A 144,179-nucleotide genomic window follows, 5' to 3' on the forward strand; every position below is an offset into this window, starting at 1 on the left:
AGAATTAAATAATTGCATTCCGAATTGTCTATATCTGCCTCCCACACAGCTCATTCCACTTAGCTGACAGTTTTGTAAGGGTTTCAAAAGTTAAGAATCCTTTTTGCTAGATACTGAAATAAGTGACCCCCCCTAAAAGCAATATGGATGAGGCAATTGCAAAGTGTCACGTTGTACGGCATTATGCTGGCACTGATTTTTACTTTTTTAATACAAAATCCTTCTGCAGATCTGAAACACACTGTAGATAATGATGTTTCTGCCCTCTGAGCCACACTGAACAGTGCAGACTTTAAAGATGCTTTGCTTTAATACACCTTTAACCTTAGCTTCTATAAAATTGAGCGTCCCTACTGGAGGCTTCAGGAAAACTTCTACTGACACACACTGTTTTCTTTAAAAGGAGAGGGCAGTCCCATCATTTCCAATTTTTTAATGCCAGAAGTCCAAAAAGGAAAGAAGACAAAATTCTTTACATGTGGACAGACCCCCACTGTGTCTTCCTTCGCACCCTGTGTCAATAGAAAGGCTGTTCAGCGTTGGCTGCATGGACAGGTGGCTGGTGGCTCTTGTTACTTGCTCAAGAAAGATGAAGGACTTGTTCTCAAGCGAAACGCGTGTGAATGCGTATCGTGTGCTCGGTGGTTTCTGGGTGGGTGGGGTCTGGATGTCTGCAGACAGCATGTGGGGCTTAGTCCAGGGCCAGCAGTGGCTGGGTGTTCTCGCTTTCCCCCAGGTCCTCGTGCTTCAGCGTGCCGGCTTCCACCACCGACTGGGACCTGAAAGGAAGAACAGGGACGTGCCAGCGAGGGCTGCTGCAGAAACACTCCCTGTCCTGCAATCCCTTTGCTTCGCTTCGCTTCATCATTTTTGCTTTTGGCCATTTTCTCCTCCAAAGCTTTGAATTTGTTTACTCCAGACTATGCAAGAAATTGGAGATGCGATCCTTTAAATGTGAATAAAAAGTGACTCCTTAATTATTTCAAGTGCTGTCAAAATATTTAGTGCTTAGCTACTATCCATGATGCTGAATGCACACAACAAAGTGAAGGTCTGCTCCTGAGGTACCATGGGATCTGTTGGTGCTTCTTGTCCTCCTAGACAACGTCATTCTGCTCCTGCTTACTTTGCACCAATAAAATAACGAGTGCTCACAGGAGTGAGTCTCAGCTCATGCTTGTTACAAATCTTGAGACCATCAAGTACATTAATCACGTTTTACTGATGAGATCTAAGGGCAGAACTTCCCTGAGTTGCCTAGTTCAATGAAGAAAGCAGCACTAATGTGATACATGGGAGCTTCTGGTGTGCCCATTCCTGCCATTTATCTCCTCATCTACATCCTTGAAGGAGAATCTTGTTCAGGGACAGTTAATTTAAAATTCATTTCTATCTTCAAGGTGGGAAACATAGTTTATCCATTGCTTCTAATGAGGAGAAATAAAAAAAAAAAAAAAAGAGCAGAACAAATGGGTAAGAAAGTGGAGCGTGGAGATTTCTGGCAGTGACAAAAGCTGAATGGGTTTAACCTAATGGGAAAATTCAAGAAGATTTCATTTTCTGTGGCCTGTGTGCTCCTGAGTTTGCCCACTGAGCTATGGAAGGAGGAACTGATGAGTACGTGGCAGAGATTCATTATCCTTTATTTTCTCTGCTTCAGGCTGAGAATTGCCTCCCAGTTTGTAGTCAGCAATGAGTTTTAGAGCGAAATCACTCTCTGGATCGGGAACTTTTCCAAAGGCAGCAGGAGCGAGCATTTGCATGTGGCATAATATCATTTTAAAGAGCCAGTTTTGTCATGGATAGCTTTTAGAACTAGGGATAACTTATTACTTTTGGGATGTGCCTGTAGTTCCCATTTGATCATTATAGTAACCTTGGTTTAAGCATCAGCTATTTTATGAGATTAGAGATCGCTTCTCTTTTGATAAGCATCATTAATAAATTGTGTCCTGTTGTATAATAGCACTTGATCACCAATGAATACTGTGACTGTGAATATCTTGTATAATTATTTTTCTTATGCCTGAAGCTTCTATGAAAGCAGTCTCCAAGAGAAAAGATGATTTGCAATAGGCAATGTCACATAAAGCATTTCAGTCTGACCAGGAATTACATTTTGCTGTGGAGACCATGACAAATACTTTTTGAAAAAAGGCTCCCTGTATGTATCTAACACACATTTTGTCTGAGAAAGCAGCACCGCTCTGTGTATGGGCAAGTTTACACAGTATTAGTATCTTTCTATGTTGGCTGTATTATTAAAGCTAGTACTCAAACTAGGTTTCTGTTTTAATAGCAATGCTGACCATTTTGACTGCATTGCCATTTTTTTCCTTCACTGATGCATTATCCTGTAATAAAGAAATTCATGGAAATAAATCCTCCATGTCCTTGTGTATTACTGAACCCTGCAAATGAAAGTTCCCTGTGATCCTCACACTTGAAGGCTGGAGAATCCTACTAAGTTGTAACTGCTGCATGTCCTCAACCACACTGGGGCTGCCTGGCTTGAGTCTGGCCTTGCACAACGTTCCCTATTCTGTATCTTTCATGCCAGCGGACACTGCATCTCATACACTTGGAGCTGATGTTAAAACTTACAAGCTGCTATCTAGTTTGAATTAGGTGATGCCTACAGCTAGATCAGGTTGCTCAGAGTCCCGTCCAGCCTCACTTTGGATATCTCCAGGAATGAGACATCTACCACCTCTCTGGGCAACCTGTCCCAGTATTTCGCTACTCCTACTGTAGAAAACTTATGTCTAGTCTAAATCTCCACTCTCTTCTGCTAAATTTTTGTCTGTTGACATCAGGTGCAACAGTTGTCATGATTTCTTATACAATGTTTGCTATGTATCATGGCCACAACTGTCACACACTGTATTACTTTCAGTACTCATGTGCCACAGCTTTGGCCCTATAGATGAAATATGTGAATTCAAAACCTGGCTTTCCTCCTTTCTCCACTAAATCTTCCTAACAACCAGTCTGGAAGATGTTTGGGAGCCAGAGGATTTGGTTGAGTTAAAATTTAATACAAGTAGGCAACTGCTTGTATCACACAGATGAGGTCCCTGGGCTGGCAAACTCTCTGCTCTGCCCATCTTTAACACAATACAAGCAGGAGACCTGGCTCCTGCAAAAATACGAGATCACTGTGGGCTAGAAGCCAAGTCTGAAGGAATGAACAGATGAGTCAGTGCCCATAAACTTTCCCAGCCGAGTTTCCCAGTCTAGTTAGCCTTGCTTGGGAGAGCAAAATGAAAATGGAAAAAAGAATTCTCAGTCTCACTTTTGAGACATAAGTATCATCTGAGTGTGCTCCATTTAATGTGTCAATCAAAGCTCTCATGGTGTTTTTACTGTTCAGCAAGAATATTTGGAATACTGGAAAATCAACACTATCCAGCTGTTTCTCCAGCAGGCCAACCATATATTTCAAATGACAGCACCGCACGTTGGTATGTACATCCATATCTTTGAGAGCAGATGGCTTTGTGTGTGTGTGGTCATTTTAATGCTACTCCCTCAAATTCAGTCAAAATAAAACCTTAATAAAACTCAAATGCAGGCTTTTGAGATGCATTGATTTCAGACGGCTCTTGTCAGAGTACAGATGAAGTGAATCACCTCACAGGGACAGACATCTGCTGGGTATCGCTTTTGTTTCCCATAAGAAATAAAACACTGAACCCCTGCTCTGAGCTAATAATAATTGCCAGCACATTGGCACATGATTGCTTTTAAAGACGGAGAGCCCTCAGTTCTCTGATCCCTCATTTTGTGCCTTCCATCACAGCAAGGTGGATGTGCTGCAGCCCACAGGAGCAAGGACACCCTCTGTGTGTTCTGTGCTTCCTTTGGAGGCTTTTGCTGAGAGGGAAGGAGGGTGGCTATTTTTTCCCCAAGTGCAGGAAGCTTCCAGCTCTCAGCATGACATGCTGCAGCCGATCAATCAGATCCCATTGTGTGACTCTATTCATCTACCTCTCACCTCCCATCTGCTCATTTCCCACTAATTCCCTTTCCATTTCAGCAGCACCTCAGGGCTGCTCATCTCCCAATTATTCATTCTCTTTACGGAGCATGAAAAGCAGAGAAAACACTTTTTTAAAAATCACACCTATATATACTGTCGAGGTCTGAGGGGCACTTCTCTCTGCCTTCCTCCCTCCTTTTGGTGCAGGGCCCAGCACCCCAGGGCATGCTTTACAACACACCCCAAGGGCTTGCCTTCATTAGGGGGAAAAATTATTTTTTCTTGCTTGTTACAGAAACAATGCAGATGTGTTGACATGAATTAAGAGTGATAGAAAGTCCTTTTTTGGCTGGTGGGGCAGAGCTGAGCTGGCTCAAAGCAAACTGCCAACACAATGGGTCAAGGGGCAAATCAGCACGAATCTCCTAGTCTAATCTTGCTCCCATAGAAACATAATCATTAAGGTTGGAAAAGACCTCTAAGATCATCTAGTTCAAAGTCCAACCCATCCCCACCAAGTCCACTAACCCATGTCCCTCAGTGCCACATCTATACCATTCCTGAACACCTCCAAGGACGGAGTCTCCACCACTTTCCTGGGCAGTCTGTTCCAATTCTTGAAGATTTTTTTCCTAATATCTAACGCGGTGCAACTTAAGGCCACTACACTCGTCCTACCTTCCAGCCCCATGTCATACAGCAAAAGCAGCTCCCAGATCCTACATCACAAGTTTTGTGTCCCTTCAAAATGACAGCAGCCTTGCTGAGGCACTTTTAGGCTGGAAATTCAAGCAGTGCTACAAGAGGAAAACTCAGATGGTGGGAGCAGCAGACATTCAGCCACCTGTATGGGGACAATGCAACCTCTTACTGTGGCCCTGCCACAGTAGCACGCACTGTGCTGACACAGAGGGCCCCTTCCTCACTCAGTGCTCAGGGCAGACACTGCCAAGCTGGTAAGTGGTGATTTATGGTGCTTTCTTCTAGAAGTTTGGTGTGACAGGTTTCCTGCCTATTATTCAAGCCCTACTCTGAAGACAGCCTTTGTTAATTCCCTCCTGAGCTTTTCCAGGGAGTTCATCTGCACAGCACTTGTGTGCCTCTTAACTGCTAATTCATTTGCTACTATAACGCTGCTGTGAGGATTTTTTTTTAGTTTCCATTTTGTGCATGAAGGACAGAAGTGAGTTGAGAGTCCAGTTGTGCCCCTTTCCCAGTGCTGGGGCTCTGAATTTGCAGGGTTCCCAGCAATACGCAGCAGTTCCTGTAACCAAACTACACCTCCCATTGAATGCAGCTGCAGGTGAGCGCTGAGTACTTCTGGAAATTAGACCCAGAGTCTATATTTTGGCAGGCTGAGAAGCAGCAGTGTGCAATCTCACCATCTGTGCGAGGTTTGATTCAAGAAATTTGCCAAGACTACATGAAGGGCAAGCAGCACCCGCTTCTCCAGGCTGTGCCGAAGGACTGCTCCTGGTCCCACAGTACTCCCCATAGGCAACCCCGTTCCCTTGCCAGCTAGGAGTGCTTCCTGGCCCAGCTGCCTCCAGCCTTTTCCATCTGACCTATGGCTCTCACCCCAGTCACTCCAGTTCCCAGCTAGGCTCGCTGCTCAGTCTGTCTCCAGTTCTGCCTGCAGCAGAGAGGATGCAGCCTGGGAACACGGGTGCAGTCTGCCTACTCCCAGCTCTGGATCCTGCTGCAGCCTGGCCTAGAGCAGGGCAAGCTGAGATCACAAGTAAAGGGTATAATTACAAGAATCTTTTGCACCCCATGGCCTGGACAGGAGCTGCACGCTGTGGGCCCTGAACCATCAGCTGGAGCTGAACAGGTTTATTTGTGCTGAGAGGCCAAGTTAAAGCATGAGGCAATCCTTGGGGTCGTTAAACGCCAAAATTAAATATGTTTCTACAGAGCACGTGTGAATTGCTTTTTCAAAGGCTTGTAATTCAGCCAGATGTAGATGGATTTCCACCAGGCAGCAAAAGACATAAGCAGTGTAAAACCATTTGTTTTATTAAGTGTCATGTCTCTAATCTAAACTACTAAACTTTAGGCAAATTTATAGCTAGCTGAAGAAATAATTTACAGTGCAATATTTTAGGCAGCTTGAATGGCATCAGTTCTGCAGTTCCCACCTCCAGCCTGTGTCTGTGAGCCCTTGCATTGAACGCTAGCAACCAAGGGCTGCTAACAGATGGAAACCATGCTGTGGATACCCCTGGGGAGCAGCCTACTGCCTGTCCTGTCCCATGGACAGGGGTCACGTCCATGTGCCTGTCTACCTCCCAAGGAAAGTGCTTAATACAACAGTGAGTATAAATTTCATGCCGTAAGTCTTCTGTAATGAGCAAAAGAACAGAAATCTTACACAGAGTATTTCCCTTTTCCTTCAACAAATGTGGAGCAGTCTGTCTCAGCTACAAACAGAGCACCCAGGTGCCATCCATGGGCAGTGAGAAGCTTTCACACATTTTCATATGGATTTTTATTTGCTGGTATTTTACTGCTTCTGCAGTAAATTGGTGCTGACTGTGAACTAGCATAAAACATGACCCATAAAAGCAGAAACATATGGTGAAGGCACATTAAGGTCACACCAAGGATAACAGCTAGAAAGGTCTGCCTTGCACAGCCCAGCTGGGCATATGGAGGAACCCATCTGAATAAATAAAAGCCTTACTTAAGTCACCCCCACCAGTAGCCCTTTTTGGGTCTGAAAATGTTCCACTCGGCATTGGTGTGTACCAATGGTGGGACCCCTCCCTCTGGGAGCAGGATCCTGTTTCTGAGAATAAACAATGTGTATCAGCAAAAAGTTTCTTTGAAAATCAGTCTGTTTGATAACCCCCACACCAGGCAGCAACAATGGCAAACTTTAATCTGTACTTTAAAATCCTTTACTTCTAATCTAGGACATAAAACTCTACATATTCTGATTTCAACAATACATGGTAAAGCAATGCAAGCGATTTTTTAGCTGTGTTTCCAAAGTGCCTGGTATGGGGGTTTTGATGAACCATAGGAAAGGCCATTGCATCTTTAAGTGCTCAAAAGTACTTCACAGCTGGGAAAATTAATGGTGTCTTGATGCATGAATTGTGTATTTCACACTAGTGTGTTTGGCTTGAAACTCAAAAAGTTTTATCTTAATTCTGGATTTCCTGAGTGTTTAACATGCTTTACTTGTGATAACAGTAGGAAACTATTCAAGAATTGAGTTTCTTAGCATCATCCCCAGTCACTAGATTGATCTCTCCAATGGCACGTGTGCTCATGATGGTCAGGTGCCCAAATAGATACTGGCTTGCTATTCCCACTCAGCTGGCCAAAATGAAATGCCCTGTTGGCACAGTGATAGGTTGTGAGCCGTCTCAAGTCCCTAACTGCTGGGCTCAGCCACACTCTATAACTATCCATTAGGCTGCACACTCAGATAAAGCCTCCAGCTGTTCCCAAAAACAACAGTTCATCAACAAAAGCCAGCACGCATACTACAGACAAATGCTTTGCTTTTGTGTGAGCTCCCTGTTGGCTGCACCAGCTCAAGGCTGACCATCAGGGCTCACAGGAGGTTTGGCTGCAGCTGAAAGGGAGGTGATTTCCTTCCCCGTGCTCTGAATTTTCACACCATTTGCGTTGCTCTCAAATCTCATGGCTCACAAGTGGCAGGTGCTCCGCATGGGTGCAGAAGAGATGATCCAAGACAGGGGAAGGGTCTTTTGCTATTGCTGCTCATGCAGTTGTAAAAGGGATATGGCTGAGCTTTCAGATTGAACTGATATTGCTACTACTGTATCAGTGCTAGTTTCTGCATTTATTACATTACCAATTTCAATCTTTACTGAGCTGAATTTTAATTAAACGGATATATTCCGGATGGATTTTGTTATTGTTGGTTGTTTTTTTTTCTCTCCCTGGCCATTAAGACTCATTATCTGGAGTCATCAGCTGTTTTCCTTTGTTTCCCATCTGTTCATGCAGTACTTGGATTCTGGGACTCTTCCCAGGGTGTGAGATAATTTCTGCAGATGGGAGTGCAATTTCCAGTGTTTTGAATTTTCCCCAATGGGGTTTCATGTGGCCACTGGTGGAAAAATGACAATTGTAATGGTTTTGATTAAAGATTTTCCTTATTACAGAAACTTGTCAAATCTCACCATGTTTAAGATCATGCTGCTAGCTAGAGTCAGTGGCATTTTCTGCAAAGAGGATTTTTCAGTGCCTTCTCTACGAAGACTCCATTCTCCAAAGCAAGGAAGGATTCTTTTTTGAAAACAAATCTTGTACAATTTCACATCACAGGGAGAAAATGCACTTGTTTGTGGTTGGTGAGAAATAACAACTGCGTGTCATTGCTGTTAACAGAAGCAGAAACTGGAAACTAATGAGACTTTGAGGGGCAGGTCTGGTCTTGTGTGACCTCTGGTAACCACCTCACATCAGACCTTTAACTTGTGCATCAGCGAGGTTGTCATATCCAAAACTCACAGTAGCTCAGTCCTCTGAAGTCAAGCAAACCTCCTCCTCTAATTTCTAGCCAAAGTATACTTCTGTCAGCCTATTCCCACTTGATCTCATGCCAAAGTCATACTTCTCCATGAATAGCTGTTCTCTCTCCCTGGTTTTTATTTCCTCCGGTGTTTCCATTTCAACTTTTGTTCTGAGAGGACAAAGATGTCACTGTTTTCTATAGTTTCTTATCATAAAAACATCCTCTCTACTCTCCTAACCTTCCTCACACCTCTCAGGCAAAATTTATGTTCATCTGCTTTGGTGACCAGAGGCAAAGCTGTGCTGGCAGTCCTGAAGCCAAAGCACGAGTACATATCTGTTCTAATACTACTTCCCCCTTACTGACACTTAGTGTCACGTGCTTTTTCACGTTACCCTGCCATGACAGGTGGATTGAAACTAGATGATTTTTAAGGTTCCTTCCAATATAAGCCATTCCATGCCTTTATGATTTTCCTCATCTGCAGGTTGACAAACTTACTTTAGTTTTCAGGTGACAAATTCAGGTCACTTACATCTCAAAATGTCCCCTTTTTTCCCCTCTGGATTCATTTTCTAGAATAAATTAAGTGGGTAGTAAGTATCACAATTAGTTAATTCTCTGCTTCCATTTCCTTGTATTCTTCTTCTAGTAATTCCTATCTTGATTTTTCAGCACCTCTGACACTAAAATTGTCAGACACTGTAACTGAGGGATGTTGTTCTCTGGGCTGTGGAGTAGGGTGAGCATTGGTAGTCTCACAGAGAGGGATCTTTTCCCAGTTTTACCAGGTTTCACAGTTAGTAAGCAATTTTCTGATTTGAAACTCCTGTTATTTGAAGTAAAGTTCAAAGAGTCATTTCTTTGTGGTCACAGTGCAAGACTCCAAGCTCTGCTGGTAGTACTGAGGCCCTGATGCTATGAATGCTTTAACACAGCAATGGCTCAGTAACTCCTCTATCTCAGATGTGCTTGTATCACCTTCCAGCAAGAGACTCCAGACCCAGCAGGTGCTACCAGGTGGGACAGATGGTGCCACTTGAGCACCTTACTGCTCAGCAGGACCCAGTTTTCCGCACTGCTAACTACTGGGCTCCTGGACGTGTTCCTCTGCTCCTCAGAGGAAACATCTCTACTGATATCTGGGACATCAGATAGAAGATCCTTAGTTGTTCAGCTAAGATTTTCACTCTGCAATTACAGAAATTCAAGAAGCCTTTTGGATATCCTATATAGATACATATATATATACATCCTTTTCGAGGAACATTTCTTTACCAAAGAACCCAACATTTCAGCACAGAAATACTTGCAGGATTACGACCTCTACTCAAGAGTTTAAAGACTTCTGTGGTGCGTGTGGTGGAAAAATTTTTAATGGAAGTGCAATATTTCTTTCATAAGGGAAAAAGTGAAAGGGCAATTGTGAGGGAATTATGTTTGAGGAGAAGACTAATGCTGGAAAATTGTTTATGCCTTGTGTAAACCTCACAGTATTCCCAGCCATGGCCTGGGACTCTCGCAGAATCACAGAACCATAGAATATCCAGAGTTGGAAGAGACCCACAGGATCATCAAATCCAACTCCTGGCTCTACACGGGACCACCCAAAAACCAGACCATATGACTGAGAGCATGTCTAATGCTCCTTGAACTTCAGCAGGTTTGAGGCCATGACCACTGCCCTGGGGAACCTGTTCCAGTGCACAACCATCCTCTTTGTGAAGAAACTTCTCCTAATATCCAGCTTGAGCATCCTCTCTCATTGCATTAGAGCTGTGCAATCCTAAGTGGCAGGGAGGGATGTTTATAGAAAGGTAACGTTGAAGTCTGCAGACCTGTTACCAGGCCTTTGATATAAATCTGATCTAATAAGTCTAGTCACACAATTTTGCTTCTTAAGTTTTTACCTTCAGTTAGGCTAAAAAGTAATTTCGGGGGAGGAAAAATCAAAGCAAATACTCATAAGAGGAAATCTGGAGAAGCAGTGAACTTTTCACCTCTAACAGTTAGAAATGACCATCGGGTAGAAGATCAGATGGTTCACTTACCCGTTGAGTAACAAAATTAGGCTAAAAGTTAGATCTAGTCTGCCCAGAGGCAACATGACAAATTAGATTCATCCACTTGCCATATTTGTATTAATGCACTTTTGTATTAGTGAGCAGATTATAAGGGAAGACTTTGCCCTGAGGCAGGGTTTTCTGGCACTGAACTCATTTTCAAGCTGAGGATCCCCCCAGGGGCACTACGAGACCCTCACTTCTTTGCAGCCCAGGATGTGATGCTCAGCGAAGATTTGCCTCTATTCTGCAAACAGCTCTTAACACTTCAGAGCTTTTCTTTCTGTAAGGTTATACTTTAAAACCTCACAATATATTTTAATAGTAGCATAATACTTAGCATCTTTCTAAAATCATTTAGTTAGTTCCATTGCTAATGTTAAAAAACAAAACAAAAAAAAAAAACACATATATATGTGCTAATATTTAAAAAAATAAAAATAAAAATAAAAAGTTCTCTGCAATAGGCTCTGTAAACTTACACTGGCTCCAGGTCCTGACTGGGAGTCTACAGTGAGAACTGCTGACCTTGCAGACAGCCACTTCTCCTTGTGCCGTGGCTGCTGTCCTGCAAAGGGTCATACCCCTGTTGTTGAATGCCCCTGTGAGCAGTGGGACCCACAGCACTCCACGTCTGTCGCAAGTGTGAGTGCTTTCCGTACGAGGCTTTGCATTGCAGCATTTCTTTTTCCTCTGACAATGAAAGACTTTTAAAATTAATTGCATGACATTCTGGCTTGTCTGTGATGTCAGCTTTGATTTTGCTGTGACAAAATGATGGCCGCTGCCTGTCACATAGAGTGACGCCTCGTGTGTGAGCGCTGTGCTCATCAAGTGGCAGCAGCGAGTTAAAGCCTGGCTGTGATCTGCACTGAAAGCGGTTCTGGGGAGTGTAGGGAGGGAGAGATGAGCCGCACGTCGCCCTGACGCAAAGAGCCAGATGGTCACTGCTCTGTGGCTTTTTGGGGGCAGCTGGTGGTGACCTGCTGTGACATTGCCAAATCTACAAGCCCCAGTGACCAGTGCTGGGCATCAGCCCTTCTCTCCCCATCCCCAAATTACAGAAGGGCGGTGTTTTCGAAAGCTGCCATTTTAAGCATGCTCAACCACCAGACCTAAAAGCAGGGCTGCCGGAAGAGCGGTGTTCCTGAGATTGCGGGGCTGGAAAGGAAGGCGAGAGCAGGAGCACGAGCAGGAGCAAGAGCATGAGTTGTGGCCAGCTCTCCTTTAGAGGGCAGTGGTGCTCATTGTACGGAGCTGCACTGCGAAGAAGGTAAAATGCCATCAGCTGGGGTCACAGGGCACGAAAGGAACAGTAACACTTAGAAAATAGTACCGCAGTGGTGCTGCTGGGCGTGCTGTGCCATACAGGAGAGCATTTCAGAGACTCCGTGCACTGCTCTGTGCAGGGGCTCATTAATTTCCCCTTGATTTGTTCCCAGTAATCATCATTCAGACAATTAATTATGATTGATTATGATTATGAAAAGGGTCTTCCTTTTCTCCTGATCACAGCCCAGAGTGAAACACCCCTGACCATCAACGTTTGCCAGCTCTGCCACAGCCCCTCTCACAGCCCTCCCTGCTTGGCCTACCCCCAGCAAGACCACCTAGAGGGTTCCCAAAGCAGCACCAACCTTTTCATGGGCTTGGGAGAGTCCTCCTGCTCCAGGCTGGAGGATGCATGCTTCACGTGCATGGCGTTGTATGAGGTGTGAGTGTACTCATTCTCATCACCGTAGTCAGGACCAAGCAACGTTCGAGCCCACGTCCCCATGTCGTACGGGGGAAGAGTCCCCCCAAACTCAGAGGGCAGGCATTCCGGGTGTATTAGCTGGTGAAGGCTGTTCAGGTTGTTTCCATGAAGAAAGATCTTTAAAAAACAGAGAAAGGTCAAAGTTAGCATCGCTTCCTTGCTTCATTAAGTACAGTAATAGCAGCACTAATGAAGCATGTGGTGCCATCCGTTCCCACTGGCAGTTTCTGAGAGTTTCTGAAGCACCTTGGGGTGGGTGGGAAGGCAAGGATCAGCTTTGGTGTGTGGGGCCAGAGTTATGTTGATGGCATAAGCACTTCAGAAAAGCCAAATTCACTTATTTTTGGCACGTGACACTGTTAATTTCTTAAGTAGCATATTGGGAAAAGTGAAGTGCAGATCAGAAATGACTGACTACCGCCACTGGAAGAAGCTACAGCTAGTAGTGTAAAAAATGTGAGGAACAGGCCTTCAGCTTTAGAGAGGATCACCCAACCCTGAATCCAAGGACTGGTGCTGCACAGCATGCATCTCTCTGTGCTGCTATTTTGTGCAGCTGTACCCACATCAGGCTGCTAATGCCATTGTGACAACACCCATATTTCACCTGTCAAGCAAACCCCAGGTAAGATATGGGGCCTTCTGAGAGATCATCCAAGGATGACTTTAGGATCTTCAGTGGACAAATAGCTTAGGTGCCTGCAGGACAATATGTCACATTGGTTTGGGTGGTGTGAGCAAACAGGCTTCAGGCACTGACGTCTTGTGTGGAAATAAGTGAGTTAGCACCATGTGAAAAATGTTTAAGTTTATTCCCACAAAGGAGTTGAACTGAAGTTTCTTTCTGCAGATGGCTTCAGCCAGACCTGATAATCCCTCCACATCGCCACTTCTCTCTATCCCTAAGCAGAGCCCATTAGAAAGGACCTACACTTATACTGGTAACTCGCTGGTCCCTGGTTCAGTTATTGCTTCAACCCAGACCATTGCAAATGGTATGTTTTAATAACAGCAGCAGTTCTCCATGGCCCTATGAGAAATGGAGAGAGAAGGAGGAAGCAAAGAGAGCAGGGGTCCGCTCCGCTACTTCATATCTCCAGCTCCCACCTCCCCCAGCCCCTCATGATTACCCTTTTCCTTGTCTTGTCTTTGAGGAATGGTTTGATTAGTGTGTACAGGGCATGGATGTACCAGGGCTGGTTGACAAAATGGACTCCTCCAAAGCGGGCAGGAAAGCTGTCCTACAGAAAGAAAGAAATTGAAGGCAGTTAATAAATGCATTGCTTTAGCCGGGCAGTCAATGAGATGAAAGCCAGAGAAAGAAGTATCCCTCTTTCCATCTATAATAGCAGCTGAGCACTGAGCTTTCTGGAAAGGGGTGGAAGGAGGTTGGAAGAAGGAGAAGCCCAGAAACGTTTCATCTGTCTCTTAGCACAGCCCCTTCTCCCTCTGCCTCAGTTGCTGATGATGTAAGAAGTGGGCTACACCAGACGGTTTGCCCACTTTCAACTCCATCAAGGCACCTGACTGCTGGACTGGGAAGGAGGCAGGGCTGAGCACATCTCCCTAGCGGAGCAGCTTTCTCGTTTCTCATTGTGCAGCGCACGGCGAGGCCCCGGTTCCCACGCACTCTGCCGCACGCCACTCACCTTTTCACCCTTCTGCCTCCCCGCCTCCCTCCTGCTAAAATCATCATTACAATGGCTGACCTTTCAGGGTGAGCGAGCAGCATATTCTGGGGAGGAGGATGGGTGGGAAAAGCTGATAAGTGAAGGTGTAGTGGGAGCACACCATGACGGCTCCATGGAAACTGGCTGAGCCAAGCGCTGGCAGCGAGGCTCTGCACAAACAGCCTCAGCATTAACATGCAGGTAGCGTCCTCCGGGGAGGTGTGTGCAGCAGCAGCCCACCCGCTCGGGCAGCCTGGCACGCTTAGTAGGAGAGGAGGTTGCTGGTGCATCTTGAAAGGTTACCGTGTATTATGATGGGCATTTTGTACTGCTGCTCTCCTCTAACAAATGTCAAGCAGTCAGGGAAGACCCCGGGGTCTTTGGCTTTCGTTAATTGCGGGATGACTGCTGCTCCTGCATGCAAGAACTCTTCCAAAGTGTCTCTGCTTGGCAAAGGAAGATCCTGATGGAGCCTTCCCCATCTTTCCTGTGCACCCTGTAGCTCAGTGAATACAACCACATCTCTTCCTGCAGAGCTTCGGCTTTCTGACTCAGGCAGGTTCATCCCCCACAGTTAGCATGGGGTATCCTAGGGCTTTTTCTCAGCTTTCTCTGCAGCATCACAGTCTGAGCACAGCCGGTGAGAGTGTGGGGAAGATTTGTGAGATGATATGGAAAATCCCCTTATACACCTGCTCAGTGTAGTTTCTGTATGGCTTCAAGGCCAAATTATTCCACAGATTTAGCACTATGTAGGAACCCAACCTCCTCCTGCCTCCAGTCTTACCCTGTGTAGACATGAGGGACCATTTATACTCTTCAGGCACTGGCTGTGGATTACCCTAGCAGTCATACAAAATGCACCCCGTTAATGTGTGTGAGGGGCTAAAGTCATAAGCGATACTGTTTTCTTTAGCATTACAGCAGTATAAGCCTCTTACATCTCAAATGTGTCAGTTTAGCTGAAATAATTACGAATCTCAATATGAAATCCGTGTGCCAATGGGTAGCCAGATCCACAGGCAGGAGCCCTTCCAAGGAAGACAGATGATCTGTAGAGGTGTTAATCCACTGTGAAGATAACTGCACTTCCACTGTAGCTGGGACATTAGTTAAAACTTTGGAACACAACTCTAATTAATTTAAACTACTGGACTGCTGCAGATTCCCATGACTCCAATTGTGCTGTCTTGAGAAACAGTAATGGAGAATCTGGCCTTTATTCTGAGCCCACCTGGTGTTTAACTGCCAATGTGGCCATGAAATGAAGCCAAAAGTAGCTTCCTATTGCGTGATAAACCTAAAACATGTTTTAGACAAGACTAAAGCCAAAAATTCCCATCTCATGCAAAACTCATATATTCATTTGCTTTCCTTCCACGAGAACGAAAATTTGAAGATGAGAAATTTTTCACAGAATATTTTTAACATTAAAAAAAGGAACAGAGAGATCGGGGTGTTTTTCCTTAATAATATTATTCTATATTTATCAAAGTAGTTGATATCTCATAAGCTGTAGCTCTAAGGGAGAAGTTCTGGATTTGTTTGCTCTTTGGGACTGAACTGCCATAGCAGTACTAACTTGCAATATAACAGCACAGGTGAGTGCAGTAGATGCAGTCTGGATTTGAAGCAAAGCACAATAAAGAAGAATTGAAGGCATAGGAACGACTTTAAGACACAGAGATTTCTATCAACTCAAAAAGAAATTTCTTTTTGTTTCTCCATAGGATATACAGATGATATTAATCACAATCTTCAGTGACAATGCCAGTTAGGCTTCTTTTCCAAGGGGAATTTTTTCTTCTCACAAGTATATATACCAGCCATAATGATACCACTTTACCCAAAAAAGGTCTGAATGCTGAGAATTAAGAGAACCAGCTGGAGGTTTGAATTGGCAGGCTGCCTCTGGAAAAGGTTGTCAAAAGAGGAAGATGTACTTTATATATTAAAAATGACATTTATATAAACCCATCATAGCATTTTGTGTCCATTAACTAGATTCTGTCTAGTAAATCAGTAGATAAAGTGTTATAGGAAAACTTCTCATATAACAGTGTTATTTAAAGGCAACTGTGATCCTTTCCTTCTGAGGATACACCAGAAGATGCACAAATAATTTTGTAAAGGCAGTATGATGATCAAGAAATAATTATTTAAAAAACCCTTTTTTTTGCGTTTAACTTTCTGCTATTTTTGTTTCTTGCACTGCTAAGCACATTAATCTCAGTTTGACTTTCATCCTTCAGTCCACCCGCATTTGTAGGAATGTCAATTAGGACAAGGATGAAAACATGATTTTTTTTTAAACCAAAGAAATTTGATATGGGAATCATCCAGACAATTTGGAATTGCAACATACCAATTTTACAGAAGTCCCTAATTAGAGCAGAGCTGTCTTGGAAAGAAAAACTCTCGTCTGGAGGTCTGCCTTGCTCAGCTCTAGGAAGATGTATGAGACCTTTCCCACACCCCACTTAGTGTCTCTGCTGCTTTCCCTGGGGCTAGGTGAAAGTAGCTGAAATTGATTTTCTGCTGGAGAGCTTGTGCTGTTAGGAATTCTCTTTTGATTTCTCATGTCTCGTGATTCTGTGAGAAGGTGTATTTTATAATGAGGTGTATTTTTTGGAGCCTACTGTGGAAAGGACCCTGGGATCCTTTCCTTAACCTGATTCCTTGTTAAATAGTAAGAATATATTTACATTTTATTCCAATGACATAAATAAAATATGACACATAGGAAATGGTCTACTTATTTGTGTACACTCTTATTGTTTCTTTTGAAAATCAGGCTGGACATAACTTCATGTCACTCAGAGAAGCAATTTCAGCGTGAATAAACACACTCAAGCCAGCATTAAACCAGCTAGCTTACTACTCAGTGATAGCAGGGAAGAACCAGTGAAAGGTTTCCCAGTATCTACCTGAACAGCTAGCTCTCTTCAGGGCCAGACAAAGTCTTCTTTCACGGGGACCTGTTGACTAAAGTAAAGAATACATCTAACCTTGTAGCAGTGATACCTTTTCTAAATACCATAGACAAACCCACAAAAACAAAATTGTCCCAACAGAGAGGTTTTAATAGCTACTGTTGACTGAGTGAATCTGGTGCTGTAGATGGGACATAACATTTGTCTTTTTTGCTTTTATTTGGCTTTATCAGTTTGTTGGTTTGTGTCTTTTGGTTCCCTAAACATCATCCCCAAAGGGAAGAAAGAAAGGAACACTTGCCTTACAGGCCTCACTGTATTTTATGTTTCAGGTTGGAAAAGTGTCTCCCAGATGCAAGTCAGAAGAAAATGTGGAGAACATTGACTGTCTTCTCCTCTCAGACTCCTGTGGTTGGAAATTTCTGAATTGAAACGAGCCTGGGACTGAAATTTTTCTATACAAAATGTTCTGCTAAATAGCTCAGGAGAGATAATCATGAGGTGAATGAGAGACCTTTTTTCTCTGTTTCTGCCTGTTCTTGCCTTCATGACATCTATTTTATTTGGCAGGAGTATATACATCAGAAACCTTTAACTGTTTTGTTGTTCTGAACTGCTTGGCTCTGAAAGCTGCAAATCAAGATGATCTTCCAACATCTCCTCATGGCAGAAATGCAAAACAATCTCCAGAATATCAAAATTAGGAACAAATCCAACCTGATACAAATCTAGTTGATCTTTTCAAACTGCATGAATTGGCTGCATATACCAATGACCTAAGCTCAAAAAAACACGCTGTAGCGTATTTCCAGCTTTGGAACATCTGAATTTTGTGACACAAGCATTTTTTGAACTAGTTCATAGCTTCAACCCTTAGCTATTAGAAAAGTAAACACACATCTTGCTATCCAAATGCCCTTCTTTATTCTAGACCACACTGGCCAGTTTAATGCAAAACGAAATATAATCCCCTTTGAATGAAAATAACATCCCTTAGATTCAGGCAGATTTCAATCATAAACAAAACTGTTTAAACCAAAAGGTCATTCAAACTGAGGATAAAAACAGCATCCTCATGCCTATGTGCTTACATAATCAGTTCCTGCGGCGGATTAAAGCTCCCACAGACCATATTAATAGTTCTGGGAGATTTTATTAATAGTTCAGTGATAGTTTCTCCCCAGAGAATTTCCGTGTGTGGGTGATTTTAATGGACTGGCACAATGAAGGGAGGATGCTTGCAGCTCTCTAACTCTGGATCTAAATCCAGCCTTGGAAACGGGAGCAGTGATGAAAGTTGTTCTCTGATTTTATGAGCGCCAAGTACTCAATGGATAGGCTGCCTCTACTGAAAACACTTGAGAGCATGTTCGAATGAATGTGGTGTAACGCCCTTGGTGCAGCCAGAGCAGGCTGTCTTACAATATGGATTAGGAAGAAAGGCAGAGTGCTACCCTCATCCTTCCAGCCACTATTCCTAATTTTAATGCAGCCCCCAGGATCCTAGTGTTTAGCTGGGGAACCCAGTGGGCAGAAGGAGCTGGGGACTGCAGGGACCTGAGGTGCTCCCATCTCCCTCCAGCATCCCCAGAGTGAGCCTGACTTTGCTTGGGGACCAGGAACAGTTCACACTTCTGTCCAGAGAATTTGATCTGCTTTTTTTTTTTTTTTTTTTTTTTTTTTTTTTAATCTGCAAAGGAGAGGAAAACTATTAAAACAGTCTAACGGTGTTAACAATATGGAAGCCTTGACCTGCTTAAACTACAACTGCAAAAGGACTTTCTGCAATTAGGAAGAACTCATTGATTTTGTGAAGTGGTGACTGTAACTGCTCACAGCAAAATGTTCTCTTTCCTTTGTAGCATACAGTAGCAAAAGATTGGAGCAAAATCACAGAAAAACATGAGTATTTAGTTTATTTTTACACCACATGCCCACATATGTAGATTAGTATGCTCTGAAGCGCTGCAGTCAAGGAAATGGAATTGAAAAACGAACACTGGGATGCATTCTCCCAGACATTTCTCATGTTCATTATCTCTCCCACTACACTCCATAACTTTTAAAATTCATTCATTTGCAGTAGGTTTCTCCCAGTCATCATTGCATGTTAGTGAGGTCCTGCAGAGCATCTGTTCATGGGTGTTGGCAGATGGCACCAATAAATCAGGTTACAGAACACAGATTTGCTCTCATTTGATTTGTCCTGATAGAATCATGCTGTCATATCATCTGGTCTAACAAAATAACCTGTAACCTTGGGGCAAAAGGAAGATTTCCTCACTACTTCTTTACAAGAAACTCTTTGCTGAATAGAACCAGCTTGAAATAATTGAAGTACAGAAAATGTCCAAGGAGCAGTGACAGCTCTGGACTGACAGCTTATCCTGGTGTTGCTTCTTCGCTTGGAATCTGCTGCCATTGATTTTAGCACTTCACACACAAGTCATGGACCGTTGCTTCTTTCAGGAAAAAAAGGTGAATGCACTATGCTGCAAAATAAAGCAGATTCATTCAGGGTCTTGTTTGAAATGGTACTCAGAGAAGAGAGGAATTCAAAAGGTGTTGCAAAAAATATATATGTAAGGAGATAGTGCACTGGAGCACTGTTTTGGAAGTAGTGCATGCATGTGTAGCTCAAGTATCACCAAACTCATGAGAGCGAACTCTGGACTAGGTTGGAAGAACAGGGAGTTCCTGGCTGAGCAGACATAGGCTGGGCAGTGGTGGGGCAAGTTAGGGCACACACAGGAGGGACACAACGTTTCTGGAGGCTGTTTTTCGTAGTTACTTTCAGAACTTGCTCTGACCATTCAAGCCAACTCAGGCAAGTTGGGCTAAATTGTCCCCATTGTTCTGATTTTAAAGTAAATTTCAGCTCACAAACACTTCCCCATCCAGCTTTCATCAGCAACTACAAGCTGCGTTACTTCTATTCCTGTGTCTCACTGAACATGTCAGTCTGAAATCAGTTGTGGGGGAAGGGAAAAACAGTGGGAAGATCATCAAAGCTGAAAGTAGTTTAGGGCTTAATTAGAAACTGCAAAACACACTGGGCACAGCGCGAGCCTGGTCTCCAGGCCTGCAGGGCCAATGCACGTGCTGCTCACTGGGGCATGCAACCACGAGTTTGCTGTGGCTCTCAGCGCTCACTGGGTTTCCAGCCTGTGGCTGCAGGTGACCTAGCAGCTTCAGTGGCTTGAAAGCATCAGGAGAACAAAGTTCCTGTAGAAATGTCAGGTCTTTAAAATTGAGAGTAATTTTAAAAAGTTAATCTCTGAAGAAAATGTATTAATGCCTGAAGATGAGAAGACTCAGGGGAGACCTCATTCCTTTCAGGGGAGAGCTTTCAATACTTAAGTGGATCTTATAAACAGGAGGTAAATCAACTTTTTACATGGATAGATGGTGATAGGTCAAGGAATAACATTTGGAATCTAAAAGAGGGGAGATTTAGATCAGATGTGGGGAAAACTTTTCCCTGGGGGGGTGGTGAGGCACTGGCACTGGCTGCCCAGAGACGTTGTGGGTGCCCCGTCCCTGCAGGCACTTGAGGCCAGGTTGGATGAGGTTCTGGGCACCCTGAACTGGTGCCTGATTGAGTGATTGGCTACACTGCCCACAGAAGGGCGTTGGAACTAGGTGATCTTTGAGGTTCCTTTCAACCCAAGCCATTCTGTGATTCTATGATTCTGTGATTAACCACTGTAGCAGAAATCTGAAGTTTTCCTTAGCTGACTTGACCTTTCTCCCTCTGGCTATTTCTATTTCCATAGACAGGCCTTGCACCCATCCTGAAGAGCAATGGATCTGTGGGACACCACAGTTTATAGCATGGGAGTGAAGGCAGAGGAGAAAACGCTGAGGCAAATCCACAAGGATTTGAAAGACTGTTGAAGGGTGTCAGTCAAGTGCATGCAGAAAGCCAGACCTGAGAAGGACAACGCACAGCAACTTATGTCTTGTTCAGCACTGCTGGGATTTTAAACAAAGCACTGTACAGAGTCTGTCTCTTTAGATATGCATTGTTACAATGAGATGCATCACTGGAGATTCTACACCATGTATGTAAAAGATTTACTTTATACACATTATCTCTTTCTATACATGCTCTCCAACAAGATAGCCCTGTGCCAGAACAAAGAAGCCATGAAGGCCAAATCATCACGATGAGGACAAATGCCCACAACGTTAGTTAAAGTCAGCCAAAGAAAAGCAATTAAAATTAAAAGGTCTTGTGCCTTTCTTCTCAGGAGACCTACTGACTTTGCAGAAAAAGCTCTTTATCTTGCCAATGGAAGTGCCACAAAAAATTATAATCATATTATATTTGTGTTGTGATTGAAACCTGATGATGGAGAAAAGGAGACTTTGTTATTTATAGTGCTGGGCAACCTATTTGGTGTTGAACAGAAGTCTGCTGTATCTTGGCTTAAACAAAATGTGGAATCATCTCAAAGCTTCTGCACGTGCATTCACTCAGAGACATGTAAAGGAGATTATAAACTGTTATTGTGATGGGATTATAAACTAGCACAGGACAGGAAAAAAGACTGATGAAGCAGTTTTTTGTTAGCATTAGTTGTCTGACTCAGGCAATGTTTGAAAGAGATTATTTCTTTTCCAGTAAATTTCTCTGCATCTAGAAAGAAATTAAAATCCTTTGTGTTGGCTTTTCTCTACTAGAAGAGATTCATAAACGTCTAGCACTTGTTTTCTCAAGGTTGTCTGCTAAACAGAAACTGGATTTCCAACTTATCTCACTAAGTATTTGAGATCTTACTGTTTTCTTTGAGGTTGGAACCTCATTTTGAAATGGACAATTTCCCTTCACCAAACTCTAAGCACAAACCCTTTTAAAAATAATTTCTATGGTCTCTGTTGTCCTTGATGAATGAACCCTGCTGAGTGTACTCTGAAGACATTTTGCAATTCTTTTCATCTCTTGCAGCAGGAATACATGTACAAGAGGGTGAGTGAGGAAGACACAGTGACCTACTTTTTTTTTAAATGGAGACATAATGCTGAAGACCTGTGCAATGTGGAAACTCAACTCTGGGGAGATTCAACACAAGGCAACTCATGTTTCATTAGATAAATACCTGGCACCAGCATCTTTGATTCATGTGCAGCCTCTTGTTCTTCCAAACAACAGAAAGCCAGGGGAAAAAATAAAAATCACTTCTAATTATTTGCATAATTCAATCACTGTCCTTGTTCTGACATGTTAGTAAGATTGCTCAGCTTCTGTTTCTGAAGGGAAGCTTGTTTCATGTGTTTTTGTTTCACAAAGTCCCAGATAGTCACAGGGCTGAATTGACAGGAGCAGACCAATGTGTCAGCTCTGCAATCAAATATAATCTCTTTTTCCTGCCCTATTGTGATCTGTTTTATTATTATTTTTAATTATTTTTTTAAATAGTTCAGCTGTGTCTTGGTAATAGGAAACCTAACCATAGTTGAATGTCCTTGAAATAGGTTTTGAGACCAAAGGAGTCACGATTAATACTAAAAATATATGTTTTTCCATTGCGGAAAAGATGTTGTTTAGGAAAGCTGCTTTTACAGTGACAAGCAGCATTTTAAATTCCCTGATATTTTTCCCCCTTGCCTTTAAGAAACAAGCATGAAGGCCATTTTGTGATGAGCTGAGAAAAGAGCTTTGCGCTATGCAGTACAAAGAACATGCTGATATTTTCCCCTGTGGCCCTTAGAGTAGGCATTGCTAGCAGCATCACCAACAGCCAAGACTGTCTGATATGCCATTTGCAACTGTTATAACCTTACCAGTGTTTTATGTTTTGGGCTCAAGTGTTTCAATAGCAAACTCAGACAAATCTTTATGGGAACAGTTAGGGGAGATGGAGCGTGGAGAAGTGATTTCTCAAAGGGCTTGTGGGAAAATGTATTTTTTCTGCACTTCAGTAATATTTCTGTGATTGCCAAAGATGGAAATTGAAAGTACAAAGTCTTTGGGCATGGACTTGACTTCACATTAGGCTTTCCTAGTGCAGGTGGTTCCACTGCCCCAGTGAGAATTTGCAGCTGTGTGTGTGCATATGCCAGAACTCATTCAGAGGCTGAAATGCCTTATAGGTTTGTATTGTTACAGTGATAACCTCTTTTCTTAAAAGCTGAGATCAGTTACAATCCCTAGAGTTCGCTGTCTGCTTCCTCCCAGGAGATCTCTGCCCTGGTTGATGGTGAGAGGCAGAGATCTGCCTGCAGACATTGCTCCCAGAGGTCTGGTAATTCCCAGGTGGAGCCAAGGCCCCACAAAGCTATGTGGGATACTGCAAAAAAAGGGATTTTTTTTTTTTCATTTCAATTCTGGGTGCGTGACTTTGTCATTTTAATGTTCTTTTTGTGTTGTTTGCACATAAAGCAGTGCTAAGTGACAGCCAGTGCTGCTCATCACATCAGCACTCAGAACTGAGGCTCTTATTGGTCTGGCAGTGTTAAATGCTGCATGAACTTTGCATTCTTTGCTAAACAAAATATGTGCTTATACTCTGCAACATCCCTCTTGTTTCCACTGTATAACCTCCCTTCACTTTGCAGCTTTTATCCCTCACTGCCCTGCTTTGATGCAACCTCAACTCTGACTTGAAAGCAACTTTAAAGGGTAGCGCTAGGAAAATGATTTCTACTGTCTGTTCAGGCGCAAGACAAGCAAGGCACTCATCAGTGTGCCTTGCCAGCCTTTTAATTCTCATCTCATAATTTCAGTCCTTTGGCCTTTCTTAGTTATCACCTGCTCCAACAAAGTCCTTGAAAAGAGGAGCCTGGGGGACAGCAGTTTGCTGCCTTAGCATTTGCACTGGGTGCTCCCCAGTTTCTCTCATTTGTGTTTTAGGCAGTACAGTGCCAGTTTTGCAAGACAATTGCAATGGCAATTATGCCATTCCGATATTGTACTCCTTGAAAAAATGCTTTAATTACTTTTTCACTCATCAATAGCAGGGGAAAAAAGTACTTCACTGAATTTCTTATAATTATGGTCAGCAGAAAGGTACAATCCTATTTCACATCTACCTCTGATTTAAAAAAATAAATTTTCCATTCTGTCTTCTCAGATTGGATTGAAGTTATGCATTAAGTATTGCTACATGACACTTTCAATAAATTAGGCTTTTTTCCACCCAATGTCTGAGAATATGCTGCGTCACGTCTCCAAAGTTCATTAAATTTTCTGGGTAGATATAGGGCAGTCAGCCTGCATGTTTTCCTATGAAGAATTCTTGCTGAGAAGTCTTTCCACCTGAAGGCAAGCTGAAGTGTATTTCCTAGTTAAAGTCTAAGTATGTTTTATTACTGTTCCCTGCTTGAATATCATGGAATTTTAAGAACAGTGGATGTCATTTGCCTTTACTTCAGCAAGGATTTAAGCATAACATCTCATATTTTTCCTTTAGAGTGATTTTGTTTGGAGAGTTGGAGAGTATTTCATAGTGCATGTGAAACACTAGCTAGATTGTTGAGATCAAAGAGTTGAGTTCAGAGGTACGAAGTCTGCATTGTGGTCATTCAAAAATGTTTTTTCTCTGGGGTTCATACTGTGGGCAGAAATTTATTTATAAATCAGCTGGGTGATGCTAGGGAGTGGCTAAGTCTCAAGAACTCTGATGATGGTGACAGTCTGTGGGCTGCAACAGATATGAAGGTTAAGGATTACTTATCCACAGGGATCCTGGTAAGCTGAAAAAATGGGTTTCTGGGACCCACATTAACAAACACAAAGTGTTTTCTCTTTGCCAGAATAATTCCATGCAACAGTGCAGAGGAACTAGAAAATAGCTTTGCAAAAGAGGACTTGGATATCCTGGTGGTCAAGTTGAAAGCCAGTGTGTTCATGTGGCAAAGAACTACCTTGGGTTGCAACGGCAAGCGTATAACCAGCAGGTCAGGGTGGTGATCCTTCCCCTCTGCTCTGAACTCTAGTTCTCAAGTGAGAACCTTGAGCCCATTCTGGGCTCCCTACTTAAGCATAGGTTGACATACAAGAGGCAATGGATATGGGTGGCAGTGGTGGAAAGCCAAACTATTAGGAAAATATTTCATACTGAGGCAGCCAAACACTGGAATGTGTTAGCTGGAGAGGCTGGGGGATCCCAGTCTGCAGAGATGTTTCTGTCTCAGCTGGACAATGCCCTAAGCAACATGATCTAAACTCAAAGCTGAATGTAATTTGAAAGTCTGCCCTGCTTTAAGCCATGAATGGGATCGAATGACCTTCAGAGGCATCTTCCAATGTCAGCTCTCCTATGATTCTGTGTTATTTTATATGAGCGGGTATGCTTGCATCCAAAGTTATTAAACTGTTCCTGCTCTGAAATTTACTTAGTCATATTTCTCACGTCACTGACTGATCTGTGATTACTCAGACGTCACTGACTGATCTGTGGTTACTCAGCAATTCATACTGCAATTTCTGTTGAAAGCTGAAACATTTTTCCTCTTTAAAATAAGCCACAATTTACTACAGGCTAGTGGGCAGGAAAGTAAGGCTTATTTAAGACATGCTTAGCCACAAAACCCATACTAGAAGCACAAGTGACAGCAATAAACAAAATTATCTGCTCATGCCAGAGCAAAATCTGTACCACTAACTCCCAGCACTGAACCATTGTTCTAAAAATTATTTCCTTGTTATCAGCAATGTGCTGGGTGAAGACAAGTCATCAGAAAACCTGCATTCCCTCTTAAATGCTATAGTATTTCACACATGCACCAGTGCATATCCATTCCACTTATGTTCTTCGACTTAATTAAAATCTCTTTATTATTGAAACCAATAGCCGTATCAGAAAAGTATCGGAGCTTAGGAAAGAGTGTTAATTTATGCTGTTCACTGCAGAGCTTTCCAGGAGTGTTAGGTTATTTTTTACCTAACCTAACCAATTTCTGCTAGAAATCCTGAAATTTGGAAAGAATTTGGAAATTGAATCCAAAGCCATCTTTTTGAAATCATTAGTGAGAAATTAATAATACTTTGGAAAATGTTGCAGGTACTTGATCTCTGGTTCTTTTGATATTTTTCTTTTATTTTAACAATAACACACTTCTAACATATATGTACAATAGTGTTTTTGCACATTATATTTTTGCACAAAAATTCAAGATAACACATTTACTGGTTGAATTGTGAAGGAGCTCAGTTTATGAAAGCCTACTCAGTATGAAATCTATCAGTGAACACATTAAATTCTTTGCCAAAAGTGATTGTTGAACAAATAATTATCCCAAGAATAAACAGTAAGGAAATATTGGCTGATGTGGTTGACAAGCCACTATGAAAGATATTTGAAAAGCCATAGTGGTCAGGAGAAGTCCCTGGTCACTGGAAACAAGACAGAGCCACACCTGTTTTTGAGAGTATAAAGGGCAAACCAGGGAACCAGAATGGCTCCACCAAGGGCAAATCTTACCTGATCTACCATGTCCCTTTTTATGACAGCGTAACTATGTTAGTAGACAAGGGAAGAGCCACTGATATCATCTGTCTAGACTTCAGTGTTATCCCTCAAGAATCTGTACTGGGACAGATCCTGTATGGAAACAGGTAGGTCACAGCCTGAACCAGTAATTAAGCACCTGGTGAAGGGGTGTGGACAGCCCTGGGAAAACAGGTGCAAGCAATTCACCTGTGTGACTGGAAGGAGTGGACCCAGGGTCTGCCCCTCCCTAACCTCATTTTAAGGGCTGGCAGCCAGAGGGGAAGTGTTTGTACTTGGAGTTTGCTTTCTTTGGGTGTTTTCTAGTGAGACTTGATCTAGAGAAAGCAGGTAAGCTGTTCCTTTTTTGTTACTGAATTGTAACCATCTACCTTTGTTGGGTGACTCAAAACTGGTTAAAGGCAATTATATCTACTGCCTTCTGTCCTTATATGTGGTTTTTTTTTTGTTTGTTTGTTTGTTTTTTGTTTTTTTTTTTTAATTTTTATTTTTGTATATTTACATCAATTATACTGACAATGGGATTGAGTGTACACTCAACAGCTTTGTAGGCAACATCAAGCTGTGTGCTATGATTGACTTAACTGAGGGATGGAGTGTTACTGAGGTAGACCTGGAAAGGCTTGAGCAGTGGGCGTATGTGAACTTCATGAGGATCAAGAAACTCAAGTAAGAAGTCTGACGTTTGTGTTGTGATAAGTCCCACTCTCGTACAAACTGGGGTTGTAAGGATAGAGCGCAGCCTTTCCAGGGTATACTGGTTGAAGATAAGATGGACATGAACCAGCAATCTGTGCTTGTAGACCAGAAAGCCAACCAGGTGTTGACACCAGGTCCTGGGCTGCACCCAAACAAGTACACTCATCAGGTTGCAGGAGGTGATCCTGCCCCTCTCTTCCGTGCTGGTGAGGCCTGACCTGGAGTACTGCATCCAGATATGGAGTCATCAGTACTGAAGACATGTGGCCCTGTTGGAGTACATCCAGAGAGTCACAGAAATGATCCAAGGGATGGAAAACCTCCCCTGCCAGGACAGGCTGAGGCAGATGGAGCTGTTCAACCTGGAGAAGAGAATGTTCCAGGGAGACATGAAAGCAGCCTATCAGTACCTAAATGGGACATATAAGAAAGAAGGGGACAGACCCTTTAGCAAGGTCTCTTGTGATAGGACAAGAGGAAATGGCTTTGAACTAAAAGAAGAGAAATTCCAACTGGATACAAGCAAGAAGCTTTTTCCAATAAGGATGGTGAGGCTCTGAAGCAGGTTGCTCAGGGAGGTGGTGGATGCCCCATCCTAGGAGACACTCAAGGTCAGCCTGGGTGTGTCTCCAAGCAACCTGATGTAGCTTTAGATGTCCCTGTTCATTGCAGTGGAGTTGGACTAGATGGCCTATAAAGGTCTCTTCCAGCTCAAACCATTCTCAGATTTAAAATAGAAAATTGGAAACATTACCAATACTGGGATTCTTTCAAACTATGGGAGATAATTGGAGTCATTTTGCTTTGTGCTTCAACATATATCCATGAGCCACAAGTACCTCTGAATATGTGACAATTTCTGTTAGACAAATTCTGAAACACTTCAGTTGTTTAAAAAATAAATAAATAAATAAAATTATTAACTTAGGCAGAGAAGGTTAATTATAAAAGATTATTATAGCAATTTGAGTGCTATTCTCAAGGTGAAGTGAAACATGTTTGGTGTGTGTTTTTTTTAAACAGACATTACAAAAAAAAATTAAAAATAAAACAGTGATTCTGACTGATAGAAAGTTGAAAAACTGTTTTGAAACTTTGGGAGCCAAATTTGGTTCCTAGTAAGATCACAGTTAGATCCTGTGGAAAATCATTCAACTAAGCATCTACAGAAATGCCTAAAATCTACTTATAGAAAAGAAGTTAGCATTTATAAAGTGAAGAAGGACTTGCCTGAAGCTTGAGGAAGTTGGCTGTTGCTTTGATGCTGTGGGTATTAAAAGAAACCTATAATAATATCTCAGTTGAGATTGAGGAAGAAAAGCATAAAGCAGTCAGTGTGGGGGTATACAGAGCCTAAGCCCCTGGGGAATTTCAGAGTGGACAAATAATTCACACACAATAATATCTATCACTTGAAAGAGATTATGTCGCTACACTAATTCTCACAAGCATCAGCAGGGATATGTAGAGGAAGGAGGAATGCATCTTCGTGGTAGCAAGTATATACAGAACACTGTCCATCTGAAGACCCATGGGATATGGACTGGGTTTTGTTTTTTTTTTTTTTTGTTTGTTTTTTTTCTTGAGGCTTAGGTGCACTGGTAAAAACAGTATCAGCAAAGAAAAGTCACTGATGATAGAAGTCAGTGAAACTCTGCTCATACAGAAGTAGACTTTATTTCATTATAGAATTGTAATGAAAAATTGTCAAAAGAAGAAAAATGTGGGGAAAAAATATAATTTACAACAATACCATGAGGGGTTAAAAATATTACTTATTATGAAGCTAGAAATATGCTAGTTGTTGAATCTCAGAGATAACATCCAATCATTGGATGGGCAAGCATTGACAGCAACTGAAGAGGAAACAGAAGATGTTCTGAGGGAATGCAGGCACTCTCAACAGAGTGTGGAATAGAGATGAAAGTTGATGTGGCCCAATGTTCATCTACAAAGATTCTCTTCCCACAGTTCTGTCTACAGTAAGCAAAGTCTAATGCTCTAGAAAGAAGGAATTTAAAGAATGTGAAGGTAGTGCTCTTACAGATCATGTAAAAAGCAAGCAGAAATCTTAAAACACTTCCTTTGCATGTGAATGAGCTGCATATTTTGTAATGTCTCTAATGGGAAGCTGAAAGGATTAATGCTCTGAGAGGTGACCTTATGAAACTGGAGCATCCATTTGTACATGATCATTATCTCTTTAGGAAATCATTTACTCAGAAAGCCATTGGGTTGCACTTGAAGTCAGAGGTTTTTGACATAGAAATATAACATATGTTTGACAGAATAAACAATGAAAAATTATACATAAATTATGTTACATCCAGAAGGGCAAGCATAGAAAAAATCCTGTCTGGAGCTTTCAACTAATACCAGAATTTGTTATCCTTTCTGAACTTTCTGAATAAGCTAAGCAAAGATGTAAGTCTTACAGAAATATCAACTTAATCATTGTTTACATGGGTTGACACTGATAGGATAAGGGAGAATGGTTTTAAACTGAGATAGGGAAAGTTTAAGTTAGATATTAGGAGGAAGTTTTTCACTCAGGGAGTGGTAACACACTGCAACAGGTTGCCCAACAAGGTTGTGGATGCCCCATCCCTGGAGGCATTCAAGACCAGGTTGGATGTGGCTCTGGACTGCCTGGTCTAGTGGTTGGCAATCCTGACCCCACAGCAGGGTGGTTGAGACTAGATGATCTTTGATCTTTTCAACCCAGGCCATTCCATGATCTAACAAGATTACAGAGAATGTTTCAGAAAATCTTCCCCCAGCAGACCCCTCTGATAGACCAATAAGGAAATTTGCACTTAACCAAGCTGTCTGGATCAGCATCTTGCAAGCCCTCCTGAGGAAAGACATGCAGGAAGGGTAAGTCACAAAAAGGGCTGTATTTACTGTGAAATTGCAGTGGCAACAATGATGCATGGAAGCTTTTGCAGACAAGACGCCTGTGCTTGTCAGCCAGCTGTCATAGTTGCTTTGAACTCAGAGGTGTCTTAAGACAGAGGAAAGCAGCAAGTTGGGTATGGGTTGTGACATGATATTAGGAGTGATAATGGTGGGCAATAGTCATGTCAATGACGATGTGCAGCGGACTCATAACAGGTGTAGTTGAGGCTGCTGCACTACTGGACACAAGCAAAGGAGTAGGTGGCAAAGGCTTTCTCCAGCGATCGGATGGAAGAACCAAAGTGCTGTCTTCTAGGTGGATGAAGATGCTAAGGGTAGCTATGCTGGCTGAGGCAGGACGTGATAGGAGGACACTGCTACGGCAGAACTGGTAGTATGGATATTACAGCTCAGTTCTGAAGTGCACGTGACAACATGAAGCACCTCAGGAGTTAATTGAGCACTGGTCTTTGAGATCCTGAACTGTAATGAAGTCAGTGAGGAGGTGCCTAGGAAGGGAAGTGGTGGGGAAAATAGAAAGCTTGTAGGAGGATGTTAAAATAGCCTCTTGGTTATAAATAATTAATGATGCCTTCCCCTATTCCATTGATCTATCTGTAATCAGTTTATCACTGCCAGTGTTGTTGTACTACTCCAACAGAAATGTGAATTGCTGGTTTCATTCCATCTCTGTTATAAGTAGCAGCAATAGCCACTCTTCCCTTGAATGGACTATAATAAGATCTCCTACACTGTTTGCATAGACCAGTTTAGTAAGAAACAGTTGCAAGGGAGAGAAGAAAGAAGGAAGAAAGTAAATATTCTTCCTGTTTGCACTGTCACAATTTGAGCATTTATCTGACTTCAGATGTTGTATCCAGGAGGTCATAATAGAAAACCATTCAGTCATGGAAAGAGTTCACTTCAAGAATAGCTGGCTTATGTTGTCACATCACAGTTCCATAGAGTTTCTCTTGCTTCAGTAATCAGGGTGTTATTTTTAATCATGTTTCTCCATTCCTCAAAAACAGTTTTGCAGTCTTGTGTAAGTTTAGTCCATCTATTCTTCTTAAAAAAAAAAAAAAAGAAAAAGAAAAAAAAAAAAAAAATTACACCAGAGAAATCAAGCAACCCACACAAAAGTAAAGCTGGTCATACCATCAATTGCAGTAACAAAGCACAGCTGCAATTAAAATGTTCTGGAATTGGATTCTCTACAAAAGAATTTAAAGCAATCATGCAGTTGCTTCTCTTTCATTGTAAGAGTATCAGCCATGCTCAACAGCAGTGACAGCCAAAGACAAGCACCGCCCTGGTGTTTATGGTAGGTGTGCAGGACTCAGCTCCCCACGGCAGGTCCAATTTCCCTCCAGATGGTATCACTGGTCATGTCCCTGTGTCAAGTAACCTCATGAAGCCAGCCCCACCCTCTGTTGCAGGACCTGCCCTAAACTCATGGGTGCACACATGTATGTCATGCTGTCTTACAGCTTTACTTTGACCTTCAATCACTTGGGTGCTTTCCCCCTGTTACTGCCATTCCTTCACTCTTCCTATCATCCATACCCCTGTTTTGTCTCAGCTAACTTTTTTTGAAGCAAAATCCTGGGCAGTAGCTTTCAGTGTTAGTTTTGTCTTCAATTTTGATTGACTTCCTATGTGTTTTTTAGAGCTCTAGGTTAAGAGCTTCATTTCTCCCCACTGGTTTGTAAAGTATTCTTCTAAATAAATAGTGCCTACCACAGAATTATCTGTTCGTCCTAGCAAAACATGAAGGCAGCAGTGCCAGCTGGAAGCTGAAGAAAACAGCACCTTTCTGCATGCAGTAATTCTGTGTGATTCTAAGGACTTACAGACAAAATGCGAAGCCTTGTCTCTGCTGAAAAATAGGAAAAAAAAAAATATTATAAAGTGAAACTCAATGTGTGAGAACAGAGCTGAACTTCTGAAATGGCAAGTGAGGTTACGATCTCATTGCTTCTGCTAACTTCCTTGCAGCTTCTGCTTTCCATCCCTTGTGAACCCACAGAATCATAATGTTGAAAGCGTATCTTGAGGGGAATGGGCTGCATAGCAAGAGGGAATATATCACTCATGCACTTTTGCTGTGCCATGCAAGATTGCATGGCTTGACTGCAGGCATGCTGGTGTTGATAAAGTAAATTGGTTTGCAGTGGTGAGCAAGGGTGCTGGAGTGAAGGCAGGTATTACTTCATATTTGAAAAAGACCGCAATGGTTGTGTCTATAAGAGTTTCAAAGCTTTGCATGTATCCTTAAAGAATCTGCTGGGTTTTTTTTCATACTTTGTGGTATCAAACTCTAGATGCTTCGCTGCTTTGGGAAGATGGAAGGACCTGACATTTTAATGAAAAAAATACGAAATGCTGATTGTGTGTTATACTGAAGGACTTCATTTATCAGTAGATGTCCAAAATAAAATGTTGGCGCTTTGTCTTGACATGAAACTGCTGAGGGGAGAATATACTATGGAAAACATCATGAAAAGGAGTAGAACGAGTCTGACAGATAAATCCCACAGTGGCTTGATGGTTTGGATATTTGCATGATAATCTGCTAATCCCTTGCTTTACTTTTCACTGAATAATACCTCACATCAGAAACTCTACCTTGATGCCTTTGCAATTTCAGTCTCTTCCCACTGCAGCTGGCACTCTTCCCACGAGGCCATGTTTTGGAGGACTTCTCAAGGTATCTTCCTCTTTGAGGTTACCTACTAGCTTTTTCTTCTTATCACACTTCCTCTTTTGATCTTGCTCTGGGAACTGTTTAAGGTGAACTTCCACATCTTATGACACTGGTACCCTTACATTTGGCAGATAAATAGTCCATGGTATATTTAGTATCAAAGGAAGGGAGAAAATGCAAGCTTAGGAAATTCCCACATCCTAATACTAGATCTGATCTCTTCTTCCTTCTCGTCTATCTTTTGTTTGACCTTACTTTTTGGTGTTAATGGCTGGCAGCTGACACCAGTACAATCTCTGATTGCCTTTTCCTCACAGTTATTAACAAGATCACCAAGGCAAATATTCAAGAGCTCAATACTTATTTTCTCAAACTTTTTTTTTTTTTTTTTAAATCTTTCCATAACTGCCTGAGAAGATTCTTCTTGAGCTAAATCCAGCTAGCCCAATATTCTGTTTCTGACAGTGGTCAAATACAGGCAGTCAAGAATGTGTCTTCAAAACGAGGGGAGAAAAAATTGCTGTGTTCCCAGAATACTCTGTCTTCGATTAATGGCTCCCCATATCTGCTCTTTTCCTTAAAGATTTTTCCATCTCCAAATACATCTGTCCTCTAATGATAATTCATTCATGTTTCACGCTAATAATTTATTGATGGGGGGAGGGGAGAATAAACTAAAATGACTGAAATCACAAAGACTATCGATCCTTTGGCAGTCCAGCTTACCTGCTAGGGAATAGATTGCAAGATTCAGCTTTTTTTTTTTTTTTTTTTTTTTCCTGTGTAAGAATTCCATAATAAGACTGGAGAGAGCCTACCAGCTACCACACTGTCCCTAGAAGTCAGTGTTTGTTATGAGAAGGGGAAGAGGATATCATGATGATTTCTGTTGTGTGTTTCTGTGGCGTTTTGCTTTTTCAGCAGACTTCAGTATTACTGCAGTCAACAGCTAATTACTTGTTCAACTGGAAGACTGTTTTTGGGACTCACTGAGTCTTGCAGTATACTTTTGTACTTTAAAAAAAAAAAAAAAATACAGGAATTATAGAAATTTCTGTGTGAGTAGTCAAGCTTTTTCTTATCCTGAGAGCACGAATCAGAATCCCAGATCTTGTTGGACAAGGTCTTTCTATGTGCTGTTCTAATTATAATTCCATGTGTTCTCCAGGAACACTTCAGTGCTTGACAGGCAGATTTTACATGCACTTCTCAGATACTTGAAACTACAGAGGTCTCACTGCATTCACCTGCAATACACTGACAACAGCAGAAAGCATTAAGTTTTGAAAACTTATTTTAAAAAATGTGATTTTAAGACCACGTTAGTTACACTGCTTTGAGTAATAGATGATTCTGCATGATCATTCTTGGAGTTGAGAGCAGCTGAGCACATCTTGCAGTGAGATCTCTAAGCCCACATCGGAGCACATCTCCTTGGACTTCTGAGAACTTGACCAGACTCAGCACTTTGGTGTTGATCATTTACTCAGGGCTTCTCAATATTCTTGCTTGTTTTGGCTTGTTTTCTGTGGTGTGTTTTTTTTTTTTTGTTTTTTTTTTTTTTTGGGTTTTTTTTTTGTTTGTTTTTGGTTTTTTTTTGTTTGTTTTTTTTTTTTTTTTAAACTTCAGTCCTGCAATACATGGGCTTTTTGAGATTAAAGAGGGTTGCATAAAAACTGATGACTGATTGAAGGAAAACAAACTGCAAGGAAAGTGAAAACAACAGCACTTCATTCAGTGCTTGTCTTTTGAGTGCTCAGCACTTCTGTTCTATGACATTCTCCAGCAATACTTCAGGATCTCCTAATTTTTATCTAGTATTTAGTGGGGCTTAGAGTACCATAAAAGTGATTTTAAAAAATAATAATAATATACCAAAACAAGGCACATTGAATCCTTCACAATTTTTCATATCTGTGTCTATCTGTTAAGGGTGAAATGCTGACTGAAGAGGTTATCTGGTCTACAGTGTCTCTTAAGATGTATAGCATGCTCCTTACTATGGTGATCTTTATTTCTGTAGTTGTCTTTTTCCCAGGGCGATAGCGAAGTATCCTTTCTAACAGCTTCAGGTTGTCAGAATGTAATAAATGCTCATTGTCAGACTGTAATAAATGCTCTGTTACACTGTTTGCAGCTACTCAAACTATCTTTTGTGTTTTACTGTAAGGGGTGAATATTGAAACTGGTAGACATTAAAAAATATCACCTCTTGTAAATAGTGTGTGTCAGTAAGGCCCTTTTGGTTTTAGGAAAACAGAACAAAGACAATGACAACATACTAAATTTTATAAAATCTAATTTAGCATCTTAGTAAAAACAGCTCAGTGCAGATCTCCAGGATCCTGGATGGTTGCAATGTATGGGTAATAGCAGTGAAGAGTTGTAGTCTCTTTTGTTTTCATGTATCATTTGGATCTAGGCAGCCTTCTGCAACAGAGTGTGAATATCCTCACCATTGGCCAAACCTGTCCTGCGATTTCTCTTTCTGTCACCTGGCCCCTAGGGAGCATACACGTACTCCTCTCCTCATCTGGGGAGCATGGACAGTTCTATGAAGTAAACAGACTTCAGACTGGGAAACCACAGGAAACATCTTAATAAAAACTACTCTTATATGACCATTTAATTGCCATCAGGCCTGTGGCAGGAGAATGGAACTAGGTGATCTTATCTTTAAGAACATTTGGAGTCGATTTCTAGCCGTCCCTTCCAGTCCCTACAGTTCTGTGACTGATTCAGTGATCCCTTCCAGTCTCAGTCATTCTATGATTCAATTATGATTTAATCCTAGGTGAGTAAGTACAAGATGACCAAATCAAAATCCTTCTTTTTCACCCATTAATCCTCCTTCAGTGAAGTATGTTCACTTTTCTATTCAGTGCTATCCAGTTTTTAACCATGCCAAATGATTTCATTAAGTATCCAATTTGTTTTGAGTAGTAATAGTTGAACCACAACAAGATATGTAGTTCTATTAAAGAATGATTTCTGGCAATTTTCAGCCTTTACTCTCTGAATCAGAAGTTGTTCAGAGAAGGTGCACATTGACATGATGAAAAAGCAGAAGTAGTATATATACTCATATCTCATCAGAGCTTCTTAGTTCTGGTTCTAATAATCAGAGCAGCTACTCATTTTTTTTTTCGAGCTGGAACTGGTAAGTGCATGAGACACAGCATCTGTCTGTCTCAACTATGAAGGCAAAGCCCGTGTAACCAACACTTATTAGGAAAGCTATTTATTCACAGGGACTACTTGTATTTATCTGATGGAAAGAATGAGTAACAAACAATGCCAAAAACAAACAAACAAATTCTAACAAGCAAATGTGCAAACAAGTATTTTCACTTTATATGTTGAACTGTGATTTTTGCTCTGGTGTGTAGCTTCAACGTGACAAAAAGGGAGAGAGAAGCATTCCAAAATGAGACCAAGCTTTTTTGTAAATGAAAAAACAACCTGGATGTTTTTGTTTGACCCACAATTGCTATTCCAAGTTCAATACTGGGACAGCACCTTAGAAAATCAATTTGTTCATCTCAAGTCATTAAGTGGGTAATGAGGCATTCATGGCCACAGTGAACAAATAAGCTATCCTCCCTTATTAACATTTTCAGCCAAGGGACTCATGGACACCCAGTAACACAGCACAGTGTATAGTGCAGGTGAAACATTGTAAGATGTTTCATAAATCAGTGTTTCACAAATGTCAGAATTCAACATGATCAACATTATTTACTGTCTTAAATGTTTCTTAGTGGCAAAATCTTATTAAAATAATCTGGACAAAGTGGTCTGATCTATGTGCCTTTTTGTTGAATTGTGCTCCTCATTACGCTAATAGGGAAAAAAAGAAGTGTACCAGGAGGGTGTCACACTGCAAATTGAGTGATTTTGTTGCATTATGTAGATGTCTCCCATATTAAAAAGTTGTGGGCATCTTATTATCATCCTTAGTTGGAATTTTAATTAGACTCACTATAGAATAATATGTTAATAATTAAACTCGAGCGTATATTTTACATGAAAATGGTGCTACATGCTGTATAAAATTATCATTCAATTTCCAGATCACCTTTATGAGAAAAGCACAGAAGGACTTGCATTGGAGCTGATTGGCGTATTTTGTTTGGTGTTCTGTGATAAGCTCTCTCATTTACTGATTTAGTAATGCTACAAAAAAGGTGCAGTTATTATCCATACATATATAGGTGATATAAATTCACAGGCTCTCCAGAAACTCTTAACACAGTTCAGGCATTTGACTTGAATGTATGTCAAAGTATAAGTACTGTTCCTGCCACTTAACACAGAGGCGCTGTGAATTACTAGTGCTAAGCAGACATACCTCACCAAACACCTCTGAAACAGGAAAGCAATTCCCTTCTTCCTTTTAGGTAAGAGTGAGTGTGAATAGAAATTGAAAACACTCTTCTAGTTTGAAACCCAATCTGAAAACAGGTGAATATGCAGGCTGAGTGTGACAGAGAGCAGAGCCAGGTTCTGCCAGGATCTCTTAGTTGTTGACCCAAATAACTTGGCTGAGGGTTGAAATAATCTTTCCAAATTATTTCCCATCCCAATTCTGAAGTCCTTCTGGCCCATCTATAAACACATCTGGATGGCAGAAAGATATAATTAGCATTTGTTTCTGATTAAGTTTTTGGGTTGTTGTTTTTTTTTGCTGTCATGGAAGATACTTCCTCACCACAGAAGCTTTTCCAAAAGATGTAAGTAATTTTAATTTTGAATCTCTTTAGACAGAAGGATGTTGAAGCTTCTGTTAGTTTCTAAATCAGATTCTGCTGTCACTTATATCCTTCTAGGAAGTTTGTGGAACTTCTGGAATTCCACAGAATTTAGAGCAGCTTCAGAACTATCACAAGTGTAGTTTCTTAGGCAACTATTTGTCTATAGAGACATTAAGAGTTCTAAGGACTCATCCTTTTTCTATGTCTGGAAGTGCAGATATTATATGACAGAATCACAAGATTGGAAACGACCTGCAAGATCATCTAGTCCAACCACCCTCCCATTCCTATTAGTACCACAAGCTACCAAACCATATGACAAAATAGTGCAATTCCTTCTCATTCAGAAACTTCATCTTGCTTATATGACAGAGATATATTCAGTCATGCAAGAGGAGAGCAAGATGTCAGGATGCAGGGAATTAAAACATGAGAGAAGGAATTGTCAGAATATTTTTATCCCTGTTCCCTTCCTTTCTCAGAGGAGTGTGCGTTGTTCTGGGTGGATGGTTTGTTCAACGATAGTCCTGTACCCAAAAGCAACAAAGCTTTTATGTGTTGTATGAGCACAGATTAACACTGAAATGAACAGATATCCTTAAATGGCTCTAAATTTTGAAATTGTTGTTTTAGAGTTGCTTGAGCAATCGCATGATTCCAGTGGCAAATAACCTTGACTGGGAACAAACATAAACTTATTAAGTATCCATCCAAAATCATCTATTAAGACACATGCAGAAATGGGGTAAAATTTTACTTTTGCAGTAAGATTATCTATCGTAAGACTTTGAATGAATTAAGGTGGTTATTATCACTTGAAAATTGAAAAATCTCCTGTTGTGTTAAATTTTTAGTGCAGTAAACACATACTTAAACATCTTTATTTTCCTTCATGTCACGGCTGTTTTACTTTTTGAGAATATTTTGCCTGAAAGTCTTCATATTCACATAATAATTTTCCAGTCCGCATTTTCACTAATGCAAAAAGATAGAAAAACTCTAAGAAAAATCAGAGCTAAGTAGTTAAACTAGTTATTTGACTGTGTATTTTCCAAGTCAGCATTCTCAAAGACAGTAAGAATTTTTTTTTTTAAATAAGAATTTTTTTCATTAAGCTTCACTAGGAAAAAGAAAACTCATGCCACAGGAGAGTAAAATTATTTGTATTTTAAAAAGTAATCTGACTTGTAAAAGGGAAGGAAATGAGTCAAGAAGACAAGTTGAGAGGTACAGAAGTCATGCCTACACCTCATCACAAAGTTTGTCCCTTGACAGTGCGTGACCTAACTTAGTATGCCTACTTGTGTTGTGAATATGTTATACCATACCCAAAGTAATATTTCTACCTCGATTCACAACTGTCTCAACCTCTTTCTTGTCATTAGGTTATCTAAGATGTCTTGTGTCCTTTTGCTCATAATGACTAGTTATATCACATAACTCCTCTGTTTTTTCTCTCTGATTTCAAGTGACATGTTCATTCCTCTCAACATCAGAGGTTGCTTTTGCTGTGTCCTGTGCACGCATGGGAAGACCTCTAGATTAAAGAAATGCTGAGTTCTTTCACTCTACATTGTTACTTTCTGAATTAGTAGGCAGAGTTTGCTCTGTGTCTGTTCAGTCACCTTCATGCTAGAAATAATGGGGATTTTAATTACATGATGTTAAACGTCTCTCTCTGATGTATCCATGTATTGGAAGGCTCATCATCAATTCAGCAGTTGATTGAGGAAACCTTGGATAATGAGAGTTTATTAACCCAGGTTAATGAGCCTCAGGCAGAAGTGAGGGATTTTGTCCAGCTGAAGTGGAGCGTTGAACACAAATCTGGCAATATGAGCAGAAATCAGCTCTCTTGAGATGTGCCCGGGAAATGACAGAGCATTTGGTGGAAATACCAGCAAGTAGAAGCTGAAAGAAAAACATCTGCATTATGAGGAGCTACATTTTTAATCATGTCCTCCAGATCTCTGAGGAGAGGTGAATATCCTATCAAGTGCAATGACAAAGGGGGTAAGTGGTTGTTGCGTTTCTCAGAGAAACAGTGAATATAGGTTTCTCAAGAAGCCCCACTGACCCTTCCCTGAAAGAGTGCTTCTGTTGCCCACTACAGTACTGACAATACCTCTGCTCCTAGCAAAATGCTGCCAATCTTCCCCTGGACCTTACTTCTAGTCCTAAGTGCAGAGAGCTGCGCCAGAGTTATGGTGTTCCACAGAAGCAGGAGATTATCTGCCTTTGTTTTTTGTGAGTCAGTTCCCCAGTAAAACATTTTAAATTGTTTCAGATGTATTTGCTCATTTGCAAGTAACTGTAATTCCTTGCTAGAAAGACCAGAATTATCCAACAGAGAAAAATATATTCCGTACTGTCAATGAAAAGTAAAAGAATGAAACTTCAGTGATGAAAACACTCATATTTAATGTACTGTGTGCACTGCCCATTGAAAATGTAGCTATCTACAGTTCAATAACGTAGGAGCAGAAGTCTTCTAGATTCCTACTTTTGTATCTGATTCTCTGTGATTACAAACTCTGAGAGGAGCAATAGTTTGAGATGATTCATTAGGCTGAAATCCTTGGTCCTAAATTCAGGAAAAGATTTGCCTATATTGCCAGATCTAAGAGCTCATGTAAGTGATGCATTTACTCTTCAGGCATTGCTGTTGGCAAAATTTAAATGGATCCAAAATCTTCAAAAAAGCAGATGATAAGAGACAATGGCCCAAAAGAAAATTGCCTTTGAGTTCCTTAACCAAAAATAGGAAGTGCCGTATTTGTTAATATCTTGTGCATCTATTCCAAAACATAGCTCACGAAATTGATCATCTTACCCCTTCCCTGCTGAGTAACTTATCCATACTGAAATTGAAAGGAGGGGAAATAAATACTTAAAATATAAAGAGTTATGAAGCACACGCAACTTTTGAAACCAAAACATCTGCAAAATGACCGAGTGAATGGTAGATGGCCTGAAGTAAGTTGGGTGTGTATTATGTCTTGTTTCAACATGTGGAAAATTGTAAATATGTGAATCAGTGAAAATAACGGTAAGTATTCCAGAAATACATCTGAGAGAGGTTTGAGGAAGTCTAAAGTCTATTGTAAAATTTCCATGTTGCTTCTTTCTCAGAAGGTAAAATTCTGCAGTTCTCATTAAAGAAAGCTCTACTAAACACAAGGTTAATACATACAGATGACAAACTGTTACTCTGACTCTGCTGGATCCCAGGTGAAATTGTGTCTGCACAGAAAAGTTCTCACTGCATGGTTTTTTTTTCCATATTTTCTATGAAAATATTACTATAAGAAAAACTCATAGATGTATTTGTGAGAATGTGCCAATTTCACATGATAGCAGAAGCCACAGGACCTTGGGCTTCTGGCAAGTGTGAACTGTGGAGGCTCGTCCTTGTCTCCTGCAGGACATGCAGTGATCCCAGTCAGATAGTATGTAAGAATCCTAGTAACTGAGTAATTTAATTAGAGTTTACTGCTTTTGTCTCCTTTTTCTTGTGGATACAGTGAAAAGATCCTTTCGGATTCATGTGATACTTGAGTGAGTGAAAAAGGTAGATGTGCCTTGTCTTACAAAACATTATTTTCCACGTTTTAGTTCATCAACACGGCCTATCATCTACGTCCTGTAAGAGGCCATGTGTAAATAATTATAGCTGACTAAGTGCTTAATGGCACTTGCAAGCTTCCTGTAGGTCACCTGCCAGGCACAGGTACTTGTGCTGCTACAGAAAAATGCAAGTTCCTTTGCAGAAGGATATTGGGGTGGTGTGGTAGACCTGTGTCTACTCCCCATACTAAACCAGGATCCCTCTCAGAGGACCCAAAGTAAGCCCCACAGCCATCCCCACAAAACCTCTTAAGGTTGAATTCTCATTGTAACTTCTTCAGCTGCACCACAGCCCACAGCAATTCTCACTCTAGAAATGCCTTCTGTTGGTATTCCTAACTCCAGATAGAAATCCCTGATAAGAGTTTCCCAGAACTTCCCAGTGTGTGCCAGTCTACATAGTCTCTTTGCCCTAGCAGGTCCTTTCAGAGTCCCTTCAGTACACATTACAACTTCAAATCTGCTCAATTATTTCAATCTCCTGTCCAAAATATCCTTCCAAACCTTGCAATGTCCCTGCACCTCTGCTGCAGAATCTGCTGCTACTCCTCACTGCTCTGTTTACAAGATTCCCAAACTCTAATCTCCTGACAGTGAAGGATGCTCTGTTCTACACCTCTGGGCCCATCATCTTTTCTTGCACCATCTACTGACATTCACACCTGCTACCATGGCTGGCTAAGCCCATCTCTCCTCTGTCACACTATTTCCTCTTTAATCCCCACACAGAGGGAAAGACCCAGCTCCAGCTTCTCATTGGAATTTCTAAAACCAAGACACAGGCCACAGTTCATAGTGAAGTGCTTTAATATGACACAAAGTGCAGAAGAAAAAAAAACAAACAAACAAAATGAAACATCTATTTCAGAAAGCACAAATATATTTACTCTTTATTTCCTTAATCTTATTTTGCAAGTAGGTCTGGAATTTACTTTTTTATAGGATTTGCAAAATAAAGCCTCAGAAAATAGCTTATCTCTCTTTCTACCTTCTTCTCTTTTCACTCTATTTTAAAAGAAATTGGGGGAAGTGAAGAGACTAAGATTCAAAGGACAGAGTTGGAGGTTACTTGATCATCTCTGTAAATAATTACAGTACCATTGACTGAGTGCCCCAAAGCCAAATTTCCTGCTGACAGATTTTTGTGTCAGCAAAATTTCTATTATCTAGTGGAAGGAGACTTTAAAATCATCACAAGTTGAATATAAGGCAGAGTACAAAACAAACTCATTGCCAATTCTTGATGACACAGAGTTACTTTCCCCCAAATTCAGATATTTTTTTCCTTTTCATTCCCATCAGAAGCGTTACCTCCATGACCTTATCAGTTCTTCCTCTAACACACAGCAGAGTGTTGGTTGCTTCATTTTCCCTGTAGTATTTTTTCCCCATTGAGACTTCTCAGTGCAATCCTAATGCAGAAGGTTACTTCATTAATCACTTTATTAGCCCTGTTTTCACCTTTAGAAAAGACTCTTAATTCTCCTTCACTAAATTCCTACAAGATGCTGTGAAAAGACAGCAGTGGGTCAACACTCCTTATTAATCTTTTTTTTTAATAATAAAATAGCTGAACAAGGAGACACAAAGACAACCTGCATAACAAAATTCTGCAAGGTGCCTCAGTTAGACCTTTTCTTATTGAAGAGCTTGTTCCAATACAGGAACATATCTGTTTCCTTTCAACTTGTACTTTCCTAGTGCATTTGTATCCCAGCCTTGCACTGCTGTCAGTGATAAAAAGGTGAACAAAAACCATGGCACAGGGGAACATTCAGCAGAACATTGTGAATTTGAAAAGCTACTGTGTGAAACCAGGCAAGTAGAAGACCTTGTTTTTCAGCCATAAAAATCTTTTTAAATCTTATTTATTTGTTTATTTTTAGGAAAAAAATAAAAGAATTGAATGTGGTAAAAATCTGGTCTGCTAAACTGTTGTTTAACAAAAGCTACTAAATTTTGACTAGGTGGTTGTTGCAAACTGTCCAATAAATCACCAAGTGGTAGCACACATCTAAAAAGCCTTCAAGCCTTTACTAGCTCAGATGGTGACAGATTACTGCACTTCTGGATAAGATGCTGTAGTAGTTGATAGCACACATCACAAAGAAGAGACCTTTTTCCTGGTCTGAAGACTCTTTTAACAACTAGATTCAGGGCTTTCTAATATCAATGTAAGAGTTTTCTGAATTTAAGTTCTTCAAATCAAATTGTGCCCATTTGAAAGAGATGAGGGGTTTTTTTCCTGCAAAAGTCTGGAAGCACCAAGGACACCAGACTCTTTCCTTTTCTCTCAACACCACTTCATGTGTGTTCAGGGAGTGTGCAAGTGGAAGGAAAATCAAACTTGATACCTCCTTGCTGGCTTGATTTTCCAGTGCTAGGAGGAAAAAATAATAACAGAGAACCTCATTCCCAGGGTAAGATTTGTTTCTATGATTCAGATTAAAAGAATAAGATTTCTTATTTATTAGTCCCTCATACTTTTGACCTCATCTGTTCCAACCCCCCCCCCCCCCCCCCCAAACAAAACAAAACAAAAACAGAAAACGCCCATATTCACTGTGCAAAAACATGTAATAAGAATCTCTGTGCCTCTTGTACAATGCAGAGAATTCTTCAGACAGCATCCACAAGAAGAGGGAGGTGATCTTTAGAAATAACTATTGTAGCTGAAAATAAACATCATGGTATATGGACTTATTGATGACTGAAGGATTTTGCTCACAAAACCTTGCCAGGCACAACTGATGCTAAGCACTATTTGGCTGAGAGGTTGTACCTCCCCATCCATCATCTCCCTTCCTTCTACCTCCAATGGAGCCATCTTGTTGCCATCACAGCTCTATCCACTGCAACTTTCTCTTCTGTCAAGCCAGGTCAGAAGTAAGAGTTGCAAGGGTGCAAAACTACATGAAGACCTCCCATTCCATGCAGCAACAGAAGAAGCACTGATTATTACAATTTTTAAAGATATCCTTAAAGCTCAAGCTGCTGTTCCTGTGATATTAGATTGAAATGCTGACTTTCATTAAAACAGGAAAGGAAATCTAGCCATCATGGCGGTGAAAAAAAATTTAAAGACACTGAATACTGGATTCAAAACCTACATTGCAAAAGAAAAGAAAGAGATTTAAATTTTCTTTGTCTATTTCAATGTTTTAGAAAAGAAAAAAAAAGTATTTTGCTACTAGAGAGATAGAAGAGAGCAGGAATGTGTGCTTTGGGGATGTTTTCAGAGGAAGGCTGCAGCAGTACCACGGAGCAGCTGCCCTGACTGACAGCTCTCTCCTACCCAGAACAGGGGACCCGCTGTGTGGTTTCCATGTGCTGCCTAAGAAGAGGCAGGTGGCACACAGCAGCCGCAGCAGCAGCAGCAGCAGTTTTTTGGATGAAACTCCCTCTCTTTGAGTCCTGTGGTTTGTGCAGCTCTCTTGAGAAGACACTGAAAGAGGTGGGAAAGGCAGCATGATTTTCTACCAGAGCATTGCTGGGGATTCCAAGGATCTTTTCCCTCTGTTTCCTGTAGATGCTCCCCTGGACACTGAAACATTAGTGCCACACTCCAGTCTTCAACTCATAATCAGGATTAGATAAGCACAGAAATACAATCAGCTTTTCACTAAACTTCAGAATTTACTAATTTTTTACCTGTTTGCTTGAATATGTTTACTTTTATCCTTCAGGCAAATATTTCTGCCTCCTGTGAACTTTTATGTAAATCAATGGAGGCGTTTGGCAAGTCACATCAAAACTGCAGCTTTACATATCACTGAAGCGGAAAATAAATGGAAATAATTACTGATGTCTCCAAGTACAGATATGTTTCAAAATGAAACATGTAGCTTGAAGGAGGTGGGTTGTATATCCAATGATTTCCTGTTAGCTTACACAGCACTGGCTCAGACATTTTAATTTCATTCAGGTTTGTGCTTTTTACCCCTTTTTAGGGAGGTCAGGGTGTGATGGTGGCTGTTTATTTACTCCTTTTGAGCATATTGGCAGAATCTGTTCTTCACTTATTTAGTAAGCCCAGAAAATGATACTTGTAAATCCCTCTCTCATACTAGGAATTGAAAATTAGCTGGGGTTTGAAGGAAAATAGTATACACTGTAGTGCCAATAACATCACTGTGGTGCCACTGACTGAGCAAATTGCAGTTTTTATATGATAGACTTGATCAATATTCACAGGGGTCAATACTAATCTGTTTTCATGTGTTTCAGTGTAAGCCTGTAATGCATATCCTGATGTTATTAAGTTGTACTGACAAGAGGAAAGCCAAGTCCTACAGTACAAAGGACTGTTCATGAGCCATCACGAGAGTCCACCATTCTGACATTAGCTGCATCCAAAGAGAAAATTTAGGAGCCCTTCTTAGAGTCTTTGGATTCTTGAAAACAAATGTCATATAACTGTTACCATGACAATACTTGAAGTACACTCAGGACAGATGGAAATGTTGTTGCTTCTAATACAGAAAAAGGTCATGCAGTCCTACCAAAGGTCCAACTGGACAATACCCTCTCTCTAGACCAGGTGTCCATGGAAGGAGGAACAGGTGTCTCTTCACTCACAGCTCTCAGCCTTCTGTTATTCTCAACCTTTAGAGTTGGATGTGATTTCTCTCCTTAGTCAATTTCTCCATATTTCTCTCTGATTAACTTGTCCAGTGGATGTCATGTGGTGTACGCATACCCTTCAGGACAAGGATTTTCAGATCTACAGCAGAAAGAGCTGCCTTTTTCCATTTGTTCCAGACCTGGTTTCTTACACCTTCATTTGATACCTTGTAGTCTCGGTGCTAGCGACAAGAGACTGTGAGGACTTCTTATTCCAGGTTTGCATTCAGGTATTTCCTTCACCATCAGATCTTGAACAGGGCTTGGTGTTTTGTCTTTTATGTTCTTCACCAGTTTTGACATTGCAAAGGAAGTTATGTGGGGAAGGCATGTGTGTGTGAACGAAGAGCTGGTTCACATCTCACCTCTGCTCTCTCACTGGTAGAACTTTTGGACACCATCATCCCACAGGGAATATCTGTTTCTCTTGACATCAAAAGTGTGTGGAAAATCTAGAAGCTTGATTTGGTATCTGCTACCTTAAAGCCTGGGAACAAGGGATGTTTCCATAGAGTCATTCATCAGTACTTATCGTGATAGTATCTACCTACCTCCACATGCTAAACAGGCACACCTTACACAGAAATGTAAGCCTGTGCAGATTTGGAGCATATACACAAAACATCATCATGTAAAGCACTTGTAGAGAATCCCTATCATACTACAGGGAGACCATGCAGCAGAGATTTGTACTTCTACTGGGAGGATAGCACTCAGACCAACAGCACCACTAAGATTGTTGCCAAACTATCCTGAGACAGATAAGGATTTGCTTTGTAAATCTGTTTGAAGACATCTCTGGAAGGCAAAATATCAGTCCAGTTTCCAGATTTCAGTTATTCAAACCCTGCTGTTAACATCAAGACAACAGGGAGGAGGTTGAAAGTTTGCTTTTGTAAGACCTAGATTTTGAATACACCATCAACACTTGCACTTGTATGGGATTCACACTCCATTTGGAGATGCTACAGTTTCAGCAAATTGGGAAGACTCACTTTGAATAATGTTTATAAATATCTTAAGGGAACTGAGACACAAATGCATGAGGCCAAGTGTGTGCCTCAGTGGTGTGTAGTAGTAGGACAAGGAGCAGTGACTTAAAACTTGAACATAGGCAGTTCTGTACTAGCATGCAGAACTTCTTTATGGTAAGGGTGATGGAGCATTAGAACACGTTGCCCAGAGAGGTTGTGGACTCTTTCTGTGGAGATATTCATGAGAAGTGGCCAAACACCGAGAACATGGTACATGTAGCAAATAAAATATAAAGCATAAAGCCTCCCTCTCCTCCCAAAAAAGAGAAAAGAGGTAGTGAAATTGCATATTTGCTTTAGTAAAGCAAAGTACTGGAAATGTTCTTCCAGAACTATCTACTGACAGGAAACTGATGAATGTTTGAAAAAATATATGGCACTGTTCTACTTCATAAAGCCTTATGTCATGGCAGTATACCAATACTTTTGGCTTGTAAAGCTCTGCTGTGCATTCACAATTGAAGAAATGCAGGGGAATCTGTGAGCTCATGGCTGAGGGGACAGAAAGAGAGATGAAAAGAAAAAAGATGAATCATTTTAAAGTTGCTAGTTTGCAGCATTTAACATACACAAACAATATTTTGAAGTGTTTGAAGGGTACAAGATCTGATTCACGTGCAACAACAATTGAGTGGCAAAGAAATCAGAAGAGTTCAAAGTCTTCACCTGTAGTGCATCTTCCAAGGCTGTCTCTCTTGAGGTTGACAGGATTCTCAAAAGGATGCAGTGTACACAAAAATCAAAAGATGTTTCATATTCAATGAAATGTTCCTGCCAAGTTATTCCGTATTTTCTTTTAGAGTGCCAACCAGCACAGATTCAAAGAGCTTGGACTTGAAAACACAGCCTTCAGAGTCTGTGGAGAGGTGGTGTGAGGCTGTTGTCTGTGGTTGGTCAAACACCCCAAGTATACAAAATGAGGGAGGCAATGATTTTTCTGTTACTATGATCATGTTAGCAGTGCTAGTGAGGTATCTGCGGATTCACTGAGCTGAAATTCTTGATCAGTTGTCCCTTTTCATGCCAGTGCTGCATGTTTGTTATTGTATTTTCTGACTCATTCAAGGCAACCTGTGGAGAGCCTGTATCTGAGATACTGATGCTGAAGGAAAATCACAGCTAAACAAGTGACTACATGCAAGTACATTTATATCAAGTATTTATTTTGATCAATGCTTGTGCTCAACCAAGAATTCAGCTATAAATCAGTTTTCTGAGAATCATGTTCTGAAGTGACTACAGAATTTGTGCTATGTAAAATTTCCAATTACAAAATCATCAGAAAACTAATTTGTAAAATCTCCTATGAGAACACAAGATTATTTTCTTCCTTTTCTTCTAGTCTCAACCTGAAATATTCCAGATCTGCTCCTGCATTTGCCTTAAGGAAAGGAATACACTACCCCAATACAAATGGTCTTTTTCATTATTTTCCCCTATATCCATGCAAGACTGAGCTATCCTTTGAATCAGATGTCTAAGCTAATGACAACATTCATTAATTCATTAGTTTAACAAATGGACTTGAATACTCCTTAGAATATCTTTGAAACCAATAACCTCAAAATGGTGTAAGCAAAGTAAAATGCTTCAAACATTTGAATAAATTTTATCTCAGATGGCAGGAATTTGTTACTAAGGTTATTTGTTCCCTCTCCAGTAATACTCAAACATGAGTTTCACCTAAATAAAGATAAATCTAAGTTATTTCCATGGCCTATTAAAGCAGTTCAAATAGAATTTATTTGCCTTCCTTACTTCACAAACAGGAGCCTAGCCCTTTAAGTACTGTTGTTCCAGTTTTAGAGGAGAGAGACCATAAAATGGGGGTGCTTCATTAAAATACCATAGCTTGCACCTCTCAAAGGCACAGGAAAAGAATATTCACTGAGTAAGTAACACATTATAAATTATAATTGAGATTCAATTCTCCCAGGGAGAAGGGAAGGTAACTTGTCATTTGAAGTGTTGTGAGTTTCTCAAAATGGACCAGGAGTTTAGAGGGTATAATGATATCATTAAGAAATGCCCTTGCAAAGCAAGCAAAATTATACTGTGCTGTTTCTTGAAAACCGCAGGAACTCTTTATTGTTCTGTCAGCAGCAGTTCAAAGAGCTCTGTGACCCCATTAACATTCACTCAGGCATGTATAGCAAATTGGAGGGGTGAAGTTTCTCGAATAGTTAATTATATTTTGTGTGTTTGAATACCTATCGCTGCTAGCCATGTGGGCTAAGTGTCATAAATGCACACCTGGTTTTCCTCATGGCTGAATTTATCTTTCAGTACTTGGAGAAAGCAATATCAAAGGTGGAGAAGGGACAGGGAGGAAGGAAGTGGAGAAAAGCTAGATTAGGGATATCTGGTTTGATGGCCAACGCTGATCTTGCAGTACCTCTGCTTTCAGCAGAAATATCTGTTTGATGGTCAAAAGACCCTTCAAACCCACATACCCAGGTCTGGGTAGGAATATTTGGAATATAACACTATAAGCTTAAGCTAAAATTACTCAGAGAAACTGATTTTCTTCCATTTTCAACAAGAGGCAGCACATCTAGCCAAGCTATTTATTTAATTCTGTATGAAAAGTTGTGGGCTTCTCCTAAAAAATGTTGACATTTCATGGAAAAACTTAATTGAAGAAATTCAGAATCTCAATAGAACCACAGTTCGACTGTTCTGCTTGCATTTGTCGTTTGTCAGTCCTGTTGTTCACACAGCTTTTTCACACATGATGGCAAATGGCCACAGACAGTCTCCTTGCTGCTGTGACTACTGACTCATCTTAAGCAAGAGAGTAGCCAGCAGAAGGAAACAAGATTTTTAGGCATTTCTTGATTGGTTGGAGAAAAAAGCTTTCTCTTTTCAATTGAAATTTATCAGAATTTGCCTTCAAATGGTGAAGGTTTAATTTTTTGCATATTGAAATGATTGCATTTTTTCAGAGAGAGAGAGAACGATAGGAGATATTCTCTCCAAAGTTAAGAGGGAGCACACACATTGATTAACTAAGTCAATGGTATTATCTGTACCAGTTCATTAATTTCAGCAACAGTACATATTCAGGAATCCTTATCTCTTTAGGACTTCAACCTCACAGATTTCCTCACACTTAGCACTAAATTTGCTAAATACCAAATGATGGAAAAGAGCATCACAAGGAGATAAGTTCTGTCTGTACTATACTGAGATGTTACTTCCTGAGAAATTCTTCAATTCAGGTTCTCTCTGTTAATGAAGTCAAATAAAGTTAGGATTGTCAGTGGCATTCTTCATAAAACTTCTCCCAGATGTTAAGAGTCAGACTCTGTCACTGGTGAAGAAGTGTCTATGCGTGTCAGCATTCCAACTGACTCAAAAGAAACAATCTCTCCAGAGCATTGAGCATATGCACTACTGAGCAGACTGCTATGTAAAGCTGCCTTTAAATTCTTTTGGAAAATTGAAAAATATTGTATGTATTACCCTATAAGCTTTTGGCAAGTTTCCACTTTTTTTTTTTTAAAAAAAAAAAGTTTATTAAAAGTTTTCTTTTATCCTCCATAACTCTTAAACGGCGATATTTTGTTCATCAAATATATATTCATGCTTCTGCCTCATTTCTGAAAAAACTGCCAATTTGATGACTTTCTAAGTGTTTCTGCTATTTGAACAATATTTGCATTGTAATTATAATTTTGCTAGCTATGCTTTTTCTCAGCCATATTTTCATTGCATGTATATTAGAGTTGATCAGAAAGCCTCCTTTGAAATGGAAATGATTTTCATTACACTTCAGCCGTGCTTTAAACTGATTCTACCACAAACAGTTCAAAATAGTGGGAGAATAGAGAAAAGCAGAATGCACATTCATATAATCTAGGACGTGTGTAGCAGAAAGATGCAAGAAAAATATCCTGAGAGTTTTGGAAGGTTTGAATTACAGCACAGTACAGCTGCTGGAGGGATTTGCCCTGAAATGCTTTTTTCCCCTCAGAAAATAGCGATTTGTCAACATCAAAGCTTGGTAGAGGGCAAAGGGTAGAGAGGAGGGGAGAAGCAAGTTGGGAGTCCCAATGAATTTTTCACTCTGTTTTCATCTTTTCCATGGAAGACTATAGTGTTTGAGGTGTCTCAGTTTGACGTGTTTGAATCAAGGAACCCCTGCTATTCAGAACTGCTTGTTTCAAGTGTGAAGCTCTACACAGTTAAGAAGAGAAATAAAAATACTTGACAACAAACTAGATTCGGGATTTCTAGACAAAAAGTTCCATTTGATGTACAAAATTTCAAAAAAAATATTCAGATGTTGAGGAACACACCCCCCAAAAGTGCAAAATTTATCAAATGGGAAATTACTTCCTGCAACAGGGCTGGAATTACAGTCTCCACCAAGGCAATGGCAAAATCTGTTGCCATTTCAACTCAAGATTTCTGAAAATGCTGTGGTCTCTTCTAGCCGTACTGCATAACCAATACTGAGGATTTTATTAGTTCTTTTGTATAGGTGGAGATATAAATAATAGGCTTGGCTTTAAGTGAAATTTCTCTGCATGTGTTGTAGAAAAGTCTTTTCTCTGCATGTAACTGGAAAAAGCAAGCACACAAATATTGCTCCGAATCACTTCCTTTCTAAACTTACTAAACAGTTATAGAAGTTTAACACGTGCCTGCCTACAGCTCTCTGCTGCCAAACTTGCACCAGAAATTATTACATTCCCTAGGGTTGCAGAATGGAAACACAAAGTTCTGTACGTCATTGAGCTGCACTGCAGCAGCCAGAGACCCATGGCCATTCCCACTGTTGCAGCATCTCTGAAAGGATGTGTTAAAAAAGGTATCAAGAGCCAGGGATGTAAGAGCACAAATGATCTTACTCTGCTGCAGCTGCATTCCCAGGGAGCTTGGGTTTTAGTCCAGTAGTTGCTAGTGAGAATCAGCACAAATCCTCTCCAAGAGAGCAAAGTCGTGATCTACCTGAGCTCAGGGCATAATTTATGCTGCATATCACAGTTTCAGTCATACTGTCACTTCACCTCTTGTTCTGGCTTCTGTTTCCAAATACACATGTGCCCCCATCACCACTCCACATCTCAGATAAAACAGTACCCATTCCACCTCTGTTTACATTTAGCTTTCAGTGAAATGTTACTAATGTGTCTTAGGAATTGGATTCAATGATCCTTATGTGCCCATTTGTATAATCAAGATGTTATAACCACAATATAATTGTATATAATCAATAGATATCAAGATGTTATAATCACAATATAATCAAGAGAATTAGGCAAAGTAGACAACGATCACAAAAGAGAAAAAGTGGATGAGCTTACCCTTCGGTTGAGTTCACCAGAAAACACCAAGAGAGGCAATCTCCAGAAGAGATCCTTCCCCTCTGGTAGCCAGCTCTTAAATAGGTCTAGGAGGGGTGGAGCCTGGCTTCACCTGTGCTCCTCTGGCTGACTCATGGCTCACCTCAGGTGATTAATCAGAGGTTCAGGCCGTGACTCAGCAGCTCCCATACACCATTCCAACCTAAATGTTCTATTTTATGATTATTTCTGATCTAGTTTTGTGTATGCAACATTTTTTTATATTTAAAATGACAACAACAACACCTAGCATAATTTCTCATAAGAAGGTATCTGTAGTTCTCTTCAAGATGCCTTCACTAAGAAACAGCTTTTGGCATTGTAAAAGAAGTAAAAGAAACTTGTTACATCAGCATCACTCTTGAATTTCCATGAAAACAATGAGGAGAGGTGTAATATAAACTAATATATGTGAATTAGCCTGTTTCAATGTTTTATATGAGGAAAAAAGATACCAGAAATACATATGACCGGGACACAAGATCAAATATAAACTACTTTTGCACAAATTCATGCGAAGTTTTGAGATATGTCCAGATCAACTCTGGTTGTGTGCTTCCTGGCTACCAGTAAGAAACATTTTTGTCTATTGCAAACTTTTCTGTCTCCTTTCCAGGACTTACAGAGTATTTGCCTCCTGTCTCACTCTTAATACAAACTCCATGAGAGCTTTACTAACATGTAATAACTTATATAAAAAAAAGTCTTTCCGATTAACTCACTGGCCTCTGGAGCTGTCCCAATTGCAGCTTATCCTCACCCAAGGCCAAAAGCCCAAAAGCCTTCAGCTGGCAAATATAACTGTGCTGATCAATTTTACTAAGTAGTTAATTCCAATTTTCATGTGACAAATAGGCATCTACTGCCCACTGTACTCTACTTCTTCCTTGTTCCTGTCAACTCCCTAGAGACGATAGGCACACAAAGAGCACAGGCCTTCTCTTGCAGAGAGTGAAGTCTGTTTATCTACCTTTATTTTATGTATAATGAGTCAATCCCTTTTCTCATCTGCTAAAATTTCAAAGGCACTCTCACTGACAGCTCAGAGAGTACTCACTCTGCATATCACAACAGCTGTTGGAGACAGATAACACAAGCATTTCTGGAATGACTCAAGCTGACCTTGTTTCAGTAGATACTAAGTGCTCTTCATTAGCTGCGACTTCATGCTCAGCAGTTCAGCAAAGGTCTTTAATATGAAGGTCTTCAATATTTAAGGAAAAAAATACATTTTTTGAAACTTTTGAGAAAGCATTTAATGGAAAATGAATTATATGCTTGTAATGTGTTGTATTGCAAATGGTTTAATCCAACTACTTGTGTAAATATGCGCACGTCTCATACAAGTAGTGGATTTCACTCTCCTAGGAAAGATAATGACAAGGCCTTTGTGTAAAATCAAAAACGTAAAAATTTCTTTATTTTTTACAAGTGTCTAAATTCTCAATTTAAAAAATAAAACCAGTCTACCTTGATGTAGTTATTATACTGACAGGAAGGCAACAGAGGCTGATTCTCAGCTCCATAAATCAGCATTACTCTGCAGACATGCAACAAGTCCCATCTAGTAATCCCACACAAGAAACTGTCCTCAGCTATCTGCCAATTTTTGTCTTTCAGATTTTCAGCCTGAAAGACTGAGAGGATGAACTAATGAACGAGTGATGTCTGAGTCTGCAGTCTCCCAGAAATACTACTTTACAGTCTACCTTGATTTTTACCCCAGATGTTAAGTTTATTTACTTGTACTTTTCTGGGCAAGTGTACATACCTCTATATGTGATTTTACTTGCCCAGCAACAATTACTGAGGATTTGAACTGCTCTGTTTTCAGCAGGCATTGACAGAGAGCTCTGCATCTTTCCCTTAACATAAGCTGTTAGAAATACTTGACAAGACATAACAGCATTGCAGATTTATAGCATAGATGGATTTCTCCACTACAGGTTTCTATAGAAAGACAAAACTAGAATAAATATTTTTAGGGTGATCTTCAGTTTGTTATAATACAGATTCTCACTCTAAACTATCATGTAACAGCAGTCCTATGATTAGAAACTCTACAGAACAGTGGCTGTCTTACACTTTCTGTGTAAGGATGCTCAGAGCTTGCTTCCTTCATTCAATTCATAAAGAATTCAACTGGAAGTACTAAGGCCATCTCTGAGATCATACCTCCTTCAGCTCTCCATACGTAAATGTGTTGCTCCAGGGCTGGTGAAGGAAAGACCAAGCCTGCAGAGCAAAGGGCTGGCAAAGTATCTAAGTATGTGGTCATTGTCTGGGCTCTGTTTAGATCCCTAGGTTAGACCACATCAAAGACTTGGTCATGGTTGTTAACCATGACATGCTGACCTGAAATGCTATCCCATAATCTCAGCATGGTTTCAACTTTGAATAAACAAGAACTGGTAACAAATTAGAAAGAATTCAAGCACTTCTTGCCACTCATAATGAAACTTAAGGAATATTAAGGATTTTGATTTTTCAGTTGGAAATTAAAAAAAAATAAAGCATATTTACAGTTTATTTTGCATAAAATTTTTGGAAAAAAATCATATATTTAAATCAGCATCATCTTATTTTCTTTCATTTCCCTCCATTTCCATAAACAAGAATATTCAGTTTTCACTATGTGATGATAAGCTGAAGATAATCTAAAAGTGATAATAATAATAAAAGATCTTTAATTTATCTCCTGGTGGGTGTTGTTGGTCATAGCTTCTGTCAGGCTGTTACCAATGAATATCTGGGGTCAGATCCCTGTTTGCTGTTGATACTGTTATGAGCGGCTCTGATTGCAAAATATGAATCGAAGCGCTATTGAATATGAAATCACTCCTGCAGTGATTCATCAATGCCACTGAGTAGAGATAGGACTTTTTAGAGAGTCACTGCCCTTACATGCAGTATTGTAATTGCAAGTTACAGAATCACCAGAGAAAAACAATAACAACAAACACCTAAGATGTCTAGGATACAACCAGGATATAACCATTCATCCTACTAGTTTCAGTATCTTGACAGGCTTGGGGCAGGTTAGCCTTTTTGTTAGGCAGCTGATTTGTGCTGTAAGCTACTCAGCTGGGTCCTGATAGCCTTCTGGCTTTGTTTTCATCAAAGGTGAGATCATAGCTTGTGCTGGACATTTTGAAAGTTTGAGGATATTTCTGGACACTGCTGGAGAACTTGCTGCCTTTCAACTCAGAAGATTAGCTGGGGGGCTCCGTCTGAATACATGTGAACAGGTACACATGCTTCAGGATGTAGCTGGGCTGTTGTATGAGGCAGAAAAAACAATCTTTCTCTGTCCACTCTAAAATCAAAAGTTCCTGTCTGCAGGCAAGGCAACTATATACTCCAAGCAAAACATAACTAAATTTTAATATATTTTTTAAAAAAATCTGGACTTCACACCCAGGCTACATTAAATGAAATGATTGCAATTTTGAGCCCTTCAGTACAAGAAAGCCATTGAGGTCCTGAAAAGTGTCCTGAGAAGGAATCTGAAGCTGTTAAGTGTCCAAAGCACAAATCTTACAGGGAGTGGCTGAGGGAGCTGGATTATTCACTCTGGAGGAGAAGGGGATCAGAGGAGACCTTACTGGTCTCTACATCTGCTTGAAAAGAGGTTGTGGTGAGATGGAAGTTGAACTCTTCTCACACGTAACTAGTGACAGGGCAAGAGAATACAGCCTGAAGTTGCACTGAGGAGATTCAGGGTTGGATATTAGGAAATATTTCTTCTCAGAAAGCATAGTGAAACATTAGAAGAGGCTGCCCAGGGAGGTGTCCAATCCCTGCAGATGTTCAAGAGATGAGTAGATGTGGCAGTGAGGGAGATGGGTTAGTAGGCATGCTAGTGATGGGTTGATGGGTAGACTAGATAGTCTTAGAGATTTTCCAACCTAATTGATTCCATGATTCTACAGTCCTATGATCATAAGGAATTGCCACATCACGTTCTGTCCTAATTCTCATATTTATCAGAGGTTTTCAAGCCAGTGGTCAGTAGCAAACATAGAAATTTATATAGAGCAACCAGAAATTCAAATAGTGTAATGAGAAAACCTAGTGATTATGTAACTAATCTTTAATCTCTGAATATTTACAGACTTACACAGTGTTTGGAGCTGAGCACCCTGTAAAATAGTGATGTATTAATCAGTGCAGGCCAGACTGTAAAGTCTAACCAGTTGTGGTCTTGCAATACAAGATTCATTATCACACACACCTATGTAAGATTTGTTTCTTTCACTTAGTGATGACACACTCCAGAGTAATTCAAGGGAAAAAAAAATAAAAATGAACACACACACACACACACACAAAAAAAAAAAAAAAAAAAAAAAAAAAAAAAAGGAAAGAAGAAAAAGAGTGGACTGAGATATTGAATCAAATGGTCAAATTGGAGCTTCACAAAACTATGGGAAAATGGCTCAATTATGGCATTAAATTAACAGACAGTCTAGAATTTCCTTAGACTTAGATAACAACATGTAGACACTCAGGCTCAACCCCACACAAAATTGTAAGATGTATTTTCCTTCTATCTTCTAAATGTATGTAGGATATAATATGGCTCAAAATCTCTTCATAGGAAGGAGGATTTGGATATCCATTTAATCTGCTGTCTGAGCATCTGTATATGCACAGTGCCATTGTTGTGAGATATAACAAGGAACTGAAACAACCTTGATCTCTTTCAGATATGATCGAAACTCATAAGAGCAGAACTTGACCATTTTACTGTCAATGAACTTCAAAGCAACTCCTTTTGCGACTCTTCTTTTTCCATATCTAGATCTTGTCAGCATTTCAACTGCATTTTAAATTTTACAATAGTTTAATGTCAGCTCATTTTCAAGTAATAATGAAACAAAGTGTTACTGAAACTACTTCAACAACAAATGTAAGAGCCAATTTATTTATTTTTTTTTTTTAAAGAATCCCATCACTTGCTATACTTGTCATAGAGTCAAAGAATATCCTGAGCTGGAAGGGACCCATGAGGATCAATTTGTGCAGGAAAACCAAGCATGAACGACATCCTCCCAAACATTATCAACTGGAGTGCAACATTCACAACTCCTAAAACTAGCAAAGCCCACTAGTTGTTAGAGAAAGAGATACTTATGCATTTCATAGAAAGTTGTGTTTCCGTTTAATGTGCAAAAGGCAGTAACATGACTTCAAATGAAAAATGAAACATGCAACCATCAGAAGAAGAAAGTCAGCTTTGTTAAATTGCTCAGCACAGGTTGTCAGGCTAATGATGTAATTATAAGGTCAGCATTGATGTTTTCAGGCCTTGATGCTTCCAGAAATGTACTGTTGCCAACAACTGCAAATAATCTGGGGGCTTCTCCATCTGAGAATGAAGAAATACCTGTGAATAAGCATAGTAGAGGAAAGTGGGCCTGAAAGGAACAGCTCACTTTTCCACTGTTCAGACTTGAAGATGGCATGAGGTGGACATGTCCCCTCATTCCCATGCAGCAGAGAGACAGCCTGTAGTGCCTTGGGCAGAAATTGGATGTGGTAAATACTGGACTGGCCTCTTGCTAGAGAGCTAGCAGTACAACAGATTGAATGAGCGCAAGAGCATCTTGCTGACATTTGATTTCCTTCTGAATTTCACATGGCTTTCTCTTTCTTCTAAGTGAGGTTTTTTAAACCACAGAATGTTATTCTGCAAAGGAATGCAGATTAAGTGAAAGCAGCATCAGGAGAAGATAAGGTACTGTCCTTGTCTTTCAGGGACTAATTGCACAGCTTGACTTTCTAACTTGCTAGAATTGCTGAAAAATTCCCTACAGAGGAGAACACAGGATAGAAATTACTGGCAGATTTTTCTGCCTTATTTCTGTATAATAGCATAAAGAAAATCATGATCTAATTATAGACAATGCATTAGTCAAAAAATAGTTGAACAAATTGTTCTTTCTAGTGTATCTGTTAAATCTAAAATACACACACCAGGGAAGATTATTACTGAGGTATTATCACTGCAGGATACCTAAAAAAAGTACTAAAAATAAAATGGAAATACAATCATTTTTAAAATCTTGCCTTTTTGATGTGCAGCTATGCGAAATGCAGTCCTTAAGCCTGGTCTAAGTTGGAGTCAGCCCTACTTCAAGCAAAGGGGTTGGAAGAAATGTTCTTCAAAAGTCCTTCCAACCTGAGTGGTTCAGAGGTTGTATCAAATGCCCACAATTAATAAGGTGATGTCACACTACTTCAAGTCTAAAAATCCAACTCAGGTCTAACAGAGAAAATGGACTTGGAATCAAGTGGAAATGGCTGAAGTTCACCCTGAGCACAACAGCCCATGCCTGTCTTCTGGTTGTTCCATCAGGTTCCAGTTATTTTGCTCTCACTTTTTCCCTAACTCTGAAACAGCACATGGTTTTAATTTTCTCCAGTTTATTTGCAAGCACCAAGTGGATGTGCAGACCCTGAACAGTCCAAATTGTAATGTGGAAGGATTCTGTATGGTAAATTAAAGCAGTCAGAGTGAGAGCAAAAAAGGGAGCCTGTCCTCCCTCTTCCTCATTTCCCTCTGACTCAAACACATCCATGCAAGCAATAGACAACACACTTCCAGTTGCTGAGGGAACTGCTCTCTTCCTCTCCCTCACCCTCCCTCTGAATGCGGTTTTGCTTGCATGTCAGCTGCACACTGCAGAAAACAGATGTTGATGAATTTTAATCTCCTTGATTTCTCCAATGGATTAAACCTCAAATCTCTAAACATCACATCCTTCTTAATGCTGCAGTAAGTAACACGTATATATTGGTTACAGCGATTTACAATTGGAAAGAAAGAAAAAAAAAGCAAAAAACAGTGAAAATGAAACATCTGAAAATCAATCTATGCTGCAAGTGAATTGGGTACAAACATTTTGGATTTCTGTCTCTCACAGCCTCTGCACCCTGCCCAGTGCTGGGGCATGTGCCCCTGGCTGCAGTAACAAAAAATACAGGCACATGGTGCTCTCCACCTACCTGCAAGCCTTCAATGGCCAATTTGAGGATAGATGGTGTAAGCTTGGAGGCTTGCTTGAAGGAGAAGTTGCTCCAGTCTATAATTAGAATGAAGCCATTTATCTGAAGCTCCTGATCTTCGATGAGCACTTCCAAGGACAGTAGAATAGCCCGAAGGATATCTATGAAGGAGTTCCTAAAGAAAAAGCATTAAAAAACAAAAACAAATCAATGGTGGCAGTTATTTTCAAACCTCCAGATAGTGAGCTTTGCTGCAGATGGGGTATGTGTGAAGGATGGAAAATCAATCTTTTCCCGTTGGAATTCTTTTTGAAAAGAAAGTTATTTCAGAGGTGTTACTAAAGTGCTCCAGATCTGAAGCTGACATTCCTCTGCTTGATGTGATAAGTTCTGTTCACTGGTGGACAAAATAAACCATGAATTAAATCATTTTTATTCTTCTGCCATACCTTAACAATAGATTTTAGTTAAGCTACTTTGGGAAAACATTTGTCTGAGGTGAAGTGAAAGAGATTCAGGCTATCAATTTAAATCCCTGCTCCTTTGGATATACTCCACCAGTTTTTTGTTAGCTTTTACTCTTTCCACTTCAAAGAGGAATATCTAAAAAAGAAAATAAGTCCATACAATATTAATATAAATTGTGTGGTTACAAATAGACTGCCTTGTTTCCAATTCATGTAGAAGGAATGATCCCAGTCTTTGCACAACAAGGCCTATCCAAAACAGGTTGCCAAGTGAGGTTGTGAATGCCTCTGCCTGAGGCATTCAAGGCCAGGCTGGATGGGGCTTCGAGCAGCCTGGTCGAGAGGGAGGTGTCCCTGCCTATAGCAGGGGGTTGGAACTATGTGATCTTAATAGTCCTTTCCATCCCAAACCATTCTATGATTCTATGATTCATGACCCCACTACCTCTAATGCTTCTAAAATCTGGATAATTATTTCAGTAACTGCTGCATGGAAACAGTGCACACAAGGCATTTTTTTATAATCCACTGAAGATCCTATGCTTAGAAATTCAAATCTTTATTTAGTTGTCCACATAAATTATTGGATTATCAAAAAATTACTAACCTGTACTTCCCCATACTTTCAGTGGAAATTACTTGCCTGGGAAATACTTTATCCACTTTCCTCAACATGTCACTAATCTGGTTGTCCCCTGCCTAGATCCCTTCCACCTCCCCATATTTGCAGCTTTAAGACACCATGAATGACACAAAGTCAACACAAAGACTTTTTTTTCAGCTGAGTTCGAGACAAGAAAGCAGCATAGAAGTCCTCCAGGTGGGCAGTTTGCAGGCCTGCTGAAGGTTGCTGAATGCAGGGACTGGATAGAAATCAGACAGAGTGCCACTTGAGTCTGAAACCCTCTGCTCCTTAATCTTAAGTCTTTGAGACAGATCATTCAGCTGTGTGACTGATTTGCATCCAAATCATTTTCTATGCATGAGCACAGAACCACTTTCTATTAGTCCATCTCTTTTGTTCATTGCTTAATGTTCCTTTCCCTTTTCCAGCTCCTTCCCCACCCCCTTCCAGTTTAATTCCCTCACAAGAAAAGAGTTTAAAATAAAAAAAAAAGTTAAATAAATTACTATTACACAAAAGGAAATGTATAAGGTACTTTAAAGATTCAGCATGAAGCCTGCTGAAGTGAGCCATTAATGAGTTACAAAAGATTTGCACATGCCCCTGAATTACAAAAGGGAGAAAGAAGGGTAAGGGCCTATCTGCTTTGACTGAATGGGAAGGTACCACAAAAGAGGCTCTTCGAATATCCTGTGGAAAATGGAAAGTTAGCCCAACAGAAGCTAATGGTATGGCACAATAATGTAAAACAAAACTGAGAATGGTTTAGCAGAGGGATTTGGTGGGGAGATCAGCCAAAGGCATAACATGAAAATAAATAAGAAGAAATTACTTAATTATAAGAGGTGTAAGCAGGCTGTGAGAGAATCAAAAGGCTCGGTGGAGTACCAGGGTGCAATGGGAACAATTAAAGGGGATAAAGACATTGCAGGGAAATTAAATGATCTATATGCATGTCTCTGCCACCAGCCATTTTGAAGAGATACATGGAAAATAAAGGTGAGGGACTGTTGGTAAATAAGAAGTCAAATAAGAAACACTGGAAGAATCTCTGAGAAGATAACATCAGTAAAGGTTTTTGATATAATTTGCTCTAAACAATTCAGAACAAGATGTGTTTCAAATATTAGCGCTTAAATTAATTGGATTATTCAGGTGGTTGAAAGTATAAACATGCAGAAATACTGAGAGCTGAAACCATTAAGACTGCCTGAATCCTAGTATCACAGAATGGCCTGGGTTGGAAGGGACCTCAGGGATCATCAAGTTCCAACCCCCTGCCATAAGCAATGTTGCCAACTGCTAGATCAAGTGCTAGATCAGATTGCCTAGGATCTCATCCAGCCTGGCCTTAAACATCTCTGGGGACAGAGCACCCACAACCTCTCTGAGCAACCTGTGCCAGCACCTCACCTTTCTCTCAGTAAAAAACTTCCCCTGATATCTAATCTAAATCTCCTTTCCTTTATTTTAAAACTATTCCCCCTCATCCAATCACTATCCACCTGTGTAAAAAAGTTGATTTGCCTCATTTATATGCTCCCTTCAAACACTGGAAGGCTACAATGAGGTCCCTTTACAGCCTACTCTTCTCCATGCTGAGCAAGCCCAGTTCCTTCAGCCTATCTTCATAGAAGAGGTGCTCCAGCCCTTGGATCATCTTCATTACCCTCCTCTGGACCCTTTCTAAGAGCTCTGTGTCTTTCTTGTGCTGGGGGCCCAAGACTTGGCCCAGATAAGGCCTCACGAGATCTGGATAGAGAGGAACAGTCACCTCCCTTGCTCTGCTGACCATTTCTCTTTTATGGATATCTTTGGCCTTCCAGACTACAAGTGCACAACAACTGGCTCATGTTAAGTTTTTCATCACCCAGAACGCCTAAGCCTTTCTCAGCCAGGCTACTCTCAATTTGTATACATATCTGGTATTAAGCAAAACAAACTGTCACTAAAAATCCTGACTGTCCCACAAGGCAGCAAGCTAACAAAGTTTGGGTCAGTGTCATTTTTTTGGCAGTTGCAGAAAACTCAGTTTTATGTCTCAGAGTGAGTATGTTGTATGAGACTCTTTCCTGTAATACTTCATTTAGAATACTTAAAGGTGGCTTAGTTAAATGTAAATACAGATAAAGGGAATTTCATTACTTGTTACAGACTGACTTGTGATATAAAATTAAAGAATATATCACCTTTTCAATTGAAAAAAGGAGTGAACTTACAAAAACATAGCATAGCATAAGCAGACAAAAGACAAGGGAATAGAAAACTGATATAATGAGTCTATTTGAACAACTAAGAGGAGAAGACATAGTGTACCTCACAAAAAGTCCATAGCAGAGACAGAATAACATTTAATATGTTGCAGAAATGACATGACTATGACTTGCTTTGTTCCCTCTCCACATTAAATCACCTGTGGAGAGCAGAAATGCCTCCTATGCTTTGTCATGGTTTTATGATTTTTGGTTATCGGTACTCCACATCATAACATCATGTAGTACACTGGAAGTTAAAATGTTAATGCTCCAGTTTTGGGTACCCAGCCCAGAAGAGAAGGAGAACTACATACCCCAGAAGACTTTGCTGTGTTGTTATCATTTCTGCTCAGGGTAACAGATATAATGCCTTGGTAGCTCATCTGACCGCTCTCTTTTCTTCCTCAAGCTCTCCTCCCTGCTGCTCAGCTGGACTGCGCATCTCACCTCGGTGTTATGGTAAGGCCTATCCACCTTTTGGATGCTCTCTCACATTATATTTGATTTATTAGCTTCAATTCTGATTATATTGTATAGTTGTTCTTGCATTCTGATACCATATTTAGTAAATTAGTTTGCTTCTCCTCAAATCATTGCCATTGTTTTTAATTATTTTGGGGTCCCCTGTTTCCCTTTTCCAGAGGCGCAGATTCATGAAGTCCCTCTGCCCTGCTACTTGAGGAACTGGGCTGAACCAGCCCGTAAACAAGCTTCTAGCTGGGGGACAAGTTGTCGCTGTGCTGCCAGTAGTATTTCTACTGACATTGAAAAGCATGAGAGGTAGTGGAAAGAAGGAGCAGAAAAATACGATCAGATTACCTCGAATTATCTGAGCTAACCAAAACTGAAGTAGCTATAAGGAAAGATTTAGAAAGGAAGATATGAACAACACTAAATATCATAGAATTGTTTGAATTGGAAAGGGCCGTTAAATATCATCTTGTCCAATTCCCCTGCAGTGAACAGGGGCACCTGCAGCTAGATCAGGTGCTCACAGCCTGTTCCAACCTGACCTTGAATCAGTGCTGGGAGAAGGAAAGAAAGAATTTGAATTGTTCCCACACACAGGCAAAATATGGTATGCATGGAAGAACCCTTGGAATCTAGTCAGTGTTGGCTTTTGAAGTCAGTGTATGCATTGGTTCATAACAAGTCCTCGCACCCTTTTGATGAAAAAAAGCCCCATGTATGAGCTGTACAGGACTCAGAACAGACACTGGCTGGAGAATAACTAGGAAGAATAACTGCAAAATGAAGAATCGTGAATAAACGTAGTGACTCACTTGACTAATCATGCACCAGAGAAGATGAACAGCTGAGCAAAGGAGCTCACAGCTGTCTCATGTGCTGAAAAGCACTTGTCTCATCTGTGTGAGATGTGAGTAGCGTATATGAACACAGAAATTAGCAAGACTTGTCAAAGATTTACAAAGCAAATGGGCTACATTCACAGCAAATGTTCATAGCAAATATTTTTACCAGCCATGGGTAACTTTCTCTGTAGAACAATACAAAGCTATTTGAAAATATTAGCTGCGAAAAATATCAATAATTCCCTGGTTCCCAACAGGAGAAATTCTATACACAACAACATGAGAATTTTTTCTTATACTATAGGACACAACCACTTTCTTTGTCATAACAAATAACAGATTTTTTATTTTTTTGTAGATGTAGAATCTGTGGATGTGAAATTCCTATTGAGTGAAACTCCTGCTTTTTAGTGAACAGATAGAGCTGACAAATGAAATCCGCAAATAACTTTATATCCAGGATAAGAGGCTGGATAGAGAAGTGTAATGATGGTTTTTTCCTGTGGAAACACTTAGTCCAGCAATGTACTGTGTGCAACGAATCGAATAGATTAAGATGAGGCCTGTACTATGTTTAACAGCATTAGAAATTCACTGCTTAGTGTATAACTGAATGGAGGCCAGTCACAGAAATCTGGCTGGCTTTGAATTCATCTTTGGAGCAAGCTGTACGCCTCTGCCATTGCCAATGATGGAGAAATGGACAAGCTTTCAGGAAAAAAAAAACCTGCATTAGTTTATTCTTTTATCATCCAAAAATTGCCTGTTAGTGGCTTTCTTAAAGATTCAGAAATATTCACCATGTTACGTTTCTGCCTCAGGTTCTTCTGTATACAAGTGTTTTGCCTACACCTACTTCAATTGAACTCCATAGCAACCAATAAATCCTGAAATGCATGCTTTGCATCCAAGCCTGTCTTACAAATCTCCTCCTATGTACATACACTTATTCATATTGTGGGCTCGCTTGCAGATGAGTACTTTGTCCCTGATGTTAATGTGACTGCACAACGACCCTTTCTTATGTGCATCTCAGCTAAGAAACAGGGACCTCCATAGCCTCTGTACTTTGTGGCTGGGAGTGCAGTGGATGGAACTCTTCAGACCCCCGGCATGACCAGTTTCTACCAAAGGGACCCACATGAGGAAAATGAGAGGTGAAATCCACTCTTCCCTTTGCTTATTAAGTAAAAAACTGGCACTATATTACAATCCTCTGCAAATTAATAGAAGTCCTGCACTACCACCTTTAAACATATCCACAAAAACAGTATTACAGAGCAACTGCAGTAATGTGAATGGATAGTCTCAAATACAATTTCCCCTGGAGTGACCATGAGAAGAGTGCATTTGTGCTGATTTCAGGTTAGTGATATCTACTGCTGGGGATTTAGGAGATAACACATGGGAAAAAACTGATGGTTACAGCTTAAGATACTGTCTCAGATCATTCTGATTTCACAAGTGTTGGGAGGACACTGTTTCTTCAAAGCATAATTGTAGTAATGATGAAACAAGAATGCTGTCACATGAATAGCTTGTGGTTAGAAGCATTAGGATTGGTGACTTCAGCTGTTTAGTTTATTCTGTGTGATTGCATAGCCTTCTCTTATTGCCTCCAGCACTACAATCCATTCTTGAATTACACTATGTTATTTGCTCAATTTCTTGCATCGTTGTGTTCCACAAGTTAATTTTTCATTACAGAAAAGGACTTTCTTTTGAACATTATGAAGCTACTGTCTAACTGCAGAAAGAAATTATACAGGTCCTTTGTTCTATTATTATAAGAGGGTACAAATGACATTACTGATTAAGTGTCTATTGAATCATTTTTTCTCTATATAATTCTACCTGTATTTCAGCTACTTCTTTAGCATCTTTCCATTTTAAATAGTCCTGGACTTTTTGTTCTGTCCTGATATGATTACCTCATTCATTCATAACTCTAATGAATTCCTTCTACTGCTCTTTTTTTGGGGGTTGGTGCATTTTTTATATTCCCTTGTTTTGAGATAATACAATGTAAATTGAATTCAGCATCCAAGGTGAGTTTGGAATATCATACATAAAAGAATGTTATCTTTTCCTATTTATTCTCTGTCTCATTCTTAATTCAGACTAACATCTTATTAACTTTTCTGACCACCATCGCACAGTAAGTACACTTCTTAATTGTGCTGTCCATAATGACTTGATTTTTTTTCTTGAAAGGCTAACAGTAATTGAAAACCCAGAAGAAACTGCATATAGATAAGAGAGAATGAAGGATCTGCATACAAGATGTGGCCACATATTAAATCCAATGCTCTTGCAGTGACTTAGACTTCATTGGGTTTTATCTTTCTTCATAATGAATGTTGCTTTTCTAGGTTATTCCCGTTGTTTTCCACATTTTTTGCTAATTTTTACTAACCTACAACATTTTCTTTTCTTTTTTTTTTTTTTTTTTCTCATTTCACCGTTCTGTACTGGAAAAATTACTGTTGCAGGATATCTTTTTGCCACTTACAGATCCTGTTATCTACATGAAATTTCAGGGACACTTGTACATGCAAGACAAGAATTCACTGGAATATCTGTTAGTATATATACATATATATACATAAATATATATATATATTTTTATTCACAAAAATATTTTTATACTGCAATTCTCCAAAAGAATTTTGATAAGCTAACTAAATGGCATGTTTACATACTTTACCTCAGACAATTCCAACAAAATTATTTAATTGGCCCTTTGGTTTGCAAGCAGTCACAGCAGACCTCAATGAGGACTAGATCAAACAGTAGAGTTAAAATCAAATAACACTGATTGCAAATGCATACACATTATGAAAGCATTGAGTTCAGAATTACAAAGGTTATATTATTGCTTATGCATATTCAAACACTGAGTACGTGTGGAGTATGGGTACCCTGGCTACCCTGGGCAGCCTGGTGTAGTATTAAATGGGGAGGTTGGTGGCCCTGCATGTGGAAGGGGGGTTGGAGATTCATGATCCTTGAGGTCCCTTCCAACCCTGGCCATTCTGTGATTTTGTGAAAAGTATTCATTAAACCAGAGACCTCTGAATAATGTAGCAGAATGCCTGAAAGTTCATTCCAAACTTGCTTCCTTCTCTGTGTTGAAAAGCTTAGTTATTCAGCTGAGAAGCAGACTCCTTCTCTGTGCTTGAATTTGCAGGTAATTAAGTTTCAGCTGATCACTACAAGCTAATGAACACAAAAGGAAAGCACGAAGTCACCCCTCTCCTTCTAGTGCCTAACCTGAAGTCCCCGTGAAGCCTAAGGTTTAAGGATGGTCCACATCCATTTCCTATCACTAAAGTTACAGGTAGTATAAATTTGGAATGCCTGACAAATGAGAATCAAAACTTGCCTGAGAGAACTGCTCATATTTTGAAAAATATTCTGTTGGTGGATCCCTTTTTGAAAATAGAATTGGCTCTACAGAACAAAACACACTGGAAGAAATTTGTGAACAAAACAATCAGGAACATTAACGTTTCCAGACTTAACAATGCTTCTCCAGAAAAAATGGCATTTTATGTGTCATAATATAGAGGATGATGTAAAAGAATCATATTACTAAAAAACTTGGAGCCCTGTCTATAGAACAGCAAGAAAAGACTGATGAAGCCATGTAGGACATCATCATCAAATGAAAATAATCAAAGCTGAGTCTCTTCAGAGATATTGGTTAAGAGAAATGTCAGAAGGAATGGGAAGAAAAAGTTGCAAAAAGTAGAAACACAAGCATGTCTTAGTAAACTCTTCAAATGGTTATTAAATCAGGAAAAAGTATATACCTATTTCATGCTGTACCTGAATCTAGGCAAAGAAAGTAGCAAAGTTTAAAAATATGTACAAAAGAGATGTCAATCACAAAAAGCTATAAATTATTTCAGTTGAAGCTCCTGAGGGCCAGTAAAAGACAGACGTGAAAATATTCTAAGATTTTCTTATAAGCAAATTGAAAAGATGTGTCAAGAGCTACATATCAAAGAGGTTTCCCACTGGAACAATAGACAACTTTGATACTGCTGACAAGATGAAGGAACTTGATATTATTGATATAGAAAAGATCATTGGGGAACTCGAAACAGATGCTATAAAGATTCATGATAGTCCAGAAAAAATGTTATTTGCAGATTTCCTCAAAGATAAAGGAAAAAATTGAAAAAAATCACAATCATGGCTCAAGTGAGGAGAGAAGGACTAGAAAAAAAATGAAATAGGTGCTTGGGATTGTGACACTGTCAGACACAAAAAAACTGATTTGCACAGTTATGCTGAAGATTATACAGAGTCCCATGAAGACCAAGAAAAACAGGCAGTTTTCATCCTAGCCACTTTTGAATGGATCATACTTTATGGAAAATCACAGGAGAAAGTGAAGAAATTAGCAGCCATCTTCATTTCCCCCTAAGAGCACAGAATATTTTTTTCCAGAAATCCACTGAAAATATAAACAAGACAGAGCAGTAGAAGACTCCAGACTTCATCAAATCTTTAACAAGATGTAAAATCTGATGCAAGAATGATGAGTCAAATTTGTTACCAGTGGAATTAGAAAAAAAAGTTGTGCCTTCTTACTAATATTCTCCAGATTTGTCACAGACTTCACTAGGCATTCAGACCTCTGTGACAAAAGCAGCTGACAGTAGTTGTTATGGGTGAACTGAATTCCACTGACACAACTATTCAGTTGGACAACCAAGAAAATAGGTGACATAACCCAATGAATCTTATGACTAATAAGTAGAAATCAAAGTGGAAAATATCAGTCTGGATCACAGCATATTGTAGGAGAATTCTTAGGAGCTGGTGTTGAATTAAATTATACAGACAGTATGAAAGGTATGAGTGACAACTGCTACTGTAAGAACACCAGTGAGTGAGGCATGTCTTTTTTTGAAGAGGAAATACTGAAATCAAGTATATTCAGCTCTTTAATGGTCTTTTATGAAGTGTTATTTTGTATGAATGACAGCAATAGAGCAAAAGAGTTCAGCCTAAAGGAAGATAAAGATCTTTTCCAGTGGATTTTACTACCACTATATAAAGTAATAGTGATAAGTGTAACAAAAATTATTCTAATCCAGAAAGAGGCACAACCACATCCTGCTTTACAAGTGAGGAAGTAAGCTGTCCTTGGGTATATGGGATTTCTTAGACACCTCTTTAGGTCTTGAAGATGCAAAATATGGCTTTCCGAGAGAATTTCAAGAAAGGAAAATTTAAAAAAAATAAAAATAAAAATTTAGCTTAGAAGGCCTCTCTACCATGCAATGTCCACAAGCCTAGTGGACATTTTTCCAAATCAACAATGTGTGCAAACTAATGAGACTGATCCAGTTCATTTAGAAACACAACTATGTTCAGACTGGCTTTCTCAAAACAGATGAGGTAATTGCAGGACAAAAATGTGAAATTCCAGCTTGCAGAGAAAAATTAGAACAGTCACAGTTCCTTTTATCTTTTCTCAAAATGACCACTGTAGAAGATCAGCAGACAAAAATGGGCTGTTGTCAATTTTTAAGTATGAGTTCAAATATCATAATCACAAAAGGAAAAATAAAACACATTTAAAACTCACACCAGTTCTCTATAGTTTCTTAGTACTTAGTTTTCTCAGAATGCTGTGCTTTGGTACATTATTTCCCCTTAAAAAAAAAAAATAAGAAAAAAAAAAAAAGACAATCTACCTGGAGCATTTACTCAATAGTTTTACCTGCATATTTTACCAGGATTTGACTTATTCCATCATCTAGTATCAAAAGACATTGTCCTGGATGGCTGGATGTGTTGCCTATTGATAGCTGCAGTGTACAGTAGTTGTTTAAATTGAGAATTCAAAGAAATTAGAAATGAGATGAAGCCTAGCATTGGTACGGAGAAAGGAGGGCTAGCTTGAGTTTCTTATGTCTTATGATGTTTCTTATGCATGATGCCAGCATGTTTTTTCAGTACATGCAAGCACCTCCCTGTAGGGTACATATTAGTGTGGTTTTTGCCTTGGAAAAGTAATGTGATGTTATTTTGGCAGACTATGAGATTTTCTCTAGATTTGCCAGTGAAAAAAAATATATTGTTTACAAACTACTAAAAATCAGTTAAACTGAAACAGAATCATGTGCTAATTGCAACACTGGGGATTCTGAAAGAAAAGTTTCATTAATTTCTTGCTACAGAAGGCATCAGCAATCTCCTAAATTGTTCAACTTCTGTACAATGGAGCATACAATACATATGGATAAAGAAATTTTTTTACAGCACTTCTTTATACTGTTCCATTATAAATAATTACACACACAGCAAAATGTGAAACAAATACAAAAAATTATAGATAGATAACTTTTTTGTGGTTTTGAATTAAATTCACACTGATGTCCTGCCTCATTTCTCTTTGGAAGGAGGCCATCTCTGGAGCCGGATGGCGAAAGCAACCAGGATCTCTACTAAAAGCATGAAGAGTAACAATCATAGACAACAGGAAAAGAATCAGTAGATATCATCACAGCAAAGCAGCAAAGTCTAGTAACATGGCCTGGAGAAAAATACAGAAGGAAAATTTCAGTACTAAAGGTATGTGTGGAAATCTTGAGCAAAGATGTCATCCCTTAGTCTGTACTTCTTTTCTGAAAAACAGTTGCATACAGAACAAGTTTGTTTCCAAAGAAACTCATTATATTTTTTCATCTATTCCTTCCCATTAAGAACAGCATACAGACAAAACCTTATAAAAATAGAAAGTCACCATTAGTCTTCCTAGAGATCTAATGGGTTGTCATCTCGATGTTAAGAAAGTCAGGGAGTGGGTGTTGCCATTAACATACTCTGTTTCACCGGAAGAAATGCAACTTGAAGTCTATTTTTAAAATGTGCAAAGCCTACTTTTCAGGATATGGCACTGTACACATTTGCACCATAACTGATAATTGGAAAATGTAATATATTGGAGCTGCAATTTCATACTATAAAAAAATTGCAGGGTTTGTTAATAAATTACATCTACATCAGGTGACACTTTTTTCCTCTGTTATTATAGAACCATAGAATCATAGAATCATAGAAATTCTCGGGTTGGAAAATACCTTAAAGATCATTGAGTCCAACCACAACCTAACCAAACTACCCTAGCAACCCTCTGCTAAATCATGTCCCTGAGCACCACATCCAAATGGTTTTTAAACACATCCTGGGATGGTGACTCAGCCACCTCCCTGGGGAGCCTATTCCAGTGCTTAACAACCCTTTCTGTAAAGAAGTTTTTCCTGATATCCAACCTAAACCTCCTTTGGTGCAACTCGAGGCCATTTCCCCTCGTCCTGTCACCTGTCACCAGTAAGAAGAGACCAACCCCGCCCTCAATGTAAGCACCTTTCAGATATTGGAAGAGAGCAATAAGGTCTCCCCTCAGCCTCCTTTTCCCCAGACTGAACAGCTCCAGTTCCATCAGTCTTTGCTCGTAGGCCATACTCTCCAAGCCCTTCACCACCTTGTTGCCATTTTTTGGACCTGCTCCAGCACCTCAATGTCCTTTCTGTACTGAGGTGCCCAAAACTGAACACAGTACTCGAGGTGAGGCCTCACCAGTGCTGGGTACGGGGGCAGGATGACTTCCCAGTCCTGCTCACCTCACCATTCCTGATACAAGCCAGGATGCCATCAGCCTTCTTGGCCACCTGGGCACACTGCTGGCTCATATTCAGCCGACTGTCCATGAGTATGCCGAGGTCCCTTTCCATCAGGCAGCTTTCCAGCTGGGCCTGATTCCGTCATTGACTTTTAACTGGCTTATGGTGGCTCCCAGGATTATCTGTTCCATAACCTTCCCTGTCACAGAGGTGAGGCTGATAGGTTTGTAGCTACCAGGATCATCTTTCCGTTTTGTTTTTTTTTTTTTTAAGATGGACATCATTTTTGCCAGTCTCCAATCCACCAGCACATTCCTTTTTATGCAAGACTGTTGAAGGATGATGGAGAGTGGCTTGCCAACCACATCCCAGTTTTTGAAGCGGGAAATTAGTCAGAAAAGAATCATTCTTATAGATCTAATCACAGTCTTAACAGCAGCAGAATTCATTTGTTTTAAGGCAGCTGCAGTACATATATCTCTTTAGCCAATCATTCGACTTCACGAAAACGCAACTAAAAAAATCCTACTGCAATATCGTAGACAAAGTACAAGTGATGAAGCCTCTGCAAAATGAACCCAGTGTGCTGTGGTTTGTTTTGCTTGAAAAAGAAAAAATGAACAATTTTAAACTAAACCAAAATAAAAAACCACATACGCACACAAAGTAGAGTGCTTTGAGTTGCTCTGTGGTTTTGGTTCTTTTTTCCCCTGATCTGTCAGAAATCAACATTCTTCCATTATTCAGCTCATTCAGCTTTGGCTGATATTTTGCAGTCATAGAATAACAGAATCATGGAATGGCCTGGGTTGAAAAGGACCACAGTGATCACCTAGTTTCAATCCCCCGGCTATGTGCAGGGTCACCAACCACTAGACCAGGCCACCCAGAGCCACATCCAGCAATGTTAGTATTAGCTACATTGCTGAACAGTCAAGTAAATGCTCGGCTTTCTTTTCTGCAGAAGCAGTATATTAACCTATGAGGTATGCAAGCAAATATCTAATATAAAGAACATGAATAGTCTCAGTGCTGCATTTTATTTCCATAGTTGAATTCATTGAAATTGCTCACATGTATGTTTGTATATCTGTTGCTGAATCAGGTATTATAAAAATTGTTTGTCTTCACTGTTTGGGAATGCATGAACCCTTTAATATACGCATTTTGTGTGGAAAAATAAATAGGTCAACCATGCATTTTTCTAACTCATTTTCATGAAAGTTAAAGTCAGAAATTAGTATTTAAATTCACCTATTCTGACCTAGTCATGTGCACAAGTTTTACTGATGGCCCTACAGTAGGATTAAAGGCATGAATTAGGCCATTTTACATCCAGAAAGAAAAAAAAAAAAGAAAAAAAAGAAAAAAAAAAAGAAAAGAAAAAAAACCAAAAACTTTATGGCACAATACACTGCTGGAAGAACAAGGCAAGATGGGCCCTTTTGTAAGAAGGGCATTGATGAAAGCCTTCCTCCCCTCTGCCTGGCCACAGTCCTTCATTTCTGTTCTGTCCCAGTCCCCCATTCCCATGGAGGACATAACTATAAATCACACCTGTTTTGTGGTAATAGAGCTGATTTAAGAGGTAATTCATCTGGAATTGCTCTTATTCACTCAGTTCACTTACTTTTGACTGCAGCAAGTCCTATTTTGTCTCAGCACTTCAAATAAGAGAGTGACCAAAGAAAGGATAGGACTAGTAAAAATGACCACCAGTGACTGCAGATTTGGTCCTGAAGCCTTGGCTGACTTCTAGTATGATTATTTCCATTTCTCCTGATGGTTTTTTTTTGTTGTTGTTGTTGTTTGGTTGTTTTTTGTCCTGTTATCCTGTCTTGCTCACAAGGAAGCAACTGAGACATTTATACACAGCTTTGGCCAAGTTTAGGCAGTAGCCATAAGATTTATTTTCCAGCATGTCATTGGGAGAAGGGAGTTTCTTCAGTGAGAAAAAAGCAGCCAAATGGTTTGTCCTATTCTCCATGGTGTAAGAGCTGCATCTGACCTGAAGTCTGTCTGCAGTTTGGATCTAGTTCCAGTTTCCTTCTGTATCTTTCTGGAATCACGATTAAGGAAGTAGTGTGACCCATTGGAAACGCTATTTCTTCCATGTCACCAATTAGGTTTTGACCTTCCCTCCCTGGAATTCTCTCCATCAGGCCCAGAATGCACTCCTTGACTGGGATGCAGCCAGCTATAGGCTGTCTGATGGAATAGAGCTTTGACAGAGAGGGATTTGGAAGAGGCCTTAGAAGTGCTGCTTTAAATTCAGCCTCTTGCTCTTGGTCTCACCTGAGCTGTGTCACATACCATGCCTGGCATGGACTCTGATTGTCCATACCCTCATCTGGAGGTTATCCTCCCACCTGACCTTGGCTTTGACCAATCCCTATAGCCCTGCCCAGCCCTTCTAAGACGTATCTGATCCCAGTTTCCTTCACCAGCTCCCCGAGCTGCATCCAACCTTGTCCTGTCCCCAGGGAGATGCCTAATGCCCAGTTCCTGGTGGGGCAGTGGGACCGGATGAGGAGCCAGGCCCTGACCTGAGTCCCTGTGGTTCCCCACTGTTTCCAGCCCTCAGGGAGATCCCTTCTTCATTTAAGGAAGGAAGTCAGTGCTGCTTTTCTCTTGTCTGTGTTGATTTTCTAAGGACCTGACAGCAAAAAAAAATGCACAAATTCACATGCAAGACTGATTTGGTTGCAAGTGAGCACAAATTGACCAGTAGTAATTCAATTTCTTTTTAAATACATCATGCCATAAGCACTCACCCAGCTCAATAGCCATGGTGCATGATGACCAAACAAGAGTTTGGTGCAGCTATATTAAAAGTCTGTGCATGTAACTGCTTGCATTTTATCACATTTGACAATTGTCTGTAGGTTACCTTCTATGTTAATTTAACCTTTGCTATTCAAATCTTGTCTCTCACTGGTTCTGGTATAGTTGACTGAGACAGCATATTAAACTCCTTAAAGTTCAAACCCACTCCATTAAGAAAGCATTTCTGATGCGGTAGGTCTGAAAGTATTTCTGTTGTGTTAGTTCCGGACGTATTCAAGAGGCATATTTAAGATCTCAGAGACTACTTACTCATCTATGCTAGAAACATTCCCCAGTGTAGTTCACAGTTAAGATGAAGGCAGCTCTGCAGTAGTTAAGTGTGTTTGGCTGTAGGAATGCAGTAGGTCCAGAAAAAAGCTCTGAAAATTCTCTTTGTGCTGCTCAGTGGCATCCAACAGAACAGGCCGTGGGGTTCTTATGTTGGCTGGAGCATCCTATCCATGAACATGCAGCCATCACAATGGCTGCACGAAATGTTTCATGCAACAGCCAAACTCAGTTCTTCAGAAATGTCCATGGAAAATCCCAGTACCTTCAAAAGTAAAACAGTCATATGAAAGTCCCAGTCTCCCTAACCTCATCTGCACATTCTTCCTGGCAGACTACTTGCTCACTGATAGATTCCTTAATTCTTAGAACTTCTTTTACTGCACTCATGACAGGAAACCCCTATCGGATGACTATTTCTAGATATAGGCACAGCAACCTGTACATAAAGATATAGGCACAGCAACCTTTACACAGAAGTAGAATACTCACATTACTTAGTGATTTCAAACAGTTTCTAATCCAGCAAGAGGACTCCAACATATACAGCTGGAGCTTTGCAGCCATTCTGTTTCCTATAGTGTACCAAGAATGGGAGGCACAGCTCCGTCATAAGAAACGTTGACACTGGAACATTATTAAACAACAAAAACATCCATTTTCAAGTAAAACAGAGGCATAAAACACCCAGCATGTACTCAGAATCACAGAAGGGAAAAATTGCTTTTACACAATATCTTTTATATATGATAGACCATTGTACTTTATATACTGCAGCTTACTGATATAATCTTTATGTTCTTAAACTGCAAGATATCTTAAAGCGTCTTCAGAGTTTATCCTCTTCAGAGGCTTTTTCCAAAGGCAAATTAATCCTAGAAATAAGGGATAAAAAGTGACCTGACAGCATCTCGTACATGTCCTACAATGCGTCATCAGAAATAGTCTGGATTTGTCTGACTTCTTCAGTAAAAAATCCAGTAATAAAAAGTTCACAGGCTGCCTCAATTACTTATTCAAGTCCTGAAGCATTTTAATCACCGCACAATGTTTGCTAATCTTCAGAGATCTTGTTCTGGTTTTCTGAAGATTACTTAATTTGCTTTTGTTCTGCATTCCTAATGAGATGGTCAATAGCTTGCCACTACCACCTTTCACTAAGGTAAACGTTTATTTATAAAGGGAAGATTTCATCCCATTTCTTCTCACTGCCTTTAGCTGTTCCTACATTGTCCTATTTTCCAGATTTCTTGTTCTATTATTCATTTCCTGGTTTAGCTCTTATTGCACATTGTGCCAGTACTTTGATTGCAGTTCTGTTGAGGGGAGTAATGTTGAATGGCTGCTGGTGTCCTGCAGACAGCTTTCCAGCTAATAAACTTCTTTCTCAGTGGCATTACCTTGCTGAACTGTTCCATTTGTAGTCCAAAATTTCCCTCAAAATCTTTTCCTGTGTAGTCAGTATTATCTCCATTAATTGACCATGGACACCTTTTTTAACAAACCAAGAGGTGAGAGATCTCAGTAGAGCCACAATTAAACTAGTAACAACAGGTATGTCTGATGTCTTAAAAGGCTTGCTGGCCTTTAACACAGTCTACATCTGACACGCTTTTTTGTTGGTTTTTTTTTTAATGTTAATCTTCCATGTTATGATGAACTTAAAAAAAATGAGTTTTATAAAATATTCTCTGAAAGGAAGTGAATGCACATAGAATCATAGAATCACCAAGGTTGGAAAAGGTCTACAAGATCATCCAGTCCAACCATCAAACAATCACCAATAGTTCTCACTAAACCTTGTCCCTCAACACAACATCTAAATGTTCCTTGAACACTCCAAAGTTTGGTGACTTAACCACCTCCCTGGGCAGCCCTTTCCAGTGCCTGACCACTCTTTAGGAAAAGTAGTATTTCTTAATGTCCAACCTGAATCTCCCCAGGTGCAACTGCAGGCCATTCCCTCTAGTCCACATGTACCTGTGCATGTATTTTAACAGAGAATAATAAGATGGGCCAAAAAAAAAAAGAAAGAAAGAAAAAAAGAAAAAAAAGCAGCTGCACTGTATACAAGTTGCCCCTTTTCCCAGACTTGCAAAGTTCTCTTATACTAAAACAGAATTTAAAGCTTTATCAGGATGAAACTGAAATTAGATTGCAGTAGCCAACTAAAAGTGGCTTATATATAAATGAATACTGAACAAGTGGAATGATTTTCTACTGTCTCTCCCTAGGTGAGAGTTTATTCTTCCTCTTTTATTATTGCAGTTTTCAAATGAATTTTGTAGTGCATTTGAAAGCAGAATTTTTTAGCAGTCTTTTCTCCTTCCATATACTTCTATTTTTGTACTTGCACAACAGAGGGTAGGACTATCCCTGCGAAAACAAGGCAATACATTCTTGTTCAGAACCTCACAAAGCTTCAACAGCTTGGAGGATCACAGGTCCAAGATAATAGGGAAGGATGGAGATTCTCTAGGTAAGGTAAGGTTCAAGTGTGGAATTTCCTGGTGAGAACTTACAGATAAGCAATGCAGTGTGTTAATACACATCCCAGCACTCAGAGTATAGGCACCATATACACCCTATAGATTATCTGTGCATATTTAACATATAAGACTGTGATTTTTGGCCAAGCTGACAGTGGTCCAGGCTAGGTGTTCAAGAACCTCCATAAATTAGAGAACATCTCCCGTCATGTTCAGATAAAGCCTCTACAAAGAGAGAGCGGTATGCATAGAGAGGTGTAGGCCCTGAAGTGTGTGCTGTTCAGTCAGCCGGACTGCTCTTGCTCCATGTTCTTCTGCACTTTTGAATTATTCTGGCATCTCTTCACTTGTTTCTTCAAAAACATAGCAGCTCTTTCACTTGCCACCACTGAACTTCTGCCATGGACATCAAGGAATTATTTTTCATTACATCTTGGTATTTCATAAAATCAAGTTAATGTTAAAATTCAAAGAAAAAACATTTTAAATAAACAGTTTTACTTAGGATGACATATAAATCAATAGTATAGAATTTTCTAGTTTCATTCAAATCCTGAATTTCAGTTCTCTGAAGATGTTCATGGATTATTATGCGTTTTACCCACATCCATTTTTCAAATAGATTGTTGTTGATCTCTGTAGCAATGTAACACTGCTTGATGCTGTGATTTAAACCATGTGAATGCAAGATAACTGGCACCCTATATGTTAATGTGTACACAGACCTGTTGTCCACTGCATGTTTGTAGTGAAAAAGTAATTCCATCTTTTGAGAAAAAGTTCTGAAAAAGATACTTACATTTTACCTTTCTCTTAAAAATGAGTTTTTGTTGATGCAAGTTTGCTCAGCATGAACAGAAAATAGACAGTTACAGAGAAAGTAGTTCCAGCAGGAGGCTAACTAGCTTCTTCTGCCCTCTGTCCCCCACAACACATGGAAACTTCAAGATGTTTCCAGAGCTTCAAGTATCATGGCCTGGGAGCAAGGTATAGCAGCGTTTTATTTTCTCTATAGTTGTTGCACTTATTAAAATCAGCAACTGTGTGAGTGAGTTCAAGCAGAACTGAAGACAAGACTTTCATTTTCCTCATGGAATGATTCCATTTTCTTTTCTTTAGCCATCATGCCTCCTGTCCTGGCAGATTAATTATACCACTCCATCCGCTTTATCGGCTTAACCATGTCAAAAGAAGCAAAATATCTTGCACTGAAGAGTTTTAGCAATTAGAGTTTTAAGCTGATTTATCGGAATGGCTTTAATCCATTTAACCTGAGAGAATGACATAGAGCTGAGTCAGGAAAGGGCCAGGTTGGATATCAAGAAAAGGTTCCTCGCCAGAGAGTGGCTGGGCACTGCAATGAGCTCCAAAGGGCAGTGGTCATTGCTGCAAACTGCCAGAGTTCAAGGAGTGTTTGAATAATGCTCTCAGACAGAGGGCTTGAATTTTGGGTGGTTCTGTTTGGAGCCCTGAGTTGGACTCAAGGATCACTGTGGGAATTTTCCAACTGAGGATAATCTGTGTTTAATACTGTTCTATGATTCTGTGATTCAATATCCTACATCTTTCATCTTAGTCTCCACCTTTCTTCAGTCTGTTAGATTTTTAGATGCCTGTGGCAGGCACTTATTTCATGAAATAATCGAGTGTCCCAACTAAGCATGGGCAGGGCACACATACCAATGCAGCTTCAGGATCTGACATCTTCCACATCCTCCAGCCTCACCAAGGCAGACAAAAACCTTAAACATGGCAAATGTGGTGGTGGGGCAAGATTTACCCTCATGTACTGCTCAGCATTCTCTACAGCCCCATACCCTCATGCACATCCTGACTGAATTCATGTTATCCACTGTAATTCCTCTAGAGTTGCACAGACTAGCATCAGCAATTCCCAAGCATCCCCAGGGCTGCATTGAAGCTGCTGAAAGTGCAAGATGCTTGCTTGGTACCTACGAGGTTGTGGTGAAAAAAAGTGATTATTTTAATGTAAAATGCAATTGATACAGGGGCTCTGAGTTCATAGGAAAGAAGCTAAAATAAATCATTATCTGGAGAAAGCTGTATGGATGACATATATGGCTCACACAGCAATATGAGTCATTTTCTAGAGACAAGGTATCCAGAATCCTCCCTATCACAACTGTCTGAAGTTTCTCTTTTCTGCCACCCAGGCATAAACCCTCACACAAAATTTTATTCTTCTCAGATAACCAGGGAAGAGAGAATTGTTTGTATGCACATTTTTGTTGTATGTGTGTTTGTGTGTATTATTTCTTAATCATCTGTCTTCTGTGACTTACAAAGCCGGGGGATTAGTTTGGTTTTCTTTGTAGAAGGAAGTGGCACAGAGCAATCTTCCAGCTGGTGCTTCATTTCCTTTTGTTATCCCTTAGACCATCTACAATTGTCTGAATCACTCGCTGGAAGCAGTGCTCTTCAATCAGTCCTCATCCCCACACCATTCACAGTTCTCTCTTCTCAGTTTGTGTCAGATTGCCCTAACTCATTCCACTGGTTTTATTCCTTTCAGTCAGGCTTGTCTTGTTCTTCAGCATATGTCTTGTAACTTTCCCAGCTGTTGTTTTTCTTCCTTTTTAAGACATTTTCTCTCTCTTCTTTGATTTCCTTCTTAGCCCTATCCAGGACTGTCATTTTTGTATGTCATCCTTCTGTCTCTCACTCAGGCTACAAACTGCTTTCCCAAACTCAGCTTCTACAATAAACTGTACTAACTGAATTAAGTTTCTGACTTTGAGTAAATTAAAACATTTCATGGCAGAGCTTGTCGTGTTCTACTTTGTACAGCTTTTAATTTGTGCATTCATTGCTCCTTGAAATTAGTATTCTGCTTATAACTCCTTTCTCTATCACCCAAAATTCTGCTACCATTTCAGACAAGCTTAGTAATGTAATAATGTAACATGAATTATTTTTAATATATTGCATTTCCAGGCAATTTGTTGGTCACTGTGACATTTGAATGATGACCTCAGATTGCATTAGTGTAAGCATCTCACAATACAAAATCAGCATCCCCTAACCAAACACAAAAACATGCTATGTAAAAGTTATTCTGGTGTTAGGGCTGATCATATTTCAGCAGCAGTCTCTCATAATAAACAGCTATGAGGCTGAGTTATTGCCACAGTTTGTCTGTGACCATAAATCAGTCTCAAAAGATGTTTATTCCATCATATTCTAGTAAGTACCTGAGATTATCCTTGAAATATATTGGAATGATCAGCCTCAGAGACATTCATTCATTCAAACAGGATCTGCTGATGATAATGTCCTTGCAGCTACACCATTTATGAACATTCTCAACAAGGATGTCATCTTTTCTGTCATAATCCTCTAAAATATTTATAGCTGTTGGTTTACCACTATGTCAGAATATTTCCTTGCCCTTCAGCCTATCTCAATACACTTTTCTACAGAATGGTAGGTATCTTGCATTTGGGACTTCTTGGTTAATAAAAGAGAATTTATGGCTAGCAGCTGACTTGGAAATGTATGCTATAAACAAAGCAATTTTCCCTTCTGGCTTCCATACAGAATATTTGAAGCTATTTGACAGCATCTAAGACTTGACAGTCCAGCTATGAAAAAAAAGAATTAATTACCATTTTCTGTAAAAGACAGTGGGCACTCTTCCGGCCATTTGCCCCAAGGCACTACTTGCAAAGGGTCAATATGTAACTCATATCATAAATAGAGATAGCCGTCACGCTGGCTCTTTATACAAAACTAAATTTTACTCTGTCTGAAAAACCTTGAAGGAAATATCTTTACTTGGAATATCAATGAATGTCTGCTGCTGAATTGTTCACCTAAAGCCACCATTTCTCAGGTGTGTGAGCAAGGTATACCAAATGGCAGCAGCCAACCTAGGAACAGTTGTGGTTGCTAGAGAAGCGTTTCCTCAATCTAACAGATGAAAACATGTTTTTATCTGTCTTCTTTAAAAGGTTCAGTTTTACACAAGGTACACCATGGGGGTGAGGACTTAGTTTTGGTGAGATTGAAGAAATGAGAAGCTGTGAGGAGGAACATTTGTAATCTGGAACGTGGCACATGCATTTATGAGAAATTCTTGTTCAAGTCCCATCAAATCTACATGCATGTACATACGTACTTGTTTTACAAACTGAATTTTCATATTGTAAGCTAGTCCATCAAACAAGTTTCTGATTTGACTTAAATACTTATCTTTAATACTTCATGATTTCTATTTACAAATAGCTTTCTCTATAAGACGTGATATATGTGAAGTGTAAATGAGTTCTGGGTGAGTTCACACCTTGCAGTTAGATTATTTTGCACCTCTGAACAAAGTGAATGATGGTCCTCCCCTGCAAGTATTCACTCATATATAGTAACACATCTCAACATTTTTCCTCTCCCTCAAAGTGAAATTAATCTGATCTTTCATTTCTATCCATCTGATAATTTTCATTTATTCTACATCACAGAAGTCTTTCATTCTGTAACATATTTTAACATGAAAGAGCAGATGCAGAAGTTACTACGTGGGTCTTAGAGAGAAAGTGAAGACATTTTCTTTGAGAAATCTTTCTTTAAAAAAAAAAGGAGCAATACAAAACCAGTGCGGCACATGCTAAATGAAAGAAAGCCTGGCATAATGGTAGGTTGCAGGTAGTGGTCTATGCATAAGAATTATCAATCCTAGTGATTTTTTCCTAGCCATCAAGGAGGTTATAGTCAAAACAATAACCACTAATTTTTTCAGCGATGTAGAAGCAAAAATGAAATTATTGCTAGTGAACTTTGTGGATGTCACAAAAAACATGCAACAATAATCAAAGAGGAGAACAAGTTTAGCTCTGCAGAAGAGTGTGAATCACATGCTAGACTGTGCCCCCATTGTAGATGAGAATGTATGACACATTTACCAGTCTTTTTTTTATTTTGGGAAACAGTGACTTGGAGCAAATTTGAGCTGAACATGAGCTCATGATGTGACTAAGTAGATAAGAAAACTGGTGATTTTGTATCTAAAATGAGAGAACTACCAAAGAGAAACGTGACATTGTGTTACCACATGATGTATTCTCAACAAAAGTTTGTAATCACTTCATCTGCACATAAGCAACAGTGCTAAGATGATAGGATGTGTACAGAAGAATGATGCAGAATATAAACAGCCTGGAAAATATTTCTAATTCTGAGAGAACATAAATTCTATCTGTTTAACCTTTGGCAGCACGAATATACTGCAAATTGTTAAACTAGTATGGTACTTTACAGAACATTATCTTTGTTGTGTTGACTTCCCACAAGTATTTTCTTACCCTGTGAACAATACAATGATCTCCCTCGAGGAAAAGGATCTTAGCTGTTATACCATGGTCAAATTGAACACAAGACCATTACTGTAGAGGAGATAAGGTACTATCTTGTTGCTTGAGAGCAACTTCCCAAAAATGCAGCAGTATTCTCAGTGAATTCAAAAGTAGGTTAAAAGATGACATATTTAGGACATTAATTTGAAAACATGGTGGTCCCTTTAAATTAACACAGTACAAGCAGCTGGAAGTTGCTTGGAAGACAACAGCATTCTCAACTTTCCTAGGACAGGTTCTGACGCATGAGATTAATCATATGGATTCATTCTGTTGAGAAATCACAGATCTGAACCCAGCTCTATGTAATACCTAAATCCCTTAATGCAACCAGCAGAACCACAAAACTGTCCAATAAAACCGATGCTTTCTATTACTGCAAGATACCTACTTATTGATCTTTCTTTCTAGCCCAATTGCTAAAGGAAGGGTGCTATGGTTGGAATGAAGTGACGTTCACGGTTCAGAAAGTCAGGAGATAAACTCTGGCCCCATTGTACTCAATAAGACTCTTATCTATCACCAGCTTTATATCTGGATTTCACCAAATATTTTTCTTCATGCAAGACTATATTTCTGTACATCTTTTTACTGTATCTGTGCATGAAAAGAAAATTAGAACCACTTCTGAACACTTTTTTGCTCAAGGAGATCAAAGATTTTCTCAGAAAACAAGGAATGCAGACACGCATGTACTGATCTCTAGTAGTTTCTGTAGCATAAATGCAAAGCTTTAATCTATTAACTTCTAAGGATGAAAGACACATTGGTGCACAGCTTAGGACTCTGCCAAGACAAACTCTTGCCTGGAAATCTTCAGAATTTTTGATGCTCAAATCTTGAATCGAATTTAGTTATTTGGTGTGATTTTTATGAAAAAATCAGCAGATGTAGCACTAGACATAGAAATCATAACAGCTGATTAAACTTCTCCATTCTACCCTGATGGCATGGAAAATGGAATGAATTAACTTCTGACAAAGAGGATGATGCAAACATGATTATTTGGAGAATATTGCCTTTTCTTTGTATTTATATCACTTCAAATAGGTGGTGAAAAATGGCTAATCATGTCAACATTTAAGAACATCATTTTATAATAATGGCTGGTAGATATCTTTGCATGTACTCTGTAAATAAATGACCTGAACAGAAGATATGCTTTGCATGAATCTTCTATTTATCAGATTTACTAGCCAGATTAACTGTATAAACTAGCCAGAGTATGTAGATATGATGATGCAGTTTGGAGATATAACATAGGCCATGATTAAAACAAAAAAAATCGTCTGTGAATAAGTCTGGAGATAGGATAAACATGGTCAGAACAGCTATGAGTATGTTTTCTTTTCTGACAACCTGTTAAGCTAATTTATGATGTTACTGAATCAATTTTATAATAGGCATTAATTTTTATTTATATTATATATATTATTATATATTATATTATATATATTATTATATAGTATTTATAACAAGCCAACACTATCTGACTAAAACATTTGTGGAAAAAAACAACAGAACAACAACAAAAAAAAAACCCCACAAACTATTTATTTGATACCCTGATATACCCTTTTCTTAATGGTGTTAAATCTGAAGAATGAGAGGTGATCAGATTGGACAAAAGTTGTAGTGAATTGGACTGATGGTTACAAAATCTTTTACAAAAAAATGACCTTTCTTTAAATGTGATCACAAACATTCATTTATGAGTTGAGTGTAAATGTATGCAAAAAGATAAGGACACTATCTACATTTACCTACTCTGATCCCAGTTGGCTGCAAAAAGCAGAAGAATCTTCCTGCCACAGTGGTCACGATTTTCCAGTACTCCTGGGAACCCATCAGTCAGAGCCCGTTTGATTCCTGGATCATCAGCCTTGAAATTTTTGAACATATCCAAATTTAATTGGCGGTACTGGAAGTACTGAGCCAGCAGTCTGAAGGCCTCCATTTGGTGAAACTTCCTGGCTCGGAGAAATCTCAAGATGAAGGCATCATCTGTACGTAAAAACCCGATGTCAGGCCTTGTGATGATCATGTCCCTGACTTGCTGGATATCCTGGTGCAAAATGTCTGGGTTTTCATTCAGTTCCAGGCGTGCTTTCTCTATAGTCTCTGGACTAAGTCCAGCTTGTAAATGGGTCATTGCTGCAAAAATCTCTTTTCTAAATCCTTGACTTCAGATAATTTAGTAGGAAAAGTGCTGATCCCATTCAATTAATGGTTTGCTGTGACCATGAGCCATTCAGAAGTTTTTTTGTTATCAAGCTGATACGTAATAAATGAAAGTGAAGGGTTTTTTTTCTTATTCCTGCACAAAGAATAATTAGCAGTTCATGTGCTGTATAATTCATCCAAAGGAATGTGTTGTTTATTCCATCACTTTCTAAAAGAAAAAGCAAATAGATTTTTAAAAAAGATTAAATGTGTGTATACAGCTTACATAAACACATTTTTGAAATTTATATAGCAATGAAATTGTTTTGTAGACTTCATATGTAAGAGGATAGCAACCAGATAATTTCAGAATGAGTACAGTTATTATAAGACAGTCACTGATATCTTCAATGTATATATTTAATCTTTCAGTAAGGCATTCTTATTAATTGACAATTATATGCCATATCATTTTAGCATTAAATTACTATTTGCAAAATTGTCATATAAAAGTGAGTTCCAGCTTTCCACAACTTCAAGCCTAGAATGACTACAGTAAAATTAATAGTAATTTCTTTCAACCATTAAGAGAAGCAACATTTCAGCTTGTAAATTTGCACATTTGCATACCTGCAAAATATGAAAACTTGCTTTGCTTGTTTTTATCACCTGTACTGTCAGCCTGTAGCTTTCCTTGAACTAGCCCCTGAGTTACTCACAAAACTGCTGAAAAATAAAACAGAACTCCACCAGAATCAGGGGTGTTTTCTTCTTGGTAAAACCACACCAAAATATTTCCCACTGAGACTTAGAATATCTTCATGGGAAACTTCCCATGAATAAAGTGTTTGATGAATCTAATCTGACAGGGTTGGTGTTCTAGTTGCATTTGATGCCAAACTCTTGTCTTCAGAACCTTGTAGCTTTCTCAAAACACCTAGTTCTGAATTTCATTTTTATTCTTGTACTTTACCTTCAATTTGTTTTCACGAGTGTTAGAAGAAGAGCTGCTTAAGCTGTTATGTATGAGCAAAACGATGCAGTGAGTCCCTTACATTTCAGTGGCATAATTAGCAAGAGGCTGTCATCGAAGTCTGTGTAGCTACACTTGTGTGAAATAAGATCAAGGTCTGTTCCTCTGTGAAATGTGTGTGAAGGAAGATCAAGATCCATCCAATACTTTAGGCATCACAAAAACAGACAAGCAAACAAACAAATAAAAAATGCCGCTGCCTAACTGATTTATCTTTCTGGCTAATTTCTGAAGAAAAAAAAAAATTGATTTAAAAATTAAAAGGGAATTCTTCAGTGAAAGATATGCTTTATTATATCTGAAGAAAGCTGTTTGGAAAATCATGAATTATTTATAATGCAAACACTGTTCCATTCCACTGCTCCCCTGGGTTCAGCACTCTCATATCAAACCAAGGGGACAGCAGCAGCCAGGGCACTTCTTAGTCAGAGGTGCTCAAGGTTACATTGCAGGTCCTTGAAGTTAATCAGCACAGGGGAAACAAGTCCCCTGTTCTATGATCTTGCCTGTCATTGAAACAAACTGCATTTTAGATACCATAGCTGCAGACCCAGAATCCTTAAATTTGAATACAGAGTGCTTCTGCATATTTGCTTACATGACATGTGTGGCGAAGGATAAGAAAAATCCCCCCAAACATTTTCTTTCTACAGCAACAGACACGCAACTTATCAGTGTGTGATACAAAAGGGAGTCAGTTAAGCATTTCCTTTTTGTATTAGCTATGGAGCTGAAGACGCACAGAGCTACCTGCAGGATAGAGTGTCCAATGATTCATTATCAGCCTGGGAAAAAGTAGGAAAAGGCAGAAATAGGAGGAAAGAAGGGTGCCTGCCTTTCACAAGCCTTTGCAGAGTGTGAAAGACTCCAGAGTAACATGCCTGAAGTCCTGAGAGGCCAATCTATGGGTGCAGGTTACTTAACGGTTAAAGAAATATGGATTGCTGGATTGCATACACACACAAAAAAGGATGCTTTCCTTTTGCATATACGAGCAGAAATTAGGATAACTCTGCTGATACTAACAGAACTCTGCTGATGTAAAATTGATGTAGAGCATGAGAAGATCAGGCCAATTTTCTGTGCTTTAGATCTCAGATTAATGGTGGCATTAGCATTTTACTGCATAAATCATGCTTTGAGTTAGAATCATCTCCACAGAGCTAGTTAGGTGTACTTAAGTGAGACGCTGTCACTGGGGTAGTGCAGTGCCCAAAGGCACCTGGCTGTGCTCGAGGGTGCTTGGCAGAGGAGAGGTGGGAGAAGGGAGATGATGTGGGGGCTGTGTCATCTCAGGCTCGGTCAGTATGAATTTGAATGTGAATTTGGAACCACTGTGACTTGTGACAGATAAATGCGACCTCAGTGGTTTCACAGTTTTTTGTGAGAGTATATGGGAGGAAAATCATGCCTTGCTGAGTTCCTTTTCAGACTCTGACCTCCACCAAGACTCTTCTTTGGAAATGAGGAAAATTCCTGAAAGGTCAACTGCTGTCTGCTCCAGAAGGAAATGGAGATAGACAAGGAGGGAAAGTTCAGCCCTTCACATTTCCTCATAGGGTTTTTGGGCAGTTGGTGTTAAAATGATGTTATCATCATCAAATTTTCTACTGTTTTTACTTCAATGGATCAGCACCTTCACCCCCAGGATGAACCCAAGGTGAAAGAGTTATGGTTCTTTCCTGTCAAACTTTGTTGCCAAAAAAACCAATTTACAAACCTTCAATACAACTGAACAAAGATTTTTAAATGTATTTCAGAGATTTCAAGTAGTGAGTTGAGCTACAGTATCTATAGATTATACTAACAGCTGGAACATCCTTTGCATGAAAATGCTTTACTGGGATAATGTTATATATTTCAAAATAATCCAAAATGTATATGAACATCATTCTTTCTGTCTGAATGACAGCACAATTCAAGGGTTAGTAGTTCTGTGTAGCACCACTGACTTCGAGGTTCTTGATTTTAATCAGTGAGTGACTTGGTTCTCCCTCTGTTTACCCTGACAATAAATTTAATGTTCTGTAGTTACCAGTTTAACTGTTACTCTCAAATGGTACTGATTTATCCTGATTCCCAAAGGTATAGCAGAGGTGCCTTCTCCATTTTCATCCCCTGCCACACACATGGCAGATCTTCTTCTCTTCTGGTGTTTTGTATACTCCTATCCATCTGCCAGTTTTTCAGGTGTTTGCATCTTTGTTCTGCTTTTATTTGTTTATTTATTTACTTATGATTATTTATTTATTTTTTCCCCAAACAAATCGTAGAATTATAGAATGGTTTGGATTGGAAGAGACATTAAAAACCATCCATTTCCAAGTCCCTGCCGTGATCAGGATTGCCAACCACTAGATCAGGCTAGATAAGGCTTCCCAGGACTCTATCTAACCTGGCCTTGAACACCTCCAGGGATAGGGTAGCCAGAGCTTTCATGGGTAAGCTGTGCTCTGAGTAAAGACTTTCCATATAACATCTAATCTAAATCTCCCCTCTTTTAGTTTAAAGCCATTCCCCTTGTTGTTTCACTATCAGACAGTGATAAGGTCAGTTCCCATCCCATGTATAAGCTCCCCTCAAGTACTGGAAGGACACAATGAAGTCTCCTTGGAGCCTTCTCTTCTCCAAGCTAAACAAGCCGTTTCCTCAACCTTTCTTCATAGGAGAGGTGCTCCAGTCCTCTGATCATCTTAGTGGCCCTGCTCCAGACGCAATACAACAGCTCCATGATGCTGGCCTTTTTTTTCCTATCTTGAATATTATTGCTATGTGTTGGAATCTCAGTTTCTTTGTTATAGTCTCAATAGCTGTTTTTCTGTGTTGTGACTCTTAGTTCCTAAAGTAATATTTGCTCTCCAAATGTCTTTTAGCAGCCACTTAAAATAAATCATTCCTCCAAAGGAACAAAATTCAGCTTTAAACAAGGAAAGACTTTTAACAGAATTTGAAACACAGCTTATTAATACAGTAAAAACAAGGAAAAATGTCACCAAAATTGTGATGTCACATACCATTTCACTGTATTTGTTTTCTCTTCAAGAGAATGACAAGGGACAAAAAGAGGGCTTAAGTTGAAAAAAATATTATAAATTGATTATTATTTTAACATAAACAGTTTATATTTTTTGCCCGATTCTTGGGAATAAGTCTTAATAAAAAGCCAACCAAACAAACAATACTTAATCATTAACTAAAATTAAGGTGATATATTACGGATGTATCTACATAGCACTATCCATTCAAGATAGTGAGTAACATAACATGCTCTAGTACTCTCTTCTGGATCAGCATTCAACCCTTATTTGAGCCATATAAATTGGATAATTGGCCAAAACTGTCCTCAGTGGAGATGATGCTTGTCTGAAACATTTTGTTCTTTCCCACTTTGCTGCCTTTACAACACCATTTGCCTCTAGAAATGTTGTCCTTATACACACTTGGCCATTCTTCATCCACTTCAATCACACACTTTTAGAAACCTCTGTCTAATAAGAAATTTCATTGCATCAAAAGATATGCACCATGTGGAAGTTCATTTCCACAGCATTCAAATGGGAAAGGCACTGACCTTTGATCATCACCTGGTGTTAATAGTCACCAGTGTTATGATTTGTCTCCTTACGTAATTCCTAATTCCTAACATTCATACACAGATGCTAAAATCATGCCAGAAGAAAGTGGGTTGGTAGGGTGTGAAAATGGTGAGATAGAATGATTTCATTTCAGTGTGTGGGTGTCATCTCATTAAATTGCTTTTAAAAAAAATATTTTGATGTTAAACTATGGAAAACATCTTTGGGCTGTGCTCTGCTTAGCAGGTATTACTCCACAGGGGCAGGATGGGCCCATAGCTGAGCTCATAGAAGTGGATTCTTTGGCACTTTGAGGTCTTGGGTATCTTAGTAGGAATCCAAACCGGAGACTGAGTGCTCAGACATAAAAAAGGGCTGTACCCTGGCTCCAAGAATTAATTTCAAAAAAGGAATGAAAAAATCTGTCTCTCTCTTGTCCTTGGCTGCAGGATCTTGGCATCTGCCACAGCTAGTGGGGAAAAGTAATGCCCTGAGTGATTTGCCTGAAGTCACAGCAGGAACATTTCACAGAGTTGAGAGAAGAGCATGTGTCTCTTGAGCTGCAAGCATACATGTTAACATCTGGGTAATCTTTCCACTCTATGAACAATGCTTTGCACCATGAGAAAAATGTGAAACCTTTTTGCACACTAAGAAATGAGAAGGTAGACTGCAATGCTCCCTGTTTCCCTAGTGTAAGGCAAAACTTTAGTAGCACAATCTGAACCCAAAATGAATATCATCTCCTTTGGTTTTTCCAAGAGCACCATCTGCTTCCCAACTCATGGCCTGACTGCTGATCAAATTATTCACACCTCTTGCTTCCCTATGGGATCCAATTCTCCCAGTGAATTTGAATGGATTAAATGTTGCAGACCTTCCTCCTTGAAGGCCTGCTTATCCTGTATCCTTTGGCTAGGGAACTGTTGCTTCTCTCCAATATGAAAATAGGAAATGTTTGTGTCTCTAACAGCTGTGTGGGGAATTTGATGGTGCCCACTCTTTCCTGGGTTATGATCTCCTTGCCGAGGTGCAAAACCCAACATTTCCTTTAGTTCAGTGAAAACAATACATCACACATCCCTATTTCCCTCATATTACAGACTCCTTGTCAGTTTGAGTCAGTTACAGGATACCCTTGGGCCACATCTATCTGTCCAAGAGTGGTAAATTATCCACTGCTCAGCACAAAACCGTGGCATCAACTCAGCTGATCCTTGTAGCTCTGTTTGCCTATAGGGCAGGCATGCTTGCAACATTGGCCTGCAGTTCTCCTGCTGATGCTACAAACTGCTGGGCATCAGGAGGGACAGAAAAGGTTGTCTGTTAGATGTGAAATAGATTGCCTCGCTATTTCTGACACAAAATTTGAAAACTTATTGTCAACGTGCTGAGGAGGGAAACTCAGAGAACTTGTAAATAAATTTGAAAAAAAAGATAAGCAAATTAGTGGTGAACTAAGTAAGACTGTTTTAATATATTTCCAGAACATAATTTTAAAGTTTTGTATTTTCACCCACTACAGATAAACTGCTAATCCCTATAGGAATGTGACATCTGACCTATGGCATTTCAGAAAGCATCAGGCTACATAGGAATTCCGTGTTAGTCATGAACTGGAAGGGTCACCATGAAAAAAGCAACCTGACCACTACTGAACAAAGAAATCACTTTGTCCAATTGTATAGAATCTTCTTTCAGCAGAAATTATCAGCAGTATGTAAAACATGAAATCTAATCCCCAAGCATGATAATTAAGATATGAGGAGAAATGATAGCATGGAATGATAATCCTGGTACTTGAATACTCCTTAACACACTGTAGAAATGATATTATGATATCTGTATAAAGATACATAGAAGAAAGAACGAAATAAACAGTGAGGACACTTAGTTCTACAATGTGAAGTTTATCAAAAGGCATGGGAGTTTTCATATACATTATAAAAGTTATGTTCCTTTAAAAATGTTAAGTGCCTCAGTTGTGTATTGCCCTGTTAGTAGCAAACTTAGTTCTTCTTTACACACTATGAATGAGAAAGGTATCTGCCATTCTGCAAGGTGGCAGAAAGAGGAAAGGAAGAGAGGAAGAAAGGAGAGAATGTGAGAAAATGAGTGGAAGGAAGGAAGAAAGGAAAGTATGAATAAAGGAATGGAGGGAAGGAAAGGGAACTGAGGGGGCAGGGAGGGAGGAGAGAGAGGAGGACTTCTTCACCCAAGAATTCATACAATGTTACTGTGCTTCTTTCTTCCTTACCTACTCAAGGAGTAAAAACACATGGATCTGCACATTTCTTCTAACACTGTCAAAATGAATTTTAATGTAATTTGACAGTACCTTGTGCATTCAAACATACTAAGCTTAAGAAGTTTATTTCTACAAATCCTATTAATAAAAATGAAAAAGAGCTTTTGGAAATTCTTAGACAAAATCCTAAGAGTTGTAATAATATCAACATGCAAAGGATTTATATATATCTGCCCAAGATTATGTGAAATACTGCTCATTGAACTTTCTCTTCCATAAAAGACTGATGTTTTTTTCCTATTTTTTTTTTTCTTATTGGTGGGATCTGGTTGTCCCATTATGCTTGTGTATGTGCCATACACTACATCTCTGGGCTAGGAGGGAAAATAATACTAATGTGCCGAACAATAGCAGAAGTACTCCAGTAACTCCTCACTTAAATTAAAAACTATGCTTAGTTTGAAGGAAATACTCTCCATCTTTTTATGAGGCTGATAATTTGTATTCTCACTGACAGGCCCTCTTTATAAAGACAAGGAGGCTGTTACATACTTTGTTGCAAAACTTTCTGTGTTCAAAGCACAGAGTTTATGGAATTATGGCTCATTGTGATGGGGCTGATTCTGCAGTCCTTGTATTGCCAACTGCACTGCTTACTCCTACTCTGTAGCTCTCTGTGCTACTCAGTACAAGAGAATTTGGTCTCTGCACCAGATTCAGTCAGAAATGATGAAACAGTAAGGTAAGCATGGTAAGGTTTTTAGAACAAGTTACATTATAGTTTTGTGTATATCTTACAGGAGCCTTTAGAAAATACTCAACAGCTTTCAAAGCTGGATGAGTCAACAAAATTCTTAAGATAATCAGCAACATCCTATAGCAGATACTTAACAGAGCTGATTATGCTGACAACATGAGCTATCCAAGCAAACTTCAGTGTAGGGTACAGACTGCAAAACAGGGAAAGAGCTGTGTGGTTATCTGATGCATTACTACATAAAAAAAGAAAATCCTTACCTTTGCTATGCAATACTTGACATAATACCGTTACATAATCTGTCACTTAGATGTTGGCATTGAATTAACTTTTCTTACTGGGGAAAATCCGTGTTACCATCGGATTGCTCAGAAAGCACATGAAAGCAGCCTTTCTGTAATTTAATTTTTCTTTCCAAATACAATCCAGTCACTGTTTAGTGATGGACAACAACTAGCCATCTGCCCCTTAACTTCATTATTCCTGGAGCTTGTTCAGATTTAGGAATCAGCATTTTTAAACTGAAAGCTCCCTTCTTCCTATGACCTTCTTCAATCCCCCTTCACCCTCACCAGGATTAAACCATTGCAGACAGAATTAAAATCAAATCAGTAGCATGCAAGGGGATTCTCCAGCGGTTATTTGCTTTGTGTTTGTTTTCTGCATTAAACCCTCCCTGAAAACACTTGCTGCTTGTAAAACCAAAACGTAATTCTTTACTTCCTCCAGCAAAAGGTTCATGGGATAAGCATGATTCACCCTACCTCTTCACTGCACACATTATTTATCACTGTTTGCCTTTGGAAAAGCTGAACATTTGACTGACCCTGAACATTCTTCCCTTTCTTTAATCTCTCATCCCCTTCTGGTTAGAATATGCTTGGTCAAAACAGGCATCAATTTGTTGAGAAGCAACAGTCACTGCTTGTGCCTCTATCCCTCAGTACTTAGTTAGGGTCTCAGCAACTTAACTTGCAGTTTTAACCCTTCCATCTCCATTCCTTTCAGCTCTCATCTGCTCTGAAATTGGATTTATACTCTTTCTTATACTCTTTCCCCTGCTTGATCAGTTTCTTTGGACTTAAGTTCTTTTTTTTTCTAGCTCTCATACCCTCCTACAGGGCTGCTGATGAGGAAGCAGGGCAAGAGGGGAAGATGGGTATGAAAGAAAGGAAAAATAAATATGGGCAGGGAGGAAAGGAGGCAGGGAAGCAGAGCAGGAAGGAGAGTCGATCAGAGAGGCAGAAAGCAAGAAGGCAGAAAGCAGAGAGGCAGGGCAAGAAGGACAGGAGGCAAAAGAGACAGTGTAGGTGGGAGTCAGGAAGCAGGAAAGAGATGAGAGTCAGGAGAGGAAAGGGAGGTAAGGGAAGTAGGGCAAGCAGGGCAGGCAGACATCGGGCAGGGAGGGGATGCAGGGCAGATAGGAAACAAGGGAGGGAGGAAGAGAGGCACGACAGACAGCTGAGGGAGATGGAGGAGGCAGGGAACAGGGAGTCAAGGCAAGCAAGAGAGGCAAGCAGTGGAGGCAGGAGACGAGGAGACGGTAGTGAGCAGTGGAATGAGGCAGGCGGGCAGAGGAAAAACGGGCAGGAAAGGGAGGAGAGGCAGGAAGCAGGAGGCAGGGCAGGCAAAGAGAAGGGCAGATAGGGAATAGGGCAGGCAGGGAGTAGGGCAGGTAGGCAGCAGGCAGAAGCGGGGCAGGGCCGGGCAGGAAGCGGGCAGGGAGAGGCTCCTGCCCGCAGCGCGGCGGGGCTACGGCCGGAGCTGTCCGCCCAGCGGTGCTGAAAAGCCGCAGCCCGGGCCCGGTGGCGCGGGGGAGGAACGGGAGCGCGGAGAGCCGCCCTGCCGCAACCCGAGAAAAGACAAATCCAAATACCTGCACAGAGCCAGGCAGCCTGCCTCGGGGCGGCGGGGGGCTGCGTGGGATGTTTGTTTTTTTTTTCTCCCTGTAGGTGTCCTTGCCGTTGAGCTGGGTGGGTGAGAAAGATCTCCCGGCTCCCAGGTTCAGGCTCAGATCTCTCTAGAAAACTGTGAATGAGAGAGCGCCAGCTCCACGGGGCTATGGTTTTTTTTTTTTTTTTTTTTTTTTTTTTTTTTTTTTTTTTTTTTTTTTGGAGGCGTGTGCACCAAAGCCTGGGTCCTTCCACTCGGAGGCTGCCGTCCCCCTGGGTCCTAAGCCCTCCTGCCGCCCGCCCGGCTGCCTCCCGGCGCTCCTGGCGCTCCCAGGCTGCGGGCTCGGCGCACCACAACCGCCGGGGGAGTGGTGACAAAGGAGCCGCAGGCTGCTGACAGTCGGGGAAGCAACAGTACAGCCCATCACCGAGAGCTTAGTGCGGGCTTTCACTTGGTGGCATGGTGTTCACTGACGTTATTTCGCGCATCACCTCTTTCAAGAGAAACTCTGGGATAGCACAACCTCCTGCGGCATTTACAGCAGCCACAGAAAGGGTAACCTTCATGAGTTATAGATGGGCTGTCTTAACGAATATGGCAGCCTGGGTTGTAAGAGAAGTTCGTCTGGGTCAGACTACAGGTACACCTAGTGCAGGGCACTAATAGCGGCCACAGAGAATGTCTAGTGAAGAATATGAAAACAGGATAAGAGCTCTCCCAGCCTCTCTCCCAAACAGTTTTAAGCTCAAGGATTTCCCCCGTCAATGCTGTGTCTGTGTTTTTAGGACAATTTTCTTATCCTTGAGCTCTCTCAGTCTCTCCTAGAACAGCTACACATTTCTAAATCACTTTTCCAAGATACCTTTTGACAAGGAGTTCGACAGGTCTTCTGCTGACTGTTAAAGCAATCAGCCTTTTTGTTACAGGGATCTGTAAGCTTTGGCTAGTCCTGTAGAAATTACAAAAGACAACTTCTTTCAGTTGGTTCTGAAAATTTATTTCTGTATCAGCCTCTTAAGAGCTATGCTAGGAAGTTGTATTTGAAAGACTTCAATGCCCTTAGTAAATGAAATTCACATTCCACTGCTCATATAAACACAGTAAGACCAATCAAAAGTAACTGTGAAATGCATTTCTTCCTCTGCTTCTTCTGTATACAATTCATGGAAAGCAGCAACGTAAGACTCTTGGTCTCTTTGCTTTGGACAAATCTGTGTGAGATACTGAAGGATCCCACATAGTAAAAAACTAGGTGATAAAGAGCAATGAAAAAATACATGGGTCAACCTCTTCATAAGAGATGACAGAGTAGAATTCTCCAGTATGGAAAAAAGAAAAAACGAGTAATGTGGTATAATGTTGTTTTCATCATTTAATAAGGGTGAACAGCATGAGGAAGATAAGTTTTCCTATTCGAAGAATAGGACAAAGGAAACCTACTATATCTAGGTTTGAATCCAACTGAAGGACATAATTTTCACAAAATGTTTAGTGAATTTGTAGAAGTCACTTCCACAGAAATTTAGGCTTCAAAAAAGTGTTGAATATATCCTTGGAAGAAAAACCCATTACAGGTTGTTTAACATGAACTTCTATCTCAGTAAGTCCCTGCTACACAAATATTCGGAGGTTGGGCTAGCATTCAGAAAGAATGTTTATATCCTTACCCTGCTCTTATTCCTTGCCTTAGTCTTCCCCTGCTGATCACTGCTGGCACTAGTCTAGATGGACCTTTGATCTGACCCTGTAGTGGCTTGTCTTGGATTCTAATAGACAAAGGAGGCTTTGAGACTGTGAAAGTGGCAGGAGCATTGTCAGCAAGAGGAAAAGCCTGTGGTTTTGTTCTATTTGAAAGAGTGTTCTTCCAGTCAGAATTACTTGCTTTTCAGGGAAAATCCACAATATTAATGACCAAAGGCAAAAATAATTTGTTGGGAATATCTCCCTTGCCTTTAGAACGAACTGTGTGCCCAATCACTGATTTAATCCTGAGCATGTTTAAAAACTGGCATACGAGGCATTTGCATCCTGTGACTCAATCACATTGACTGCAAGAGGTGAAGCAGCAACTCAAAGGCAGGGAGCTCAAAACTCCCACAGTAGCATTTGTCCCAGCACTTGAGGAGAGACCATTTCTAGCCCCGGGGAAGTTAGTAGTCAGTTAGTAAATAGTCTCATTAGATCATAATTCTCTGCATAGACATCAGTTTGGAAACAAAAGAATTTGTTCAATTTCCATAGTCCCGTTGCAAGATTCCCCCTTTGAACATATGATAAAGATTAGTTACTAGCTACTGTAACTATGGAGTACTTCCCTGGGGATTGTTAATAATATTAAGTGGAATGAGCATGACTCTATAAACCAACTGCCTTAGGCAGTCAAATATATTGGCTCTTAAGTGTCAAATTTGATGTATGTATAATATTTAATATTATTATATATCAATATTATTGGATTACAGGATTATATATCTCCAATATATAATATTGGAGATTTAATGTTTTCATTTGGTTTGTTAGTTGAAGGCTTCTTTTTCTCTTTTAGTATTGATGTTAGGTGACCAGATTTTGCCGATCCACTGGATGACTGACATGTAACAGAAAGCTATGGTAGAAGCAAGTCTCTAAACGTATTACTGCAGGGCCTCGTATCGATCCCACAGCAAATATTCTCAGATTCCTTTTTCATCACTGCTTCATTGCCTTCTCATTACCTTCATTCTGAAAAGGCTACTCTGTACTTGAGAGCATGCTTAATATCTCAGTTCTTTGCGCGGTCTCCATCATAGAACTTCAACTGAAATTATATCCCCTTGAACAAGTATGTTGAAGGTAGATAGTATTCAGTTTCATGAAGTTTTCTTAGACATAAGGATCTCCATTTCTGAAGTGCATAGATTGGACCTGCATCTTACCCTCATTTTCAGAGTTGAATATGCAGAGCAAAGGAAAGAAAAATGCACCAACAATCATAGTTTGGCACTGAAGGCATTAGAAGTGACTGAATACCCAGAGGAAATAGATCAATTTACACGGGGGAGTATATTTTATGCAGCCTCTTCATAGAGTGAAACAGTACTTTGATATTAAATTTATTCTAGCCTGGTCTTCCCTATCATCACAGATATTGATTCTCTGTTTTAATGAAGAGCAGCGAAATAACAAACTTTGAAAGGAAATGTATGTTTTCAACACAACTGAAAAGTATCTGTGAACATTAACTGAAAAGGAAACTGTAATAGAGTTAGAGTTGCTCCATGCTCTAGGTGAGATAGATAGTTTCTACTGGATCTACTCTGTTTACAGTAAAATGTTTTGTATTTCTATATTAAATGAAAAAAAAAATAGATATTCAGAATCTTATAGTGTTAGTGTTTGTGAATAGCGGGGAAGGGGAAGTGATCTTCTATATTCAATATAATACAGTAATTAGTATCTAGTATCTCTAATATATCTAGTGTATCTAACATACCTAGTATATATCTAATATATCTAGTATAATTTATACTTCCAGTATTATTTCTCCAGTATTTAAAATATTCTTCCAATCACGTGAATGAGGAGTTTAAGAAGTAATGCAATAAACAACGTCCCTGTATCTTTAAATTTTCTTCTATGAAGAATTTGCTGCAAGTTTCTAAAATTAAGTCAATTTTAATAATTAATTAGGAGCTCATTCTTTTCCCCTAATCTACAATTACCATCTGGTTTTATTTCCTTTGAAAGTAACTGCACTGAAGGCCCCAGTAGGTTAAAAAATAATAATGCTAAAACTGCTTAGACCCAATAAATCATTATTCTTAAGGGAGAAGTAATTCTTATATCACAGTTCAGAAGGATTCATAAGTCCTCCCAGATTTCCTGAACCTTTAAAATATTTAAAAATGCATACCCAGAAATGCAGAACATATGCAAATGGATTGTTACTATGATTTATTTAATGAGAAGGGTCCAGCTTTTGCCTGTTTCACATTTGATGGAGAAGATTTACTCTTTTGCAGTTCACATGCAATTGCCCTATCTGTACAGCGTAGGAACATGGCCTTCAGTGCATGGAGGGGGGAAGCAGAAATGTTCCCAACTTCATGGAATTCTGGGATCTGACCAACAGATCCAGCACATGAAGGCCAGCAGCAGAAGTCGAGTAAAGCCAAGATCTCAGAACTGCAACCCCGAATTTACCCCCATCAGCTATCACCTATGGTCTAAATCCCACAGCAGGCTTATTTTGGGGTTGTAAAGTTCCTGGTGTAGGTCCAGGCCAAGCAGCTTGGTAGTAAAGATAAAACAGCATTCATAAAACTATAAGTGTCTCTCTGAAGGCCCTTAGGAGTTGGACATGATGACTTCTGGCCCAGATTTGCTGTTTAAGTCAGGTACAGTTTTGGCCTCATGTCTGTATTTGGCTTAACTTGGCAGCACTGGCTGTGCTGAATTTAGTGGAATTCCTATAACTTAAGTCACCTGGGGACCTACTCCTAATTGACTTTAGTTACTCACAAAGTCAGTACTACTCTATCTAAACAATAATGGCACTGTCTGTCAAAACCATTACATATCATTTTGCAGAAGTAAATAAATTATGAGAAGTCATATTTTTCATAGGTAGTACCTAAATAATATAATACAGCCTTTATGGAATAGCACGACAGAACAGTCTTACTGAGTAAGAAACCGAAGATCAGAGATGATTTATTCCTAGTCCAGGAATAAGACAACTTAGGGGTTGTCACATGTGACAAAAAATCTCATAGGGAGGCAAGAGATCCGCGAAGAAGATGAGCACAGCAAGTACATTTTTGGTGGTCTGATATAGAATTAAACCAGAAAAAAAATCATGTGAAGTGCCTGGCTGCTTCCTGGTGCTTTTCTATGCTGGGATCATTTTGCAGATAAACAGTTTCAATCCTAATATACTGGTCTCAGATATGATTTTCTAAATCCTTGATTTATGTATGCTGTTTATTGTTAATTCTCCTGTGTGTTAAATGCAGGGTTCTGTAATTTCACAAGGTCTGTTGTGTGTTTTCCTCAAGCTGCAATGTTTCTACGCATCCGTCCAAGATGACTTTAACTGTTGAGCTCAAAGTGCAAGACAGTATCTTCTGAAGTGATTAAAAAAAAAGAGAGGATTTAAAGGATGGGAGTTTGGCGTATTTAGAGATGAGGGGTGTGTTTAATACGATACTATCATCTGATTACTTAGTTTGTTATGTGATGATTTATTTCTGGAATGAATGATGTACATAAGCATAAGCAGCTTTGGATGGGAATAACATAAATCAGAAAGAGTAATAATGACTGTGAGCTGTTGTATGTGTAAACAAGCATATGTGCAATATAAATTCAATTATCTGAATGCCACTAAGGATATGAAAGAATTTCACATTTGTGACTCTGTATGACTGCAGAGACTGTTGGAAATGAAAACAGATGGAGGACATGATCTTGTTCTGGGTAGCTGAGGTCTATCTGTTGAAAACTGAAAAATGTGAATGTATATGCATATATATACAAAAATAGAGACAAGCACCATGGCTGCAATCTTCAACAGCTATAAATCAGCAACTCCAATGACTTTGGGGAAGGTGTACTAGTTTACACCAGCCAGCACGGGGGTAAGTGTGTATATGTATGTGTATGTAAAACAGCTATTACACCTGTCAGCTGTCAGACATTGTACATTACCAATTCATACGAGAAAGTAAGGAATGTAACAATCTGCTAAAACTGCTCCACAGTACAGTTTTGTCCCTCCTGGGATGCAGCACTGGAATCAGGGTCTAAACAACATCAACATCATCTTTCAAACACAGGGTTTGCTTTAATGTCATCAGGGAGTCCCAGCACAATCCACCTGGAATATATATCAAGCAGAGGGGAATACAGCAATCATGTACTTTTTAACAGGCAGGAGGCTTTTCAGTTGTCATAGCTGGTGAGCCACTAGGGAGGTGAGGCTGCTGCCATCCTGATTCCCAATATATGCTGATTCAGTCATTAAAATGTGCATTCATCTTCCTTCTCCCAAGACCTAGCTGTGCACAGCAGGTTTAACTAAATTGCCAATAAAAAAGCCTCTTAAATCATCTGTAGCCCTGACTGGCAGCCTCACAAGCAGATGCGGGAACCAATCCTAAGGCAAATGGAGTCTGTTCAGCAGCAGCTTTGCACTTCTGTGTGTACCAGCTAGCTTTTTTTTTCTTTCTTTTTTTTTTTTTTTTTTTTTTTTTGTAATCATTAATGAGCAAATACATTGAAGCTGGATGGAGGATGGGCAAGGGAAAAGGGAGAAAAACAGTTGGGAAGGAGAAGGTGAAACCAGCGGGAAATTCTCATTACCTCCTCTGAGCCCATAGCCTCTCTGCTGTAGGATAAAAGGAACAACCCCTTCCCTTAAGTGCCCCTAGCTTCAGGGCAGAGAAAACAGTTAATCAGCTTGTTCTCATGCAGCACGAACCTGCGGGAGGGCAGGCTGGAGAAGTGCCAAGAGCTGTCACTTCACACGTCCTGAGAAATCCTTCCCCTTTGGCTGAGATTTTAATGGCTTTGGGATGTGTGTGTGTGTGTGAGAAAATGTCACTCTTCCATGTCTCACATATACTATTGCAAATATCTACGTCTCCCTGTGCGTACACTTAAAAGGTGGCTTCCGTAATTGTTTGCATAAGTGTTAAAAAGGAGGATGGATTCTGGCAGCAAGCTTTTCTGTCAGATATTGTTGACGTGTCTGCCACAGCTGCCACATCACCTCTGGAGAGGCACTAAGTCCGAGAAACTCTTTAACTAGGTGTCCAAATTCAGTCATTGCTTACCTAACTGGGTAGAGCCTGCCTTGCTTCCCCCTTAGAGAAAGATTATAATTTAAGGTTTTAGAAATAGCCATTAAATTGAATTGGCCCTCTCCATATATTGATATCTCATTGCAGAGCAGTCTTGCTGAGTCCTGCCACTGAACACTATGAGCCACCAACCCGCATCACCCTTCAGGAAATGTCAAAAACTCTGCACAGGTGAATAACCAGATGACAGAGTGGCTCTGCATAGGCACTTCTGTGGCACAGAGTTTCTGTCTCTTTTGCTCTTCCAGGATTTTTTTTTTCCTATGGAACTGCAGTATAATGTGAAGAGATGGCAAGTATTTAAATGTCCTAGATTTTAGTGAAAACAGCATGTTTCTCAGCATCTCCGAAAAGCTACAAACAAATATAGAACATGAGGAGCAATAGCTGGGCATGTAGGACTGAAAATATATTTAAAAACAAATCTCTCCTTGAAATCCAAACTAATCTCCATAATTATGTATGGCTGTGAGAGCTGGAAAACATTAAAAATTTAAAAAGAAATTGAATGTCTTCAAAAAGAACTGCTCAGGGAGTTCAGATAGAGCTAGCTAGCAAAGAGTTACAAATTGCCAGCTGGTAATTTGTCTCTAGCAGACTCTAATTTGTCTCTAGCAGACTCAAAAGGCAGACAAATACTTTACCTCCAAAAAAAGGGCTCCACTCTGAAGCACAGAGAGGGAGACAACAGGTAAGATGTATGTGTGCAGAAGAGTCCTCATGAAGAACAATTTTCAGTGTAATTGGTATCCAAGTGATGAAAGCGTGAATAGTAGACAGCATTTAGTGGAAAAATTATTTTGCCTCTTTTGCACCATCTTTGGTGTGAAAAGACTTGTCCATATTCGGAGAAAGTATTTGTGAATGACCTGATCATTTTGATGACTATTTTCCTGGCATGCCCAGGTCTGACATCAGACAAATCTCAAAATACAATGGCAGATCACTGTAAAGGATGCAGAAACTACAAAAGAAAAAAAAACATCCTTCAGTATTTCATTTTATTTTCTACAGTTGCACAGTTCTGTGCCAGGTTTTCTTTAAAAAAAAGAAGCCACTGGCACCTATAACTTGAACTGAATAGGTATTTTTCTATATAGAATTGAAACTTGTTAAAAATAGCATGTTCCCTAGTGAGCAATTGATTTAAACCAAGAACTCTGTGTCTGGCTGTTACAGAACAAATCTGGGCCTGAGGACTTTCTGTGAGTCCATTTGTGAAAGAATGTACATAGAGCATTCAAAAGAATTTGAGCTCCATCTTACAACAAGATTGTTTTCCTCTATAATTTTACAACCAAATCTTTTCAGATAAAGCTTTTTTTAATCTCCAGCAAAAAAAAATTCTTTTTCTTTTTTTTTTCTTTTTCTCTTTTTTTTTTAATCTTTTCTTAACTTTGCCATTCTATGGTCCTACAAAACTCACTGTTTATTTATAAACAGTGATCAAATTTCTAGCTAATTTTATTATTTTTATGCCAAAAGACTCTGGGAATTCGTGACTGCATGCCAATTAATACACAAAGCATGGCTTAGCACTGTGTTAGGAGCCAGTCTAGACCCACGGGCAAGGTAACAACATTGCATGGCCTTTGCATTCACACAGAAGAAAATTCAAGTCTCCAGCTTCACGAAAATCCCAGTAGCTGGTTTGACATCTGTTCCCATCTGAAACTGTCTTTTTCAGAAATGGGAGATGAATGATAGTTCACAGGATTTCTGATGAGTGTTTTACACAAGGGCACAAATGCAACCCTGGCTCTACTAGGAAAGATATTTTCCAGTTGTTGCATTTGCTTTTTTCATGACCACTCTTCACTGGTGTCTCACAATCCTCCTGTAATCAGCAAGTGCCCTGAGGTCTTCTTCTATCTCTGTCATTTTCAAGTGGAACTCCCAATTTGCAGAAGTTCATGTTACAAGCTCGTTAAGTGCATGACTTTGCACATTATGCAATTAAATTTTATCCCATTCCTACTACTCTACTCTCAAGGTCATTTAGGTTTTCCTGTACAGTATTATAGTCTGCCTCTCTGTTGAGCTTTGAGTCATCACCAAACTTCATTAATACACTCAAACTTTTTATCCCAGAGTCATTAATGAAGATGTTATAAAATTAATCCCAAAGGTTTAAGGATTTCCACTGATAGTTATTTCTAGATCAATTGTTTCTTTTATTTTGCTGATTTCAAACTCATATATCTTGTAACTATCTTAACATGATCTCCAAAAACTATAATTTCCTGAACAGTCAGTAGTTAGCTACAATGCCGATAGATAAGATTTGGTTTTGTGTTTGGCAGTGTTTGCGTATCTGTATTTGATATCAGTCATCTGACAAATCTACCATTTCTAAATGCATATTGGGTTTTATCCTGATTTCTAGTTTATTTTCTACATTAAAATATTTGCTTCGTCAAAATCTGTGTTCAACTTACTTTTTATCCAGATTAAATTATTATTTCCCTCCCCCCTTCTTATATATATATATATATATATATGGCTATTGCATTTGCTCTAGTCAGATGATACCTCTTCACATTTCATTAAAAATTCAGAATGTTTTTCATATCACAGTTTGCAAACTACCTTGTTTCTGAAAGAGCACACCAAGTATTCTTACACCCTAGATGTGGTTATTTCTGTCTCTAGGCATTCATCCACTTTCATTAGCCATTGAGACTACTTCCATCCCATCAACATCATCTTTCTTGCTGAAAAATAAGACAAAATATTAGTTTGAATTTGGTGCCATACCATTCTAATATTTCACATTTAGCCCATCTCAGTACACAGTGGACTCATTTCCTTACTTATTTGTATGACAAGAGATTTCCACCATTTGTTTTAATTTTCTTTGCAAGGTCTAATTTTGATTTCCTTTTGTCAGTTCATACACCCTGTGTAATATATTTTATAAAAAGCATGGTTTACAGTATTTTGCCAGCTCCAGATGGTACAAAATGCTTCCATCCACTGTTACTTCTTGTGCACTTTCTCCAGCATGTGTTTTTTTTTTTACAATCATCAGTGGGATCAATGGTTTGTACTGCCTTTTTCATGCAGTATGAACTACAGAGGCATATTATAACCTGCCTGTTCTCAGAAACAACTGTAGGATCATCGTCACAGCAGAGAGCAGGTTAGCATAGATTCCCCAGATCTTCATGTGTCAGCCCACAGCCTCCGGAGGGGGGCAGAGCAAGCAAGCGTTTCTGGATCAGGATGGGATGCCACCGGGGTGCTCAGCAACATCGTTCAACAACCTTTTGTAATGTGCACTGCTACACCTGATGTTTGTAACATCTGCCCCAGAGCCAACATTTTTCACTTTGCTGGTTTTGGTGTTAGAATGTGTAAGGCAGGACCATCACTGCAGTACATAAGAACATCTCTTCTACAAATATTGCTACATTTGCATCTGGAAAATGCAGGGCGAACCCAGCAGTGTGACACATTTTAAGCAATAAAATTAAATCCCTGGTTTATATTCAAGGACCACAGGGATGACTGAACATATGCCATGAACATATAAATTTGCCACTTCTCAGCAGAGAAATCCTAACATACGGGACATGAAGATACTTGCTACTAATTTAGCTTGCTCCCTCTGACTTTAAAGTTCAATGAAAGAGCAATGCCACAGATGAAAGGCTTTGAGAAAATAAAAATGACTGTCCATTCCCATATCCTGTTACCTGCTCCAGCCTGATGCTGCACATGAGTCCTTGGTATAGTACCTATTATTGTTGTTATCTTACGTAGTAATGCCTATTGTTACTACTGCTGATAATAGCCAGAGAATCCTTCAATACTTACACCATAGTCCTGGCACAGAGGATGTCTCTAGCTTATTCCCATTTATCTCACAATGTGCTCAGTGAAAAAAATCAATGCTTTTACTGCCTTAAATTTCTTGCTCCACAGCTTGAGGACAGTAATATTAGACTAGAACACAGAAATCTTATAGGTCCTAATTCACTAATACGGGCAATATGACTTTGGAATCATCAAAAGAAGTTGTAAAAGAAGAGGAGAATATTGCTAGGACAAATTGGTTACAATTCTTTGAGAATTCAATTACACAAAACCTTTTTGAAAGCCAGTTTTTTAATTCCTGGAGAATCATTTGTCTAAATCACGTTGTGTCTTATGTGACACCATGTAAAAAGGATTTGAGATACAGACAAGATCTTCTCTAATACTTGAAACTTGAATTGCTCAGCCTCGAAGCAAGACAGCCATTCATGAGTTTATTTTTTCCAGCTTTTAAATCTGAGTTGTACTTGGCTATGGGATCTGACAACTGTCTACTGCTTTGTATCATCCCAGCTCACCTGGCAGAACAGGAGAAGGTATCTCACACCAGTGCTGTCAAACTGAAGCTACACTGAGAGGACAGTGATGAACACTAGCTTGAGTCTATTGAGCTAGTGTTTGGTGAGCACTGATAAAGAACAGAAATAAGAAGCAGTAGGAATTAAAAACTGAAATGAAAGACTCCATTATGTGTTGTCTAATTCTTTATGTAGTCAAAATGAAGTTGTTTCTAGGTGATCTTTCCTAAATCAGCTCTTTTGCACACGCCTACATACCCATAAGTAGCTTGTCTCCTTGAATTACTGGCACCAGTAGACAGTGTCATAACTCTTCTAGGAGGAATAGGGTCCTGAGAAAATAATAATTCTGCACAAAACCAATAATCCTTTGACATATATATCCTTATGCCCCATTAACTATTCTAGTGACTGATCTTGCATGATATGTATGTATATGTACGCAGGCTCAGAGTATCATTCCTTTGGTGAAGAAGCTTCACCTCAACAGATAAGCACAGCTGACACTGTAATACTCCAGTGAGTGATTTTTAAACTCTTTTAATGATGCCAAATCAAGTCCAATTTCCTTCAGAGAAAGGCTGTTCGTTGTTCCCCCTTGGAAGATATTTTTGTGATGTTTAGAAGTGAGTTGTGAATCAATACTGTTGTACTCCATGTGAATATTTAGTTCAACACATGGTGCAATTATCCATGAGTGTAAATGCAGCAATCATTGCCTGACTGAACATGTGTCAATTGAAAGTCAGAGCGTTCTAAAACAACCAACAGCACTGGCTCCTTAGATAGACACTGGATTAGGTTACAGATTGCCTCTTTGTTGTGGTTGTCTTTTTGTTGTGGATGCATCTAGGATACAGGATTTTGTTCCCTACTTCCAGTTTGAGGTATTGCTCACACTTCATATGCTACAGGACACAGCAGCTCTCATCTGCCTCCTTCAGTAAAGGCAAGTGCACTGGCTATTTGTCATTGTGTTTCATCTCTTTCCTTTCTGACTTCACCTACCTGGAGATCTGGGATTGCACTCCCATAAAATGCCAACTGATGAATGGTAACACTGGCAGGACAGACCTTAAAAAAATAAAACAGGAGGGTGTGTGCATTGTGTTAAAGCAGGCTGACACCCAATTTTTCACTGCATTATTTATGTTAAGTATCTATAGGAAGACAAGTATGTATTAAGTTACAATACATTTTCATTAGTAATTCATGAGTCATTGCAAAACTAGGAGAAAGCTTCCTGTGTGAGCTAAAGGAAGTTAGCTAGACACAATGAAAAACTTCTTCCTGCAAAAGTGAGAAAAAAAGAAAGCTTAAATTCAGGAAATGCTTCAAATATTAGAAATAGCTACCCTTTTGCTAAGCCTCAAATACTGTTACATTTATTATGGAATGAGAAGGAAGTCAATCTAGCAGATTTGTCAGAAAAATGTAACAGCCACAGATGACACAGTCTGTCTGCGTGGGCTGAATCTTCCACTTTTCTAGTGTGGAATATGCCTAGCAGATTTTAGCTACTAAAATTTGCTAAAACATCTGCTGAAAAGGCATATGCCAGTTAACTTGAATCAGTATTTGATTTATAAACAAGATGAGATTAGGGACATACAGGCCAGAGGTGTCCTTTTCAGATTTAAACTCTGGGTTGTTGAACTCTGGACAAGAACCCCCATGTGTCATGGTCCTGAGTATACTCTCCCTCTTACAGAAGACTACGAGGCTGAATTAAAGAATGTAATTGATTGAAACCAAAGCTGGCTCCTTTCCTAATAAGCACTGTTATAACAAAAGCTAGAAGCAAGGTCCCATCCCAAGAGCTTTCAAGCTGAGGCTCTTTGTTCTGGCTTTGCCTGTGCTACATTACTGCTTTTTACTGAGTCACAGAATCTCAGAATCATAGAATCACTCTGGTTGGAAGATACCTTAAAGATCATTGAGTCCAACCACAACCTAACCAAACTACCCTAACTAACAACCCTCTGCTAAATCATGTCCCTGAGAACCACATCCAAATGGTTTTTAAACACATCCTGGGATGGTGACTCAGCCACCTCCCTGGGGAGCCTATTCCAGTGCTTAACAACCCTTTCTGTAAAGAAGTGTTTCCTGATATCGAAATTAAACCTCCTTTGGTGCAACTTGAGGCCATTTCCCCTCGTCCTGACACCTGTCACCAGTGAGAAGAGACCAACCCCGCTCTCACTGTAAGCATCTTTCAGATATTGGAAGAGAGCAGTAACTTCCCTCAATCTCTTTTTCCCCAGACTGAACAGCCCCAGTTCCTTCAGTCTCTCCTCATAGGCCATATTCTCCAAGACCTTCACTGGCCTTGTTGCCCTTCTTTGGACCTGCTCCAGCACCTCAATGTCCTTCCTGTACTAAGTTGCCCAAAACTGAACACAGTACTCGAGGTAAGGGGTCACCAGTGCCAAGTACAGGGGCAGGATGACTTTTGTAGACCTACTCACCTCACCATTCCTGATACAAGCCAGGATGCCATCAGCTTTCTTGGCCACCTGGGCACACTGTTTGCTCACATTCATCCAACTGTCCATCAGTACTCAAGGTCCCTTTCCGTCAGGCAGCTTTCCAGCCATTCCTCCCCAAGCCTGTATGGTTGCCTGGGGCTGTTGCGACCAGAATGCAGGACCTGACACTTGGCCCTATTGAAACTCATACAGTTTTCCTAGACCCATCCACCCAGTCTATCCAGGTCCCTCTGTAGTGACTTTCTACACTCTAGTAGATCAACAAACACTCCCTCCCATCTTGGTGTCGTCTGCAAACTTACTGAGGGTGCACTCAATCCCCTTGTCAAGATCATTATTAAAGATGTTAAATAGAAACAGCCCCAGAACCGAGCCGGGACACCACTCGTGACCAGCTGCCAACTGGATTTAACTCCATGGACCACAACTCTTTGGGCCTGGCCATCCAGCCAAAGGTTCACCCAGCAGAGCGTACGCCCATCCAAACCATGGGCAGCCAGCTTCTCCATGAGGATGTTGTGAGGGACACTGTCTCTACTGAAGTCCAGGTAGACCACATCAACAGCCTTACCTTCATCCACTAAGAGGGTCACCTTGTTATAGAATGAAATCAGGTTTGTCAAACAGGATCTACCATTCATGAACCCATGCTGACTGGGCCTGATCCCCTGGTTGACCTTTATCTGGCCCATGATGACACCCACGATAATCTGTTCCATAACCTTCGCTGGCACCGAGGTGAGACTGATAGATCTATGGCTACCAGGATTATCTTTCTTGCCCTTTTGGAAGAAGGAAGCCACGTTTGCCAGTTTCCAGTCTGCTAGAACATCCCCAGTTAACCAGGACTGCCAAAAAATGGTGGAGAGTGGCTTGGCAACCACATCCACCAAGTTCCTCAGTGCTCTAGGGTGCAATCCGTCTGGCCACAGGTCCATCTGGACTTGTGAGCATCCAGCTTTCGGAGCAGGTCCAAAACCATCCATCGTGGATTATGCAGGGCTTATTCTGTTCCACATTCCTATCTACCAATGCAGGGGGGATATGTTCCCAGCAAATAACAAGCCTTACTATTAAAGACTGAGACAAAGTATGCATTAAGTACCTCAGCCTTATCCTGATCCTTGGTCACCAACTTGCCATTGGTGTCCAAAAAGGAATGAAGATTATCCCTAGCTCTCCTCTTGCTATTGATGTATGTACAGAAATATTTATTGTTTTCCTTTACCTTAGTGGTCAAGTTCAGTTCTAGCCGGGCTTTGGCTTTTCTAATTTTCTTCCCACACTGCTTCACTACGTACCTGTAATCATCATGAGTAGCTAAGTCCAATACATTCATGATCCTGACCCTGATTCTGACCAATTGACTTGATTTCCTGGCTTGACCAATCTAATAAGAATGGACTTGTAGAGTGTTCACTACACTAAGGCTGACCCTGACCACTGTACCTGGACCTGGTCTTGACCCAGGCTGTTTAAATTTCCTGACTTCTTGCAGCAGAGATCTATTGCAGCAGCAGATCTATTTCTAAGATCAGATCAGGTCCTCTCTGACTTTGTCAATCTCTGTTTTGAAAACCTTAAAGAATTAAGAGTTCCTATACAACACTTCTCAGCTGTGTGTTTACTTTTGTAGTGGCTTTCTCCTCTAACTGTAACCTCTCAAGCTATAGCTTCTGATCATTTATTGTTGTCATTGATGCAATACTCAAACTTCTCAGGTCTTTCTGGACTAAAGTGTCATCTGTCATTTCCCCCTGTACTTAACCTGATGGCAACCACAGACTGGCTGAGAGTACATTTTATATCATCTAAGTCTTCAATGCAGACCATTATATGGGCCTCAGGATCACCTCCTGGGATACTGTGCTAATTTTTAGATCTTCAGCTTGAAACTGAGCTTTTGATTAGCCTTTGAACCTGGTGATTCATTCAATTTTAATCCATCTAACAGTACAACTAACAATCCCTTTTTTCCAGTCCATACTGATTCAACTTCAACTTGGATGTGGTACCAAAAGCCATAAAGAATTCAGAATATGTCACATTCTTTGTTCTTCACTCATCTACATAGCAAGGATATATACTATGCCAGCCAAATGATAAACTCAAGAGAGTTATTTTATTCTCCTAGTGATCTGTCATAGAGTTGCTCACTTATATGGTTGCCGTCTTCTCCACAGTGCCCTGGCTCTGTTACTGTCTCACAGGTATTTACGCTCACTCATTTGAGTCTGGTCAGCCACAACTTCTCTAAAATGCAACTTGCTAATCTGCTTTGAATTAGTTTTCATCATGAGCAACTTTTAGTCTTTCAAATTTTGATCTACAGATCCTGGTTTGAACCTTAAACCCCTCAGTATGAAACCACACTGTTACTCTCCATGGCAAACTGGGAAATTTTTCCCATCTCTCATTTCTGGGATTGTGTTATGAAAGTCCGAGTTCTGCTTCAGTTTTGTCCTGAGATTCTTTATTGCTGTTTTTTTGTGGGTTTTTTTTTTTTTGTTCTGTTTTTTTGTTTTTTGTTTTTTAAGTTTTTAAGAAGATTTGTCATTTCTTTTTCAACATGCTTGGAAAATGAGATGCCTGCAGTACATTTATACTCCAGTAGACTGCTGAGAACATCTGTTGCATAAAGTAGGTTAAGTTCTACAACACATGAAAAGGTTCATCATACTAGGTACACGCTGAAGGACAGTTCATACTGGAGCAGTCTTTGATAAATCTAAGCAGCAAAAAATCATGGGTTTTGCCTGAGACATGCCCCGTTTTCCTCCAGAACACATCCCAGGAAAAATCTAGCTTGCATGCTGTGCTGTCGGTCAGGGAAATGGGACCCTGGACTGAAACAATGAGTAATCCAAGCTGACGGGCTAGTGACCTGCTGACCCTTAGATAAAGAGCTCATTGTTGATGCTGTTAATACAGAGAAAAGAGTGATTCAAAGCTTCTTAAGTATTTCCAGTGGATGGTCGGTCTATTGGGGAGCAAGACCTCTTGATTGACATCTCTTAGTGAGTAAAGAGAAAAAGTGCATTGGCCAAGTGTCATTTGTATTTCTGTCATCGGACACTGAAGGCATACTTTGCTGTATTTTGCTCCAGGCCTCCATTAAGTGTTAGAAATAAGTAATAACATAGCACTGTTTATTCTTCTGGGGTCAAATGGAGTCAGAGAACTGCAGAATTTACTCTTGATGAGGACTCATTGCATGCTGGTATTGCTGAGCTTTGGACTTATTAATTGTAAAGGAAAATTGTAAAAGGAAAAAAGTGGAAGCATTCCTGGACAGTGTTTCTCATGAGAAAACCCTCCATGCCATTTTCCTTTTGAAAATGTTGTGACAGTTTTTATTAATGCAAAGATGGCTTTTGCTGAAGCTATAGGACCTCATCAACATAGCTGGTGAACCTGGCTCCTCCTGGCTCTTGCTATCAAGTCAGCAGTCAAGCCTGTAATTGATCTTTCAGGAAGGAATAGCATTTCTTTGGAGAATTTGATGCAAGCCACTCTGAGAGGCCAGTAATAATCTTCAAATTCTGGGTTCTGGTAACACTGATTATCTAATCAACACCAAATACCAAATAATAAGTGATGCAGCTGTGGAAGCAGAAGAGAAGAAAAAGTGTTGCTGCAAAAGCACAATTTCTTATTGGATGCTTCAGACTATGACAGTCAGTCTACTTCTAGGACAAATTGCTAAAACTATTATATAATAGGCTTTTACAATTAATACTATCACTGGATTTCCCAAACTTAGGTTGTGTTCTTTCGGTCAAGCACATTCAGTTTCCATCTTATTCCTTGCACTCAATGAGTCACAAATACTGATTCAGAAAGATGAGAAATGTATAATAGTTGTTTCTCTTCTGCATTTGGAATTAAGAAGAAGCATGTTTTCATCCCACATGACAAGCTGGGAAAAAGACATGTCTGTGACATATAAAAAGAAGAAATCTGCTAAAGAAATTTAGATAATGTAAATTGAAGAGGGAGCAGGTAAGGAACATCCTCAGCATAGTAATGAGTATACAACTGGAAGAATGCAGCATTAACAAAGATTGAAGAATTATTGGTCCAATCTTCGTATTTCAAAGGGGGCTGAAGACTTCAGCATCTGGGCAATATTATCTAGCACTCAATCTAGCAGTTGGCAGCCCTGCCTATGGCAGGGGGTTGCAACTTGGTGGTTCTTGTCCTTTCCTACCCAGGCCATTCTATGATTCGATGATTCTATGATCTGCAGTCCGGTTAGAGTACTATCACCATGCAAAGCAATGAAGTTCATTCAAACCTATACACATGACAAATCAGTAAGTTTCAAAGAAAAACTTGTTGAAGAAAACCAAGTATTTTAACAGACCATGTTAAGCAACAGCAAAGATGAGTCATTTCTCTTTTTTTCCTTTTTTTCTCTTTGTCAAAAATTAAGAGGTTGATTTGTTGATGAAGGCCTCATGCTGAGTATCACAAAACAATGCCATGCCACATCTTGACAAAAACTTTGCACATGAGACCCTCCCAGTTACAGAGCAATGTTATGATGCAATGCTTTATTACCTGTCCATGTCTCAGAGAGACATCTCTTTGAATAGACCTGAACTTTCTGGTCTTGAGGTAAGCATAGTGAACAATAAAAATCCTATTAGTAATAACATATGCCTACATGGGAAAGGAGATAAAAAAATAGAGAAGAGCTATGCAGGTGATTAGAAAGGGCTGTGGCTCAGCTCAGTAGTGTCTCTTTGCATTGTCAATACTCTGCTTGCATGTCTATTTATTTGAATTGCCTACCATGATTTATCAAACAAGGCACTTGTCCAAGTGTCATTAGAGCTGGAATCTTACCTCAGGATTATTTTACTTTACTTTTACTTGCGGTAGTTGCTACAAGTGCATAACTCTTAGATCAGATTCAGATTCTCTTGTTTGAACTGTTTTTCTTATCAGATCAGCTGCTGAACTCCAGGACAATTTTCACTGGAACAGAGAAATCTTCAAAATAGATATATGGTAGGCAGTGGTTCAAGGTTGACAGCACATTTAGACATGGCAGAAATGCAAGATTCTTATAAATGACAAAGTCGTGCAAACAGTGCAGCTTACTCAGGCAGAAAACTTTCTAAGTGTAGACCAGAAGTCAGCTATAGATTTCTGAGGTCCCTAAGAGCCAGTGATATTTTTGGAAGGTGAGAGACTCTGGAGACACTGCCATTGTTTTAAATTCCAAATGGAAGTACAGTGAGAGTTCAGTCTCAAACAAGGGCTGCTTCAATAATGTGCCTTTAGCAACAGACCCCAAAATTCACAACTCCCTTTAAAATAGTGCCTAATATCCGCATTTCTCAAATGTCTGGGGAACTATTTGACTAAGACTTACCCTTTATACGTTCTGTTAAAATCAAGTGTTGATATAACAGAGATCTGTTGATAGAATCTCTAGATCTATGCTTGGAAGCACATAGCTCTATATACATTTTTCTTAAGAACATGGAAAAATATGTGAGTAGAAATTGGTAGTGTATTCACAAAAGGGAACAGCAGGTTCTTAAGTTAAACTAGGTGTTAAGCTTTCAACTCAGAAAATCAAAAATTTCCTGCGAGATACCATTAAAAACCTCTTCAGCACCAGTTAGTGCAATGTCACCTGATCAAATGAACTGCATGAAATGAATGCTGTAAAAAATTGGATCAGATAACCGACCAGTTCAGGCCTACTTCTCTCTGTTACAAAAATATGTTGTATTGCACTACTTTCCTGACATTGTTATGAACAACATGTAAATGGATTGGACAAAGAAGAAGTATTTTGCTTTTCCTGTCTGCCACAAAAGACTTCATGTTGTTAAAGACAGAACACACCATGTGTTAGCGTGCCGTTCCCAATCTGATGTCTGTTCAATAGTCTCATTCACTGCAGAAAAAGGGCAGCTGTACCTGCCTGTATCTGCAGTGTAACTTTGTTAAATAGAATTCACATGGATGTGTTTGCAAATACTGGATTGACCAAAGTTAGCTGTCAGCATAAGGTAATAACTGATGTGTAATTCAAAATATTCAAGCATACACACTGTAGCAAAAGCTGTAAAGTTAAGGAATATATATTAGATAAAGAAGTAATTGGATGAAATGTTTAGATCATAGAATCATAGAATGGCCTGGGTTAAAAGGGACCTCAAAGATCAGCTCAACCCCCCTGCCACGGGCTACCACTAGACCAGGCTGCCCAAAGCCACATCCAGCCTGGCCTTGATGCCTCCAGGAATGGGGCATCCACAACCTCTCTGGGCAAAGACAAAACACATTTGTGAAATTCTATGTGTCTCTACCTCTTGAATACATGAATACAGCAAAACCTAACTTAATCAGTGACAGCTTTTAGGAGTATACAGCTTTTAGGAAGCAGACTAGAAATCTCTATCTTACACTGAGCATACAAGTTGCTAACAGCTTCAGGCCTACTATTATCAGTTTTCTTCTACATTAAACATTGTCAGTAAATCCCAGTGTGAGCAGTTTGCTGCTAAATCAGGTTAACACCAAAGTAACTGTAAGAAGTTGTCATAACTGTATCATTATATACCTGTAACTATTTCACTGTAGCCAAAAAAAAGAGACAGTATGTTATGTATTACACAGTAGTGCAGCTCATTCAATACAGTGTAAATTTACACGATGCCCAGAAAAACACAGAACACAGATGTGCATAGCACTGGGTGAAAACTCATGCATCAGTTGTGACACTTAAAACTACATACACACTTAAGCTGAGATAAATTGCAATGCTCTGAATGTTGCTTATCGTGTCCTCAGTCACCATGAATGATAAATGAAGAAAAGTTACTATCATTCTTTCAACATCTGCAGTAAGGGACATTCTGGCATGTTATGCTAAAATATCCTTGTGACGTGCTGTTTTCAACACAGTGTATTATTACTAGTGACTTCACAGCCAGGGGCAGGTGGGAAAGGAAATGATTCATCATAGGCTGCTCCAAAGAACTGCCTGACTGCTTGTAGAGGTGATGAAAACCCTGCTCCCTGGGTCTCAGAGTGGCTGCTCTGAACAGTAAAACCTTCATAGGGCACAAGCTCTTAGGTCACAGCACCTTGTACCAAAGGTAAAGAAGGACCATATGGACAAGTGAAGTTTACAAGACAATATTTATTTGTATTCATTAACATATTAAACTGCTTACATTGAGATAAGTTTGTTTTCTTCTTAGTTTAAACTGCTTACTACACTTTGATATCTTGATAGCACTAAATCAGTTTAATTTCATTATGCATGCTGATTAGAATGATATGGGAGAGAAAGAAAAAAAAAAGAGTCTTGAATTTTTAAATTATTTTTATACTGTTCCTGTTTGACATTTATGGTTGATTGATTTGGTCACAAATTTGGACTGATTTGTAACACATAGATGAGATACATATTTTCATACTGGTTATTTGCAGTGTCTATATGTTACAGGAGAAAGAGAGTCATATTACTTTATGTTACCACATCATCATTTATCTCTCATTAGAGAAATTATTCAGTCATTAATTATTATGGAAATATCACTTTTATGGGGAGGTTATCAGAAGAAGTAATTGGAGCATGCTTCATGCCATAAATTTAGTACACTCTGAATGACTTGTTATATATATTAACCTTTAAAATAATCTTTAGTACTTAGCAACAGCAGAAGAGGTGCAATGCAAGTTCAGTGAATTACTGCATAAGTGGTAAGAACTGATACTTGAGGCAAAGGTCACTTATCCCAGACAGTTACTAATCTCCAGGAAGTACCCTGTGCTGAGACTGCTAATATAATCATCAAATTTTAAAAGACATGAGAACAGTTTCCACTTTTGGTTTAAGTCTTGCATCCTGAACACACTGAAGAATAGATGCATGATCTCACATAACGACACTAACAATTCTTGTTGATTTTGTGTTTATGTACTGCTGGATAGACCAGGCTGGATACCACCAACAGTTAAGGCACCTATGCATCATTTTGGAAAGACTAATATATTTTTTCTTAAAGGACGTAAAGCATTTGAGTAAGAATCAATAACAAGTTTTGATCCAGAGATTATCTGTAATGCTTTGTAGATTTGTTCTGAGAGCGCATTACTAAACATCCAAAGAGTGGGGATCAATAAATGCAGAAAGAGAAATTTAACAAGTATCAGCCATTATTTAAATTAGAAAAGACAGTACAGAGGATTGTACAATACCTGTTTTGCTTTGTTTGCCTGCACAACTTTTGCTCTATTTATTACACTGCCTTTATCTTGACTCACAGATTTTCTCACTTTTACCTTTCTCATTCTCTTCCCCCATTCTGCTGTGTGGAGCTGAGCTGTCCCATAACACTATGTCAAAGGCCTGGTGAAGTCAATGTGAATTTTAAAACCTTATTTCATAAATAGGACTCTGCAGTAAATATAATAATCTTTATTGATCAATTTTGCCTCAAAAAGAACTTAGAAAATGCTGAAAGGATCCATGGTAGGATAAGGTTTGAGGAAGGCTAAACATGTTTCAAAAGGAAAAGCAACAACTAAAAGAGGTAATAGGGTAAGTATGTAAAATAACAAAATATAGAATGAAAGACAGAATTTTTATACCAGTCTGTCATTTAGATTACCACAAAGACAAGAAGTAACTTATCCACAGTGAAAGGCAACAGACGTAGAATGCATAAGTGCTCTGTTTTATACCAACTACAATTAACCTGCAACATTCTTTGCCACAGGCTACTACTGAAGGAAGCAGCCCAGTAAATTCCGGGATAGAGAGCTGCCTAAGATGACAACTTGATAAGGACTATCAATCCTTGGGCTTCAGGGTATAAGCAAGGACCAGCTGGGTCTCAGGGATAAGTTCTCCTTTTGTAGCAAAATGCAGAGCACTATGTGTAAGCTGTGGTTGAAGGGCCGATGCTACACCAGGAGAACTGCTGCTTTTTAATAATATCATGGTTTCTGTCTTGGGTTTTACAGATCTGGAGGATGTGATTTGATATTTACTGGGAGATATTGTCTTAAAACGTCAATATGCATCTTATGCCTGTTTAGCACTTGTGTGATTCATATTCCTATAAATCACCAGAAAGATAGGAATCTTTTTAGCTTTTTTATTTATTTCTGGCATTAGAACAATTGAAGATTTTGCATTAAAAAAAAAAAGTTAGCTGTATATCACAAGTTACACTGGGTTTGTATCTTTTAATCTAGATGCAAGAAATATTTTAAAGCTATATAGAGTAGTGGTTAAAAAGAAGATGAGGCCTTGGGTAGCCTAAATTACATTCTGTGCTCTGAGTCAGAACTCCTGTCTGAACTCAGAGAAGTGATTTTATTTCTATGCATCTGAACTTCTCCACACCTGCAAAATGGAGACTGTCTAATGAAGACACTGTGACATTAAATCATTAAGTCTATTTTGTGTTCCAGACATGAAAGAATATTATCTAAATGCAGAGTGCTATTACTGAGCTTTGTTCTGAAGCTCCTACAAACAAGTCAGATTTCTCTAGCTGTCACCTTGCATCAAATAAATGCTATTATAACATCATAGCTAGGAACAATAATCTAAGTGAAATTCCTTTAGAGAGTTGTTGCCTGGATCCCCAGATGTTCTGGCACACTTAGCCAGCTTTATAGCTGGAATTATGGTGGACTCCTCCTTGAAATTCCAGGCCTGTTTGAGTTTTGTGCGCACTTTGCTTTTGCTCTCTCTTATTCTTTGTCTCTCAGATCATCTACCAGCAGCTCTTAAGAATCACTGGGCCAGTTGTGAGGTGCTATTCTCACACTGCTCAAGGTCGCACCATGGATGTTGTCAGATCAGGAGCTGCATTTTGCCCTGTCTTCCCTGTCTTACCAACAGCAAACACAGCTCCTTCATAGTGAGAAGTATTACACTGAAGATTTTAGCAGCACACATCAAGTTAATGTGTTCTGTAACTTGTCTATTCTCAATTGTGGAAAAGGGAATTAAAATAGTAACTTTGACTGCCATTTGGCAGGCTCTGGATTTTGCTGGAGGGGGCATTTGGACAAACAAGAGGAGGTTCAAAGACATGGCATTGTATCTGGGAGCCAACTTACTTCTGTCCACCTAGGCTTGCTGCAGGGGAAAAGCTAGGATGAAGGTTGTGTTCAAGAGATAATTGGAATAAATGCTCCCAGCAACAGTACCAATGGGAACAGATTGTGTACAAAGCACAAACACAGGGACATTTCAGGCAGTGTGTGTTGTGATGTTATGTCTGCAACTGCAGAGCACTGTGCTGTTCCCTTTGAACAGTGCCACCTCTTTGTGCATTGGACCAAGCTCATCTCTCCCACAGTAGATTAAAGAAGTAACAAAATGTTCTGAAGACAACCTCAGTACAAGAAGTGCCTCTGCTTGTGGTGATCCATTATACCTTATGATCTACGAAATACTGTTTTCTGTTTTCTAGGTTCCTGTTTTCATTTCTATAAAAATAAATTAAAGAATCATCATAAATATCGGTGCAGTTAGAGTGAACTGTAGATGTCTTACTCTGACTTGTGATGTAAGCAACAGTTACGAAATTCTGGCTCCAGTCTCACTTACAAGCTCCATGTTTGATGGCCACAAAGTCACATACATTCTGCCCAGCAAAACAGAGTTCATAACAAAGGAATCCCGACACTGTCAACATGTTTCAGCCTCAGCCTGAACGGTGATGCTATGGAGGAAAAATACCTCATAAAGCGTTTGCTCAGATGGTGAGAGAGCTGGAAGTACTGTTGGTGTCATGAAGGGGAGGACAGAATAGATTCCCTCATCTATTTCATACAGCTGACAAACACTAATGCACTTCCGCCTCTTCTCAGCTGGCCCGGGTTCAGATGACCAACACGGTAATGAAAATCTCCATCTCCCATTAAATAATCTCAGGCCAGCCATAGTTCATTGAAGAAATGTCTTCTCTGAGTTGAGATGGATGGCTTCTTCTGTAATGAGAACAGAGTGAGAAGGAAGGCAGCGTGAAGAAGACTTGTTTCCATTTCACCCTTATGCAGGGGGGATGATACTATGGAGAGAGGGGGAGTTTTGTTAAGTATCTGGTACCTTTATTTCATATAACAAAGGAAAAACAAATGGTAACACATTCATAATTCTAGCACCAGCCTTGACATAATAGGACAAAATGGTGCCTCAGGATTCCTGTGTACCAAGCAGATGGGCCATCCATTATTTTTCTTCAGGTCAGGGGTCATCCTAAAATGAGAGTCAGCAATCATTTTGCAGGGTACAACAAAACCATTTTTTTGCCTGCTTCTTAATCCCAGAAAGCACTACTGTCCTCTACTTTTGTCCACATACATTATCATTTTTGTCTATTATCTGTGTCCCTGGAGACCTAATAGTCTTTTCTTCAGTGTGGCTTGATCTGGAGCAGCTGTAAGCTTTGCTGCAGGCAGTGTCTGACAACCGCTTGCCTCTTGGTCAGTGTCAGTTCCCTGGGGGAGGGCAAGCATTCACTTCATTATTAGAAGCGTGGAAAAAATCCTATATTCATTTAGATCCAGAATAAATTCGTAATATTTGGAACAAAGGACCTATGTTCCAGTCCAGCTGGCAGTGCTTTTACCATTGCCATTCTTCAAGGCCAGCTCCTGCTTAACGCATGCATTAAGGTCATTTATTTAAAAATAATGGAATGTGCTGCAAAAGCCTTTTCCACTGTCAGTCTAAATTTCAACTTCCAGCATCTCTCATTGATCCTGGAGTACTAAGAGCTTGTATGAAACAGCACTTTTGTGCAAATAAAGATTGCTCGACTACAGGAAAGCAACAGCAAAGAACAAGCCCAGTGTTTTGTGTTTTTTTCTTTTTCAAAAAAAAGAGGCCCAAGTCTCATTCTGTCATATAACATTATGCTCTGCCTCAGGTATAAGGTGCATGTGAATTTTGTCAATAAATTACATCCTCCATTACTGGTGTAAAAATGGATGTCAATAAAAGGCTTTATTGTTAGCTTATTACAGGGCATCCTAGCACTTTACATGATTACTCAAGGCAACAAGGTGCCTTTCAAACCCATTCACATGCTTTTTGCTGCAGTTGCTGTGTGTTCTCTTCTATTCCAGGTACGGAAGAAATGAGCTCTGAACCAGATGGCTTCTCTTTGTTTCAAGCAGGAGCTAACTCTGAAAACGTGCAGTACTGCACAGATTTAGGCCCTGTTCATGGTACTGGACATGATCATTTACTTCAACAGGACAAGGATCTCACTGGTAATAAAGCAGCTACAGTTTAAGTCAGATAGACTCCAAACTTTGTGGAATCCAAGGTGAGGGAGCACATGGAGGATCTTTCTTCAAAGACCGCAGGAAAAGGCTAACAAAGATGAAAGTGAAATGTACTTCAAGGGTAAAATCAAAGGTCTGTGCAGCATTTGATACAAACATCCAAGGATTCTGGCTGAGATTCATTTGAAGAATGGTACCATCTAAAACCTAAGAATGAATTCTGAACGTGTCCAAAGAGTGAGTGATTCATTCTTACTTCCTTATTTTAGATGACTGAATTATCCTTATCCTTATCCCTGTCTTTACCCTTATCCTTTCATCCTTATCCTTAGCCCATCCTTATCATAACTTAAGTTGGAATAAAATCTTTGATTTTTTTTTTAAATGCCTAACATTAAGCTGAGTTCTGAATTAACTTTGGCTTTTTAGAGAGACATTGTGAAATAAATTAATTCTGCTGTAGGAAAGTTTTTTGTTTTTTTTTTATGCTACTATTTTTAAATAGAAACATTTTGTTAACAGAAGCACTAATTAGGAAAAACATACCCAATAAAAATATTAGATAATATCTTTAAAATTTGTATTTGTAGGTGGGGCTGCAGGTACTACGGATTTACTGTAAAAAGAATATTTTTCCCATACTTTAAGATATAAGATATTTGTCATAAATAGCGTCAACAGTATATGAAGTTAGATTGCAAAATAATTTTGTTATCAGCATTTAAGTATTCTCAATCACGTAGATCCTTACTCTTTTCTAATTATTTTATTATAAGTTGAGAGGAGCTGAGATCTGAGAAGAGGATGAGACTTTGAAGAGCACAAGAAAACATCATGAAAAGGCTTTTATGGTGCCAGCAGGATCTTCCCTGTTCCTAGCCATTTTCCACACTACACTTTGCCCTTGAGTAGAAATGTTTGCTTAGATTTGGAGTAATGGAATAAGCCATGTTTCTTGTGCATTAAAAAGACAAAAAGGAAAATATTACTTTGTCTGTCATACCATGGGTCAAAACTCTTATAAAAAGTTAGTAAAGGTAACTAAGCCTTTTCATTATATCTGACACTGTTTAGTTCTAATGACAACAATAAAAATGTTCATTAGGTTTTACAGGAATTGTCCTAAAATGATTACTCACTGAGAACTTTCTCTGAAATTACAATGGCCAAAAAATGAAACGTATTTTGTTATTTCCTTTCCTTCCTCCTTCCTCTCATATTTCCTTGTCAAATAGTGTGAGCATGGGCTTATCCCAACTGAGAAATGAGAAATGTATTCTCTCTAGAGGACATAATTTTGAATTTACAATCAATAAACATTACTGAGCAATTATCAGGTCATAATCAAATTTCCTAAGAAAAATTTCAGATGTGCCCCACATTTTGGATATTTGCAAGGAAATAAATCTTTATTGATCTTCAGAAAAATATATAGCCTCTGAGTGTTTGCACAGCATTTACAGACATGACCAGGCAGCTGAGATACATCTATTTAGTGTCATTTCTAAAAGTGTTTTGCATGATTAAGTCCCCATTCTGTTCCTGACTACCATTTCAGTCAGTCTCAGTACTTAACTTTTTGATTCTACTTGGAGGTTTCCCAAACTGGATTTCTGTTGCTCAGCAGTTTTTGACTTTTTGTTGTTGGTTGTTCATGATGAAATATTCTGAAGATTTTATAAGATCTAGTATAGCTAGTCTGGCCAAAAGTCCTGCATAACAAAGGACAACAGCATATGAATCAATTATTCCGTATCTTTCTTTCTCAAAGGAAGTTCCAAACCATCTTAAAGACATTTTTGGGGTAGATACTTAAATCTACAAGGTGAGGATTAGTATTTAAGAGGAATTGAAAGCAGACTTGCAATTTCTTCATCATTTACAGCTGCTTTCCTTCAATGCACATACTTCACTCTAATTACTGTTAATAGAGGCTGGTTGTGCGGTTTGAGGAAGTCTGAATTAGTTGCTTTTCATTCAGCAGAGATGAAGATGTGTGTGACTAAATAAAACCCTGCCATTCTGAATGCCCAGCATACAACACTAATTGGACAGCCATCTTGACAATATGGCAAGGGCATGGAGGGGGTAATTTTGTCTTTCTTTTGTACATGAAGGTCAAGAACACTTGCAGCTGCTTAGCTCTGCAAAACACTAGCATGGTTTCCTTCCCTATTCCTGCTTCTGTCCTTCTTTTTCCCTTCATCTTCTATTTTCAACAGTAAGACAAAGAGAAAAAAAAAAAAAAAAAAAAAGACAGGAGAGGAAATTTGGAAAGGAACTCTTTCAATGGATTTAAGTACAATACATTATGCCCCTGGGGGAAATAAAGCTCAGGAAACACAGTTGCAACTCTGAGGGTACCTGGTCTTATATTGTGGGTGCTTGTTTCTGCTTGCTCAGTTTCGGATTTCATCCAGTTACTGAGATACAAAAGGAACCTGCACCATCAGAGTCTTAGTGGCTGTTGAGGTGGGCTGCTGTGGCAAATGGGAGAGGCTGAGACCCACCTGGAGATTGTTCTTGTGGCTCAGACCTAACAGACAGTAAGTTACTATACCACTGTAAATCAATCATATGTCTAAATCCTATTTTAATGAAATATTTAAATCTTGCCTGGACATTTGTTTCAACATCAGCTTTTCCTTTTTTTCTCTTTTTTTTTTTTTTTTTTTAATTAATTTTAGTATGAAAGGTTGGTGTATCAATTTAGGCTATGTCTACAAAACCTCATGATAAGCAGAACAAAGGGTGCTTATACAAATCTTAGCTCTGGTTTAACTGAATTGATGTGCGGTCTTGCCTGAAATTAAATCAGTCAGTTTGCTGAAAGAGATAAAATCTATGACAATATGTCTGTACTTCCCTTGCAAACACAGCAACACTCTTCTAGTGTGACACTATAAAGAATACTGCATTTCCTTATTTTCTAGCTTAACATGATATTTTCAGTATTACCTAGGAGTTCTCCAGAACAATGGACATATAATGGACATTTACCTGTTTTTCTGTTGCAGTTGTTTTCCATACAGACTTGCTTATTCCTTGTCTTTTCCCTCAGCCTCTTTCTCTCTAATTTTTTATGGAAGAAAATAAGCTTTTCTATCAGTAGTCCTACTTTTCTTTGATAAAAGATTACCTATTGTTAATGTCTTGACTGAGTTCTTAATGAAAAAATTCTAATAAACCAGACAAAACTATTATTACCCAGAAGGATAATAATGTTTTGGCTGGCTCCTCTGTAAACTGATAACTTCCCATAATATGAAATACTCCACAAATCTGTTCCCTTTTCCTCAGATGCCCTTAATTAGAAATAAATAACCAATATTATATGAAAAATAAAGCATTCTGAGCATTTTGAAGAATGTAGTCATTATATTTAACTATCTCATTTCTTCACTCTTCGTAGTTTTTGTATCATATAATGGCCTAAATAGTGGCCTCGAAACAAAGACATCCTTTCTTCAATCAGATTCCCTTCATCTCCATGCAAAGCATCCTAAAGAGCCTTTGTCTCACTCTTAGCCTTCCTGAAGGTCATATACCTCACCCAGCCCCTACTAGGCACAATGCACTGGCAGGTCTGGTGCTTGTAGAATTTCCTCAGTCCTGACTAGAAGTACCATCTTAAACTGACCAAGTAAACGTAGGTTTGTGCATACTGTGAAGTCAAGAAGAGCCAAGGCACAGGCTCAAGCTACGGCCATGAAAACCTGTACTGTTTCATATCACCCCCTCTGACTCTTATGTCTCTGGCCCATGAGAGCTGCAGTCTCCACACAGCACTCAAATGCAGAAAATGACTTTTGATCATATTCAGTTTAATACAGACCTTATCTGGGGACAAGAATGAATACACTGAACAGACTGTTCTTTGGTCAACTATGTAATTCACAAGGCTAAAGAATTATTTAGCCTTTCTTCTTTCCAACCACTTTCTAGCACCTTGAAGTCACTTTTGCCTTACAGTCCTGTAGCATACACAGACATATTACCACCATCTGCATTTATTGTGCTGTCTTTACCAGCTCAGTGGAGCCCAGCTGCTGTTCTTACCAGCTCCTGACCATCATCTTTTTTTTCTTTTTCTTTTTCTTCTTTTTCCAGAAAGATTAAAAACATTATATTTTGCTGGGGACTGCATTATCAAAACAATTGTTCAATTGATAAGAATTTTTTTTCCAAACATCATTGTACTGTTTGTTTCATTTGTATGCATACTATTACTGAGTTCAAATACTCATATAAAAAAACTATCAGAAAATGAAAATATGGATCTTTGTGCTGCACAGTGAAATGATACAAGAATATAATAACCAATGTTGTCCCCATTATGCTACTAATGCAGGGGGAAATAAAGCCCATTATGTACTTTGTTATGATCAGGTAAGTGGTTCTTTTTGCCTAAATAAACCTGAAATCTTATTGCCCTTATTTCATTTTCAGTTAGAATGAAAAAGCGCCTGATTTCACCTATGGTACCCAAGAAAGAAATGAACATACAACTTTTTTGCAATTTTGACATCCATGTTGCCTACTTGGAAATAGCACCTGCTTCAAGAAGCACTGTTGAAGAAAAGGACGAATGTATGTGGTCAGATGTCATTATTTTGTTACTATTTTTGTAGAACCAGACAAAAGTCTCTTGTTAGAAAGACTTCATGGAAAAAAGAGTGTACTTTGGAGAAGGTATTACGTACTACCTTAGTCAACCCTGATTACTCTTAGTGAAACGAATCACAGAATCACAGAATTGTATAGGTTGGAAGGGACTTCTAGAGATCATCGAGTCCAACCCCCCTACAAAGCATGCCCCCAACAGCAGGCTGCATACAGAAGCATCCATGCAGGTCTTGAATATCTCCAGAGAAGGAGAATCCACAACCTCCCTGGGCAGCCTGCTCCAGTGCACAGTCATCCTTACTGTGAAGAAGTTCCTTTGCATGTTGGTGCAGAACTTCCCATGCTCCAGTTTATGGCCGTTTCCCCTTGTCCTGTCCCCACAGACCACTGAGAAGAGGTTGACCATGTCTCTTTGACTCTCACACTTAAGATATTTATAAACATTAACAAGATCCCCTCTGAGTCTTCTTTTCTCAAAGGCTGTACAGACCCAGTTCACTCAGCCTTTCTTCACAGGAGAGATGCTCCAGGCCCTTTATCATCTTTGTGGCCCACCACTGGGCTCTCTCCAAGAGATCCCTGTCTTTTTTGTACGGGGACTCAGAACTGGATGCAGTACTCCAGGTGAGGCCTGACCAGGGCAGAGTAGAGGGGGAGGATCACCTCCCTTGACCTGCTGGCCACACTCCTTTTAATGCACCCCAGGATCCCATTAGCCATCTTGGCCACCAGGGCACACTGCTGGCTCAGCCAACCTGCTGTCCACAGGACGCCCAGATCCTTCTCCGCAGATCTCCCCTCCAGCAGGTCATGTCCCAACCTGTACTGATGCTTGTGGTTATTTCTTCCCAGGTGCAAGACTTCACACTTTCTCTTGTTAAACCTCATCTGGCTTACTGCTGCCCAGCTCTCCAGTCTGTCCAGGTCTTGCTGAATGGCAGCACAGCCTCCCAGTTTGTCAGCAGCCCCCAGGAAGCAGCTCAGCCACTTGTTCTCTCTCTCTGCTACGGTACGGTGGAAAGAATTAGAAAGGTAAAAATATGAGAATTCATGGATTAAGATAAAGGCAGTTTACTAGGTAAAGCAAAAGCCATTTGCACAAGCAAAACAAAACAGGGAATTGCTCTGCTACTTCCTATTGACAGGCAGATGTTCAACCACTTCCAGGGAAGCAGGGCCCATCACATGTAATGGTTTATTGGGAAGATAAATGATATCACTCCATCTGTCCTCTCAGCTTTTCTTGTGCCACATGATGTCCTATCGTATGGGATATTCCTTTAGTTAGGTAAGTCGTATGTCCAGGCTTTTCCCCTCCCAGCTACTTGTGCACAACCAACCCACTCACTAACAGTCAACATGAGGAGCAGAAGAGGCCTTGACTTAGTAAAAGCACTGCTCTGCGACCACTAAAATATCTGTGTGTTATTGCTATTATTTTTCACATTGGTCCAAAGCATGGACCAAGCATCATACATGCTTCTGTGAAGAAAATAAACTCCATCTCAAGCAAAATCAGGACAATCATGGATTTAATCATGTCCAGAGTGAGCACTTATTTTCCAATACCATCAAATCAATTTCAGCATGAATTATTTGACTACATTGATTTTGGGAGAGAAAAATATTCCACATTCCCAGGTCCAGATGACTCTAATTGCAAAGGTCTAGCCCCACCTCAGATTACATGGCAGACCCTTCCACTGTGCCATACTCTGTTTTTCATGCAAAATAAAATCACGGTTTGTGAAAGAATAGAAGCGCAAGCTCCATCCAGGACCTTGTTCTGTTCAGTTTAAAGAGGCCAGAATCACCATGGATACCCATCCACAAGACTAGATGCAACCTTTATTGAGTCAATTCATCCACTTAGAATCCCCCTGTCACTGCATGATTCTAAATTCTTTTCTGTTCCAGCATACTTTAAAGTAGAAAAGGTATATATTTTTATATGTACCTTCATGTTTTTCAAGTCATTTATGCAAAAAAGGACTTGCAAGTATTCAGTAGCATACCAAAAAGAAAAAAAAAAAAAAGAAGGTTCTTGAGTCAAGCTTAAGAGAGATCCTGTCAGAAGAAGACAGGTCTTACCTATCTTCTGGTTCCATGCTCTGGCTTTTACCATAACTGATCTCAGAAAACAAAATTTTTGCCTCTACTACTACCATCAGACACCAATCCCTGGACTAGTAGAGGCTAATCCACCTGCTCCATGTTCCTTCTCACCAGCTAGATGTACAAAGTACCACTGGGAAAATGATGATTTCATGCTAGAGAAACCAGCAAACCAGAATTAAAGCAAGGCACAGCTGCTGCATTGATAAACCCCAGCCTGAACTCCAGGCTGAGGCCTCAGCCACAGGCTGCAGAGCAAAGCTGAAGCAACAAAAGTGAATTGCTCAAGGGAGAGCAAAAGTTTGAACATGAGGCAAATGAAGCATGAAAAACAAAGCAGTGAACCAAGCAATTATTCACCACTACAAGAAAATCCATTAAAGAAAAACAAAGCCATTTACAATAGTGCAGCTCAGGGAGGTAGAGATGAAAGCATGGAAAACAATCCCCCCTGAAAAACTATCTTGAAATTCTCGGACTGAGGAAGAAAAGTAGAAGGGGAGTAGAGGGGAAGAAAAAGGATGAGGGAAGGAGAAAATATGAAAATGCAAATTAGCAAGCTTTGTTAATGGCTTGATTCCAAAACATGCAAGAAAAGAACACTAAGAAAGGTCTATTGCTTTTCTGGGCATGGTGCCACCTCATCACATGTGAGGAGAGAATCCCAGATGACTGAGATGGGTTACTAACAGATCATAGAAATAGTAAAATAACTGTTGAAAAACAAAAAAAAAAAAGGGGGAGGGGGTGGATGAGAGGGGAGGGGTACAGACCACATGTTCCTCTAATCAACTTCAGGATATTGTCTGTTCATTATTATGTAGTTCTGCAACTGGATTCACTGCCAACAGCTATAACTGAGGTGTGCATTTGCTGTGGTACTCCTTTGTTACTCAGTAAAATAAAAATAAAAATAATAAAAAAAGTATTTTGCAGGATGATTGTCATGTAGGCTCAGGGAATAGCTGAAGTCACTATCTCTGGAGATGTTCAAGAAACATGCAGATCTGGCACATGGTTTAGTTGAAATGGTGGTGATGGGTTGATGGACTAGATGATCTTTGAGGTCTTTTCCAAACCTTTAATAATTTTATGATTCTATTAAACAGCATTGATTTCTATTCATGACAACCTGTAATTCACAGAAAGTGAAAGCAAAATATATATTTGGAGCGAGCTATTGTTTGAGAAATTATTTAAATTTTTATTTGAACATCGGATTTCACCATCTACTGACCAGCAGAGGAACATATTAAACATTTTAAATTTGGTTAAAGGAGCTTTGGGCCATCATCCTTTGTGGTGTTAATTTAAATATTTCAGAGAATCATAAAGATATGGAAAAAAAAATGATTATGGTTGTCAGGAACACAAAGTTTTGGAGCTGCTGTTGATATCACTCTTCTCCCAGACTGAAGAAAAAGGGAAACAGCCTGCACTGTCAGACTAGCTTCAACTTCTTCAGCTTTTTCAGCCAAGATTGAGTTGTTGGGTTTAACCTACTGCTTGCACTCTTTCGGTAGGGATAGTTTGTGCGTTTGTTGGAATTTTCTTTAAAACTCAGCTGTTAGTATACATACATCTTGCTTTTTTTTTTTTTTTTTTAATGTTTTTTTTATTTTGTAGGGAGAAAATTCACCTTGCTGTATTTCCCAAACTGCTTGAGGATACAGGTCATGAAGGATCATAGAAAGCCACTTTATCGTTTGCATTCTCTCCCTTCTATAAAAACAGCGCAGACACTCTGATAGTTATGCCTGGCCTTCATATATCAGGTTTTAGCTATATCCTACAGTTAACAGTAATGGACAGCATTTAGCCCACTGGGTGAACATGAATGGTTACACACAGTTAATGTTTCAATCATTCTTACATTTGTAAGACCTCAGAGTTTCTTACCTGGAGACACTGCCCAACACCAACCATAAGTATATGTATTTACACTGGTATAACATCCACTCTAACACACTCAGATGCAAAAAAAAATCGTGTATATGTATAATATCCGCCATTAAATATTGTTTGATTTTCCAACTATGTAAAGATGGAAGTAAATGTACTCGTTATTTATAAGAAAGAAATCAGTTCACATGGGTGAAGTCCAATGTATTTGTTTTGATATTGATTGTTGTTAAGACATAACCCCATAGAGTACTTAGGAACTAGATTCAGTATTTCTTTCAATAGTATTTCATCACTTGAATTTTATTGAATTTGCTCAATGATATTACATTCACTCATATGTCCTGAGAGATGCTGCACTAGGAATATCATCTTAGTTTCTAAAGCTAATAGGAGTTGCACATTATCAACCACAAAATGAAGTAGCCCATGAGACTAGCCGTGTCCATCAGAAGTACCATTTGATTTGAATACAGCATATGGTATTTGTTTTTCAGAAGTTATGATGTTAGAAAATACACTATATATTAATGAATTACAGAATTCCACGAACAAAATGACTGGTCCCACAAAAACAACATGTGCTGGAACAGTAGCTCCACGACCTGCAGCAGGAATCCAAATTGTGAGCAATTCAGTGATGATATAACAAAGTTTGCTCTGCCCTTCTCTGACAAGGCCAGGTAAAAGGCAGCTAGCTCAGCATGATGCTCAGGAGTCTGACTTGGCTGCACAGGTATTGCCTCCCGTGTGACAAGAAAGCACTACAATTGGCTTAGCTTTCAGTTAAATCTTTGCTTGATCTTTAAAGGATTCTAGGGGACTTGTATATCCTTATTATTACCTCCTAAATCCTGAGGTGGGCACAGCAATACCCATGCTGATGTCTGCAGCATTGCATCAGCATCTTCAGCAAATGAAGCATAAAGGAGAATGCTGTTGGAAGGACACCAAGGTACTCTGTGGGTCAACAAAGCACAAGAAGAACTGAGATTGGATGGGCTGCAAAAGTGTGCCAAAGGTCAAAGCAGCAGTTTAGAGTGGCTGGGAATTTGCTTTTCTTCCACACAATTTTTTCTCTTTTTCTCTCCCGTTTCTTGAAAATAATTGGTTGCTTTAGACTCAAGGCTCTCTTATATTTAGGTCAGTACAAGCAGCACAGAGGATTTCAGCTGAACACTCCAGAAAGAGAAATGATGATGTGATCCTGCACTCAGCTGATATTGTCCTGGCAACGAGACTTTCAAGACATCCTTTTTTTACTTCTTTCTTGAGAAGAAAACTGTTTCCTCCTTTCCTTCTCCTCCCAAGCAACAATACTCCTTTCTTACCCTATTATGCACTGACAACAAAGTTAAGGGGAGAAACACATCTAACCAATGAACACACTCTGAATTGGCATTTGGAGCTTGTTTGTATGTGTTTTAGGATTATATCATTTTTCTTAAATTGCTTTAAAACTTTATAAAGCTTTGAAAGGAACTTTGCTGTCTCTTTCAGATAGGATCTTTCTTCCACAGTCTCTCCAGGAGACTTCAAGAAATGTCCACTTCTGCGCTCCCCAGAGCAATACTTTTTATGTGGCTTCTTTTTGAATGCAGTATACTATGTAAATTCTCAACATCTAAAATACACTCCTATATCAAAATTATCAGTTCACATAACCAAAGTGGCTGAAAATGACCCTTTTTTTTTTTTTTTCTTTTTTTTTCCTTTTTTAAATAGTAGTTCACATAAACTGTTTATCTGCAAGGGTTATCATATTTCAGGACAAAATCAATTAATCCAGGCAAGGTGTGCCAAGGTGTGGCAAAAGATACTGATCCACAGCAGCCACTCATACCTAAAACCAGTTGCTTCACAGTGAGTAACAGCCAGAAATTTCATAAGCCAAGTTAGTTCTTCACTGAAGGGCAAATCCGAAGTAGTAAAGTAGGAACTAAAGTGGTGAAGTAGGAGCTAAAAATGGCCAGGACACACCTTAACAGACTGAAAATCAGCTTCTTCAATTATAAAAGAAAAATAATCCGTGGAGTTCATGGCACTAGCTGTAGCATAAATATTGATGTGTCATTCCTGACATCAGCAAATACCAGTAAATTCATGGAAGATGATGAAAAAAAAATGTTTGATGCTTCACCTCCTGGACCCATAGGCTAGCATGTAAGTGTGAATTTCCTTCAGACATCTCTTTGAGAAGTACTCAGCTGGGGGAAGAAGAACATGGGCTGTTCTCTGCTCTCTCTTAAACAAAGCATGTGTGGGTTTGGCTTTTTTAACTTGGTTTCATTTGTGCTTTACTTGACAGTGTTTGTTGTGCCTGGAGAGGTATTTAATATTTTATAAACAGCCTGATTTAAAAAAGAAAAAAAAAATCCTAGTTTCATCCCTATTTTAGGGACTGATTGGCTTCAGGGACTATTCTTTGGATCAAGAAATAAGCCAGCCAGACCTGTTTATAGCAGATGCCATGGTCAGTCTCCCTGAACTTGTCTTTCCTACAAGACCAGAGAGCCAAAAGTTATCTGCACTTGGATTTGTCATTTGAAACAAAGCCAAAACTGAGGCAGTAAAATCTAATTCTTCAGACATGACCTTAATCCATTCCTACAGTTAAAATAGTTCAAAATTAAACTCTTTCATTTAGAAAACCTTTATTCCAAATTCATTTTTGTTCTTCTCTGGAATACAATGCCCTGAAATAGTTCAGCCTAGCTAGCCAAAAAACGCAGCCAAATCTTTAATCTCTGCTGCTGTGTTTCTTATGAAAACAAACAGCTGCCACCAACTACTACTGAAAACTTGAATATTCTCTCAAGACTGGATTTTTGTAAATATTTCAATATTCAGCAAGACATCACTCCAGTGTCATTCTAATATTTGAGTTGTCCTTCAGGAGCTGCAGTGTGTCTTCAGTTAATGCTTGTATTGATTTGTCTGTGAATGAACTGATTTGCAAAGGATTACTTAGCAGTCAACTTGAAGCACTGCAAACCTCTAGACCCACAGATCTCTGAATCTAGGCTGTTTTCTGACTTCTATCCTAAATATCCTGAAAGCTTCTATTTCTATGCTGAACATGCCTATTCTAAACAAAAATTCCATTTATATTCTGTTTGGAAGACCCTCAGAACTACCAGAGCACTAAACATGGAGTCTTAAAACAGAACTGGCAAGAAAAGAATCTCATTTCTGTTATTTATTGGGATTAGCTAAATTCACCAAAATAGATCTGCATTATTTTGTCCAGTCTCTTGACGGGTATTGAAGGCAGATGAGAGAGGAGGCTTGATTGTTTTCTTCCAGATTTCTGGCTACCTGCAGCTGTCCAAGCTCAGAGCCTAGATCTTGGGTGCTTGTAACACCAAGGGCTAGGGCCTCATTGACATTATAAGGGTATAGGGGACTCTGCATATGTAGCTATTTGGTACTCTACTCGCACCTCAATTATTGTGTTCAGTTTTGGGGCCCTCGCTACAAGAAAGACAGTGAGGCACTTGAGTGTGTCCAGAGAAGGGCAGTGAAGCTGGTGAAGGTCCTGGAGCACAAGTCTTATGTAGAGTGATTGGGAGAAATGGGATTATTTAGTCTGGAGAAGAGGACGCTCGGGAGAGATGTTATTGCTCTTTACTACTTCCTGAAAGGAGACTGTAGCAAGGTGTGGATCAATACCTTCTCCCAGGTAACAGCATTAGGATGAGAGGTAGTGGCCTCAAGTTGCTCTAGGGGAGGTTCAGGTTGGATATTAGGAAAAATTTCTTCTCTGAAAGAGTGGTGAGGCATTGGAACAGGCTGCCCAGGGAGCTGGAAGAGTCTCCATCCCTGGAGGTGTTCAATGGACTGATGATTGGATCGGATGATCTTAGTTGTCTCTTCCAATCTTTATGATTCTATGATTCTAATTTCAGACCTAAGAGTCCTTTTGGCCAGTACACAATCCTAGATGGGAGGCCACCCGCCTACTTCTGGCTAGACAGCAGAGTGAGAGGTAGGCAAGGGTGCCTGTTGTCCATCTGTAATGCTGCTGTTGGGATACTGAAATGACAGGCATCATGCTGACTGTGGGAAGCACTGTCTGGGTTGCCTGGTTCTACTTCTTTTGTACAGATGAGCTGGTTGAGATCACAGGGAATGTTTTATGTTGGAAATCAGTTTCCTGTCATTCCCTAGGAAATATATTGGGATTTCTAGCCTGAGAACAGTTTTAAATTTTCAGCTTTCATTCTACTTCCAGGCAGTAAGTCACCTTCATTTTTGAAGTTCACCCTTCAGCTCTACTTGATGTCATAACACCACTAGTACATATTATCTCATACTAATGAGCTCTCCAAAAAATTTAGCATTGTTACTTACTTGCCTACTTATTGCAGAAAGAATAAAGGATTGAAGATGCTGTGCTATTAACTCAGAGCCCTCTACTCCCTTAGATTTCTACTTTAACTATCTCTATTCACTACAAATGCTCTTTACACACTGTGGTGTCAAGAACACATTATCACTTTTTTACTGATCTCCATTTCTCAGGTGCCTATCGCTACGTGTGTTGTAGAATCAGTAGCTGTATATACATGCATCCAGGCTTTTGAAGGATAAGCTGTGGTGTATTCTGTATGTGAAATCAGATAAATGGCCAAATCCCTTGTATTTTGTATCAAACAAAGTATTTTGTTTCAGAAAAGGGCTACGATGCCATTTAGAGCAAAAGTATTACTTCATTAGCAGTTTCACAGCATGCTCCCCAGCTCCAAATTTTCTGGGCATGGGATGACAATTTATTTGTTCACTCCAAGGGAAATACTCATTTTGTATCATGACTGCTACACATAATACCATGCTACTACACAATACTGCTACAGCCTGCAGCTATCCAGCTGTTGGGGAAAGGAGCCATCCTGGCAGGGCCACCTGTCTGCTGCCTGCCATCCTGAAGCCTTGTGCTGGTGTCAGGCTTTTGCTCAAGACTCACCCTGACTTACAGATCCTTGATCAGATCTGAAGACAAGCAGCCAAATAGCAGTGTTTGTCCTCTGGCAGCTAAAGCTAGACAGTGCCCTCTGTAGAAGTGCAACCAGTATTCATTGTCCCCACTGGTACTGAAGAGCATTAGAATTCCGAGGAAGAATTAGGGCCCCCAGACTCCTAACCAAAGTGGAAAGCAAAAGACAAACTACCGATAAAATCAGCAGATGGTCAAAGGGAGATAATAACGAGCAGTGTCACAAGTAATGGTTGCAGCTCAGCAGCCGCCACAACATTATTGAGTGTTTGTCATGGAGGGCTTGGTGTGACAGCGAGCCCTCCCCAGAAGGAGCCATCAGCTCCCTGCAGGTCAGATGGTGCCTCCTATGGCACCTGTCCTACCTGTACTACATAGCATATCTTTCTTCCCTCTCTCTTGACCTCTGTGACTACCTATAGATCAGAGGCTGCTGTTCCAAGATTTCTGTAACCTCTGGCAGCATTCAAAAATGTGAGCCTAGAAACTCTCCTCTGTTAAGCACGGAAGTCAAAGGTGTGAGGATTTTGGGATATGAATGCAGTGCTAATTTCAGCCACATAAAAGAATATAAGAGGAAATCAATAAGTGTAAACAGAGAAAAGAAAAGCTGAAGATAAAAAACAGTTCCTCAATTTCTATGTGGATATGACAATCTGTAGAGCAGTACTGGAATACAAAGCCTGAAAGAATTACTAGCTGGAGTTCTGTCAAAATTGTTCCCATAGGCTTTTTCTGGGTCTTTCTCTCTACAGCTCTTAAACTGGTATTGACAAAGGGAGGTACAAAACACTTAAAGTGATATTTTGCTATCTGCAGTCTTCTTCTCAAGCTACACAAGAAAAGTGAACTTGTATATCTTAATAGGATTAACATTACAAGATTTCAAGTCATAGTTTCTTTCTTTAATTCAAAGAAGATGGGTCAGTTCCTAACAATACTCTAGATGGGATTATCAAAAGTCCTCAGTGGTGGCCTAATTCCTCACTTATTCCAGTCATTGCAAAGTTCTGTACTGAAAATTAGAAGTTAAGCAAACCTATTGTATCAGAGACCAATAAGAGTTGTGGTTTTAAAGGCAAGTCCTATCTCTGCTTCAATCACTTTTTATCACAGATCCATTGCTGGTACATTGACATGGGATTCAGAACTAAATCCTCCATCAAGAAGCAAAGGAGAGACCAATTTCTTATGTTGGTCTCATCCCAGTATCAACTTATTTCAACATCTGGAATCTTGGAGGGTCTTATTTCACATCTGGTTTAGAAACCAGTAAGTAGGCAGGAACCATCTGTCACGGGAACGTTGCCTTTTCTGTAGTTGCCATCAGAGTATCCCTACTAAATCAAGTCACTCACAAAATGTTCTTGTTTCAGAATTAGAGACAGCCAAAACTGCAATCCTGGAGCCACTGAATGAGACTGGAAATCCCAGAAGAGAAAGATAGGGACAGGTCAAATTGGGTTGCTAGTGGAGGGCACTGCATTTTCATCCACCTGTAAGTAGTTGCTTAATTTTCCAAAGCAGTTGTTTATTTTTGTCTTGTTCTGTTTTGCTTGGTTGTTGTTTTTTGGTTGGTTGGTTGGTTGGTTGGTTTGTTTTTTGCATAGAACTTCAGAGTAGTGCCAGAATTTGACACAAAAAAAGAATTTGACAAAACAAACAAACAAACAAAAAAACAAAAAAAAAAAAACAAAAAAACAAAAACAAGTATCCCGTTGTTCTGACTATACTGATTTGTCAGTGGGCATGGATTCACACATGCATGGGCATGCAGAAATCCTCACTTCTGCACACAAACACAGTACTATATATGAAAACTGCTGGTTTGGAGATTTAATTCCCTGCTTACCAAAAATGAAAGGCAAATATGGCCTGTTTGCAGAGACTCAGGCCAGAGGCATTAACAACATTAATTTGTGGTGAACTGTCAGCATACCTTTTAGAACAAGGGCCTACAACCAGAGTGCTAGCAAAAAGGAAGGAAAACCAGAGTCTGGCTGAGCACTACAACAATAAAACATGCAAGGTGCAACGTGATTACCTGAAAACTATGTTTGGATCATAACTTTTACAAAAACACCTGATAGATCCAAGCTGTAACCATTGGTCTGTTTTGTGTGTTCATGCTCTCTGAGTATGGAATTAATCTTCTAAACTTGAATTTCAAAGAGCATTAACATGGATTGGCTCCCCTGATCTTCTGATCCTTTCCTTCTCTGAGACATTCCTCCAGAGATCCATGATCTCCTTCTGTTTATGATAGGTAGACAGTTAATCATCTTATCACAAAGGCTGTAGAGAAAAAGCCATTTATAAATCACTAATATGTGTGGTTAATACTTTTCCAAGTACTTATTTCTCTGCATAAATATGACACATCAGCAATAAGACTGAAGGTAAACAAAAGAGGGAAATATTTCACCTTCTGTTTTTTTTTAATGCCACTGCTTTTTTTATGATGCTTTCTTTACCACCTAGCCTTCCAGGTCCATCCTTTCATCACAAAATTCTTTAAGCACTACTAGAAAAACATGTCTCCTTTATCCTGTCTTCCTAGGTCAGTGAAACTTAGGAGTTCCTGTCATGGAATTATACAATTATAGAATCATAGAAAGACCTGAGTTGAAAGGGATCTCAAAGATCATCTAGTTTCAACCCCCCTCCTGTGGAGAGGGTCACCAACCACCAGACCAGGCTGCCCAGAGTCACATCCAGCCTGGCCTTCAATGCCTCCAGGGATGGGGCATCCACAACCTCCTTGCGCAACCTGTTCCAGTGCATCACCACCCTCTGTGTGAAGAGCTTTCTCCTAATATCTAACCTAAACCTCCCCTGTCTCAGTTTAAAACCATTCCTCCTTGTCTTATCACTCTCCACCCTCGTAAACAGCCATTCCCCCTCCTGTTTATATGCTGCCTTCAAGTACTGGAAGGCCACAGTGAGGTCCCTCTGGAGCCTTCTCTTCTCCAAGTCCAGTTCCCTCAACCTTTCCTCATAGGAGAGGTGCCCCACACCTTTGATCATCTTAGTGGCCTTCCTCTGAACCTGTTCCAAGGGTTCTGCATCCTTCCTGTACTGGGGGTCCCAGGCCTGAAGCAGTACTGCAGATGGGGCCTCACAAGAGCTGAGTAGAGGGGGACAATCACCTCTGTCTCCCTGCTGGCCACCCCTTTTTTCATACAGCCCAGGATATAATTGGCCTTCTGGGCTGCATCACACACTGCTGGCTCATGTCCAGCTTCTCGTTTACCAGGAATCCCAAGTCCTTCTTTGCTGAGCTGCTCTCAAGGAGTTCTTCCCCCAAGTCTGTACCCACAGTTTCCAACAAATTCATGTACCCACCCATTTCTGTCTTGTGTAAATGTGTTGGGTGACTGGGGGAGTCCACCATAGAATCCAGCAAAGCTCTACATACTGCTATGAAGGCCCCCTATTCAATGACTGAAGGGCCTTGGTTTTTCTGCTGTAAAGGATTTTATGACTTCACCTGCTCCTTGTCCCTATACACATACTGTTTCTCACAGTATGGTGAGTCAACAATGCCCTCCCAGCCCAGATGAGATGAAGCAGAACAAGTGACCTTGGATGTGCTGGTATCAGCAGGAAGAATAATCATCAGCGTCATAGCTCAAGGGCATTCCAATCCTAGTATGTGACTCAAAGGCAGAAATTAGACAAGTTTAAATATATGTATTTCTTAAAATGCACTTAGAAGCTTTGTCCCCTTTTGTGTTGACTTCTCTTTATCCTTTCTTTTACGAGATGGTTCTCACTTCTCCCTCATCCTTATGTTTTCACACTGGGCAGTCCTAATATAGCTGCACTGTATACTGCTCACACTCCAGATTGACTTTTCTCCACCTAGCAAAAGATGCTGTGATTTTATTCACACTTTCTGATCTTGGATGAATGCATCAGACATCTGTTCAAAAACGTATTTTATGTGGACCCAGATCATGATGCTTTCCTCATTCTGTGCAGCCCTTGGTGGTGTTTGAAGAGTAAAACCTAATGCTAGAACAGGATATACATGTCTAACTCCATTTTTATGATCTAAAATCTGAAAAATACTCTCAATTGCCTAGCACCTATGTTTCTGCCAAAGACATTTCCAGCTGCTAGACTCTAGACATGGAGAACTAACTAATTTAGAGGGTAACAAACAGATCCAGCAAAAGGCCTGAGTACTGTGGTGTATAGTGCTGCAGTGACTAAAGAATCAGAGCTTATCTCAGGTGCAGAATTCACAGAGCTGAGTTACTTACATACCCAGAAACACTGAAAAAAATTGTGGGTGAGGCTTCCCTTATAATTCATCTAACTTACAGCCAAACCACTAAAGTCACAAAATCATAGCAATGCTTGCAGACCAAGATTAAGAAAAATACCGAGGTGCTTTAAGTAGACACTGGGTTATTCAAACACTGGACATTGTGAATCAAAGAACGGTCATTTTCAACTCCTTTCTTTTGCCTGCAACCATCTGACACTTCTCTCATAAGGAAATTGGGGCCAATGCTCTTTAATATCTTCATCAATGACATTGACAGTGGGGTCAAATGCACCCTCAGCAAGTTTGCTGATAACACTAAGCTGTGAGGTGGAGTCAACACACCAGAGGGATGGGATACCATTCAGAGGGACCCAAAATGGCTTGAGCAGTGGCCCAGGTGAACCTCATGAAGTTCGACAAATCCAAGTGCAAGGACTTGCACCTGGGTCGAGACAACCTCATTACCAATATGAAATGGAGGATAAAAGGACTGAGAGCAGTCCTACTGAAAAAGACCTGGGGGTACTGGTGAATGGAAAGGTGAACATGAACCAGCCACGTGCAGAAAGCCAACAATATCCTGGGCTGCATCAAAAGAAACATGACCAGCAGGTCGAGGGAGGTGATCCTGTGCTGGCGAGCCTCATCCGGAGTACTGCATCCAGTTATGGGGTTCTCAGTAGAATAGAGACATGGATCTGTTGGAGTGCATCCAGAGGAGGGCCAAACAAATGATCCACGTAATGGAACACCTCTCCTAGAAGGAGAGAGCTGAGGCTGTTCAGCCTTGAGAAGAGAAAGCTCTAAGGTGACCTGATAGCAGCCTTTCAGTATCTAAAGGAGAGCTGCAGGAAAGAAGGGACAGACTCTGGTACAGGATCTGTGGTGATAGAATAAGGGGAAACGGCTTCAAGCTCAGGAAGGGTAGATTTAAGTTAGATATGAGGAAAAAGAATCTTTTATGGTGAGGGTAGTGAGGCACTGGAACAGGTTACCTAGTGTTGTGGTTGATGCCCAAACCCTGGAGACTTTCAAGGTAAGGCTGGATAAGGTGTTGGGCAACCTGACCTAGCTGTGTATGTTCCTGCTCATTACAGGGGAATTGGACTAGATGGTCTTTAGAAGTCCTTCCAACTCTAAGGATTTTGTGATTCTAAATTATCGGATCACCAGAAAATATAATAAGACATTCATGAATGTGACTGTCTTTCAGTTGAAGCTCTTCCACTCTGAACAGCATAAATAAATAGCCTTTGTGCTGGAACTGGAGCCAGTGGAAATATTCCACAGTCTGCAGTTTAGAACACTCAAATGGGAAGGAGAAGTCCTAGAGGTACAGACCTGCTTCATTGAATTTTTCCTTGCAAATTTCCATGCAATATTTCCAGCAAAATAATGCACTGTTGCAAAGAAGAAAGGTGAGAACATCACTGTCTAGGTAGACTACAGCCTGGTAATTTTACTGAATATCTAGAGGAATAGGCATGGAAATGTTTTGAACTGATATTCATCTCCACAGATAGAAAAGATTTGAGCATCAGACACAATAACCTCTTCAAGCTAAGCAACAGTCTGCTTATCCACTGTTGGGAGAGCTGGCATTAACTGCTTTCATGCTTTGGATGTTTATTTTGCAGTCAGTCAGGGTGCCAAAATCCGCCTCAGGCCTTTCCTCATCATCCTCCTCAGGCTTAACATCATGCAGAAACCTATTCCACTTAAATTCTGCCAGACTCCAAATGGAATTCCTTGAGGAATTTAATCATTTCCCAGAAAACTTTGTGTCATTTATAGCCTGTTGTATTTCATCAGCCGTTTGTTTACAAGCACTTGTAAATATAACATTAGCAATTGTAGAAATTTAATATATTGTCAATGGTTTACGGGCTGGTTTGGCCCCATTCCATGACTAGTGGGAAGGAGAGACACACGGACCCTTGCCCTTGGAAAAGGAAAAGGGGGAAAAGGGAAATAGTAAGGAGATGGCCCTAAAGTCAAAACAGCAGAAACTATCTGAGGAGAAACAAACTAGTTTACTAAATAAGGTACTGGAATGCAAGATAACAAAATATAATACAATATTATTGAAATTGAAGAGAATAAACCAAATAAATTGAGAGAGAGCATCTGAAAAGCGAAGAACTTACTCTAAGTAAGCTGAGGTGATACGGCACCCACAACAGAGACCAGCCAGAAGGTGGAAAAAAGAACTGTCTTGTAATCTGCAAACAGTTTTTGTCTTTCCCTCTGAGTGGAAAATGGTAACAGAACAGCAGTCTACTTGGAAACGTAGTACTTCTCTTCTGGGACAGGTACCCAGAACTATCCACGATCCACAGAACTGCAGCATTAACTCTTTAATGCACTACATGGTGTTATGATGTGGAATACTGATAACAAAAAATCATAAACCCATTACACGTATTGAGTTCTTTTTTTTCATCCAGAGAAACAGCCACATAATCAATACCAAATCTTTACAGCTGGACACAGTAAATTTTAGGTAGATTTATAAATTAACTTACTAAGAAAAAACTCATATCTCTTAAGAAAGATTTATTGCTGCAATGGAAATTTCAAGAATTTCTACTCTTGAGATACAAAATTTTCAGTGGATCTACATCTTTAGATTAGATGATTGACTAGATGAAAGTGATTAAATCAGGATGTGGAAGAATTTTCAATGACTGTTCAGATGATGTGACAAGTTGTCCCCATCTTAAGTTATTATTGCTCTTCAAATGTTCATCCTCTTCTTCTTTGGATTCCTGTAGCAGAATACCTACCAAAATCACTTGTTGGAAAAAGAAAGAGAAACATAAAAATATCAAGTGTGTATAAGATGGAGGCGACAACAGAGTTGAGGGAAGCTAGCTTTTTAAGTACTGTTTCTGGAGAGGTGTACCATTGTGGCTTAGGGAAAAGTGTCCCTATGTGTGAATTAGAGGAAGAGACTGAAAGAACAGCTATTTTCTGTCTGGGATCATTTATGGTTATCATTTCAATTAAAGGAAAAGTAATATGAGCAGCAGCACAATAAAATGTTGTTCTCGTTTTATAACTGAGGTTTGACAGGTCTTATTCCTGAGTGTCCTGAGTGAAGAGTTTGCTCAGTCAGCAGCTCAACTGCATAATCCTGGCAACAAGAATGAACACAAGCACAAGTGAAAGAAGATTAGTGTAGGTGTCATTTAGAGCTGTTGGAAGTCATTAGTCATCTTCAAAGAGTAAGAGTGGAGGTGATACCCTGCACATAACATGTCAACAAAAGGTGACAGAACGTCCTTTCTGACTCGACAAGGGCACTTGACACGTGCTTTTCCTTATCACAGCTGACCACTAAGTTGGAACAGGAACTTTGTGACTGAAAATAGTCATTAAACAAGGAGAAGTTTTAGTTTCCTACTGCAGTTACTACAATACAACTGATAGACTCTCCTGAGGGGTGCTTTAACTAGCACCCACAGAGCCAACATCATAAGGGATGATATTTTCAAACCATGTTATTTGGAAGCAATATTTGGAAGCAATGATATGGTGGAAAAACATAGTGAGTATTGGCAACATTTTTCTTGACAGAAGCTCTGTAACTCTTGCTGGAGATGGACACTATGGGTTTTGACAAAACACAAGAAATCATACAAGCACAGAGCATGCAGGAAAACAGAGAGGGTCTCTGTTACATTATCTCACTGTAATAGCATAGGGGACACAATATTTGTGAATGGGAAATTATTACGCATCATGAAGTGACTTGTATTTTCCCATGTTTTATACTTATACTGAACACCCATCTACTGAACACAGCCTTAATTTCTGCTATTAGGTATTAGATGCTACCCTGTTATATAATTCTACTCTCCTACATGTGAAACTAACTCCCAATGACTTGAATGCAAACAGATCTGAAATATTTCCTGTTTCAGAAAGTGCTGCACAATGTGTGTATTGAATATCTATAGCTTTTTAGAAATTCAAGGGTTATTGGACCAGACTGAAGGGCCTCATTTCTGCCAACCTTGAAATGAAACTTTCCACTAGGTACTGTACTTTCCACCTGAATAATGTAGTTTCCTTTTCTGGTGTTTTGTTTGAAGTGTTTGTATACACTAAGAGTTTGTATTTCTAAAGGCAAAGTTTCATCCAAGTAAACACATGAACAGTGCTAAAGGATTTCAGGGGAATACATCTTGTACTAGGACTGAATTAGATATCCTTTCACTATCTCTTTGTAAGAAGCTGTCTCTATGCTAAGTCTAGATGCTAGTCATGCCCTTTCTTGAATCTTGAGGCTTATTGTTTTTTCCCCCTAAATTCTCACATGCTCACTGTCTGCCATCTTTGTGAATGACCCTAAAATGCCTCTTCTGTCTCAAATACTGAGATTTTTATCAGTATTATAAAACATCAGTATTATTCCTTCTTGGATTTTTTTCTCTTAAAACGCATTTCAAAATTTTTTCAGGATGTTAATTGATCCCAGCAATTGCATTTCTACTTTTTCCCCTGCAGTGGAGAATGCTTATTCATTTTTTGAAAAAAAAACCTGAAGTCCAGTCTTGCCTTGTCTCACATATGATGCCCTTTTTAGAGGCTATGAGGCTATGGAGGCTATGAGCCTTTTCTAAAGAAGACATGCTTTTAGACTACTTATGTTCCAGATGAGCTTGTTAATTTGGGAATTACCATCATTTCCCTTCTAGTTTTTCTTCATTTATCACAGGCCTTGGACCTCACCTTGCTGGTGTCTAGAGAGTTGGCTGGTGGGCTGTGCACCTTACGGACTGTGGGCCAGGGGATGGTTTGATAACTGCCTTGTGTTTCTATCTCATGGAGAGCTCAGACTCTCAGGGACAAGAGGTTAATTGGAACAGATGGTATTTCAGAAATTGTATGATGCCCAGAGATCACATCTTTCCTTTTCTAAGCCTTTTCTATGGTGTTGGACTGCATGATCTCTCTTGTTTTTCTCACACTGAGTTTCTTTTCATCTTTTGAATTACTGCAAACAATGGCAATCTTTACAAATACTACAAGCCTTCTTTTTTATATGAGGCATTCTTCCCTCTAGGGATACAAGTGATCTGAGCTGAAGAAAGAAGTAATTAAGGTCATTTTTAAGAGCTCTGTTTCCCACTATACAGCGTTAGCAAAAGTTGTGTCTAATTTATACTTTTGCAATGTGCTCATGCACTCTGCTGTTTTTGACCTCTTCCTTTGAAAGACACTTGTATAACTTCAAAGAGGTTTTGGATTTACTTTAAGTGTCCCCAAAAGGGATGATGTAAAAACTTTTTGACTTCAGACCACTCTGCCTCTCTCAGAGTGGGAAACATACAGAGACTCCATATCTCTGGAAATCTGCTCTTTGCTGGGTTGAAAGGATGCAGCAAAACTACCTCTGAGACTACATACAGAATTATGTCCCAGTACTACTTCTGTTAGTGGGAATGAGAAAAAATGTGAAGGGCTCCCCCTCCTCCCAGTGATTCATGTCCCAGAGCTCATTATTATGAACAGCAGATAAAGAGGTAAGAGATGGAAACTAAATCTGAAATCATAAACTCATTAACAGATATCTATGACCATCTCCCACATGGCCATGAATGTGGGCCATCAGGTATTTCTGAATAGCTGTTGAGGTCTGACATGTACCACAGGGAGAACAAAAGTTTCTTCACTGAGTATACCTCCTCAGCAGCCTTGTGGTGTGGTTGAAGTAATACAAAGGGATAGGTGTAAGCAAAAGAATGGAGCTGAGAGATACTTGTGGTCTTTCTTAGGAAAAGACTTAGGTGTTGACCAAACCACCTGTTCTGTTCATAAAGGTTCGAATGCTGCAGTTCATATTCTGTATGACAACTTCCTTGCTGGAAATCAGTCAAATCATCCTGTGATTGAGCTTGGGGTTTAAACGTTGCTGTGAAATCGAAGCCAAGATACATCCTGTGTAAAACAGAAAGAATTTCCTGTAATTTGTCACCAACTTCCCATCCACCACATAAGTGAATACACCATCTCACTACATCTCTTCCAGCTGTTCCATATCTCTATATCACATCAAGACTTATCTCCAAGCAGCTCTGAAAGCTAATTAGTGCGGAAGATTTTCTTAATCTACGGCTGGGAATGATGGAAAACTGTGAAGGTTTAAGACAAATCTCTCAGCCCATCAGGACAGACATAACAAGTGAGTGTTTTTTGGCATTATTGCCCCAGTGTAAACTACTGCCTTAATGAAGTTAGTAGAACTATTCTGCTGACTATAACGACTGTAAGAACTGGAACCTAATAGTCTATTTG

At 39.7% G+C, this 144,179-nt stretch overlaps 1 protein-coding gene across 1 annotated transcript; it reads right to left on the reverse strand.

Moving 5' to 3' along the window:
- Window positions 1–691: 691 nt before the first annotated feature.
- On the reverse strand, window positions 692–84,485 carry CLVS1 (clavesin 1; the record flags this gene model as incomplete). Its single annotated transcript, XM_079533658.1, has 5 exons — window positions 692–779; window positions 12,178–12,413; window positions 13,427–13,537; window positions 59,059–59,233; window positions 84,097–84,485. 5 exons carry the CDS (start codon window positions 84,483–84,485, stop codon window positions 692–694), a joined length of 999 nt encoding a protein of 332 aa, XP_079389784.1.
- Window positions 84,486–144,179: the final 59,694 nt, after the last annotated feature.

This window comes from Tetrao urogallus (assembly GCF_951394365.1).
Source record: "Tetrao urogallus genome assembly, chromosome: 3".
Classification (NCBI taxonomy): Eukaryota; Metazoa; Chordata; class Aves; order Galliformes; family Phasianidae; genus Tetrao; species Tetrao urogallus.